Source organism: Crinia signifera, chromosome 1 (assembly GCF_055691185.1).
Source record: "Crinia signifera chromosome 1, ASM5569118v1, whole genome shotgun sequence".
Taxonomy (NCBI): Eukaryota; Metazoa; Chordata; class Amphibia; order Anura; family Myobatrachidae; genus Crinia; species Crinia signifera.
In genome coordinates this window covers 432,226,100-432,370,278 of record NC_139217.1, presented here as the reverse complement: position 1 = coordinate 432,370,278, position 144,179 = coordinate 432,226,100, and the positions used below count along the sequence as shown (strand labels likewise).

At 44.5% G+C, this 144,179-nt stretch overlaps 3 protein-coding genes across 4 annotated transcripts in view; all 3 read right to left on the bottom strand.

Annotated features, from left to right (window-relative positions):
- Positions 1 to 30,839: 30,839 nt before the first annotated feature.
- Positions 30,840 to 115,862, bottom strand: NLN (neurolysin). Of its 2 annotated transcripts, XM_083152678.1 has the most exons (14): positions 115,709 to 115,753; positions 110,298 to 110,341; positions 109,436 to 109,692; positions 107,065 to 107,213; positions 105,164 to 105,271; positions 96,461 to 96,563; positions 94,547 to 94,707; positions 93,835 to 93,970; positions 89,343 to 89,709; positions 79,228 to 79,429; positions 48,456 to 48,642; positions 46,935 to 47,063; positions 45,397 to 45,533; positions 30,840 to 38,747 (listed from the first exon to the last, which is right to left on the bottom strand). In XM_083152678.1, the coding sequence occupies exons 3-14, from the start codon at positions 109,662 to 109,664 to the stop codon at positions 38,616 to 38,618; spliced, it is 2,040 nt and encodes a 679-aa protein (XP_083008804.1). In that variant the 5' UTR covers positions 109,665 to 109,692; positions 110,298 to 110,341; positions 115,709 to 115,753; the 3' UTR covers positions 30,840 to 38,615. The 2 variants fall into 2 exon arrangements, with proteins under 2 accessions (XP_083008804.1, XP_083008796.1); XM_083152670.1 differs by lacking the exon at positions 110,298 to 110,341 and having other exon boundaries at positions 115,709 to 115,862.
- An 8,710-nt stretch (positions 115,863 to 124,572) lies between these two features.
- Positions 124,573 to 133,421, bottom strand: LOC146015484 (uncharacterized). The gene is made up of 5 exons (XM_083151664.1): positions 133,192 to 133,421; positions 131,472 to 131,623; positions 126,840 to 127,008; positions 124,948 to 125,083; positions 124,573 to 124,855 (listed from the first exon to the last, which is right to left on the bottom strand). The coding sequence occupies exons 1-5, from the start codon at positions 133,238 to 133,240 to the stop codon at positions 124,573 to 124,575; spliced, it is 789 nt and encodes a 262-aa protein (XP_083007790.1). The 5' UTR covers positions 133,241 to 133,421.
- An 8,994-nt stretch (positions 133,422 to 142,415) lies between these two features.
- Positions 142,416 to 144,179, bottom strand: part of LOC146019959 (G2/mitotic-specific cyclin-B1-like) — an 8,686-nt gene continuing 6,922 nt past the window's right edge. Inside the window, exons 7-9 of the mRNA XM_083152656.1 lie at positions 143,986 to 144,126; positions 143,757 to 143,867; positions 142,416 to 142,612 (exon numbers count right to left, since the gene is read on the bottom strand). Coding sequence (XP_083008782.1) covers positions 142,511 to 142,612; positions 143,757 to 143,867; positions 143,986 to 144,126 — 354 coding nt within the window. The 3' untranslated portion in view covers positions 142,416 to 142,510. The remainder of the gene's footprint in view (positions 142,613 to 143,756; positions 143,868 to 143,985; positions 144,127 to 144,179) is intronic.

Below are 144,179 nucleotides of genomic sequence, written 5' to 3'. Positions count from 1 at the left end.
AAGTGTAATTAAGTCAATGTTTCAGCACTTTATTGCTCTAAAAAGCGCAATAAAGTGCTGAAACATGGATTTAATTACACTTTACTAAGGAGTATTATACTAGTCCAGTGTGCAGCAAATTGTCGGGGGCAAAATAAATAAACAACACTGGTTTCACGGTAGAAGACAGGGTGTCCGGTATAGCTGCCAGCCACGGACCACAGAAGAGGAGCTTACAGTGTCAGGCTGCTCCTTCTAGCATCCTGTACCGGCCCAGCTTCACTCTGCTTCCTCCTTCCAGTTCCAGCTTCCTCAAGGAGTGCCCGGTGGCAGAGCGTAACCTGTGCGCCGTCGTGCCAGACATGTGTCTGGCGCAATGAGTAGCTGCAGCATGCCCACGCCTCTATCCTCCACCCCTTATGCCCGCTATGTGCTGTGGCGGGTGTGAGGTTGGGGACGGCCAGGCGATCGTGAGGTTGGGCGGGTGGGAGATCATGAGCTTGGGTGGTCGGTGGTGAGATTGGGAGATTGGACGGCGGGTGGTCATGAGGTTGGGCGGATGGAAACGAAACCACCTGGGACCACCAGCTGAACAAAGAGCGCCCTCCAGCGGCCGGCGCCCTAGGCAGCTGCCTAAAGCTACCTAATGGTAGCGCCGGCCCTGTCACTATGACTGCTATTTGGACACAGCAGTCCCTCATGTTGACTCTCAGCAACCCACACTTACACCACCTGCAGCAGAGAAAATGTCTGTATAATGGAAGTCTACTATATAAGTTTACTATTGTAAAGCGTAACGGAATCTGTGTGCGCTATATAAGAAACTGTAAATAAATAAATAATAAAGTCTTCTTATATTTTTTATTAGTAACAGAAACATAGAATTTGACAGCAGATAACCACTTTTTACGAGTACTATCCTTTAGCACAGCACCCAACTACAGATTACATAATAATAGTAATATTATAAACAAATAAGCACGGATCACTAGCTCCCATTCACTATTACAGGACTTTCATCGGGCTGCCCCCATCCTATGGAATGCCCTTCCATGCACAATAAGACTCTCCACTAGCCTCCAAACTTTCAAGCGTTCCCTGAAAACTCACCGCTTCAGGCAAGCCTATAATATTTATGTACCACACGCATAACCCTCTGAGGCACTTATGTATTATATAGCTTCCCTTCTGGACTTGTAACTTGGTGGGACTGCTATGCTATTGCTGGTGCCTATCCTTGTGTATCCCTCCTATATCCCTATAAATTGTAAGCTTGCAGAAGGGCCCTCCTACCTCCAAGTCTGTCTGTTGTTACCCAGTTTGTTTTATCACTGTCTACAATTGTAAAGCGCAATGGAATCTGCTGCACTATATAAGAAACTGTAAATAAATAGTAAAATAAGCAAACCCTGAAACAGTGACTTAAGCTGCCCATACATGTTACAATAATTGCATGTGGTTTGGACATTGAATGCCATTTGCGTGCGATTTGTATGCGATCCGAAGCTAGTTCAAAAAGTATGTGCAGCACATACTTTTTGAACTGTGCAATGGGATGTGCGCGGAAGCACGCATCGCATCGCACCTGCAAAACGCACCATGCACCTTCACAGTTGAATACAATACAGGGAAAGTATATGGTACATAACCATAGCTGCGTCAGCACAGGACACTGACATAAATGTCAGGATTGCAGAAAATGGATTTGGTGCCATTGAAGATGGTTTAAGTAAGAGAAGCAAAAGCACATGAGAGAAGAGGGCCCTGCTCGTGAGAGTTTATATTCTAAAGAATGTACCCATCTAGTCTTTTGCTAAACACACAAAAAGGACAATACAAACGGTCTTAAATCCATTTTTTCCTAAGAGTTAATCGTAGAAATGTTCAATAGCACCTATAACAGCAAATCTCATTGTCAAAGTTGCTGACAATGCTAAGGTAGTAGTCTGATTAGTGATGGGGAGGAGGACAGCTACAGAATAGAGGTGCGGAAACTTGCTAATTGGGGAGAGAATAATTATTTATTCTTAGATATTAAAAAGACTAAAAAGGTGGTAATAGATTTGTGAAGATCTAGGAGATCCCTCATTAGAAGTTGTTTCTAAATGGCTAGGAGGTAGAGAACGTTAGTAACATTCATTTTTAGGGATTACTACCAAGGATCTGATATGGACCTCACATATTTCAGTTGTGGTTGGGAAGGCTCAGCAACGCCTTTTCGTCCTGTAGAAACTTTGAGCTGCAGGATTACCCAAGCCCACTTGTATATTTCTATTGCTGTGTTATTGAGAGTTATTGAACTATGCTATCAAATTATGGTATGGGAAATCAAAGCATTTAGATTGTGACTGCCTAGATGTAGGGCAGTTAAGGCTGCGGAGAAAATTATTGTCCAATCTTTGCCTGGGATGGATGAAATTTTTGCTAGGAGGTGTATAGCAAAGGCTAATACGATAATTTCCAATTCTAGTCATTCTTGTTATACCCCTTTCAGACAGAAAAAAAGACCCAGGAATTTCCCTGCTCTTGCCGTGTCGACCCGGGTTTTTCTTCTGTCTGAAAGGGTCAACACGGGTCTAAAGTTCCGGGACTTCGACCCATGTATTTACCTGGGTTTTTCCCGAGTCTGTATTCCAAAAACCCGGGTCGCCGGCTGTCTGAAAGGAAACGACACGGGTTTTTGGGATTATTACACATTGTTAGGCACTGATTGGCTCTCCTGGTGGGGTGCTGGCTGATTGGTTGTGAGGATAGGCTTCTCTGATTGGCTGGGAGGGCATGGCAATGGAGCTGGCCTCTGAGGTCATTAGGGAGCTGAAGAAAGGATAGCATGGCCCACTGGAAGAAGCAAGAGGTGAGAGCTGCAGGCAGTGAGAGGGGAGGAGGAGATCGGCAAACAGATGACTGGGACAGTCAAAGATGCCACAGTGTACTCAAACATTGCAAATATACTGACAGCCATGTGAGGTAACATGTACCTTTCAGTATATAAAAACAATAAAACTTGTTTACAACATATCCTTGTGTCATGCCATGGTTAATGCAATGCAGTGAGCAGTCACCACCCACTTTTCATGACCTCATCTCTGTGTGCCTTTAAAACTGTCCTATTCTTATGACACACAGAGTTTTGCAGGAAAAATCCGGCTTCTGTGTGAAAGGGGTCGACACAGGAAATACCCGGGTTTTTGCTCCTGTGTGAAAGGGGGTCAGCCCCTTGCTGCCTAGTTGTACCCGCGTTTTTGTATCTGAGAAATACCTGGGTTTTTGGGATTTTTCTGTCTGAAAGGGGTATAACTCTCTTTTTTCCCTGTTGTCTTCTAGGAAATATTATAGGTGCTTAGGATGCCACACCAGCCTGTTGCGGAATAGTTTTTTCCCTCTGTTATTTTAAGTTTGAATTTTTAATATCATTGTGTGTATTGCGAGTATTCTTCTACCATGTTATTTCACTTATGCATTTTTCAATGTTGCAGTAACAATAAATGATTTGCAGTAAATAAATACAGGCAGGAAAATGTTATCAATACGTCAATCAACCAATCAGTGCTATATTTCCGAAAACATATAGTTAATAATAGGCATGAGCGGGTTCGGATCCTAAAGATCCGAACTCCTCCGAAATTACCTGATCCGCGGCGGGATCCGAGTTGTTTGGTGGGTCCAGCCATTTTCAGAGTCCAAAAGCGAGGCCGAACGTCATCTTCTCGCTGTCGGATTCTCACGAGACCAGGACTTATATACTTCCTGGCACTCTGCGCCATTTTCATACACGCTGGTGATTTCAGACAGCACGGATGTGTCTGCTGTCAGCTGAGGAGGGGAGAGGGAATCCTGCTGGGGGGGGGGGGGGAGGGATTATGCATAAAGAGGGCTACTACGGGGGGCTGCTAATGAGGGGGCTACTATGGGGAACTGCTGAGGGGGGCTGCATTATTTTAATAAAAGAAGAAATGTAAAGAAAAAAAGTTTTTCTTATTACTGCAGGGTTGCTGCCCAGTGTGTCCTATCAGTCCAGGGGTGCCCGTATGTGTCCCGTATCAGTCCAGGGGTGCCCGCATGTGTGCCGTATCAGTCCAGGGGTGCCCGCATGTGTGCCGTATCAGTCCAGGGGTGCCCGCATGTGTCCCGTATCAGTCCAGGGGTGCCCGCATGTGTGCCGTTTCAGTCCAGGGGTGCCCGCATGTGTGCCGTATCAGTCCAGGGGTGCCTGCATGTGTGCTGTATCAGTCCAGGGGTGCCTGCATGTGTGCCGTATCAGTCCAGGGGTGCCCGCATGTGTCCCGTATCAGTCCAGGGGTGCCCGCATGTGTGCCATATCAGTCCAGGGGTGCCTGCATGTGTCCCGTATCAGTCATGGGGTGCCTGCATGTGTCTCGTATCAGTCCAGGGGTGCCTGCATGTGTGCCGTATCAGTCCAGGGGTGCCTGCATGTGTGCTGTATCAGTCCAGGGGTGCCCGCATGTGTCCCGTATAAGTCCAGAGGTGCCCGCGCGTGTCCCGTATCAGTCCAGGGGTGCCCGTGTGTGTTCCGTATCAGTCCAGTGGTGCCTGCGTGTGTCCCGTATCAGTCCAGGGGTGCCCGCGTGTGTGCTGTATCAGTCCAGGGGTGCCCGCGTGTGTCCCGTATCAGTCCAGGTGTGTCCGCGTGTGTGCTGTATCAGTCCAGGGGTGCCTGCGTGTGTGCCGTATCAGTCCAGGGGTGCCCGCATGTGTGCCGTATCAGTCCAGGGGTGCCCGCATGTGTCCCGTATCAGTCCAGGGGTGCCCGCATGTGTGCCGTTTCAGTCCAGGGGTGCCCGCATGTGTGCCGTATCAGTCCAGGGGTGCCTGCATGTGTGCTGTATCAGTCCAGGGGTGCCTGCATGTGTGCCGTATCAGTCCAGGGGTGCCCGCATGTGTCCCGTATCAGTCCAGGGGTGCCCGCATGTGTGCCATATCAGTCCAGGGGTGCCTGCATGTGTCCCGTATCAGTCATGGGGTGCCTGCATGAGTCTCGTATCAGTCCAGGGGTGCCTGCATGTGTGCCGTATCAGTCCAGGGGTGCCTGCATGTGTGCTGTATCAGTCCAGGGGTGCCCGCGCGTGTCCCGTATCAGTCCAGGGGTGCCCGTGTGTGTCCCGTATCAGTCCAGTGGTGCCTGCGTGTGTCCCGTATCAGTCCAGGGGTGCCCGCGTGTGTGCTGTATCAGTCCAGGGGTGCCCGCGTGTGTCCCGTATCAGTCCAGGTGTGTCCGCGTGTGTGCTGTATCAGTCCAGGGGTGCCTGCGTGTGTGCCGTATCAGTCCAGGGGTGCCTGCGTGTGTGCCGTGACAGTCCAGGGGTGCCTGCGTGTGTGCCGTATCAGTCCAGGGGTGCCCGCGTGTGTGCTGTATCAGTCCAGGGGTGCCCGCGTGTGTCCCGTATCAGTCCAGGTGTGTCCGCGTGTGTGCTGTATCAGTCCAGGGGTGCCTGCGTGTGTGCCGTATCAGTCCAGGGGTGCCTGCGTGTGTGCCGTATCAGTCCAGGGGTGCCCACGTGTGTGCCATATCAGTCCAGGGGTGCCCGCATTTGTGCCGTATCAGTCCAGGGGTGCCCGCATGTGTGCTGTATCAGTCCAGGGGTGCCCGCGTGTGTGCCGTATCAGCCCAGGGGTTCCCGCGTGTGTGCCATATCAGTCCAGGGGTGCCCGCATGTGTGCCGTATCAGTCCAGGGGTGCCCGCATGTGTGCCGTATCAGTCCAGGGGTGCCCGCATGTGTGCCGTATCAGTTCAGGGGTGCCCGCATGTGTGCCGTATCAGTCCAGGGGTGCCCGCATGTGTCCTGTATCAGTCCAGGGGTGCCCGCATGTGTGCCGTATCAGTCTACTACCAACTATAATCTCGCTGAAACTAGTTTTCAAATGTAGGCATGTATGTACTTACTGTCATTTTTCAAACACGGCCTGTAAAATGACAGAAGCTGATTGGATGTTACTTTATCTCTCTCTACATTATGGTTCTCCAAGCTTTGATAAATCTCCCCGCAGCGGTGTAGTATTTATTTGCCAATATTATAAGTATGAAACATTTTCTGTGCAAAGACTGTCAGGTCGTTTTCAGGGATGCAGTATCATCAGGGTAAAGTCAGACATAACCAACGGAAGAATGTTTATTTGGTGTCGTATGGAATAGGTATGCCAATGGTAATAAATAGCAGATACAGGGCCAGATGCACTAAGCTTCAACAGTGATAAAATGGAGAGTGATAAACAGCCAGCCAATCAGATCCTTCCTGCCATGTCATAGGCTGTGTGTGAAAAATGTCAGGCAGGAGCTGATTGGCTGGTGGTTTATCACTCTCCATTTTATGACTTTTGATGCTTAGTGCATCTGACACACAAGTTGTTCAAGGTCTTCATGTTTACAATATATATAGCAGGTGTAAGTATTTAATAAATATTTTTTGAGAGCCTAATATTCCCATAGCAACCAGGCCCACCATCATCCTCATAAATATGGAGCTGGGGGGAAAGGTCAGTTTTTGGCCCATAGTCATGGTCAAGGACAATGCGTGACTTGAAAGGGAAGGGAATTGCAAGGTTCTGCTTGAAATATAACAGACATTCACAGGCGGCCTCTGGATGAGTTTCTTTTTTCATTTATTTCAAGGATGATTTTACTTTTTAATTGCCTGTGTTCCAACTTCCTGAGGTCATCGGATGTATAATTAGGTCCTGTTCCAATGAGTGTCATTCCTTTTTTTTTTTGTATTGTTTTTATTGCATCATATGAATTGCAGTAACAAAATTTATCAGTGAATAACATTATATAATGCATACATTTTCAATTTTTCTTTCCATAAAGTCAACAATGAGTTTGTCTATGAAGTTAACATTTGTATAATAAAGGATTTAAGTATTTATGAAATGTCAACAATAATAATACCATTTTCACACTGCCTAAACGTTTTAAAAAACGGTATTTTAAAACGGTATTTAAAACGGGTCTGAGCCTTGACATTGCAGTAGATTACCATTTTAAATACCATTTCAATACCATTCACATCAGTCAACCCGTTTTAATCCCCTCAACATGTTTCAAGGCAGAATGCAGGGGACAGCCTATCACAGGTCTGTAATCTGTTGTTTTTACTAAATACCGTTTCAGAGCCATTCTCACTGCATAAAAAACGGCTCTGAAACGTGTAGGACTCTGTTTTTTAAACGTTTTGAAATATCTGTTATCTTTAACCGGTAAATCAACTCTGGCGCTTTCCCACTGCAGCCTTAAACGTGTTGAAATGTGAAAAAAAACGGCAATATACCGTTTTACAAGTGCGGTGTGAAAGGGGTATTAGTGTATAATAAAAATGTATAACAATATACATACAAGAAACAGTTTGCTTAGATATACAATAAATCAATAATGGTTTGTAAATATGAATGTCATAAGCAATCTGTAATAAACATGGGTAAGGATAGAAACCATGATGTGGCCATGTTTTTGTTGTTGTTGTTGTTGTTGTTATAACATGAAGAGAAATGATTCAGATAATCTATCCATATGTATATCATAGCTTTAGGAGGGGGGGAGGCCACGCGTGTCCGGAAAGACCCCCCCACATTATTCTTGAGCAATTGGTGGGTCCTGCAGAAGCAGTCTGATCTCATACCAGAGAGTCGTGTGGAAGCATTTATGGATCTGTCTTTTTTGTTTCTGCCGGCAATGTGTCTATATAGCTTTCCCACACCTCAAAAAAGGTTTTGTATTGATTTTCTTACAAAGGGTTGTTTCAGTCCATTCTAGTTTGAATATTTGAATAAATTTTTCTTTAAACATAAAGAGTGAGGGAGGTGTGGCAGATATACACTGCTGTAATATACATTTTCTCGCCACCAAAGAAACATACAACAACAGCTTCTTACACCTGACCGAAATCTTTGGAGTGGCTGGCAAAATTCCCAAAATGGCCATGAGTGTCATTTCTAACAGAGATATTTACTAAGCACAAGCACTTGGTGAATACAAATGTTTTAAAAAATATAATTCTGAAAGAAAAAATTTGTGGCTCTCTGATTTTTGTGGGACTACAAGTCCCTGCATATCTTTGTAACTTTATTGACAGATTGTGCTGGGACTTTTAGTCCAACTTCAGCTGAGAGCCACATGTTGACTGAGACCCTGAGACATGTTGACAGGGGCTGATTAATTAAAATCCTTTTTACTAAAGTAATGTGAAAAGGGACGTTTTTTACACCCATTTCACATTATTTTAGTATCGCCTAAATGTATTAAAAGTCTTTTAAAACAGTTTTTGAAAAAAAAAACACTCCAAACCCTTTAATTGCCATTTTAAATAAGGGTTTGTATAATGTTTTATTCAAGTAAACGGACAATGTAATGGTTAGCATTACTGCCTCACAGCGCTGAGGTCATGGGTTCGATCCCCACCCTGGCTATAACTGTGTGGAGTTTGTATATTCTCCCCGTACTTGCGTGGGTTTCCTCCGGTTACTCCGGTTTCCTCCCACAATCCAAAAATATACTGGTAGGTCAATTGGCTTTCAACAAAATTAACCCTACAATGTCTGTGTGTGCGTGTACATGTGCTGATGTGAATGTTCATGTGCGGAATATGTATGCGCTATATAAGAAACTGTTAATAAATATATAAGTAAACTTTACTTAAAATATGTGCCATTTACTTGTGTAGAATGTGCCGCGACTTTAGGGAAATCAATTTTAGTGCAATGGGCGGGTAATTTAGGGTGGACAGTTTCAGTGTATTGCCATGTCCTCAAAATCTTCATTGCCTCAGTAACCACAGCACAGCACCAACACTACCAGCTGTAAAGCTGGCCATACACTACTGCAATTTCTCACAGAAGTGTATGGCCAGTCGATTACCTGCGAGATGCCCGTCGTCCCGTTCCATCAGGAACGGGTAAAATTGGCCCAAATCGAGGTAGTGTATGGGGACCTGTAGCTACTGGAAGGGGGGCACAGAGTGTACAGATAAATGGGCAGATGCACGAAGCTTCAAAAGTTATAAAATGGAGAGTGATAAACAGCCAGCCAATCAGCTCCTACCTGTCATGTCACAGGCTGTGTTTGAAAAATGTCAGGCAGCAGCTGATTGGTAGGTTGTTTATCACTCTCCATTTTATTACTTTTGAAGCTTAGTGCATCTGGCCCAAAGTTTGGATATATAGAAGGCCCCATTAAGCAATATCACCTTCTGAATACATTCCACATACTTACTAGATAGGAGGCCCTCCACCAATCCATCTCCACAGTCAAGGTATTCACCTCCCATTCCAACAACAGAAGCAAAAAGGTCAACCAGGACCAGTAGTGATGCTGATCCCAGTAGGGTAGAATCACCCTAACTAGCGTATTGGAGGGCAGAGCACCACAAGCTCACAATGCAGATGGTAATTGCTATCCTTCTTTCCTGTCCAACATAAATCCAACACCAGAAAGAACCAAAGGGAGCGAACTGCACCACAGAAGACTTTCTGTAAGATGGCCGCTACACTGCAATTCCCAAGATGTCCCCCAAAAACCCCTCCCCTAAACCACAGCTATAGTCTGACCTGTGCTAAAACCTCCTACCAACAGCTTCACAAACATTTTAACACTTGCCTGACTATGGGCAGTCCCACACAGAGGGTGGGATGTGCTAAACTTGAAACGTGATAACATGGGAGAGTGATAAACCCCCAACCAATCAGCCCCTAACAGTCATTTTTCAAACATAGCCCATGACATGGCAGTTAATTGCCCGGTGGTTTATAACTCTCCATTTGATCACTTTTCAAGCTTAGTACATATAAGGGGATTTTTGTAAGAACTTACCATTCAAATCCCTTTCTCTGAGTCCATCATGGTGACACAGCTCAACCATGGGATGTAGGAGGGTCCGCAGGAGCAAGGCACCTATGCTGACTTCTTTTGAGAGACAGGCTCCTCCCTTCTGCATCCCAGAATTCCTCAGTTCAACTTCTAAAGCACACTAGGATACATTACTCAGTACAATGCCTGAACATATTTATATACACAATCAAATAATAACCATATAACATGACAACCCATGAAATGGTATAACTTACTGAGCATAAGGGAGGGATCACTGTGTCACCAGGATGGACTCAGAGAAAGGGATTCGAATGGTAAGTTCTTACAAAAATCCCCTTTTCTTTTTCGTCCATTCTGGTGACACAGCTCAACCATGGGACGTTCAAGAGCCGGTCCTTTGGGAGGGTACGCTCAGGCTTACAGTTCTCATCACTGCTTGCCCAAATGAAGCGTCCTCTGACGTCAACCCATGGAACCTATAAAATTTGGTAAAAGGTATGAACAGAGGACCAGGTGGCAGCCCTGCACAACTGCTCTGCTGTAGCCCCATGATGCACAGCCCAAGAGGAAGCAACTGACCTGGTGGTATGGGCATTAATCTATGAAAGAGTAGGTCTACCTACCCTAGTGTAGGCAAAGGCAATGACTGACCTTAAACATCTGGCAATGGTCTGCTTAGAAGCCACACTCTCTTATGTACGTCATATAAAACCAAAAGCAAATCAGATTTGTGGATGTCCTTTACCCTTTCCACGTATATACGTAGGGCGTGAACCATGTCCAGTTTCCTTAGCTTGTCCCTAATGTTTGTTCCTTTAGGAGGGGAAAACACCGGGAGCACAATCTCCTGGTTTAAATGAAACGAAGACACTACCTTAGGTAGAAACAGGCAGTGTTCGAAGCACAGCCCTGTCTTCATGAAAAATAAAAAATGGAGTCTTGCAGGACAAGGCGCCCAACTACGAAACTCACCTAGCTATAGCCAACAAAAAGGTAACTTTCCAAGATAGAAACTTAAGATCAGCCGACCTTAACAGCTCAAAAGGAGGATTTTGTAACACTGACAAAACCAAAGACAGGTCCCAAGGTGCCACCAGCTGCTTTTATGGGGGTTTGAGCCTCATGACTCCCTGTAAAAAAGTCTGAACTTCAGATAACAGGGCTACCCTTTTCAGAAAGAAAATGGATAATGCCGACAACTGTACCTTTAAAGACTGCAGACTAAGCCTTGCAGAGAATCCGTCCTGGAGAAATTCTAACAGTCTAGATAATTTGAACCTCAAGGTGTGTACCGTCTGACGCTCACACCACCTGATATAGATCTTCCAGGCACGATGGTAATTTTCAGCGGAAACAGGCTTGCGAGCCCTGAGCATGGTCTGGATAACTGCTTCCGAAACCCCTTCTACCTTAGTAGGGAGGGTTCAAAAGACAGGCCGTCACATTTAGACGAGCTAGGTCCAGGTGTAGAAATGGTCCTTGTTTGAGCAAGTCCGGCCGAAGAGGTAGACGCCAAGAGTCCGTCGGCAACCTCAGTATGTCTGAATACCACGATCTCCTGGGCCAGTCCAGTGCAATCAGTATGACTTGTACCTCCTGCGTCCTCACTCTTCAGGACCCGCGGAATAATAGGGAACGGGGGGGAACACGTAGGCTAGGTTGAAACACCACGGAACTGTCATGGCATCCACTGCCCACGCCTTCGGATTCCTAGTCCGAGAGCAGAACCTTGGAACCTGACAGTTGTTCCTGGATGCAATCAAGTCGACCCCCAGAGCGCCACTATTTCCTGAAAGACTTCCTGATGAAGCGCCCACTCTCCCTCCAGCAGCTGTTCCCTGCTAAGGAAATCCGCCTTTACATTACGGATCCCCGGAATGAATACAGCTGACAGAGCAGGAATGTTCACCTCTGCCCACTGGAAGATCCGTGAGACTGCATTGCTATACTGCTGCGAGTCCCGCCATGATGATTCAGGTAAGCCACAGCTACCTCAGAACTACCACCCCCTAGCCCCTGAGACTGGCATCGGTCGTGACAACCAGCCAATCCCAGGAGCGGAGGGAACACTCCAGTTGCAGAGACTCCAGATCCGTCCACCAGATCAAGTACTCCCTTGTCTCCTGAGACAGCAACAGCCGTTCCTGCTTCATGTTCTTTGAATTTCCTGACCAACATGAGAGAATGTTCCACTGAAATGTTCTTGAGTGAAACCTTGCAAACTGCAGTGTTTCGAAGGTTGCCACCATCTTGCATAGTAGTTTCACTCCCTGCCAAACTGTTGGATTTGGAGACTGCAGGATCGACAGGACCAGATGATAAATGTCCACTGCTTTGGACTCTGGAAGAAACACATGATGTAGGTGTGTGTCTAAAATAACCCTCAGAAACTGAAGTCTCTGTGTTGGTGTTAAATGAGACTTTGGGAGATTTAACAACCTCCCATGGTCCTGGAAGAACCGTGTCGCAATGACCAGATGTTCGTGTAACTTCTCCGCCGACTCCGCCTTGAACAGGAGGTCATCCAAGTACGGGTAATTCCTATCCGTTTTAGCCTGAGAGCTGCTGCCATGATAGCCATCACCTTTGTGAAGACCCTTGGCGCTGTTGCCAGGCCAAAAGGAAGACCATGGAACTGTAAATGAGTCTCTCCTATCACGAAACGCAGTAAAGACTCATGTTCCCTGCAGATAAACACATGCAGATAAGCATCCTGGATGTCCACTGATGCTAGAAATTCCCCCGATTCTAAGCTTAACAGCACAGATCGAAGAAACTCCAATGCGAAAATGGTCCACCCAAAGATGCAGATTTAAAGACTTCTAATTTAGAATAGGTCTGAAGGACCTGTCTGATTTGGGGACCAAGAACAGGATAGAATAAAAACCTCTCTTTCTCTCTTCCTGAGGTACCGGGACCACCACTCCCTTCTCGACAAGGGACGTTGCCACCCCCAAGAGAGCTTTCCGCCGGTGAGCTTCCCACGGTAAGGGCAATGGGAGAAACCTCTTTGGGGGGGACCCCCTGAGATTTATTCTGTAACCTTCTTAAATGATGGAAAAAAAAACAAGGGTCCGTGGTGGAGATGTTCCACTAGTCCCGAATCTGCAGGAGGCGACTCCCCACTCTGAACCCAGAACGGGGATTCTCTGCCCCGTCATGCGGAGGACTTATCCTCGCTTTTTGACGGGTGCTTCTTAGTGAAGGCCCCGAAACGGGATCTGGGTTCCCTTCCTTTACTGGCTGGAAACTTTCCTCTTCCTGCCTGTCCCCGTTAGGCACACCCCCTCAAAAGAAAGAATGAAAGGACGGCTTAAAAGCCCCAAACTTGGACACTGAATGTTTGGGAAGGAAAGTGCTCTTTCCCCCCCGTGGCCTGCTTTATAATGGACTTGAGTTCTGTCCCAAAAAGCAGTTCTTCCTTAAAGGCCAAGTCCTCAAGAGATTTCTTAGATTCGCTGTCTGCTTCCCAAGTTTTAAGCCAGAGAGCTCTTCTTGCTGTCACAGAAGTGGGCAACACTTTTGACGCCATATTGGCGCCTTCTTTCCCAGCCTCACATACATACTCTGCTGCACACCAAAGCTTTTCAGCCATGCAAAGGCCTCAGAGTCAGGCTGAGGTTGATTACCTAAGGCTTCAGCCCATTTAATCATAGCTTTGGATACCCATGCAGAGGCAATAATAGGGCGTATGGTAAATCCCACTCCTCCAAACATTGCCTTAAGGCATCCTTCAATTTTCTTGTCCACCAGGTCTTTAAATGCAGCACCCCCCTGAACAGGTAAAGCTGTGGATTTAGACAACCGAGCTACAGGTGCATTTACCAAAGGGACTTTCTCCCATAATTTTACATGTTCCTCTGGCATAGGGTACATGTTAGCAAACCTCTTAGGCATGAGAAGCTTCTTGTCAGGCGTTTTCCATGCTTCCCCCAGTAAGGCAATCATGCCCTTGTCCGAGGGAAACATCACAGAATCTCTGCGTAAAAACTCAATTAGCAGGTACCGTATCTTCTTCTGCGCTGGACTCCTGTAATAGGCTTCAACTCCTTTTCAGGATTTCAGCCTATAAACCCCTGAAAATGGCATCCGCCATAGCGGGGGGTCCGTCCCCGAAGATCCCCCTAAGCAGGGAGTCGGTTCAGGATGCCCCCAGGGCCCAGAAAAACCTCACCGTAATGGAGGCTGAAGCGCTGTGCAGGAGACAGAAACGCCGCTGCCTCTCTCTGCACACAGAGAGCTGACAGGACGCGCTTCTGTCAGCCGCTGCTGCGCTCTCAGTGTGTATGAAATTCCTGTGGAATAAACACACTGGACACCTGCTCTAACTAGTGAATATTAATAAAATAAAAAACACCTAGCTACTCTACTCAAAATGGCTGCAGTCAGCAGCCAGTCAGCACAGAACCCACTCTGGTGGGCACCTAAAACGAACTGAGGAATTCTGGGATGCAGAAGGGAGGAGCCTGCCTCTCAAAAGAAGTCAGCATAGGTGCCTTGCTCCTGCGGACCCTCCTACATCCCATGGTTGAGCTGTGTCACCAGGATGGACGAAAGAGAAAACCCAGACTCACGGTTTAATTCCCTATATGATTATGAAATAAATAAGAAAGGCCTTATACAGATAACTGTGGTGATAATGAGAACTCGTATTGGAAAATAACAATAGTTATGGAGTATGGAGTCTAGTGACCAATCCACATCCAGCATCTGGCACATTTGCTCACAATTGCACTTGCTGTAGGTCTAGCTAGGGTTACTGTCGCACCATATTAACAAGAGTAATATTTCCGAGCCATGTTTGCACAGCAGACATGTGAAAACTGAGTGTGTTATTGACAGACTGGTTGCTATTCAAACATATCTATGAATACGTCATTGATAATTCCTACGGAGTGTAATGAGCTGGCTTTGTATAGCAGACACCAAACAAAACGAATTGAAATTTAGAACAAAAACATTCCATGGTAAGACTGCTACCAGAAATAACTCCTGATGTGTTTCCTGTTTCCAAAGCAGCAGTCTCTCCATATTAACTTTCTCATTCAGGGGCAGATGTATGAAGCAGTGATAAGGGAGGAAATGTGAGCCAGAGGAGAAGTGGCCCATGGCAACCAATCAGCACTGAAGTAACACCTATAACAGGGTTGCCGACTTTTACATTCTCCTCTCCGGGAGAACCCCGGAGAGGAGACTGTCAGCATCACTTCTGGGGGCGGGGCCTGATGGAGACATCATCAGTCCTTGCCCCCAGTGATGGGGTCTCCAATGAGGGGGCGGAGCGAAATATGTCGATTTGCATATTTAGCCCCACCCCTTCCAACGAAAAGCCGCGAATCGGGGCAATTCAAGCTTCTTCTGCACCCAGGTACATGAGGGGGGAAAGGGGACCGCCGGAATCTGGGAGGGTTGCCCACCTTTCCGGGGGGCCGGGAGGGGGACCCGATTTTCGGGATCCTGGCCATTCCGGGAGGGTTGGCAACCCTGACCTATAATTTGCATAATATAACATTTATACAGAGCAGCTGATTGGTTGCCATGGGCCACTTCTCCTATGGCTCACTTCTCCCTTATCACTGCTTCATACATCTACCCCATCAGTTCCTCAATAACTTTTCTGGCTTGTGTGAGGCAATCAAAAGTGGAATTATTATCAAACGTCAAAACTAGGCCTCTGTGACCAAGTTCAAAGACTCAGTAAAAAGAACAATATCCACCTTGTATTTCACACTCTAATACCCCTTTCACACCGCAACTACATCTAGGGTTATTGCTGGGTTGTCGTCTGATCGACCAACCCGGCAATTCAATTCGGTTATAAGAAGGGTTAAAGACGGGTTGCCCTGTGTATAATGTGCGACCCGGGTCAAAATCGTGGGTCAAACACTGCCTTTGCGATGTGACAGTGGTAATAGAAGATTAGAATTCCATGGCTGATAATGGAGGCCGTTCAGGTGAAGGAAAATACAGTAACAGCGATGGCAGTAGTGAAGTTGTTTTGGATAGCAATTCTGGTAAAATCAACTGCCTGGTCTGGGTTAACCATACAAGAGGGGCAAATCCAAGAACTGAAGTACCAGACCACGGGGAAGACTTTTTTTTTACCTACATGCAGGCCCCCTGGCATACTTCCTTCCCAGGTATATTCATAAGACATAATAGCTTCTTTAAGTAAAAAGAGGTGCTTTATATGGAATCCACCTGAAATGTAGAACTACAGTACATTCCTCAGGCTACACCACAGGTCTTCAACCGGTGGCCCTCCAGATGTTGTGGAACTACATGTCCCAGCATGCCCTGACAGTTTTGGCATGCACTTAAAGGAAAAAATGTGGCAATGCATGTTGGAACATGTAGTTTCACAACATCTGGAGGGCCACAGGTTGAAGACCCATGGGCTACACCTTCAAGGTCATACATCTGTGTCAAGGCCACACATCTGTGTTCCACATCATAATGAGTTTCTCTGAAAAAGGTTGCATTGTACCTGAAAGGAGCCCAATATGTCATCGGACATCAGCAGAATGAGAAGCATCTAAGTTCTAATAGATGCCATTTAGAACCACATGGATGTGGTATACATTATGGGGAAAATGAACTAGATGCTGGCGGATTTGCCTGGCAAATCCGCACAACGCTGCCGCACTATACGGGAGAGGGGATCTCATTCAAAAGTACTTGCAACCTCATAGGAGGGAGATGTACTAAGCCCTTGATGGCTAACCTTGACACTCCAGCTATTGTTGAACTACACATCCCAGCATGCTCTGCTTCAGTTTTGCTATTTGGCCATGCTAAATCTGATGCAGAGCATACTGGGGTGTGAAGTTCAACAACAGTTGGAGTGTCAAGGTTAGCCATTAAGGTACTAAGCTCTGGAGAGTGATAAGAGGGAGAGGGGTAAAGTACCGGCCAGTCAGCACCTAGCTACCATGGCAAAGGCTGTGTTTGAAAAAGGTCTGTTATTATTAGCTAGAGTGCAAGCACTTTTGGGCAAGTTTCACATTCGGCAGCCATGCGAAGGGGGCAAATCGGCTGCTGTTGAAATGCTGCACCAATGAATAAACCCCTCCCCCTTTATTACATAATTGGAGGCCCCCCCTTTGTTCCTTACACCTACTCATCCGAAAATGCGATCATCCTTGCAATAAAGAACCATCAATGAGGATCTCAAACGTATTATCTTTCTCTAATGGGCAAAACCAGTGGCGTAACTACTGTAAGGCAGTCCCAGCAGCCGCTTGGGGGAGCAAGCAGCAGCGGGGTCTGTGTGGGCGCCGGCACCCACTCGACGCACTGACATTCTGCTGCCTGCCGCTGCCCAGTGTCTGAGCACTGGAGGCGAGTCATCCACAGCGCGGGTGCGGCCATGGCAGAGACAACAAATCCCCTCACTGATTCAATTGACTACACAGAGCCGGCTATTGGCTACTGTGTACAGGATGGGCGGGAGGATGGAAATGCTAGGGTGGCCTGGGATGTGTCGGAGCCAAGGGAAGCAGCAGTGTATGCTGGTCTCTCTTCCTCTCTCCTGCTTCAGCTTCTCCGTTATGCGGGTGACGTCATTACAACACACGCTGGGGAAACACGCTGGAGAGGAGCCGGGGGGGGGCACAAACTTACTGCACTGAATATATTTAATTTAAAATATATAATTTTTTTTTACACATAGCAGCCAGCAGGGGGCCGGGAGCCGCTCATTAGATATTCATATATTCACTGCTCCCGTTCATTACATATGCACCATCAGGTGCAGTGAATAACCGGTCCCCTGTTAGCTCTCCCGGGGGGGGGGGGGGGGGGGGCAGCCTGTGCTGCCTGGCTACCGGGGAGCCCACCTCCCCCCCACATACGTTCTGGGGCAGGCAGGGAGACTTTCATCTCCCTGCCTGCCGCCGTCCTCAGGCTCCCTGCGGCGTCACCTCATACGCTGGATTGGCTGAGACTCTCTGCGAGGGGAGGCGAGTCTCAGTCACATTGAATACTGGATAAAGTCCCGTGACGGAGAATCTCCAAACATGGAGAATCTATCCAAAAACACAGAGAGTGCATGGCGAGAGAAAAAAAACGCTCGCCATGCACGGAGATTATTTTCATTGAATACTGCCCAATGCGTGTGAATCTATGAAACGTGTGTAAAATGAAATGTTTTCTTTTTGGACGCATCCACTGCTGTTCTGTACAGTACAAATACCTATGCATGGCTGCAAAACTGGATCTGTATAATAATGAAATAATAAATTAAATGTTTTGGAATGTAATTTGGCCTCTTTGTGTTAATCACCCCTGTGCCAACCATATGAGACCAAGAGCCAGAATGGAGCATTTTAGCAATTTCCATTGATTAAATGGGTCTACAATGGGTTCTGTCCTGTTTCATCCCATTTACATGAATCTATGAGTCCTGGGAGCAGTTTATTTCTGTACTTTTCACATTTCTTCTGCGCTCTTCCATAAAAAAAAACATAATGAAGATTTGTTAAAGGTTGAATTTAATGGACTTTAATATTTCAGCAACTTAAATAATGTTATAGTATTAGAAAACGTATCCAGGGAAATTGCCCGGCCTGTCAATCATGACGCTCTGCTAACACCATGGGAGAAATATGTTTTATTGAAGAAAGCTATTTCCATGAAGTGTCATTATGTATGTTATACATTAATTGTATGGAACTTCTTAATTATCAGAATTGTTGGTCTCTCCTGGGATTAATGTTTCATTTCAGAGACAATTCCATTACATTGCAGCAAAGGGAGGCTGAGGAATGATGAGATTGCTGTATGTAGAAGCACACTTCAATATACTGTGAGTTGTGAAGTACACTTGAGTCTGCGTGGGTGGTGATACAATGGCACATATGTAAACACATCTCACATATTAGCCACGCAAATCCCTGGTCTAGTGATGCTTCAGCAGGATGTATAGAATATACTACAATTACACAACAGCTCACGTGACAATCTGAAGTGTTCAAACAGAAAGCTGTTCTCATGATGCTTTGTTTAGAAAGGTCACGGGTTCTCAGGTGTACTAAGGATGTGTTGAAATAATGGGAGTGTATCCTGTAACACGTTTTTATTTGAAATGTATTGGAAGGACCAAAAGAGGCTTTTCTTACACATTCTGTCTTAACAGCATTGCAGACCCTGGGCAATGCAATGCACTGGGGCCCCTAACCAGGGGCGGATTGGGATGGAAGACCAGCCCATGAAATTTGTGGAAACAGCCCATGTGGAGACGGGGGGACCACATTCCCCCCGCCCATGTGCATGACTGCAAATGCAATAGCAGCCGTGTGCAACCATTCAAAATTACTCACCATCGAATGGATGCAGCGCTGAGTAAGTCTAGACTAACTCAGCATTGCGATGGCCATGGGGAGAAAGAGGCTGCTAACATCATCAGCCCAATGGCCAGGGAATGTCTGCGTTTTCTGGCCCCCAGTAACTTGTTTGTGACTTGCAGGGAATTGGAACGGGGTAGCCATGTCCTTGAAGTCTCCGCATCTGGGACACCTTAAGAATTCCGCTGACTTCACTATTGTCCCAGTGTCTAGGCTCTCAGCAGGGCTGCTGCCAAAGCCAAAGGCTGTAGCGGTAGCCTCCAGCGGAGTTGGGGGATAGAGATGGGCTTTTCTGTGTGGAAGGGAATGCCATACTGACGATGCATACTGCCTCACTTTGAACACTGCTCCGATGTACTGTCTTGGAGGTTGATAAAGTGGAGAGAGATAGCCAACCAACTAGCCCCTAACTGTCATTTTTCAAACACAGCCTGTAAAGCTGGCCTTACACCTAAATATTTATTGTCCAATATGGCTGGCTGGAACAAAAATCTGGTCAATAATATCTGCATGACCGTTTTTTTTGTCAGTTTTCCAGAAATTCAAAGAAAATGGTCAATTGTCATTTATTTATTGAACGTTTCTTATATAGCGCATACATTCACATCAGTCCCTGACCCAGTGGAGCTTACAATCTATATTCCCTACCACATGTACACACACACACAGACATTCTAGGGTTAATTTGTTGGGAGCCAATTAGCCTACCAGTATATTTTTGGATTATGTGAGGAAACCGGAGTACCCAGAGGAAACCCACGCATGTACGGGGAGAATATACAAACTCCGCACAGTTAGAGCCATGGTGGGAATCTTACCCATGACCTCAGCGCTGTGAGGCAGTAATGCTAACCATTACACCATCCGTACTGCTCTATTTGCTCCCACAAATGTCCAGATTTTTGTTCCAAACAGCCAGATTGGACAACAGATCTTTAGGTGTATGGCCAGCTTAACATAAACGTTAGGTGTTGATTGGCTGGTATTATCTCTCTCCCCTTTATCACTCTCCAAGGCATAGTACAATCTCCCACAAACATTGTTACACACACCTTATGTGTCCCTCGGTAATGAGATAATTTCCCAGTATACCGTCACACCGCCAGCCGTTAGCGGGAGGAAGACAAGAATGCCAATAATGAAAAATAATGCCTTATAAGAAAGTTTTGATTGCAGATTAGATCTAGTACAGCATCTGGCCTGTGTCTTAAGCAGGTGTTTAAGTATGGGACTCTGACCCAAAGCCTACATTAGGATTAAATTGCCATAAACTGACTGGGAAAATCTGTCAGGCAAGATAATAATAATGTAAATTTGGAAGTCAAGTGCCCCCAAGAATCAGAGTCTGGCACATAAATCTTTTATAAACTCTATTGAGCCTGTGTCATTCCAGATGAATGTATCAATAGTTTGCTAAAGCTGTATAAATAACCCTCTTAGCAACCGAGACAGGAATACTAAGAAGAAACCTAAAACTGGAGACGAGACCCTGCCCAGCCAAGATATATGCAATTGTTTATTAGTTTGAGCAACTAGAGGACATTGGGGAAAAATAGTTAAACATTTCTTATACCACGTTCTCACTGCCAGAGAGAACAACCCGGCTTTTACCCGGCATATAAATGGCAGGGACTGCAGCGCCGGACCCCCGTTCTCACTGCTGGGCAACAGAGCCGGCCCTAGCTTAAATGACGCCCTAGGCAAGATTTTGGCTGCTCCCCTTTCCCAGCACCATCAACCCTCATCATAGAAGTCAACTTTTGGGTGCTCCTACCCGCAATATTTTAAATAGAAACAGTGCACACATTTGGTGCTCAGCCCAAACAGGGGTGTGTTCTTGCTGGGAAGGGGCATGGCCACACAATAGTACCCCCAATTCAAATTATGCCTCACATTATATCTTGCGATGGTGTCCCTTATTTACGTTACATCACACAGTAATACCACTTTACCTTATGTACATTACTCCTCACATTATTCACATTATACCCTTAGAAAAAAAACCTGAGAAAATATTGTATTTTAAGCACCTCCATGGCCACACTGCAACCCAGCACAAAGCAGTGTGTACTGGGCAGAGGAGAAGAGCTGCAGCTGCTGCTGTCACTTAAGGGGAGGGGGCCCAGTGCCCCCACTGGGCCCTTCCATCAGACTTTGGCCTGGGTAATTTGTACCCCCTACCCCTTTCTCTCTGTACCCCTGATAATACCACACAGTAATGCCTCGTACACATGACACACATTATTAATGTCCTTATAACCATAATGCCCCTTACACATTATGCCAACCTTTATTAATGCCCTTCATACACATAATGACACACATAATGCCCCTTACTCATATGTTGCACATTATTAATGCCCTTATACACATGACACACATAATGCCCATTACACATATGTTGCACATTATTAATGCACTTATACACATGACACACATAATGCCTGTTACACATATGTCGCACATTATTAATGCATTTATACATGACACACATAATGCCCCTTACACATATGCTGAACACTATTGCACAAGCAACCCACCTGCAGACAGCACTCGCACAGCTGCTAATACTGTGACCTCTGCCTTTGCTTGTTTCCTCATACATCTTGACTCAATAAGCCATGCAGCTCCTGGCCAGTTCTGCTAACGTTGGGTGCCTTTTTTGCTGAAAATTCATCTTATTTGCATTGTTATGACCAGCACACACAAGGAGCTTCCAATGATTAAAATGATATGCGGCATGCCTATATTCTGTGTGCGACTGTGGCTGTACCTGCATACTGAATGCTATGTTACAGTGATTTCCACGAATACACTATTTAATATGCAAATTCAGTCTCACTCACACACAGAATATAGGCATGCTGCATATCATTTTAATCAGCAGAAGCTGCTGATGCCCCTAGGCATTCCAAATGCCCTAGGCAATTGCCTAGTTTGCCTATGCCTAAGGCCGGCTCTGCTGGGCAAATTACTGGGTGAAGCAGTTCTACCTGGTAATTTGCCTTTTAACAAAGTCATTACCCAAAATGTCTGCACCAACCCAGCAGTATGCTTAATGTGCTCTCTACGTTAAGTCATTAGTTCTATCTGTTTTTTCAACTTCATGCAATTCTAATGCCTTTGTTCAATGTACCATGTTCTTGATGTATTTTAAGCGACTTTGAGTCCTATGGGAGAAAAGCACTATATAAATAAAATTATTATTAAATTATCATTAACATGTTTTTTATTCCCAGTGTGAATGGGTCAACCCGTGCAGGTCTCCAACCCGGGTAAAAAGCAGGGTTGGAGACCCGGGAATTTCGTCACGGGTTGTAGTTCTGCAGTCCAGATGGTCAGCAGTGCTGCCCGAGCTGCATTCTGGAGAGATACTGCTCATGCTGCAGTCCAGATGGTCAGCAGTGCTGCCCGAGCTGCAGTCTGGAGAGACACCGCTCATGCTGCAGTCCAGATGGTCAGCAGTGCTGCCCGAGCTGCAGTCTGGAGAGACACCGCTCATGCTGCAGTCCAGATGGTCAGCAGTGCTGCCCGAGCTGCAGTCTGGAGAGACACCGCTCATGCTGCAGTCCAGATGGTCAACAGTGCTGCCCGAGCTGCAGTCTGGAGAGACACTGCTCATGCTGCAGTCCAGATGGGCAGCAGTGCTGCCCGAGCTGCAGTCTGGAGAGACACTGCTCATGCTGCAGTCCAGATGGTCAACAGTGCTGCCCGAGCTGCAGTCTGGAGAGAGACCGCTCATGCTGCAGTCCAGATGGTCAGCAGTGCTGCCCAAGTTGCAGTCTGAAGAGACACTGCTCATGCTGCAGTCCAGATGGGCAGCAGTGCTGCCCGAGCTGCAGTCTGGAGAGACACTGCTCATGCTGCAGTCCAGATGGTCAACAGTGCTGCCCGAGCTGCAGTCTGGAGAGAGACCGCTCATGCTGCAGTCCAGATGGTCAGCAGTGCTGCCCGAGTTGCAGTCTGAAGAGACACTGCTCATGCTGCAGTCCAGATGGTCAGCAGTGCTGCCCGAGCTGCAGTCTGGAGAGACACCGCTCATGCTGCAGTCCAGATGGTCAGCAGTGCTGCCCGAGTTGCAGTCTGAAGAGACACTGCTCATGCTGCAGTCCAGATGGTCAGCAGTGCTGCCCGAGTTGCAGTCTGGAGAGACGCCGCTTATGCTGCAGTCCAGAGAGTCAAATCAAATGACCAGTAAATAAGTTTCTTAAATCAAAAAGTCAAGATGCATCATCTTTGTTTAGCTTACACAGCATTGGTAGTCTGGGAGTCCTTGTATAGGTTGACCCTATACTTCTACTGATGTGAAGCTGGTTAATGCTGACATAGTTGACGAGAGATATAATCCAGCGATAACTGCTTGCAGCCGCTAGTGGTCTGATGATCACCCGAGCGATTAGCTGAAGCATGATAGCATATGTTTACACTTGGAACCGGAGGACCACAGAGGCGCTGTCAGTTTATGTGTGGACATGAACTCTGCCAAAAATAGTATATCTGAGTCAATAATGCCTTCCTGTTGGGAAAGCGCTCGGAAAGAATGTATATACCATCACTTAAGCTGGGACATTCACTGTGTGCTATGAAAAACAATATTACTGCATGAGCTAGTGGCCCATAATACCGGACTAGCATTATGAACTGGCCTGAAGTATTCTGCTTTTTGGTTTGATTTCAGTTTTAACCCCTTGAGTGGTGGGTTTTCCTGGGCTAGGACAAACCTACCAGGGCAGGTTTGTCCTTCCCCAGAAACACCACTGAAGGGCAGCCTCTGAAGACACTGATTTCTGCAGCAACTCCTGCTCCCCTGGGGCTGCTGCAGACGGCGTCAACTTTTTTCTCGGAGTTCGGGCCGCGCCAGCAAAGGGGGGGGGGGGGGGTTGGTTATCGGGCAAGCTTTGGTGTTCATGTGTTCAGGCGCCCAAACACACAAATGTCCAAGTGCTCCTGAGCAGTTCCAAACTTCGACAGAGAGGAGTGATCGGCTGAGATGATTGGCGGAAGAGACTGGAGTGATCAACGGTGGCAGTGGAGGGAAGTGATCGGTGGCACGAACGGGGGGTTGCTGACAGGGGGTGGTGCACCATTGGTGCACAGCTAGAGGTACTTTGGCCCTTATTCAGAGCTGATCACAGTACAAATTTGTTCTTAAAATGGGCAAAACCATGTGCACTGCAGGTGGGGCAGGTGTAACATTCGCAGAGAGAGTTACATTTGGGTGGGTTTTGTTGAAACTGAAATCTAAATTACATTCTGATTGAGACTATGGGTAACACCTTTTGGAAAGATATAGTAAATCTTCCCCACAGTAAAAAAAGGTTTGAGACTGAGTTCTTGGTTGATCGCATTGCAGTGGAAATTAAAGTTACAAGTGGAGGGGTGTAGATATATAAGAAGATATAAAAGAGATGAACGCGTTAAGCTGGTACACACGAGGCGACTTGTGTATTCAGCGATATTGGTGGCGACCCAGCGCAGCGCAGACATCGTCAAGTGATTACACAACTCATCTGTATTTATATTGAGAGTACACAATAGACGAGAAGGTAAAAGATATTGTTTAGAAGGGCCCTTTTACTTTCTCGGTTAGTGTTTATGAGGCTTAATTACTCTCCAACCAGAAAGATTGGCCAGATAATCTTATGGTGTGTATCCAGCATTAGTGGCTGCGTATTGGGTTGCCTTACTCAGCACTTCCCTGCACACTCAGTCAAGGTCCAGCTCAGTGGCAAGCGCAGGATTTTAAGAGGGGGGGGGGGGGGGGGTGTTTTCCAAATGCAATCCAAAATCTCCCACTCTGCAGGGCGTTGGAGTAAGTGCGAGAGTCTGGGGGAGCTGTAACAGCCCCAAAAATGAGTCTTTTTAAACACTGGAAACTGTATGGAATACAGTATTAATATTGAACAGTACAGATGGTCTATAGTGTAAGCTCTTTCAAACATTTAAGTAACATAAGTGGTCATGAAAAGGTTATACATAATAAATAAATACACAAACATAATAGAACCAATACTACACTTTCGAAGCTCACAATCTCCCACTTCATGGTAAGGCTCCTGTCTCTTCCTCCTGGCAGCTACTCTCCGGTACATTACGATGTTTGAGGGCTCAAATCCACACACACAGTAAATGTGGTGGAAGAAGCTGCTACACTGGGCATGTGCAGCAGCTCTGCTCGGCCCCTTACACTGCATGATGTGGTGGCAGCTGCTTTATTGATCATATTATATACCTGCTACTGTTGTCACAATTTAAGGCACTTGCCAAGAGGAGGGGGATTCAGTCAGGGGAGTCTATACAGCTAGACAAATAATAAATGAATAGAAAGACATAATATAATCTGAAATACTACAACAAGGTCGATCAGCTATCTGTGTTTACACAGACTGAAAACAATTGCTTAATTATTAAATAGAACATCAATTGTAAAGCAGTCCTGCAATAACATTATCAGCCTTAATGCTGAAATGATTTCGGGGTTGTGCTGCACACAAGGGACTTAAGCAGAGAAATAGTACATTTACTATTAATGACAAGATGTCTCACATTGTACAGTGTAATGTACTGTGTCGGCATTTGCCTTTCAGATGACATATTTAAAAGCTTCAAAAGTATTATCACTATATTATGAAATGTAAAAGGACAGACTACATTGGCACAGGTCACTACAATGCTTTTATTATTTTAGACATCGCTGAACCGCCTTTCCATTTCGCTCTATGGCGCAGTGATTGGAGGCTATAATTCCTCTACTCCCGCATATACTTTTTTTCATTCTCCTACTTGAATGGACTTTAAAAGGAGCTTGGCAGCACGTTCCTGTTATCCAATACGCCTCTGTAATGTTATTAATTATTTCCATTCATCTTGTGATCAATCCCCTCCTTTCATTTTCTTTTGAATACCATTTTTTGTGTTTGATTTCTCAGAGCTTGAAGTTCTCGCTCTATAAATCTTCAAGTGCTGGCATAATCTGAGTTCCGCAATTATAGCTTGTCATCATTCTTATGGCTAGGAATAAAAGATGGGAAAATGAAGATGGGCAAAATTTAAAAGTCTATTTTGGATAAAAGACGGGGGACATAAAGCTTTCATTTTACCAGTTCTGGACTGTGTGGAGAAAATATTTTTCACTATTTGCTCAATACACTTTTCTATATGCTTCGGTTCTAACCAGGACAGGACTGGCCATTTGGCACTTCTGACAAATGCCAGAAGGGCCAATGTTCCGTTGGACCAGTGCAGCTTTCCTAAGGAGAACCATCGAACATCACTGATTCCATGGTTTATGGTTGGGGATGCAGTTACAATCCCGGCGGTCGGGATCCCGGCGTTTAGAATCCCGACGCCGGAATCCCGACCGCCGAAATGCCGACACATTCGTATCTAGCGTAGCGAGGCACCGGGCCCGCTGCGTGGCGAGCGCAGCGAGCCCGCAAGGGGGGGCGATCCACGTCCCCCCCCTTGTCGGCATTTCGGCTGTCGGGATTCCGGCGTCGGGATTCTGAAAGCCGGGATTCAATACTGAATCCTATGGTTGATGTTGAATATTTTTGCCACCTATGGGGGAGAACCAGATGTTTTTCTCCAATCAAGGATCTAGAACCACACAATTTTTTTCCTACAGAGTGCCCAGACATGGGGCCTAATTCAGGTTGGCTCGCAAAAGTTAAATTTCATTCTAATGGGGAAAACCACGTGCACCGCAGGTGGGGCTGATGTAACATGTAAAGAGAGTTAGATTTGGGTGGGGTTTGTTCCAATTTAAATCTAAATTGCAGTGTAAAAATAAAGCAGCCAGTATTTACTCTGTACAGAAACAAAATAACTCACCCAAATCTAACTCTCTCTGCAGTTGCACATGGTTTTGTCTATTAAAGAAGGAGTTTACTTTTGCAAATCAACCAGATACTTACACAAGGAAAGTTTAATGTTTTATCACTGCTGGATGCTTAGTACTGGTTTCTATGACCTATAAGCACACCATGACAGAGAGGCAAGTCAAATGATTTCTCTCCTCAGACACCATGGGGGGTATTCCCAACAGGGGAAATAGCGGCGAGGCCCTATTCAAAGCGGTCTTCCCCGACAGCATTGAAAAGGGATCTCGGCAGAACGTGCCTGACCTTACAAGCAGTCGGGCACATTCTGCCGAGAACGGCCGGGAATTGTCGAGCTCTGCGATTTCCGGCTACTTCTCGTGGCTACACCCCCTTCTCGGCGCTCGGACATTGCATCCCGCCTGCAAAATCAGTGTCGACCCGGACGGGAATGGGACAGGGTCACGGCTGTCTGGCCAGCCCGACAGTTGTGACCCTGCATTGAATACCCCCCAATGAATGACCAGTTCGATTCAAAAGCCAGTTTTCTCACCGGAGAAAAATTTTGTTCCAAAGTTAAATAAAGAATAACATAACATAACATACACAACTGCTATAGACCAATAGAAAATCTGTAATAAAGGTTCAAGAATCAGTAGTTTTTGCAATTTGTTTCTACGTATGTTTTTTATTGGGTTTTTCACAAGTTAGACAAATTAACACAAGTTAGGAGCGATATTAACGTCCATTGACAACATGTTCCTGGCATCCGGGTTACAGTTATGATTGAATATACGCTTTGAGCTTACATAAAGCACAGAACTGTGCTTCAAATCTCGGATATCCAAAGAGAACTGAGTGTGATAACATTGTGGTACCTTCTATATAAAATTAACAATCAAAGTACGAGTTAAATTATAAATGAAAAAGAATGGGAAGGTGTGGGGGGGGGGGGATGGGGGAAGGGAAGACGAGACAAGGAATATATAACTTACAAGGAATTTTTAGCTGTATACCTTTAGGTTCAAAGGATCTAGAATTAAACGGTACGAGTCCAAATGGTGATAATAAACCTTGTTTGGTATGATTATTATTATTATTTTTTGTTGTAAATTACTTCGAACTATACCTTGAACGTGCAAAGTCAAGAACTATCTGGGATAATATACAATTATATCAATATTCGCAAAGGAAAACACTGTGAGGTTTTTGTTAGTTATCTGTATAAGTACCAAGTGGTCGATTCAAAAAGTTTGCATATAAATGTTTGAGTGTCAGCCTCCAAACTCGTCTATATATCTCTCCCATTTTCTGGAAAATTTTTGAACTCCAAGTTCTACGTCAGGGAGAGTAGCTCTCCTTTCAAAGTACAGGATTTTTAATAACATGTTTTTAACTGCAGATAGTGTGGGAGCAGATGTTTTTGATCCAATGTGTAAGGATTTGTCTTTTTGCTATAACTAAAATAGTGGATATCACCGGTTGGATTCTTTTTTTCTGTGAACCAAGGTACCATACTTTGAAATCAAGAAATAGGCATGCAATAGGATGTTTTGAGATCTTAATGTTAAATGTTTGATTGATGTATTCCACTACCCCGTACCAGAATCTAGAGATCTTACTGTCCAAAAATTATGAAATAGGTCTGGACTGTGTATATTGCAACAAAGCAGGTGTTAAGGTGCCCATACACTAGTGAGATTTATCTTCAGATCTGGCTGGTTGGAACAAAAACATGGTTATGGATGAGTGACAGTTTGTCAGTTTTCAAGCATTTCCAAGCAAATGGTCAACTGTCATTTGCTCTCATCCATAACCATGTTTTTGTTCCAACCAGCCAGATCTGAAGATAAATCTGCGTGTGTATGGCCACCTTGAACAATGAAAGCATACAAATGTTAACAGATTTTTCCTTGAAAGCATATCAATCTTTACCTAAGTACCAAATACAGTAGTCTCTCTCTAATAGTGGTATCCAATTGCGTGCAAAGTTTTGGGACCTCTATAATATGGAGTGTGCTGGCCTGGTTGGACTTATATACAGTATATACTCATATCTGAGCGCACTCACGCACATAATGATGTAATGTAACTCAATTATTGCATTTCTATAATACCTATGAATGTAATCAGGGCTCTGGAGTAGGTGACATTGCAGGAAAGCAAGTACAACTAGAAGAAAACAGGATGCAATGATAATGTGAACACAGTTACATTTATTGATTGTATAGGATATACAATGGCATAGAACATCACAGGGAAGCATATGGCATTGCAGTGCAGTTGATAAAGTTACAACAGTTCACATGACATCACCTAATATCACAGAATAATATACTGAGGATGAAACAGGGCATAGCAGAGCAGTATTTTATGGCACAATACAGCATTATAGTATGGCACAATGCATAGTGGCTGATCTCCTAATGGAGATAGCATTGGCACATTTGGTAGAACATAAATTATGTTTAAATACTATAATTTTTATGAGTACCATTGCATGTGAGTCAGGCACTGATATTCCTCTATTTTATTTTGCATCAACAGTGACAACAAGGAGTAGATTTGTTTTAAGGTCTACTTTAGTCAAAAGGTAGAATGTATCACTCAAACTACCCAATCAATTATTATTTTAAGTTTAGGAAAACTTGCTGATTCTTTGCCATTCATCTGAATACGCAATTTATTTAATTGGGAGCAGAAACCACCAAAATGCATTGCCTATAAAAATGAGAGTAAAGCTCAGCTAATCACAAGCAATGCATATATGCTGGCTGCTTCTGATTGGTTGAGCAGGTACTGACCTCCAGTTCCATTAAAAACCATGCAGCAGTTGGCGAAGCCAGGAAATAAGTACTGTGGAACAACTGTCACAACATAGAGACTTCAACAAATAGTATTTATTAGGACTTATTCAATAGTTAATATTAATCATTTTTAATTCATTCAGTTATGTTACTTAATTAAAATTGACAATGCATTGTATGGGTTTATCACACACATCAAGATACATTGTCTATCGAAATGAATAAAAATATGACATCAGCTCTCTGTTTGTAGGTGATCTTATGTGGACATGATACACAGTGATATGCATTCAGTGGAGTCGATTAAATGTAAACCGCTATGGAATCCACAGAGAAAAAAAAATGTCCTTTAATAAATCTCCTTTGGAAAACATTTTCACACAAGCAATCATATAGCTGGCAGTATGGATAAATGGTGTTATAAGGAAATGTGCTGTAAACAATACACTTAAGGCATAAAACTACAGTAACACAGATAATTGCAGATTCTGCACCAGATCACTTATAAAGTGTATTTACATAAATCCCAGAGTGTTACAACACACTTTAAAATAAATAGTAAGTTACAACATTTTAAGACCACTATTAACTATGACACACCTAAATGAAAAGTGGTCTTAGGCCTGACTGGTTTACAAAACTGTCTAAAGCTCAGATATTAATGGTGAGTTGTCAAACAAGTTACATGTGACCAGGAGTCATCTCCTTTCTATTCGTCATTGCGATGACATTCACTTTGTCTATATATGAACAGCAGGTTAGTTGGTGATTAAAGGCTCACATGCGATACCTCGACAACTGAACACTGGGGAGCCGCTGGACTCCCCAGCGGTTCAACCGCATTCTGTAAATTTGTAAGCGATCCTTTAACATACGATGGGCCAAATGTGGCAGGGTGTGAGAATTGGAAAGTAAGCGATTTTGGGAGAGTTTTTTTCCCCATTATTTAAAAGTGGCAATCAATTACACTGGGGGGGGGGGGGGGGGGGGGCAGTGTTTTTGCCATGCAATTGATTGCCGCTTAAAACCCCCCCCCCCCAAAAAAAAACAAAAACTGCCCCCCCCCCCCCCAAAAAAAAGAGAAAACTGTCCCCAAATCACAAAGTTTTGGATTCTTACACCCTATTACACTTGCGATCTCCAGACCCGATGCGAACGGGACCACACATCGGATTAGAATTGGAGGTTAGGCAAATATGATTTGGGCACTTTCCCCCCTATTTCTCGGCCCAATCCGTCAGAATCGGGTGAAAAGGGCCAAAATCGTATAAGTGTATGGCCAGCTTAACTTCTGGCATCTTCTTGCCAACATCACGAGCAAGTTTTCTCTACTGCTTGCACGGCCGGAACATAATGTTCATCTGATCTTGTAGAGAATACAAACATCTATGTAGCCTTAAAGAATTTGTAACAGGCACTTACCAATGTGATGTTTCACCAATTAAGCAATGACCAGCCGCTTATGGTACAGAGGACTACTCTGGTCTAAGCCCTTGCAAGTTATTTTACAATAACACTATTACAGTATATAGATGGATTTTAACATAACAATCAGTTAGTGTTTTTTTAAAGATACACATATTTCCTTAGCAAATTCAGAAATCTGTTCTGACCACCATTTCCACTGAAAATAATGCGGCAGTTGGCAAATAAATGCCTGAACTGACTTGTCTCGAGGCCACAGTAATAATTCATATTTATTTTATTTTGAATATACTTAATTTAAACCTTTAAACCGGCAGTACATTTTTACAGGTTTTATACACCAATACAAATCCATGGTCTATTGAACATAATAAAAATATCACACAATTTCTGATTTGTAGGCAATGTGATCTGATCAGTAAGATTACATTTACAAGTTGCTCTACGGCTTGGATTGTTTTGTCTGATCTCAGTGTATACAAAAATCTCAGTAAATTCAAAAATCTTTATGAGAATTTTAGAATATTATATAAAGTTGTATGCAAAGGTTTAGGACTGGTAAAATTGCATGTTTCATTGAATCTCTGATTGAGAGTGGTTCTGCACATGTAGCTGCACAAATATTTGTTTTCTAAATCTATAGCCCTTTACACAGTAGGTGATATTGTTCCAAGTATCGCCTAGTGCAGGGGTGGCCAAACCTGTCCTCAAGATCTACCAACAGTTCATGTTTCTCAGGTAACCTGTGGATCTATAGTAGGAATGAATGCAGCAGGTTTGAAAATGTGTCAGTTAGTAATGACTACAGCTGTGCACCAGGTAGGTGATTTGGAAAACGTGGACCGTTGCTAGATCTCGAGGACCAGTTTGGCCGCCCCCGGCCAAGTGTGTACACTCAATATTGTTAACTCCCGCATGTCATTAAAGATTGATGTCTTCCAAACATGCAGGTCAATTTGGCAATATAGCCAAGAGACCTGCATGTTTAGAGGGTCCCGGTGAGGACACTGAACGATATTGGCAACCGAGAAGAGGCCAGAGATCTCTATCAGACGATAACATTTTAAAATTTACAGTAGCTGCCTTGATCATCTCGTAGGTCATGCAGCCAGCCTATGGTCCAAGGTTTGCTGTTGCTCTAGGATGCAGTTTTGGATCCGTAATGCAGCAGGAGCGGTCACATGACCATATTAGTGTTATAGCTGCTGCTTCTATGTAAGCGTCAGCAATAGCAACTGCAAGCACATCTGAATTAGCCCCACTGAACCATCAGAAAGCTAATGTGTTACTATCTCAGTCACACATTGTCAAAATAAAATGGCTTTATTAAGTATAAAAGGAAACCAACCTCAGACAATTCTACATCTGAATAAATGCTTGGCCTCTTTAAACTCCTTCTGGATGTTGAGTCTATCTGTAATGGGTGCAGGGCGAGCGTGGGACACAATCCCCTCCTCTCACAAAACACCCCTTAACGATCGACTTGAAAATTAATATAATAATCGATAATAATTACAAAGCAGGGGAAAATGAAAGAATATAAGGGTTTCCAGATTGAAATTCCACAGTCAGATACATCAGCAAGAAACTGGAAGTAAAGTGGAACTTGCAATCAAGGCTCAATCTGGAAAACCCAGAAAATGATCTGTTAGAACGTCTGCTGAAGTGGTCAGATACGCAAAGCAGAATACACACGTCACATTGACAGAGCCCTGGCCCCCAGTACAGTGCGGCTTACACAGTAATGATCTGCACATGGAGCGGTCAGTAGGAAACATTTCTATGACTTCATCACCAAAGTCAACATCTGAGGTCTGCAGAACAATAATTAGAACAGCCAGCATTTTTTGGAACAAAGTACTGTCGGCTGATGAAACTAATGTCAAGCATGGGGGTGGATTTATTAGGCTTTGGTACTGGAGTGACAGAGGAAATATAGTCCAGGTGGGAGAATAAATTCAACTCAACATCTACAAATTCTAGATGCTGATTGCCGAGAGTCAGCGTAGAAGCTGGAAGGCAGATGACTATTTTCAGAGAGATGATCTTGAACACACCTTGAAATAAAGCACTTACGGGATTGAAAAGCTCAAGGCTTTGGAATGGCCTTTGCAGTCCCCAGACTTGTATATTACTGAAACCCTATGGGGACATTGTGAGCATGTGTTGCCTGCAAGATGACCTCGGAATATTTATAATCTAGAAAAGCCTTTCACTGGGGAGTGGGAAACAACTTCTAAAGCCAGAATATATTTGTAGTTGGATATATGTTAGTAAGCTGAGTTCTACCATGCAAGGTGTTACATAGTACTAACTAAGGACCTTATTCTGCTTGGTGCGGTCCGTTCCGAATTATTTCGGAACTGACCGAACGCCACGCCGTGCGGACATTCTAAGAACACACGCCCACAGTTGGTCTGCATCCCTTCGGACGGACTCACTAAGAAGAGGGAGTGTCTTCGGACTTCATCCAAACGTGCGTGTGCGGTGGGAACACAAAGATTCTGCACGGTCTTACCACGTCCAAACGGGAAGCTGGCCGTACGCACCGATTTGGTGTATTTCCGCAAACCTCACTACTCTAATTGGAACTCATGCTTCTGCAACATGACACACTTATGCAATTAGCCAACCTCATTACAAATTGTTTATTTTTAAATTTAAGTAATTAATTCCTAATTGATACTTAAACACATTACTAGCACTTTAGATTAACCCTTACATCATGTTAAGTGGTATTACTTCATTGTTGCCCCTTTACCTGTCTTAGTGGTTCCAATTGAACCTGTGAAAAGAGTGTAATTAATCACTAATGAGTAGAGGAGTGGATTGTATTGTGGTCAGCTGAGAGTGCTTCAGGTGCGGGCGTACTAATTGGGCGAACCGAATGCCTAGCGCATGAACAAGTGGTCTCCGCAAACGGAAACTTGCTTATGGACACTGCATATTTCATGCGTGTTGGTTCGCTTGCAGTCGGTGTCCTCTCCGAATGCACGCCTACCACAGTTCATGCACTCCCACGTGTACGCCCCGATTTACGCCCAGTTTTGCCCACTTTGAAACCACGCCCTTGTGTACTCCCACATGGCGCCCATATTTCCCGACGCAATTCGGTGCACATTTCTGGACGGTCTTGGCGAGAACGAGTGCGGAGACACTACGTTGCACATGCGCATGGCGTTGCCTACGCATGCGCAGACGGCTAAAATGCGCCCTCCGAAAGAATTCGGAACGGACTGCACCAAGCAGAATAAGGCCCTAAGTGGCAGGGTTCCACCAAATCTTGAGCACCAGTTGTGCTGGTTTGTTGTAGATAGTCACTGGGACCCCATAGTGACATTCATATTTCAGTATGGATGGTGTAATGGTTAGCATTACTGCATCACAATACTGAGGTCATGGGTTACCTTCTCACCATGGTCCTAACTGTGTGGTTTGTATATTCTCCCCGTACTTAGCCAGGTTTCCTCCGGATACTGTTTTCCTCTCACAATCCAAATATATACTAGTAGGTTCATTGGCTATCAACAAAAACATACCCCTGGTGTGTAAGCATGTGCCTGTACATGTCTGTAGGCCAGACTAGATCAGTGATGGCTAACCTTGACACTCCAGCTGTTGTTGAACTACACATCCCAGCATGCCCTGCTACAGTTTTTGGCCATGCTAGTTCAACAACAATTGGAGTGTCAAGGTTAGCCATCACTGGACTAGATGGCGGTTCTTATTTGCAATGAAGTTCTGTGTGTCTATATGTCAATACAGGTAGAGTCTCCTATATCTGGAGATCTCTTATCCGAAATATTCCAAAAAACATGTTTTTTTTTAAATATTTTGGATGTTTTTTCCCTGCTCCTTTTTATATACTTACCAAGTCCCCTGATGTCCTCGGCGGCCTTCAGGATCTTCTTCAGCAGTCCCAGGAGTGCACCGTGCATCATTGGCGCGCCTGCAAACGAAACGCATTGAACCCCTGGGACCGCTGAAGAAGATCCTGAAGGCCGCCGGGGACGCCGTGGGACCAGGTAAGTATGTTTAAAAAAATATAAAAAAATCCCAAAACCATAAAATCTCTTAACCGAAATGCTTGTGGTCTCGAGCATTTCACATAAGGGATACTCAACCTGTATAGTCAAGTTGTTGAAAGACATATCGACAAGAAGAGGGTTGACTTCCAGCATGTCGACATTGACAAAATGGCAACATGGTGACAATATCGACAAGCATTTTCACCCTTAACATTCATTCGAGTTTTAGGTTGACATGTTAATCATGTTGACATTATAATGAGGTTTTGTTAATCTAATTATCACGTACAGACCGACCAGGGGTACTCAAGCCTTCGAATTCAATTGTAAATCTGTGTTTGGTGCAATTCAGAATGTAGCGACCATGCTTATCTTGTAAGATGTCTTAATTTATCTACAACTATATTTAATGAAGTAATAGCCATTCTCTCCTGTAATCTTCTCCGGTTGTCCTATAGAAGTCTGAAGTGTAACAGATCCGGTTTGGCCAGTGTGATGACCATAAATCTGAAATAGTCCTGTCTGCCTGCCAGCTGCTCCTCAGGGACGCTGGAGTCCAGAATTCAATATTTCTACATGGACAAGACAGCTTGGATTTAGACGTGTGACCTCTAAAATAATTAAAGTAAGTGAAGCATCCGTGAAAGCACTGGAAGTTTACAGCGTCCTTTACTAACAAACTCCCCGAATGCAAATCTCATTATACAGTCACGGTACAGGGCTGAGAGAGCTTGTGTAAACTCATTTCTTGCTCTGGCAGCAAAACAGAATGAGCTAATTTGTGTGAAGGCGGAACACACAGAGTTCAGTTGTTCATAGAAATTAAGAATTACACACTGCAATGATAATTATGAGACAGAACAGAGATTTGCTTCATATCATACTAAGAATCTACTTCATCTATGCTGACCCTCACCTACACAGCTCTCGGGTGCCGGACGGCTCCCCGACAGTGGGGATTCCGACAGTCATTACTCCGACGTCGGAATCCCGACTGCTCCCTTGTGGGGGTCCACGACCCCCATAGAGGGAGAATAAAATAGGTGGCGAGCGCAGCCACAGTGCCCGCAGCGTGACGAGCGCAGTGAGCCCACAAGGGGCTTCATTGCGCTCCCCCTGCTGTGCAGTTGGGATTCTGACGTCAGAGAAATGACTGTCGGAATTCCGACTGTCGGTGTGTTATACCACACCCACAGCTCTCACCCTCTTCCCCTCTCGCCGCCCTCATCTCCCTAATGCTAAACTGGGTTGGCTGCCTCTCACTCCGATCTCTAATGCCCTTGTACTCATGGGGCAACGTGAGCAGTGTGCTGAACGATCTGTCACAGCCTGTGTTCTCAATTGAGAGAGCACTGGTGATAACTAGACTTATACTGCATGCAGCATAAATCTAGTCAGGTGACAGCGACACGTGGAGCTGGCATTGCTGGGGTCAGATACACGGGCGATTCGTGCTTAATTTCTAAGCGATCTAGACAGATCACTCAGAAATGGGTCTGTAATCACCCCGTGTGTATGGCTAGGTAGATCCATTGCTGCCGTTTAACACATGGAATGTTCCCACTGGGCCTCATTCACAATTAAGAGCAAACTAAAGAAAACAAAAAAGTTTGCACCTGGAATGAACCATGTAGCCATGCAAGGGGTGCAAATGTATTTATTTTAATTTAAACCCTATTAGCTTCTAGCTATCAACGTACAGACTGTACTGGAAAAATGACAGAAGTCGATTGGTTGCTATGATCAAATTTTCCATTTTTATCTCTCTCCAAGACTTGTGTAATCTCCCCCGTTGTGTCTCTACTACCAGCACACTTATCTCTCTTAATACAGTGTAAGCTCTCACAAGCAGGGCCCTCCCTCCTGTGGTATAATTCCTCCACACTATATTTCTATGACCTGTGCTAATATATGATGGTGCATCCCATAACTGTATTATGCGGTCTACCCGGTGCGCTTCAGTGCTGTGTGCGGTGTGCGGTGCTGCAAAACTTTGTGGTGCCCTATAAATATACATATGTAAAAATCTATATCTATATATGTCTCTACGCAAGATAAAGGTTTAGGATTCCAGATAAAGATGTGATATAAAATGTGTCATTTGGGCCTATTCTGCTTAGCAGGTAAATCAGGACTTTGCAGCAGGATAGAGAAGCGCTTATAGTATTCACTAACCAAATCTAACTACCATGACCCTAAAATCACCAATGATAACTGTTTCAATTTGTTGGATTCTATGCCAAACAGTGGAAAATTGCTTTTTTAAAAACAAAGAAGTCATACAAAGTACTAAAATTTTGTTTGAAATAAAATCCGAGGTGAAAATCTAAATAATGTAATTTTCATTGCTTGTTTCAATTAATTTGCACAATGGTGTGTGTATGTGTATATATATATATATTACATAATGTCGACATTCAGAATGTACACACAGACATTAAGGCGACATACTGTAGCGTTACAGGTGGTTACAGCCCTAAGCTTAACCGCAGCCTAATCCCAATATCAACGGTCAACTTTCTGACTGTGTCATCATTATAAGTGCATATCATAGTAACTGGAGTTCGGAAAGTCCCTCCAAAGTGAGCGCTGACTCACCCATTTCTTCTAAAGCTGTGGGAGGCGAGACAGGGACAACGCTTAATACAAATAAGTACCAAATTCTCTTTTATTTCATATAAATGAATGCTTTAAAAATAATTATGTTGTCATATTACATTCTCTGCGAGGAGAGTCATTGTAGAGGGACTTTCCAAACTCCATGTATAATATACTTAGGGGAACCCTTCTGTGCTTAAAAAGGGGAACAGGAGAGGTCATAAGTTGACATTAAGAAGAAAGAGGAGGGTGGGAGCAGTTCTCTAAACATAAAGAAACCCATTCTGCATTATCATAGAGTGGGAACCTTGACTTTCCTACTTGCGAGTACCATAAACCACCCTTCATGACAGATCCACTTTGTGATGCTTTAATGACATTGTCTACCAATAAATTCTGTGAAATGGTCACTTATCAGTGAACCGCCAGGACAGAGATAAATCCAAAACCATGCTTGCAAAATACAATCACATGCATGGTATCCGCAGCAACGCGCCGTGTCATAAACATATAAACATGTGACTAGTGCATCACACTACACATGCCAAGTATCCTCAGATTCCAACAGTAATGTAATTTGTGCTTGGTGGTTTTCAACTGTGGGCAGTGAAATAAGTGGGTTCTACAACGTTACTTCTGTACAGTATAGTAAATTAAATAAAACCGCTTCCGTTTTTGCTTCATAAAATGTATCGGTTATGTGTTTTAGTTTTTTTATATGTATTTTAATTAGTTTGATTTTTTTTAATTCGGGCTACATGTCTACTAATAAACATAGAAAGGATAACTTTGTATTTTATAGGCTTAGTCCTTTACTCAAGAGAAAGGCTTTTTGGTTTGGCTCACGACCTAGGAATTCTCGCAGCAAATCCATTCCATCCACGGAACCTCCGGGTTTCAGGATAAGGTTTCTGTATTTCATTCCAACCTAGAAGTGAAAAAAAAAACAAAGAAAACCACGGTACTTTGTAGCCAGGATCTCAGCCCCACAGAAAAGAGCGGAGGGTAGAAAAAGGTGACAGAAGATTAATTGATCTGCCAGGTTTTACTGTTTAGTTTGGCGGAGATTCAGTCACTATTCCCCACCTCCACAAAGGTCATTAACCTACAGAACTAACACAAGAGCCTGGAAAGAACCACCACACGCTAATTATTCGCTGAGGGTCTTAGCTGATGTTTCAACTGGCAAACAAAATAATTTAGTTGGATTCAGAGCATGTGGAAAAGTCCTCGGACACGGTCTACTTAATGGTGTTAACGGCATTTAATGGGAAAATGTTCCGATGCAGAGGGGAGCGTTATCACAGCTTGGAAGGAGATAAAATAGAGAGCAATAAACTGCCAACCAATCAGCTCCTGTCATTTTTGAAACACAGGCTTTAATATAGCATTTAGCAGCAGTTAGTACTGTATCTCCCTCTAAAGTTTTCATCTCTCCCACAGTAGCTCACTCTACGCATTCTCACAGATATATATCGGGCTAATTCCAAGTCACGCGAGGCTGCAACCTCTTTGGCATCTGTAGCCATAGTTGCCGCTGTGATGGCATGCCACCATCGTTCACACCATCAAATTGTGCGCTAAACCCCACCATGTGCTGCAAATTGAATTATTGGTAAATTATCAGAAGACAAACCCCATCACAGAAAAATGACTTGCATGGATGTCCTGGGTTCCCCTACGCCTGGCAAGGGCACGCATCACAACATAACTATTGTCGGACAGCAGTTACTAAAGCTGGAAACAAATGAGATGATTTATCAGAAGTTCAACTGAACAACCCATATATGGTGAAGTGGCATCACAGGTGTGTACCCCTGATATGTCTGTGAATGATGTTGCTGACAGCTATCAGGTTGGCTGTGCAGCCTAGATATAGCAGCACATTGTGCTGTGTGTACAGGCAGTCAGCAGAGCGCCCGCAGAGGCTGTCAGGGACTGACATCACAACTGGGTAGGCACATGTAAATGCCCGTTCAGTTGGGATTAGGGAGGCCAATCCCGGGATCAGCAGGATACTGGGATTTTGCCCTAAAATCGTTGGGATTTGAATCAATTCATTGATTCAATTAATTTGCACAAGTGTATGTGTTTGTGTATGTGTGTGTGTGTATATATATATATATATATATATATATATATATATATATATATATATATTGTGGGGTTTTAGCATCAAACGGGTAGGCACAGGTGAGGATTTGGCACAGACTTAGACAGTGACATCACGGCTTGGGTCCAAAACAGGGCTTGCCTGAGTTTTATTGCAGCACTCAGAGCAAGAAACTAACAACAGCCTTTACACTTCAGGCAAAACAGAAAACAAAAACCTGCTCGTCTGAGCTCTAACTAAACAGAATAAACGTCCCTCTCTATACCAGGGCCACACTATGTGACACTGGACACATACAGCAGATATAGATCCAGTAATGCAGTACTTACAGCCTTGTCTCTCTCTAGCAGCAGCTTACTGCCTCCAGCACCCAGGGAGAGAGAGAGCCTCTATGGAAAGGGCTGACTCCTTTTTAAAAGAATCAGGTGCTCTCCTGATTACCAGCCCAGGACAGAACACCCTTTGTAAGCTGGAGCTTACCACACAGATTGAAATAGCCTGCAGTCTATATGCCATAAGACAGGATTCTAGGGGAAAGGTACCTGCCGTCTATGACTTTCCCTGCCACTGTCTTACATACCCTCCCCCTCTGTTCGAACCTGTGGGGTCGGACACTGTCTGCCAACTGGCAGTATGTTCGGGATAGGGCATCGGCATTACCCTGAAGCCTTCCTGCTCTGTGTTCCACTGTAAATTTGAAATTTTGCAAATTGAGAAACCATCTCGTGACCCTTGCATTTCTCTCTTTGGCTTGGTACATCCATATAAGTGGGGAGTGGTCAGTGATTAATCTAAAGGAGCGTCCTAAGAGATAGTACTTTAGAGATTCAAGGGCCCACTTGATTGCTAAGCACTCCCGCTCAACTATACTGTAGTTTCTCTCCGCAGGTGTGAGCTTCCTGCTCAAATATGTTACCGGGTGTTCCTCTCCACCAACTTCTTGGGAGAGGACAGCACCTAGTCCCACATCAGAAGCATCAGTCTGTACGACAAACTCTTTTTTAAAATCTGGAGTGATCAGGACTGGTTGATTACAAAGGGCCACTTTTAATTCTTGGAATGCCCTTTCAGCCTCTGGGTTCCAGCTGACCATAACTGCCTTACCTCCTTTGGTAAGATCGGTTAGGGGCGCCGCCATGGTTGCAAACTGGGGAATGAACCTACGGTAATACCCCAGAATTCCCAAAAAAGCCCTGACTTGTTTTTTTGTCGAAGGACGAGGCCAGTTTTGGATAGCCTCCACTTTATTTATTTGAGGCTTTATTATACCTCTCCCGATAACATACCCCAGGTAACGTGCCTCCTCGAGGCCTAAAGTACACTTTTGTGGGTTCGCTGTCAACCCCGCCTCTCTGAGGGAATTTAGGACCGCCTGGACTTTGGGTAAATGACTCTTCCAGTCATCACTAAAAATTATGATGTCGTCTAGATATGCCGAGGCATACTGACGATGGGGTTTAAGAACAATGTCCATTAACCTTTGAAAAGTTGCTGGAGCCCCATGCAACCCAAAAGGCAAACAGAGATATTGAAACAGACCATCGGGGGTGACAAACGCTGTTTTCTCTTTGGCACTATCGGTAAGAGGTACTTGCCAGTAACCTTTAGTTAAGTCGAGGGTAGAGAAATATCTAGCATGACCAAGTCTTTCAATTAACTCATCAACTCTTGGCATTGGGTAGGCATCAAATTTTGATACCTCGTTCAGCTTCCGGAAGTCATTACAGAAGCGCAAAGAGCCATCTGGTTTTGGAATTAATACAATCGGGCTTGACCACTCACTTTTAGACTCCTCGATAACCCCTAGGTCTAACATTTTCTGGACCTCCCCAGATATGGCCTGTCTACGCGCTTCTGGTACTCTATAGGGTTTTAAGCGTACCCGAACTCCAGGTTCGGTGACAATGTCATGTTTTATGGCTGTGGTGCGCCCTGGAAGTTCTGAGAACACATCATAATTCCTTTGTACTAACTCTTTAGTTTCCTGCTTCTGGGATTTGGACAGGGTCTCTGACACACGCACCTCTGGGCTATCACTAGAGGGGGCACTTACAGCTGTCAGAGCCTCTCTGTCTTTCCAGGGTTTAATTAAGTTCACATGGTACAACTGTTCTTGCTTCCGTTTACCTGGTTGATACACTTTATAATTTACACTTCCCACTTTTTCGATGATCTCATAAGGCCCTTGCCACTTAGCAAGAAATTTGCTTTCTACGGTGGGCACTAATACCAACACGCGATCACCTGGGTTAAAGCTTCTTACCCTGGCTGACCTGTTATACACTCGACTTTGTGCTTCTTGGGACTGCTCTAAGTGTTCCCTGACTATAGGCATGACCGCAGCAATTCTGTCTTGCATAAGAGAAATATGCTCAATGACACTCTTGTAGGGTGTAGTCTCCTGTTCCCAAGTTTCCTTTGCTATATCAAGCAGTCCACGAGGATGTCTGCCATATACTAGCTCAAAAGGGGAAAAACCTGTGGATGATTGGGGCACCTCACGAACCGCAAACATCAAATAAGGCAGAAGACAGTCCCAGTCCTTCCCATCTTTGCTCACTACCCTCTTCAACATCCCCTTTAATGTTTTATTAAACCTTTCAACAAGACCGTCAGTTTGTGGGTGATACACCGATGTACGGAGATGCTTAATTTTCAACAGTGTACACAACTCTTTCATGACTTTAGACATGAAGGGGGTTCCTTGATCGGTAAGGATCTCTTTGGGTATGCCGGTACGGGTAAACATGTTGAAGAGCTCTTGTAATTGCAGATTAATTTGCTGCTGTTCCTTTAAGGCTAGTCTGTTGGATTCAAGCAGCAAAACATTGGTTTCAGCCTGGGCACGCATGGCCTCCTCATGCACCTTTTGCTGACATGCGTTTGCCTGCACCAAGTGTTTTAAAAGGTCCTCCATTTTAACAGTCTCCTGTTGCAGTGTTACAGCAGCCTTTAGCCAGGACATGCAAGTATCAGTGCACTCCAGACACTCACTTGTGGCTGGTTGCCTTTAGCAACAACTTCCAGCTTGCTGTAGCAAAAAGTCCTATAGTTCGATGTATGTCTCTTTAAGTGAGATGCCTGCTCGCATTCTCCACCATATGTGGGGTTTTAGCATCAAACGGGTAGGCACAGGTGAGGATTTGGCACAGACTTAGACAGTGACATCACGGCTTGGGTCCAAAACAGGGCTTGCCTGAGTTTTATTGCAGCACTCAGAGCAAGAAACTAACAACAGCCTTTACACTTCAGGCAAAACAGAAAACAAAAACCGGTACTTGTGGAGTATCACGGCTCCCACGACCTGCATCGTATGCAGATCGTATGCTAAAAATCGCATCGCATCGCATCGCATGTGGCATACGATGGCATACGATGCGATGCGATGTTTTACCGATTTTTGACTATTTTAGCTCAAAAATCGTATGCCATCGCATAACATCGTATGCCATATGTAGTGGCATACGATGTCATACGATGCGATACGATGTTTTACCGATTTTTGAGCAAAAATGGTCAAAAATCGGTAAAACATCGGATAACATCGTATGCCATATGTAGTGGCATACGATGTCATACGATGCGATACGATGTTTTACCGATTTTTGAGCAAAAATGGTGAAAAATCGGTAAAACATCGGATAACATCGTATGCCATATGTAGTGGCATACGATGTCATATGATGCGATACGATGTTTTACCGATTTTTGAGCAAAAATGATGAAAAATCGGTAAAACATCGCATGGCATCGTATGCCATCGATGCGATACGATGTTTTACCGATTTTTGAGCCATTTTAGCTCAAAAATCGTATGCGATCGCATCGGATGCCATACGATGGCATCCGATGCGATGCGATGGCACCCGATTTTGCACTGAAATGCATCAGAATGCCATTTTTCATAGTGCACCACCCCCACTATCAACGTCAACCCGAAGCGTGGCGAGCGCAGCGAGCCCGCGAGGGGCGGCGGTACGCGTCCTACGACCTTTTCATACCCCCACTATCCACGTCGGCGTGGAGTTGAGAATAGAATAGTGTGGCGAGCGCAGCGAGCCACCGAGCCCGAAGCGTGGCGAGCGCAGCGAGCCCCGCGAGGGGACGCGGATACCTTCACAGCTATACGCGTCTCCTCGCGGGCTTTACAGGTATCCGCGTCCCCTCGCGGGGCTCGCTGCGCTCGCCACGCTTCGGGCTCGGTGGCTCGCTGCGCTCGCCACACTATTCTATTCTCAACTCCACGCCGACGTGGATAGTGGGGGTATGAAAAGGTCGTAGGACGCGTACCGCCGCCCCTCGCGGGCTCGCTGCGCTCGCCACGCTTCGGGTTGACGTTGATAGTGGGGGTGGTGCACTATAAAAAATGGCATTTGGGGGCATTTCACTACTTTAATACACATTTCAATGCATTCTGATGCATTTCAGTGCAAAATCGGGTGCCATCGCATCGCATCGGATGCCATCGTATGGCATCCGATGCGATCGCATACGATTTTTGAGCTAAAATGGCTCAAAAATCGGTAAAACATCGTATCGCATCAATGGCATACAATGCCATGCGATGTTTTACCGATTTTTCACCATTTTTGCTCAAAAATCGGTAAAACATCGTATCGCATCGTATGACATCGTATGCCACTACATATGGCATACGATGTTATCCGATGTTTTACCGATTTTTGACCATTTTTGCTCAAAAATCGGTAAAACATCGTATCGCATCGTATGACATCGTATGCCATTACATATGGCATACGATGCCATGCGATGGCATACGATTTTTGAGCAAAAATGCTCAAAAATCGGTAAAACATCGTATCGCATCGTATGACATCGTATGCCACTACATATGGCATACGATGCCATGCGATGGCATACGATTTTTGAGCAAAAATGCTCAAAAATCGGTAAAACATCGCATCGCATCGTATGCCATCGTATGCCACTACATATGGCATACGATGCCATACGATGGGAGCCGTGATACTCCACAAGTACCCAAAAACCTGCTCGTCTGAGCTCTAACTAAACAGAATAAACGTCCCTCTCTATACCAGGGCCACACTATGTGACACTGGACACATACAGCAGATATAGATCCAGTAATGCAGTACTTACAGCCTTGTCTCTCTCTAGCAGCAGCTTACTGCCTCCAGCACCCAGGGAGAGAGAGAGCCTCTATGGAAAGGGCTGACTCCTTTTTAAAAGAATCAGGTGCTCTCCTGATTACCAGCCCAGGACAGAACACCCTTTGTAAGCTGGAGCTTACCACACAGATTGAAATAGCCTGCAGTCTATATGCCATAAGACAGGATTCTAGGGGAAAGGTACCTGCCGTCTATGACTTTCCCTGCCACTGTCTTACAATATATATATATAGTACAAAATGCCGACATTCAGAATGGACACACAGGCATTAATAGGACAGAGGAAGACAGGATTAGGAGACATTATATCCTACCTCTGGGTTCATTATTCCTTTCTGTTTAAAACAACTATAGAAGATATCCATGGAGAAGACCTCACTCCACAAGTAGCCATAATACTGTCCATCATATCCTCCGGCCAAATGCCCAAAAGTAGCCGGCATGTTTGTACCTACAAGTTACAAAACAGAAAGTCATATTAAGGACTGAAGTTAATGAATACAGATCAGCTACTGACTCTCTACACTTGGTTTGGTCAACCTGTGGCTCTCCAACTGGTGTGTACTAGACCGAACATCATGTCCCATAATGCCAAATCTGCAGGCCTGGTAATTACCTGAATGGTAATTACCAAGCCTGCAGATTTGGCATTATGGGAAATATTTTAGGATGAGCAAATTAACCTAAAATGGAACAAATGTGAACCTGAATGAATGATATTACAAAACAAGGGCTGCACGTGCTATTTTCTACCTGCAGGGAAAGTAATGCCTACTGTACTTCTGCATATATCACACAAATACTGGGAAACTCTGTTTTAAAACAGTCATTTAGAATTTAGTCAGGATACTGCAGAACGGTGTTTCTTAAATACAGTTATGTTTGTGACACACTAAAGCTGGTTCTTCATAAACTGGGTACACTTTGGCCCATGAATCGATAGACCATCGGTCAGTGTTTACCAGTGATATGTCTGTGAAAAGTATTGTACATAGGTACATCAAGCTGTATGCAAGGGCAATCCCACAACCACCTGTAAACCCTCTCCAATTGTTCTGCAGATACATTTTCTAGTGTGTACCCAGCATAAAGCCGTTTACACGCGGCGCAATGTGCTAGGCAATTTTGACCAGATAGTCACAATTGCCTAGACAGGTTAGCCAGAATTGAACCGTGTGTACACTGCTGACGATAGCGATGGGCGACCCCACGTCATCGATATCACCTGGCCAAATAGATTGTGCAGGTAAGGTAATTTTGGCCTAGTCAAAATCGCCCATGGGCTTAGCCAAATCTGCTTTGCCTGCCTGCCGTATGTACACCCCTTTAAAGTGCATGTTATCCATATCTAATTGCTAGGCAACAGGTGGTAATTACTGACTGGCATGCTTTAGAAAGGCCACAGGTGGTTCAAAATGATTAAACTTGTGGTTCTGTAATGAGACCTAAAAAGTTGTTCTAAAAGAATTCTAATTCTGGCTACATATATTACCTTAAAATCACCCTCTTGAATCGCAACATGGTTTTGCAAATGTGTAAAACTGCACCTTCCAGACTGATTTACTTTTAATTTTAAATTAAATGTTTAGTTCTGTGTGAAATCTATGGTAATTTTCCATTCTTTAGTTCAGTGGTTCATAAACGGTCCTCAATGCATCCGAACAGTCCAGGTTTTAGGGATTTCCCATGCTTAAGCATAAGTGGCTTAATTAATACCTCAGTCCATTTTGGTGTACTCATGTGTGCTCAGCCATGGATAGCTATAAAACCTGAACTGTTAGGTGCCCTGAGGACCGAGTTTGGAACCCCTGCTTAAGTTACTGTATTCTGAATTAAAAAGGCTAAAGAATACCTGGGGTAGCGGATATACCCAGAATCTCCTCTGAGTATTTAGCATATTCACTGGCAGGATTAGCGGAGGTCTTTGTGTGGAGAGACTGGTCGAGTTTACTGAGAACAATCTGGCGAAGAGTCAGGAGACCTAGCATTAAGTAGAGATGATAATAATAATACAAATAATAACAATGATAATAATAATAATAATAAATGCTTTATTAGACACATAGGACCTTGATTATGAATTTTGCAAATTGAGCGAATGACTGCATATGTGTATTTTACACACCGCACATGTGCAAGCCCAAAAAGCGTCAGGAATGCGTATAGATTGTAAACAAAATGCGGTTGGAGGTTGACTGGCAAGAAGTCGGTGTTTGGGGGTGGTAACCTGCAGTTTTCGGGTGGGAAAAAACTTTCCCAGGTGTTTTAAGGGAAGGTCTGTGACGTCAGCAATGGCCTCGATCCAGTGGCGTAAGTTTCTCCCAGTTGCCCGGAGGCAAGAAAAATATTGATACCCCCCCCCCATAGCTCAGTCAGTAAGGTGTCTGTCTCCAGTAAGACAGGTCATGGGTTCTAATACAGGGTGACACTTGCAAAAATCAAGTTAGGAGGGCGAGTCAGTCACAGAAGTGAGATTGATGGCTTTCAGTTAACTGATTCAAACTTGCAGTGGAGGAGAGGTGCCCCCTTGGAAGCAGGAGCCCGGAGGCAGATGACTCCATTGCCTCCCAGAGTTACGCCTCTGCCTCAGTCTGTCTCAGTCGCAGATTTGTGGAAGGGCCAGAGCTACGCACATTTGCACAGACTGGAAAAACCATTTGATGCTCCAGGATAGCGTATGGATTTGCGGGTGGATAGCGAATAGTGAACCATTTGCAATTCTTTCATAAATTTACATGAGGCGTTTTTTTCTTTCTGTCTGGGCGGTGGCTAACTACGCACAGTCATCTGCAAATTTGGACAATAGTGATGAGGTCTGAATCAGGCCCATACAGCAGTATTTTACCACATTTAATGGATTCACTGGGGGCGATAGCCGGCAGTTATCAGGGATTATGCTGTGAGTCCCTCAGACACGCCAAGCATAATTCCCGATAAGCAGCCCTTATAGATGTGATAACACATGAGTCCAGATACTTATCTCAGGTCCCATGCATTATCAGCCCAAAGCAGGAAATTGTTCTCCCCCCTCCCAAAAAAAAAATGCTTTAATTGCATAGCCCGATAAGGACCATCGATTAAATATCGTGCAATCACCCCAGATTTTTTTAGTCAAAAAATTATTGCGGCTATAGGATACCGCCCAAACACTTTCATTGCAGAGATTTGTTTGCCAAACATTAGAACACTGTACAATGTGATCTTTCAATGTAACAGCTTACTTACGAGAAGAGATTCATCTTTGTATTTTTGAACCCTTGTGGCACCATATAAATAAAAGGACAATATTGATGGAGTCCTGCAGAATTCAGTGAAATCTATTTACACACATCTTAACTAGAGATAGCAAATGGGTGAATTATAGTATAGATACCTGTGTTTGCTAGTCTTGATTCAATTAATTTTTCCAGTAGTTCATCTGGAACTGGACTACCGTCTATGTAATGGCCAGACATTCTCTGCAAGGCCTCTCTCTCCCATACCCAGTTCTCCAGCATCTGCGATGGAACCTCAACAAAATCCGTCTCGACGTTTGTGCCGCTAAAACGAGCAAATTTTGTCTGTAAATAGATGGGGAAAAATAAGTAACTCTGGGGCAGATGTATTAAGTTCGGTGAAGTGATAAAGCAGTTATAAGGAGGAAGGTGATAATGCACCAGCCAATCAGCTGTTCCTTAACACAGTTAAGAGTTGACTGGCTGGCGCATTATCACTTTCTCACCCCTTTATCACTTCACCAGGCATAATACATACACTGTTTTTTCTTTAAATCCTAAAAATAAAGGCATACTTTTAAGTAAAAATAAATAAATATGTAACTAGCCATTTAAGGAATAATGAAATATTAAAGGAGTATTGATTCTGCGTGCCCTTAATTCACTTGTATTTGGATTCTGCCTGAATAGTGAACCTAATGCTATAAAAGTAAATAATCCATTTTAGCCAATGCTAATTTCCCTAGTACCTGCGCAGTTATGACCCAATTCAACTTTCTGTCCCAACGATAGCCTTAGTAAGGTAGTGACTGGTAGGCCCACAATGTGATGGCATTGTTCTACCACCCAGAGTTCCCAGTTTCACATACTGCATAACGGCATTGCCCAGCCTGAGACCCTTTTGGAGTACATATGTTAAAGGATTCCCGCACATGGGTAATTATTTTGGAATATAATCTGGAGGGAAATTATAATTTTTGAAATCATATTTCTTAGTTAATAAGATTCATTGTGATTAGTATTAGAGTACGGTCATCAAATGTTTAGCCGGGATCCTGGGGAAATAAGTTTTTCTCCGTTCCTACTACCCATCTCACGATACAAGAAATACAAGAAATTTTTTAAATCCTGGGATTCGGGAATGAAAAATGATCAATCCCATGAATCCCGGGATTGACTTAATGGTGGCAAATTATGCCCCACCGCATAAAAAAAAAAAAAAAAAACACAACAAAAAAAACACATTTGCGCAAGCCCAGGGATTTTAGACCAAAATCCCGGAATCATGGGCCAACCTACACCAGATGTTGCTTTTCCTAAACGGCACTGCACATGCAGCAAGTTGCAGATAAAGTCTGTCACGGCTCCTGCTGATTGCCTGAAGCAATCTGTACTCTAGTTCGGTACACAATAAAAATTAACAGTTACAGTACTTTGTAATGTTGGACAAACAGGCCATTTCCAACACAACTGATGGACCTACCCAAAACCATGACCAATCGGAATTATATCTTACTATTAAGCTGTGTCGTCACAGTACTGTACTCTACTAAATGATAAATTCACTCCGCCTCACTTCTCAGGCTCTCAGCGGGGATTCAGTACTGAATCCCGGCGGTCGGGATCCCGGCGTTCATAGTCCCGACGCCGGAATCCCGACAGCCGAAATGCCGACAAGGGGGGGACGTGTATCGCCCCCTCTTGCGGGCTCGCTGCGCTTGCCACGCAGCGGGCCCGGTGCCTCGCTACGCTTGGCACACTAATTTATTCTCCCTCCAGGGGTGTCTGGATTTCAGCGGTCGGGATTCTGAACGCCGGGATCCCGACCGCCGGGATTTTAACTGCATCCCCTCAGCGGACACCCATTGATCGCTTGTAAGGGAGTTTTCCAATTTCTCTCCCGCCCGCTGCTGTAGCAGGGGATGCAGAGCGGGTAGCGCACCTCTCCTGCCTAGTGTTTCCCTGCTCGGCAGACTGTAGGTGTGTGCCAGCAATGGCACCACTGGCACACACCTTGCCCTGATCAGGTGCGATACATCTTGGATGCTAGAAAAGCACCTGTGATGTATACCGACGAATCCGATCCTGACTTATCTTATGTGCTGCACAAAAGATCTAAAGGCTTTGATCCGATGCACAAGGGAACACTCATCAGATTGGACCGGATGTCAAACACCTCTCACTTGACCAGTTTTCATTAGATCCGTCAGGAATCGGATGAAAACAGGCCAAATATGTTCACAGCCCTGTCACTCACTAACAGATTCTAGCACTCTGCATCTTCTAAAACCCATCCAGTTCCACTTCCCTGTCTATGTGGTCACTCTCTACTATGGTGCTTTTACCAGTGTGGTCTCTATTTCAGCACTAATATGCAGACAAGACCTGTACTAGAAGCACCACAGCAAAGAACGACACCACTGGCAGGAAAGATGAACTGCATGGGTGCTAGAATAAACACAAGACCTACTCCCTAATCACAGGACAGCTTTTCTGGTATCAGTCATACAGATAAATGGCCCACAGATCTTGATTACCCTAGACTCCTCCCCCAGACTGAGAGGCAAACAATATTCCCACCTTGCCTTTAACCCCTTCCCGACATTTGACGTACATTTACGTCATGGTCGGGAAGCACTTCCCGACACATGGCGTAAATGTACGTCATGGATTTAAACTGTCACCGCGTCTATAGACGCGGTGACAGTTTCAACATGTCTGCTGTCCCTGACAGCAGACATGTCCGTGCATGCCCAGGGGGGGCTGCGATGCCGCCCCCCCGTTGGCGATCGCTGTGATTGGCTGTTCAGTGTGAACAGCCATTCACAGCGTTTTCCTGTGTCACCGGCGAATAACGTTCGCCGGTGACACGGGAACAGAGGTGATTGGTGCTGTAAAGTACAGCACCAATCACCGCGGGGTGTAAGGGTGACACTGGTGTCACCCCACCTCACCCCGCCCGCCCCCAAAGGCCGTGATTGGTCCGTCGGACCGACGGACCAATCACAGCCAAGGAGGGGGATTTAAACTAACGGTGACTGCACTGCAGACGCCATTCCGGTCTGGAATAGCGTGCAGTGCGGTCACCGTACCCCCCTGCCGCCATACTGACCAGAACCTTGCTCCATACTTGCTCCATACTTACCTGATCGCTGCTTCATCACTGCTTCCTGGATCCTGTTGCTACTTGTGCCTTCCTGTGAAATTGTGCTGCTGCAGTGTACTAGCTAGATAGAGAGATAGATAGAGAGATAGAGAGAGATAGAGAGATAGAGAGAGATAGAGAGAGATAGAGAGAGATAGAGAGAGAGATAGTGTCAGAGAGTGCTATATTTTGTGCTGCTGCAGTGTGATATAGTTATAGATAGAGAGAGAGAGATAGAGAGAGAGAGATAGATAGAGAGGCCTAGTGACAGAGTGCTATATTTTGTGCTGCTGCAGTGTGATAGTTATAGAGAGATAGAGAGAGAGAGATAGAGAGAGATAGTGACAGATTGTGCTATATATTTTTTATATAACTGACTGCTGCCCCCTCCTTTTGTGCTGATCAGTATAAATTAACTGATCAGCAACTTTTTGGGGGCGCAGGTTTTTTTTTATATATAGATATACCTGTCAGTGCTGCTGCTGCAGTGTCATAGAGTGATAGATAGTGAGAGATAGAGAGATAGAGAGAGATAGTGACAGAGAGTGATAGAGAGTGCTAAATTTTGTGTCTGCTGCCCCCGCCTTTTGTGCTGATCACTATATCTGAGGTGATCAGCAACTTTTTTGGGGGTACAGAGGTTTTTTTTTTTTTATATATACCTGTCAGTTGCACCAAAGGTTGTGCACCTGCTGCACCTCACTGGTAATCAGTGTCGCATCACTGATCACCTTTTTTTTTTGTGTGTGTGCTGTGGGGTCTTTTTTTAATTTTTTTTTTACACACACTGTGATTTTGTGGGTGTCCTGTGGCCGCTGTGCGCTGATCAGTGACGTACATCACTGATCATCTTTTTCGGCACAGGGTTGATCTATTTTTTTTTTTTTTTGATCAAATTCCTGTTGCCTTTGAGCGCTGTTCAGTGACAGACGTTACTGACCAACATCTGTGCTAAATTTTTGGCGCAGGACCTTTTTTTTTTTTTTTAACCCCTTAAATTTTTTATTTTTAACCCCTTCATTTTTTTTTTTTTTTATTGGTATAAAGTATTTTTTTTTTTTCTGCACTACATACACACTACACACTACACACTACATACCCCCCGGATTGAAATAAAGTTTGTACCCCCCCCTACACTATACACGTGTTGAAACATTTCACTACCAGTAACACAAAAATAAAAATGGCATCCCAAATGTCCTCCCAAATGTCCTCCCAAATGTCCTCCCAGTCATCCAGGAGAATGTATTCAGTGGAGGAGGCATATGCCATGCTTGCTTCTGACTCTGACACAGCCAGTGATGCAAGCGGGGAATTTGAAGGATTTGCCTTAAGCTCCTCTTCCTCCTCTGGTGATGAGGGACCCCCTCAAAGACGCCCCCGTAGAGCAGCTGAGACCCCCCCCCCAATAATTGATCTCGTATGGACCCCACCACCAGACAATTTTGAGCCCCAGGTTCCTGAGTTTTTGGCCATGCCAGGAATCCAATTTGATTCCACAGGTCTCAGAGAAATTGACTTTTTCAAATTATTTTTCTCTGATGATTTTATAAATTTAATGGTGGACCAAACTAATTTATATGCCCAGCAGTTTATTGCTCAAAACCCCACGTCATCATTTGCTAGGAGGACCCCTGTAGATGCAGTAGAGATGATGACGTTTTGGGGTCTGGTGTTTCATATGGGCATAGTAAAAAAGCCAGAAATTAGGCAATATTGGAGTACAGATGTTCTGTACAGTACTCCATTTTACCGTATGGCCATGACCCGGACTCGATTTGAGACAATTCTTAAATTTATACATTACACCGATAATGCACAGTGCCCACCCAGAGATGATCCCACCTTTGACCGGCTATTCAAAGTCAGGCCGGTCATTGATCATTTCAGTGCCAAATTTGAAGAGGTGTACATCCCTGAAAAATGTATTTGTATCGACGAGTCCCTTATACATTTTAAAGGAAGGGTTAAATTCCGCCAGTACCTTCCCAGTAAGAGGGCAAGGTATGGCATAAAAATGTATAAACTGTGTGAAAGCACCTCAGGGTACACCCACAGGTTTAGGGTTTATGAAGGGAAGGATTCAAGAATTGAACCGCCAGAATGCCCCCCCTCCCTCGTAGGTGTTAGTGGGAAAATTGTCTGGGATTTAGTGCACCCCTTCCTGGATAAAGGTTATCACCTCTATGTGGATAACTTTTACACCAGCATCCCCCTGTTTAAGGCCCTTGGTTCAAGAGGTACAGCAGCTTGCGGTACTGTGCGCAAGAACCAAAGAGGCCTCCCAAAAACGCACATTGCCCAAGTAATGAGAAGGGGTGAAAGCAGGGGAATATGCAACGAAAATATGTTGTTGGTCAAATATAAGGACAAGAGGGATGTCCTTATACTGACAACAATTCACGGAGACAGTACCACCTCCATCCCTGTACGAGGTACCAGTACCCACACCTCCAAACCTAATTGTATCCTGGATTACAATAGGTACATGGGCGGAGTTGATCTTTCAGATCAGGTACTGAAGCCGTACAGTGCCCTGCGGAAAACAAAAATCTGGTACAAGAAGGTGGCCGTGTATATCATCCAGATGGCACTGTATAACGCTTACGTGCTATTCCGTTCTACCGGCCAGAGGGGGACATTTATGCACTTTCAAGAGGAAGTCATAAAGGGCCTAATATTTGGGAACCAGCAGGCAGAGGGCCCCAGTACTTCTAGTACTGGTCCCCGTATTGTACCAGGGCAGCATTTTCCTGATGAAATCCCCTCCACTGGAAAAAAGGGCAGGGCACAAAAAAGGTGCAAAGTTTGCTATAAAAAGGGAATAAGAAAGCAAACTATTTTCCAGTGTGACACTTGCCCCGACAAACCCGGCCTATGTATAAAGGAGTGTTTTAAAATATACCACACATCTATGGAATATTAGGTTCATAATTTCACCGTGCTTCGGGGGTCTTGCTAATGCCACATAGCACCCACCATTCATTCCACCAGAATCTGAGCCGCAAAATCCAAAAATCACTCCTTCCCTTCTGAGTCCTGCCATGCACCCAACTGGTATTTTTTGGTCACATGTGAGGCATTGCCGTACTTGGGAGAAATTGGGGCACAGATTTTGGGGTGCTTTTTCTCCTTCATTCCTTGTGAAAATGAAAAATTTTGAGCCAGAACTGCATTTTTGTGTAAAAAAATGTAATTTTTCATGTTCACTGCCCACTTGTATCAAAATTGGTGAAACCCCTGGGGGTTTGAAATGTACACTATACCCCTAGATGAATTCCCTGAGGGGTGTAGTTTGCAAAATGGGGTGACTTGTGGGGGGGTTCCACTGTATTGGTGCAACATAGCACCCACCATTCATTCCACCAAAATCTGTGCTGCAAAATCCAAAAATCACTCCTTCCCTTCTGAGTCCTGCCATGCACCCAACTGGTACTTTTTGGTCACATGTGAGGCATTGCCGTACTTGGGAGAAATTGGGGCACATATTTTGGGGTGCTTTGTCTCCTTCATACCTTGTGAAAATTAAAAATTTTGAGCCAGAACTGCATTTTTGTGTAAAAAAATGTAATTTTTCATGTTCACTGCCCACTTGTATCAAAATTGGTGAAACCCCTGGGGGTTTGAAATGTACACTATACCCCTAGATGAATTCCCTGAGGGGTGTAGTTTGCAAAATAGGGTCACTTGTGGGGGGGTTCCACTGTATTGGTGCTTTGGGGGTCTTGCTAATGCGACATAGCACCCACCATCATTCCACCAGAATTTGTGCTGCAAAATCCAAATATCACTCCTTCCCTTCTGAGTCCTGCCACTTTTTGGTCACACATGAGGCATTGCCGTACTCGGGAGAAATTGGGGCACAGATTTTGGGGTGCTTTGTCTCCTTCATACCTTCTGAAAATGAAAAATTTTGAGCCAGAACTGCATTTTTGTGTAAAAAAATGTAATTTTTCATTTTCACTGCCCACTTGTATCAAAATTGGTGAAACCCCTGGGGGTTTGAAATGTACACTATACCCCTAGATGAATTCCCTGAGGGGTGTAGTTTGCAAAATGGGGTGACTTGTGGGGGGGTTCCACTGTATTGGTGCAACATAGCACCCACCATTCATTCCACCAAAATCTGTGCTGCAAAATCCAAAAATCACTCCTTCCCTTCTGAGTCCTGCCATGCACCCAACTGGTACTTTTTGGTCACATGTGAGGCATTGCCGTACTTGGGAGAAATTGGGGCACATATTTTGGGGTGCTTTGTCTCCTTCATACCTTGTGAAAATTAAAAATTTTGAGCCAGAACTGCATTTTTGTGTAAAAAAATGTAATTTTTCATGTTCACTGCCCACTTGTATCAAAATTGGTGAAACCCCTGGGGGTTTGAAATGTACACTATACCCCTAGATGAATTCCCTGAGGGGTGTAGTTTGCAAAATGGGGTCACTTGTGGGGGGGTTCCACTGTCTTGGTGCTTGGGGGGTCTTGCTAATGCGACATAGCACCCACCAAAATTCCACCAGAATCTGAGCTGTAAAATCCAAAAATCACTCCTTCCCTTCTGAGTCCTGCCATGCACCCAACTGGTATTTTTTGGTCACATGTGAGGCATTGCCGTACTCGGGAGAAATTGGGGCACAGATTTTGGGGTGCTTTTTCTCCTTCATTCCTTGTGAAAATGAAAAATTTTGAGCCAGAACTGCATTTTTGTGTAAAAAAATGTAATTTTTCATGTTCACTGCCCACTTGTATCAAAATTGGTGAAACCCCTGGGGGTTTGAAATGTACACTATACCCCTAGATGAATTCCCTGAGGGGTGTCGTTTGCAAAATGGGGTCACTTGTGGGGGGGTTCCACTGTATTGGTGCTTGGGGGGTCTTGCTAATGCGACATAGCACCCACCAAAATACCACCAGAATCTGAGCTGCAAAATCCAAAAATCACTCCTTCCCTTCTGAGTCCTGCCATGCACCCAACTGGTATTTTTTGGTCACATGTGAGGCATTGCCGTACTCGGGAGAAATTGGGGCACAGATTTTGGGGTGCTTTTTCTCCTTCATTCCTTGTGAAAATGAAAAATATTGAGCCAGAACTGCATTTTTGTGTAAAAAAATGTAATTTTTTCATGTTCACTGCCCACTTGTATCAAAATTGGTGAAACCCCTGGGGGTTTGAAATGTACACTATACCCCTAGATGAATTCCCTGAGGGGTGTAGTTTGCAAAATGGGGTCACTTGTGGGGGGGTTCCACTGTATTGGTGCAACATAGCACCCACCATTCATTCCACCAAAATCTGTGCTGCAAAATCCAAAAATCACTCCTTCCCTTCTGAGTCCTGCCATGCACCCAACTGGTACTTTTTGGTCACATGTGAGGCATTGCCGTACTCGGGAGAAATTGGGGCACAGATTTTGGGGTGCTTTTTCTCCTTCATACCTTCTGAAAATGAAAAATTTTGAGCCAGAACTGCATTTTTGTGTAAAAAATTGTAATTTTTCATTTTCACTGCCCACTGGTATCAAAATTGGTGAAACCCCTGGGGGTTTGAAATGTACACTATACCCCTAGATGAATTCCCTGAGGGGTGTAGTTTGCAAAATGGGGTCACTTGTGGGGGGGTTCCACTGTCTTGGTGCTTGGGGGGTCTTGCTAATGCGACATAGCACCCACCAAAATTCCACCAGAATCTGAGCTGCAAAATCCAAAAATCACTCCTTCCCTTCTGAGTCCTGCCATGCACCCAACTGGTATTTTTTGGTCACATGTGAGGCATTGCCGTACTCGGGAGAAATTGGGGCACAGATTTTGGGGTGCTTTTTCTCCTTCATTCCTTGTGAAAATGAAAAATTTTGAGCCAGAACTGCATTTTTGTGTAAAAAAATGTAATTTTTCATGTTCACTGCCCACTTGTATCAAAATTGGTGAAACCCCTGGGGGTTTGAAATGTACACTATACCCCTAGATGAATTCCCTGAGGGGTGTAGTTTGCAAAATGGGGTCACTTGTGGGGGGGTTCCACTGTATTGGTGCTTGGGGGGTCTTGCTAATGCGACATAGCACCCACCAAAATTCCACCAGAATCTGAGCTGCAAAATCCAAAAATCACTCCTTCCCTTCTGAGTCCTGTCATGCACCCAACTGGTATTTTTTGGTCACATGTGAGGCATTGCCGTACTCGGGAGAAATTGGGGCACAGATTTTGGGGTGCTTTTTCTCCTTCATTCCTTGTGAAAATGAAAAATATTGAGCCAGAACTGCATTTTTGTGTAAAAAAATGTAATTTTTCATGTTCACTGCCCACTTGTATCAAAATTGGTGAAACCCCTGGGGGTTTGAAATGTACACTATACCCCTAGATGAATTCCCTGAGGGGTGTAGTTTGCAAAATGGGGTGACTTGTGGGGGGGTTCCACTGTATTGGTGCAACATAGCACCCACCATTCATTCCACCAAAATCTGTGCTGCAAAATCCAAAAATCACTCCTTCCCTTCTGAGTCCTGCCATGCACCCAACTGGTACTTTTTGGTCACATGTGAGGCATTGCCGTACTCGGGAGAAATTGGGGCACAGATTTTGGGGTGCTTTTTCTCCTTCATACCTTCTGAAAATGAAAAATTTTGAGCCAGAACTGCATTTTTGTGTAAAAAAATGTAATTTTTCATTTTCACTGCCCACTTGTATCAAAATTGGTGAAACCCCTGGGGGTTTAAAATGTACACTATACCCCTAGATGAATTCCCTGAGGGGTGTAGTTTGCAAAATGGGGTCACTTGTGGGGGGGTTCCACTGTATTGGTGCTTGGGGGGTCTTGCTAATGCGACATAGCACCCACCAAAATTCCACCAGAATCTGAGCTGTAAAATCCAAAAATCACTCCTTCCCTTCTGAGTCCTGCCATGCACCCAACTGGTATTTTTTGGTCACATGTGAGGCATTGCCGTACTCGGGAGAAATTGGGGCACAGATTTTGGGGTGCTTTTTCTCCTTCATTCCTTGTGAAAATGAAAAATTTTGAGCCAGAACTGCATTTTTGTGTAAAAAAATGTAATTTTTCATGTTCACTGCCCACTTGTATCAAAATTGGTGAAACCCCTGGGGGTTTGAAATGTACACTATACCCCTAGATGAATTCCCTGAGGGGTGTCGTTTGCAAAATGGGGTCACTTGTGGGGGGGTTCCACTGTATTGGTGCTTGGGGGGTCTTGCTAATGCGACATAGCACCCACCAAAATACCACCAGAATCTGAGCTGCAAAATCCAAAAATCACTCCTTCCCTTCTGAGTCCTGCCATGCACCCAACTGGTATTTTTTGGTCACATGTGAGGCATTGCCGTACTCGGGAGAAATTGGGGCACAGATTTTGGGGTGCTTTTTCTCCTTCATTCCTTGTGAAAATGAAAAATATTGAGCCAGAACTGCATTTTTGTGTAAAAAAATGTAATTTTTTCATGTTCACTGCCCACTTGTATCAAAATTGGTGAAACCCCTGGGGGTTTGAAATGTACACTATACCCCTAGATGAATTCCCTGAGGGGTGTAGTTTGCAAAATGGGGTCACTTGTGGGGGGGTTCCACTGTATTGGTGCAACATAGCACCCACCATTCATTCCACCAAAATCTGTGCTGCAAAATCCAAAAATCACTCCTTCCCTTCTGAGTCCTGCCATGCACCCAACTGGTACTTTTTGGTCACATGTGAGGCATTGCCGTACTCGGGAGAAATTGGGGCACAGATTTTGGGGTGCTTTTTCTCCTTCATACCTTCTGAAAATGAAAAATTTTGAGCCAGAACTGCATTTTTGTGTAAAAAATTGTAATTTTTCATTTTCACTGCCCACTGGTATCAAAATTGGTGAAACCCCTGGGGGTTTGAAATGTACACTATACCCCTAGATGAATTCCCTGAGGGGTGTAGTTTGCAAAATGGGGTCACTTGTGGGGGGGTTCCACTGTCTTGGTGCTTGGGGGGTCTTGCTAATGCGACATAGCACCCACCAAAATTCCACCAGAATCTGAGCTGCAAAATCCAAAAATCACTCCTTCCCTTCTGAGTCCTGCCATGCACCCAACTGGTATTTTTTGGTCACATGTGAGGCATTGCCGTACTCGGGAGAAATTGGGGCACAGATTTTGGGGTGCTTTTTCTCCTTCATTCCTTGTGAAAATGAAAAATTTTGAGCCAGAACTGCATTTTTGTGTAAAAAAATGTAATTTTTCATGTTCACTGCCCACTTGTATCAAAATTGGTGAAACCCCTGGGGGTTTGAAATGTACACTATACCCCTAGATGAATTCCCTGAGGGGTGTAGTTTGCAAAATGGGGTCACTTGTGGGGGGGTTCCACTGTATTGGTGCTTGGGGGGTCTTGCTAATGCGACATAGCACCCACCAAAATTCCACCAGAATCTGAGCTGCAAAATCCAAAAATCACTCCTTCCCTTCTGAGTCCTGTCATGCACCCAACTGGTATTTTTTGGTCACATGTGAGGCATTGCCGTACTCGGGAGAAATTGGGGCACAGATTTTGGGGTGCTTTTTCTCCTTCATTCCTTGTGAAAATGAAAAATATTGAGCCAGAACTGCATTTTTGTGTAAAAAAATGTAATTTTTCATGTTCACTGCCCACTTGTATCAAAATTGGTGAAACCCCTGGGGGTTTGAAATGTACACTATACCCCTAGATGAATTCCCTGAGGGGTGTAGTTTGCAAAATGGGGTGACTTGTGGGGGGGTTCCACTGTATTGGTGCAACATAGCACCCACCATTCATTCCACCAAAATCTGTGCTGCAAAATCCAAAAATCACTCCTTCCCTTCTGAGTCCTGCCATGCACCCAACTGGTACTTTTTGGTCACATGTGAGGCATTGCCGTACTCGGGAGAAATTGGGGCACAGATTTTGGGGTGCTTTTTCTCCTTCATACCTTCTGAAAATGAAAAATTTTGAGCCAGAACTGCATTTTTGTGTAAAAAAATGTAATTTTTCATTTTCACTGCCCACTTGTATCAAAATTGGTGAAACCCCTGGGGGTTTAAAATGTACACTATACCCCTAGATGAATTCCCTGAGGGGTGTAGTTTGCAAAATGGGGTCACTTGTGGGGGGGTTCCACTGTATTGGTGCTTGGGGGGTCTTGCTAATGCGACATAGCACCCACCAAAATTCCACCAGAATCTGAGCTGCAAAATCCAAAAATCACTCCTTCCCTTCTGAGTCCTGCCATGCACCCAACTGGTATTTTTTGGTCACATGTGAGGCATTGCCGTACTCGGTAGAAATTGGGGCACAGATTTTGGGGGGCTTTGTCTCCTTCATTCCTTGTGAAAATGAAAAATTTTGAGCCAGAACTGCATTTTTGTGTAAAAAATTTAATTTTTTATTTTCACTGCCCAGTTGGACCACAATTGGTGAAACCCCTGGGGGTTTGAAATGTACACTATACCCCTAGATGAATTCCCTGAGGGGTGTAGTTTGCAAAATGGGGTCACTTGTGGGGGGGTTCCTAAATTTTAGCATCTTATGGTGCCTAGAAACCTACATGGTGCCTAAAAAATAATCTCATAAAAAGGAGGCTCCAAAATCAAGTAGGTGCTCCTTCTATTATGAAGCCTGTGGTTTGGTCAACGTGCACACTAGGGCCACATATAGGATATTTATGAAAACAAAAGATTTGGGGGAATCAATTTTTAGTCACATTTCTCTAGTAAAATGTACTGTGTTCCTTAGAAAAATGTATTAAAATTGCAAATCTGCAAAAAAATGAAATTTTGAAATTTCACCTACACTTTGTTTTAATTCCTGTGAAACACCTAAAGGGTTAACAAACTTCCAAAATGCTGTTTTGAATACTGTGAGGGGTGCAGTTTTTGAAATGGCATCATTTATGGGGGTGTCTCACATACAAGTCCCTCAAAGTCACATCAGAACTGAACTGGTCCCTAAAAAAATCAGTGTTTGAAATTTTCTTGAAAATTTGAGAATTTGCTATTCATATTGTAAGCCTCCTAGTGTCCAAAAAAATTAAAAGGAAGTTGAAATAATGATGGAAACATAAAGTAGACATATGGTCTATGTTAGTTATTAACTATTTTGAGTGGTAAGATTATTTGTCTCACAAGCAGAAAATTTAACATTTTGCAAATCGCTAAATTTTCCATTTTTTTAAGACATTTTGGTATTTTTCACAAAAAAACACAGACTGTATCGACCCAAATTTACCACTAATTTGAAGTACAATGTGTCACGAAAAAACAATCTCAAAATCACTGGGATAAGTAAAAGCAAAAAAAAGTTATCCCCACTTAAGTGAGACATGTCAGATTTGAAAAAAATGGCTCTGTCAGGAACGCAAAAACTAGCTCTGTCAGGAAGGGGTTAAATGGGAACTCTTCACAACTGCTCTGATTTGATCAGTCACATGCCTTCAGCTGTGCTGGGATGGAGGGAGAAACACTGAAATCAACAGCTAAAGGTGCCCATACACTATGCGATATACATGCAATTTGGCCACTTGCGATGGCGGCATTCAATCTGCAAAGTACTTGACAGCAGATCTGATGCAATGCGAAGTCCCATGCACATCACACAGAGCCTGCGAGGTGTAGCAGCTACAGAAGCAATCTGCAGGATCACGGCCAATCCAGGAAGCCTTGGCTGCGATTGCATGCGATATATCATATGCAAAAGGACCGCATACAATATATATTGCATGCGACCCTGCCTCCTGTGATAGCCCTAGGAGGCTTAAGGGGGATTGCGGGTGACTTCTCCGAGGGGACAAGTCATTCTAGTGCAGGGGTGGGAAATAAGCGGCCCTCCAGTTGTTGAGGAACTACATATCCCAGCATGCCTTGTCTTAGTTTTGCTATTTGACCATGCGTCAACTGATGCGAGGCATGCTGGGATGTATAGTTCCCCAACAGCTGGAGGGCAGCATATTTTGGTACTTGTGTATTTTGGCGGCGCCCATCGCATCGCATACCATAACGCATACGATGGTATGCGATGCGACGCAATATCGTACGACGGTGCACGATGCCATACAATTTTGAAATTGTATGCCATTGTACATGGCATACGATGCGATGAAACATTGTATAAGCACCCTAATGGGTGCTTACAATGTTAAATGCACCCCCACGCCACCCCCCGTACGCGTCCTACGACCTTTTCATACCCCCACTATCCACGTCGGCGTGGAGTTGAGAATAGAATAGTGTGGCGAGCGCAGCGAGCCACCGAGCCCGAAGCGTGGCGAGCGCAGCGTGCCCCGCGAGGGGACGCGGATACCTGTGAAGCCGCGAAGGGACGCGTTTACCTGTGAAGGTATCCGCGTGCGCTCGCCGCGCTTCGGGCTCGCTGCGCTCGCCACACTATTCTATTCTCAACTCCACGCCGACGTGGATAGTGGGGGTATGAAAAGCTACGCTCGCCACGCTTCGGGTTCACGTTTATAGTGGGGGGTGGCGTGGGGGTGCATTTAACATTGTAAGCACCCATTAGGGTGCTGAAAAGCACCCTTTAGGGTGCTTATACGATTTTTGATCGTATAGGGGGTCAAAATCGCGTCGCATCGCATCGTATGCCATCGGGTGCATGGCATACGATGCGATGCGTTCATCGTACGACGGACATCGGGGGCGCCGCCAAAATACACAAGTACCCATATTTTTTTTTTAACTATGCAGCACCCTGTTTCTATTGCCACAGTAAGATATATCTACAAATGTTTCCACCGATCACTACTTACATGGATTTACATGTATGTGCAAAGTTACTGGTTTGTATTACTTTAAATAAAGTGATTCAAAATATATTTAATTTAATATTTGAATCATAGTAATGTATTATTTGATTTTAGAGGGTCAACTTAGCTTTTGTTGTCAATTACATTCTTCAGAATACAATTCCCTGATTGTATAGCCCTGATGAGTAGGTGCTTTATAAATAAAATAAAACAATCTAGTAACAGCATGTGTTCCTTATTTACCCAGGAGACTTGCGGATCTGCTGACTCACCATGTTGAGTTTCCCAGAACTCAGGCTACTGTTGTACCTGGATTAATTACATGGGAACAGATTTGTCATGGAAAAAGTACCAAGTGGTGTCTTTCATGAATTGAGCAAACTGTTAAAGGGGTGTAAATGGAATTCTGTTTGTAGACCCTTTAAAGACTGGACACTTCAACATCCTTGTGCTCATATTAATAGGACAATACGTGGTATTTATTCATGAGTCAGTAGCTTATTCACTTTTCTTCAAGTGATTATTAAAGCCCACATCTGGGTCTAGAGTCTCACTCATGGCACAAACCTTCCTTGCTACCGACTTAAAAGGATGCCTCTCCGGTAAGCCTCATAATTGCGGGGGACGAAATCAACCAATCAGATTGCATTAAACATGCTTACTAAAGCCTAACATATACACTCTGCTGCTGGGGAATAAGGAGCATTATAGATGCCATAATAAAAATACCCAGACATTATAGAACCAGTACTGCACTTTCTAAGCTCAAATTCTCTCACATCATGGTAAGGCTCCTATCTCTTCCTCCTGGCAGCTACTGTCTGGTCCATTTTAAGGGCTCAGATCCACACACACACACAGCAAACTTGGTAGACACTGCTGTTCCCACTGGGCATGTGCAGCAGCTCTGATTTGTCCCTTACACTGATGTGGTGGCAGCTCTATTGATCATATTATATACCAGTGCTATAGTTGTCTTCATTTAAGGAACTTTCCAAGAGGAGGAGGGTTTCTGTGCAACCAGAACCCCCCCCCCTGCGTTTGCCTATGACTTCAACCAGCGTTCTATCATTACAACCGTGAGTGGGATGCCTTACCTGAATCTGCTTTGTATCCCTCATCCATACTGGATCCGACTGATAGCAAACCCTTAAATATGAATTTATATACTGTACATTTGCTATGTGCAATTTGCTATTCGGAACATTAATATCCTTTTGCACAGACATCATCCCTTGAATTTTGTAAAGAACAGAGATCACAGGTAGTACAGACATGGGGCAGTCTGGGAGGAATGTAATTCATTTCCTTATAATGTTCCTTTCCCCTTAAATACCCAACCCTTTGCTGGAGAGATTTTACAGCCATAATAACTACTGTACATAAATGGGAAAGGATCATTATCACATGTGTGTCAGGCTCTCTTGTATCCTCTCCAATCATTCAGAAGTCTTTCAGCTAAAAAAAGATTCTGAAATCCCAGGACACTCATCAAGCACAGGGAAGAGATTATTATGGTTTATTACAAAGCAAGAGGAACAAATACAGCATGTGCAGCCATACAACCTTACAGGGATGAGTCACTGCACCTTATTTCTCTTCTACGAAGAATCATTAAGGTGCTTATTAGTACACCCTGTGTTGGGAGAAAGAAGAATGAGATACTGTATGACCTTCTGCTAAAATGTTTTTCCGCAAACGGACTATGAAAAGCACAAGAAACGGTCTACATTATCATAAAGTAACCAGCAGCCAATTAAATATTAGCTTTTATTTTCTAACTAGCTCTAGATAAAACTGAATTGCTGACTCAAAGTCATGGTCTGCTTCAAACTTGTACTTAAATGCAATGTTAGCCAGTATGGTCATTGTGACAAAATATTACAGGATGAAGGCGTAATTTAGCTTTGATAGCAAAGTCTGGGTTTACATGTAAGCACAAATAAGCAAGGCAAATAAGCAAGGCAAAGCTTCTTCAGTACATATCTTAAGCTGGGCACACACTACACCAGTGGTTCCCAAACTGTGTGCCTAGGCTATTTACTGCCACATAACACTTACCCCCTATATTTTAGGCTAATTATATAAAATGTAGCAATTTTGAGACTCCACTCCACTACTCTGGCTTTTCTATGTTTATATGGTGTGTGTGTTTTTGGTGGGGTTTGGGTTTCTGATATGATGGGTGATTTCTTTGTTTGCTGAAAAAAACTTTACTCAAGAGGCGCATATACATACAGTGTATTAACATTCATAACAATTTGATACATGCAAAACGAAACAGAGTTGTTACAAATAAATTGATTGCAGGGTATTCTGCTACTGTATCCAAATTCCCCTCTAGGTTAGATTCCCTTATTCCCAAATCAGTTCTGTCATGACTGATTCCGGTTGGGGGACGGTGTGTCCTCAGGGTTTGGGGTAGTCCAGGGGGGTTACAGTCAGTGTCCGCACGGTTGCGGCGTCCCGCTGTACCGTGTAGCTGATGCCGCCGGAGTTGTTGAGCCGGCTGGTGGACGTTTTGATTGCGGAGGGTGGGAGGTTTTCTTTTTCTCCTTGGGCAGGGTCAGGTGTGAGTGCGAATGCGGCCGGGGTGGGGGGTAATGGCGGTGGGTCTGGGCGCTCCTTGTGTCCTTTCCACAATCTTGCCTTGCTGCGCAGGTGTCCGGTTTTTTACCGTCTGCCTTTGCTGCTTGCTGTTGCGGATTGCGGGACATGGAGTGTCTGGCAGAGGTCGTGGGCAGGTGGAGCTTTTGATCACTCCTTCCCACCCCGTTTCCTTGCCTACGGACCTCACCAACTCACCTACTCCCACTCCCAGCGACACTTCTCCCATCCGTCTCGCTGCAGGTGCTCCCCTTATTCTCGGTCTCATGCTGCTGGTGAAGTCACCCTCTCCGTGTCCAGCTTGATGTTGGTGTGCGGCGGTGTTCTCCCTGGTTCTTAGCGAGGTCGGATGCCGGTGACGTGGTCTCTCCGTGTCTGGCTGGACGTTGGTGTATTGTGATCGGTGTTTCTTTTCTTCGTATCCTCCAACGCGTTTCGGCCTTGTACTGGCCTTCTTCTAGGGAGTTTACCGAGAGTCTGTCTTTTCTCCTGTTTATAGGCTGGGGGCGGGTTTCTTGTTGCTCTTTTGATTGGTGCTTGTGGCAGTGTGCTGATTGGTCCTCTGTCATTCAATCAAGTTGCTTTGAATGGTTCTCGTTTCTGTGGTTTTCTGCATGAGTGTTGTCATGGTGTCCCTTCAAGATGGAATATATGTGGTGTATGGTGGATGTCCTTATTGTTTGATTGACATCTTGACAGTTCGGGTGATCCGGCTCCTATCTCACACAATTATTTAATTGAAAAATTATTTATTCATTAATAAAATATGGTCAGTACTTTTGCTATTCTGCGACTACAGATGCAGAGATACCAATGCTAGCCCTCATTTGGCTAGGCACCTCTGTTTGCACATATATAACTATAATAAAAATATAATTGATTTATTTATTAACAGCTTCTTATATAGCGCACACATATTCCGCAGCACTTTACTGAGAATATTTGAACATTCACATCAGTTTCTGCCCCAGCGGAGCTTACAGTCTATATTCCCTACCACATGTACACGCACACAAATTCATTCTAGAGTTAATTTTGTTGGGAGCAAATTAACCTACCAGTATATATTTGGATTGTGGAAGGAAACTGGAGTACCCAGAGGAAACCCACGCAAGCATGGGGAGAATATGCAAACTACCCACAATTAGGGCCATGGTGGGAATCGAACCCATGACCTCAGTGCTGTGAGGCAGTAATGCTAACCATTACACCATCCGTACTGCCCCATTGATATGGTAAATCTAGGTTTACTCTGAAGCACAATTAAGCAATGCACAATGGTACTAAAGAGGGTTATTCAGACTAAGGTGGCCAATCTAAGGATCGTCAGTATCCTGGGATTTGAATCCCAGAATTGGAATTTTCAATTCCGGTATTTCAGGATTAGACTCCGCTGCACCCCCGCACCTCCAATCTGCCTCTCCCGGCCGCCCCGCATCCTGCCCGCCACACCCGTGCGAGTAAATGTGGGGGGCGGTCGGTTTATATGCTGAGAATTTTTTCACATGACTTCCCTTTAAATGCTGCAGGGTTTATCACAGGACGGCCTCGTGCACGCATTCTACGAGCCATACACATGCGCAGTCTGTTGATTATTGCCCAGCCTGCAAATGGCATATCTGTAATCAGGTCTGAATAACCCCTTATCTCAAGATAGCAAATCTTTTGTAGTTAGGCTGAAGACATGTATGGCTATTTAAAAACTGCACACAGATTATGTGCAATAGCAGACAGTTAGGGGCTCAGGTTGTAAAAATCTCTGTGACTGCTCTAAAAAGGTTTTTTTTTTCAATTCTTTCCTTTATTGCACTTGAAATAGAGAATTGTTTCCAAGTAGCGTCGCTGAGCTCTGGGCCTTTATATAGATGTGGCCTCTGTGCCAACTCATTTAAAATCTAAAGCTGGCAGCAGGCATAATTCAAATCAGCATTATTCAATGTACATAATGGCAAATTTCTGTTTACATAGAAAACAAACAGAACAGCAGGTTAAATCCAGCATCGGGGATTAAGTCGCTCTTGCCCTCCTCCTCCGCTGTCACGCTTCTTCAATCAGCTTTTTTCCATATTACTATACAAGCTCTGGACGTTTTTACAGCTAATTTTAGATTAGATCAATCCAAAATAATCCCGGGGAATTAAGCCGAATATTTCCATGGTCACTTTTCCAGTTGTAAGAATACATAAAGCAGAAGATATCCATTTCTCTTAAAATACAAGGGCATGACTTTACAGCTCATCTGTAATGCCTTAGCTGAGTGGCGTAAATGATGTCTAAAGGAGCGAATGCCATATAAATCTTCAAAGAGCGGAAGGGAGTGAATTTATCTTATGCTCTAGAGAGGAGATCTAGCAAACTACGGCCAACACCGCTGCTGGTCTTCTTTAGAAGGTTTGTTTGTGGATGACCTAGAGGCTTACTTGTAGGAGGAGCCAGGAGTAGCAGCTAGGCACGTTGGGGAAGGGCTGGGTGTCAATGTAATTAGGCCCCTACCTATCACGGGAAATCCTACGTATCACTGTTCCATGATGAAGGGGCAAGAATAAATTATGTAAATTCAAGTCCTTTTAGCTCCTACATAAAGGACCCACGGTTTTGTACCTTTTCTAATTATCCTGCACGCTTCACTAGGAAGTCTTCCAGAGGTGCTGGGGAATACTTGAAAAATCATGAGTGTTCCCTGACTTCCGGGAGAGTATGTAAGTATGCATAAAGGGATGGCACATGCCGTAGGTGTGGTCTCAGAAGAAAGGGGCGTTGCCACAATAGAACCCTTAAGGGTACATTGAGATAGTGGGTGAGTGGTGAGGCAGGAGTGACAGGGAGATAGTGGGTGAGTGGTGAAGCAGGGGTGACAAGGGAGATAGTGGGTGAGAGTTGAGGCAAGGGTAACAGGGAGATAGTGGGTGAGTGGTGAGGCAAGGGGTGACAGGGAGATGGTGAGTGGCGAGGCAGGGAGATAGTGGGTGAGTGGTGAGGCAGGGGTGACGGAGATAGTGGGTGAGTGGTGAGGCAAGGATGACAAGGAGATAGTCGGTGAGAGGTGAGGCAAGGGTAATAGGGAGATAGTGGGTGAGTGGTGAGGCAAGGGGTGACAGGGAGGTAGTGGGTGAGTGGTGAGGCAGGGGTGTGACAGGGAGATAGTGGGTGAGTGGTGAGGCAAGGGTAACAGGGAGATAGTGGGTGAGTGGTGAGGCAAGGGGTGACAGGGAGATAGTGGGTGAGTGGTGTGGCAGGGGTGACGGAGATAGTGGGTGAGTGGTGAGGCAGGGGTGACAGGGAGATAGTGGGTAAGTGGGGAGACAGGGAGATAGTGGGTGAGTGGTGAGGCAGGGGTGACAGGGAGATAGAGGGTGAGTGGTGAGGCAGTGGGAACAGGTAGATCGCGGGTGAGTGGTGAGGTAGGAGTGGCAGGGAGATAGTGGGTGAGCGGTGAGGCATGGGCTACAGGAAATAGTGGGTGACTGTTGAGGCATGGGTGACAGGGAGATAGTGGGTGAGTGGTGAGGCAGGGATGACAGGGAGATAGTGGGTGAGTGGTGAGGCAGGGGTGACAGGAAGATAGTGGGTGAGTGGTGAGGCAGGGGTGACAGGGAGATAGTGGGTGAGTGGGGAGACAGGGAGATAGTGGGTGAGTGGTGAGGCAGGGAGATAGTGGGTCAGTGGGGAGACAGGGAGATAGTGGGTGAGTGGTGAGTCAGGGGTGACAGGGAGACAGTGGGTGAGTTGGGGGGGCAGGGTGACAGCAGCAGGATGGAGAAGGCAGCTGTAGTGCCCTCTGCACTGTGTCACATAGTTTTAGCATTCCCTAATAGCAAAAATGTGGCAAGGCATGATGGGATTTCTAGTTTCACAACAGCTGGAGGGCCATAGTTTGGGCATGCCTGCTTTAGACCTTTCAAGCAACACCTCAAGGTCTATGGATAGCCAGCAACACAGGGGTCGATCTAGTAACAAATAATGGGGCAGATGTATTAAGCCTTAAAAATAGATAAATGCAAGGGCGATAGAGTGATAACCGTCCAGCCAATCACCTCCTAACTGTCATGTTACAGGCTGTGTTTGAAAAAAAGTCAGTAAGGAGCTGATTGGCTGGATGGTTATCTATCTCTTTATCACCCTTGCATTTATCTCTTGTTAAGGCTTAATACATTTGCCCCAAAGAGTGATAACCGTCCAGTCAATCAGCTCCTGTCATGTGATATGCTGTGTTTGAAAAACGACAGTTATAAGCTGATATGCAGACTAGGGTTTATCTCTTTTTATGGCTTAATACATCTGCCCAAATGCTTGCAACAAATGTATAGTGTAAAGGTGCATACATACAGTGCGATTTTGACTATGCCATTTCCCTTGAACTCCCCTGAGCCCAGAACCACTGATTTTGACTATACTAGAACCCAAGTTTCTATAGAAAATTCATCTGCCTGTCTATTTTTACTTGCGATATGGACCTCACATCAGCATTGCATGCTGTAAAGACACTGTGCGATATGTACTAACTTTTCTTCCAAATTTGACCAAATCCAAATTGAAATTACATATCGCAACTTGTGTGTGGGGTTTATTCAGATCTGATAGCACAGTCGCAATTTTTTACGATGGCCTTTTAACTGCGCATGTGTAGGTCCCGTAGTATGTATGCGCAAGTCCGTCCTGCAATGAAAGCCTGCTACTTTTTCTATTCGCTAGCTGTTTAGAAGGCGATTGACAGGAAGTAGGTGTCTGGGGGAGGGAACCGTCCGTTTGGTGGGAGTGCTAAGATAAACGCAGCCGTGCCTGGTAATATGCTGGGATCGTCTCAGAGAAAATGCTAGGTGTCCCTACGAAAATGCTGGGAGTGTTTCTGAGCGTTTCAGGGGTGGGTGGTTGACATCAGCTTTAGGCCAGATATGCCTTTTTTCATCACACCGCCCAGGGAGCCTCTTTGAGCCTGTGATGACTTGTGCCCAGTGCAAAAATCATTTGATGGTGAGCCTGAAAGCCTGTTGGACATATTCACTTGGCTACGAATAGAGTTGTAACCATACACATCCATTTCCACAGCGATTACATCAGTTTGCAAAGCGGCATTTGATTTTAGCAGGGTGAGGCCTACCTGAACGCTGGCCGCTGTGAATTTTCTGCGATCAAGTTTGAATTAGCCCTATGTCCCTGCAGCAGCTCCAGCTATGTTCATATAGGTATATACTGAATTCTTATTGTAGGAGCCAGATTTCAGTACAGGAAAATCCAAGTGAAATAGCGACAGTTCTGCAGCTGCGGTGTGCGTCAGGAAGACCGCGTTTGCCATCCCTTTTCATAGAACGCAGATTGCAAACACTGCAGATTCCTGGACAGAAAACCCCAGCGCTTTACCGCACTCCTCTAAAAACGCCCTGGCAGTAGGGAAGACGACTGCACACAGCTGCATAATCACTTAAATGGTTTATTATACAGACAACAGCTTGCCCTTAGTTAACAAGGTCGTATGCAATTTAAAGTACATTAGTGTCCTGAGAAGCCATGTGCCCTTTTATTCATAATAGACAAAAAAATGTTTTATTGTGTCATTAGATGCCTTTGATCTTTTACCATCTGGGTTAGCATCATTCTGAAAAGTTCAACTACAATTTGAGCCTTTTTTCCCCCCTAAAATCTATTTTGCAGAGGAGAAGGATGTCCCTTTAATTAAATGGACACAAAAACCAAACACAATTCTCAACGTGAGATCTTCCATCCAAATCCTTGAAGGAGCCTCTTTGTTTAATGTGGATACACCTTTCCAGATGCTTATATCCTACTGACCCCAATCATTTGTGGCATAAGCTGTGTCGAATCAGACACTAAAACAGGCATGCCCAAACGATGGCCCTCCAGCTGTTGTGAAACTACAAATCCCATCATGCCTTGCCACATTTTTGCTATAAGGGAATGCGAAAACTATGGCAAGGCATGCTGGGATGTGTGTGGGAAAAAATAACGGAGTAGAGTCAGTTTGTAGTTTGAAAGTAAAAGTGTAATTTATTATGCTAACAAAATAAATAGAGATGCAAAAAAATGTTGAAAAAATGTAAAGTATTAAAGAAAAAAATATTTAAACTTAAAATATGAGTTGAATGTAAGTCCTGGTATTGTACTCAGGAATAGGCCAGCGAGGTATCACTCTGTGTGGCCTTAGTGCGGGGCTTAAGGGTATCCTTTATGGGGACCCCTTTAAACCATAGGTCCCTAACCTGGGACCTATGTCCACTCACAGGTGACCGCAGTGGTCTCTGTGTGGGCTGGAAGGGGGAACTGATGGTTGCACAGTGTGCAGTACTGTCCGGTGTGGTTGTTATGGGCAACCGGGGGTGTAAAAGTTATTGCGGTGATACTGGATGGCGGATTGATGGTGGTATGAAATCCTGTTGTGTGTTGGCTTCACACACTTTCAGGATTTGTGCGGCAGTCACAAAGTGTTAAAGAAGTATAATGCAACAAGCGGCGTCCCGGCCAGGACTGCGGTGCTTGACCCGTCTAGCCATGATCTCGCGAGAGTCGGCAAACCCAGAAGTCTCACCAGCCCAACCTGTGGAGCCGGGTGCTACCGCCGGACAGTGCGGACACCCAGGCAGGCATCCACAACATCGTGGAACTTGTGACAACCGGGACCACTACGCCGCTGGGTAAGTGTAGCAAGCTGGACGCCGCTTGTTGCATTATACTTCTTTAACACTTTGTGACTGCCGCACAAATCCTGAAAGTGTGTGAAGCCAACACACAACAGGATTTCATACCACCATCAATCCGCCATCCAGTATCACCGCAATAACTTTTACACCCCCCGGTTGCCCATAACAACCACACCGGACAGTACTGCACACTGTGCAACCATCAGTTCCCCCTTCCAGCACACACAGAGACCACTGCGGTCACCTGTGAGTGGACATAGGTCCCAGGTTAGGGACCTATGGTTTAAAGGGGTCCCCATAAAGGATACCCTTAAGCCCCGCACTAAGGCCACACAGAGTGATACCTCGCTGGCCTATTCCGGAGTACAATACCAGGACTTACATTCAACTCATATTTTAAGTTTAAATATTTTTTTCTTTAATACTTTACATTTTTTCAAAAAAATTTTGCATCTCTATCTATTTTGTTAGCATAATAAATTGCACTTTTACTTTCAAACTACAAACTGACTCTACTCCGTTTTTTCCCCCCACACATACTATATCTGTACATAAGGTGAGCGCAAGGTATTCTACCACTGTACACAAGCCTTTAATACTGGGTGAATTGGACACACCCCAATACCTGGCAGCTCCCTCTCTAAACATATTCTGACGAACTTGAGCGCTTCTGTCAACCCCTTTACATGCTGGGATGTGTAGTTTTACAACAGCTGCAGGGCCACAGTTTGGACATGCCTGCACTAAAAGGATTTTACATTAACTTTTCATTTTGCAAATATGATGCTATTTAATGGATAACGAGCTCATGCATTATGTATAAGGTGACTTATATTGCATGGGGTATAAATACACATGCACATATCTCTATATACTGTATATAGTATAACCCTATTACAACAGAAATAGAGGTGACAGATACTTGTATTGGGGGCTGGGACAATCATTCCCATATGAAATAGGATTTTTTACAATGTAAAACTCTTAACCAGTACTTCATTAGCAGACATTGGGAAATATGTATCAAACATTGGAGAGATATAAAGTAAAGAGTGCCTTGGGGGGGATTCAATTAGCTGTGAAGCAGAAAATCAGTGATTGCCATGACATTTCAATGCTGGCAGCCCGATATGCTCTCTTCACCCAGCCGGCCTACAAGTGCTCATTGCCAATGTATTAACATCTTGTCTGCCGAAGCGGAGGAGCACTAACTCCCCCCTCCGGCGATGTCCCCTCCTGGAGATAGCTCATCAGTTTACACTGATGCACTGTCTCCTTCCCCCCGGACTTGACATGTGCGGGATCTCGCTGCTCAGCATCAGCGGGCGGAACGGTCAGCAATGCTGACTGTTCATACATTCGGTGCTGATATGGACAGGGGCGCACGAAGCAACTGCAATTGATTATTAGGTGCCATTTCCATAAAGACAAAACTTTGCGCAAACGAACGCCAAAAGAGTTCCTCTTATCTTAATCCGGCTCATTCCAAGTATGAATGTGTCCAATACCTATAGATTGTAAGCTTGCGAGCAGGGCCCTCCTACCTTTTGAGTGTCTGTAAATACCCTGTTTGTTGTATCACTGTCTCCTTTTGTAAAGCGCAATGGAATAAGGCTGCGCTATATAAGTAACTGTTAATAAATAAATAAAATACCGTGAAATCTCATCGGGACATTCAGTATGTACACATAAACTACACAGCAGCAGCCACAAGTATGTGGACACCTAAACATCACACAAACATGTGTTTGTGGAACATCTTGGTGAAATCCCACCTACTGTATGGCTGTAAAGTGGTAGCTTAGTGGCGTTTGCATGCAGGATAAGTATCCCAGGGTCATCTCATGAGAATGTTAACAGACCTGCAGGCTATGCACAGATGAGCGTATGCAGAGTTGCAACTGACAGATGGGGCTGGTACAGATACAGATAATAGATACAAATAGGTTGCATAGGCAAAGGAATCAGCAGTAGAAAGAAAGAAGTAATAATGCCACTGTATAGGTCATTGGTACGACCTCATCTAGAGTATTGTGTTCAGTTCTGGAGGCCATATCTCCAGAAGGATATAAATACTTTAAAGACTGTACAAAGAAGGGCAACTAAAATGGTGCATGGCCTACATCACAAAACATACCAGGAAAGACTACAAGATCTTAATATGTATAGTTTAGAGCAGAGAAGGGAAAGGGGGGACATGACAGAAAAGGGTTTTAACAAGGTCCAGGGGGAATCATTCTTCACAGGAAGAGGAGCAGCAGAACACGAGGACTTGCACTGACACTAGAGGGAGGAAGAATCAGGGGAAATCTGAGAAAGAATTACTTCACAGAAAGAGTAGTAGATAAGTGGAATAGCCTCCCATCAGAGGTGGTAGAGGCAAATACAGTAGTACAATATAAACATGCTTGGGATAGGCATATTGATATCCTTAAAAAAAAAAGAAGGATCAAATATGGTTTGAGGTAACATGTTTAAAAAAAGGGGCAGACTAGATGGGCCAAGTGGTTCTGATCTGCCGTCAAATTCTATGTTTCTATGTTTAGATGCCCATAGCAACCAAATAGATTCTAGCCATTATCTTCTGTAAAGTTCTGGATAAATAAGTAAAATCTGGTTGGTTGCTACGGGCAACATCTCCACTTATAAGAACCCACACTTTAGTAAATAAAGGCCTAAGAATTAAGCCACTAGCGTATGCACTTATTAGAGAATGCACCATGCCCTAAAAAAACCTATAAACTGTACTTGTTTGTTAATTAAACCCAGCCACTGATCACTGTGTTCTGCAGCAGATTTATGGTCTCCTGGACCAGGCACCAGATCGGAGCAGTAATAAATCAGGAAGCAGCACAGTCACCACAGCTAACACTGCAGTAATTACTCACTCTCACTAATGAGGGGAACTGAATTTCTCATGGTTATATGTGGTATAAACTGCTCTGTGATGAACGGATTCATTTTTAAGAAATACATTTTTTTTTTTTACCAAAAATATCTATTCCCCATAATGCAAAGCGAACACTTTCACAAAGCGCTAATTCCATCACTAGATAAGGAAATAGATGAAAGCTGCGGAACTCCTGAGCTGGGTCATCATTCCGTGACCGTCAGTGAAAGCTGAAGTCACATTGACATGTAAAAAACGGATAAAATCCCCCAGGGGATGAACATAATAATTACAAAGCAGAAGTTGGGAAATTACTAAAATAGGCGCAGGGAATTATTTAAATAAGTAAAACCCTGAAGGTAAAGGACAAGAGAGAACAGTTCTGGTGCTAGATGTGACAACTCTTCATCTATCTATCTATCTATCTATCTATCTATCTATCTCTCTCTCTCTCTCTCTCTCTCTCTCTATCTATCTATCTATCTATATATATATATATATAGATAGATAGATAAAGAGACAACGCTTCTTTCGCACACATTTTAAATATTAAAAAGGAATATTCTTAATAAACGCTGACTATCCAGGCAGGGGAGTATGAAGAGCTGAAGGAGGAGTCTGTGTAGCAGGCCCCCAACACCATTAGGTGTATACACCCCCATACCGGTCACAATTGGTTAGATTCAGACCTGTTGGAACAGGTCCAAAATTTGTCCCCGTCTCCGATGGTGAGGGTATGTGCATTTGCATAGTCGCTTAGGTGCAAACTCCCAGAGCGAACGCCTTTGACGAGTTTGACAATCACCAGGGCGGTCGCAAAATTAGTGACAAGGGTCCGCCCAGCCTTCTTGGGCGTGCCCACAAAAAACTGTGGGCGCGCCCATGGAAAATGTGGGCAGACACCTGTGAATGCTACCTGCCTGATTGGGGTGGGTGGATAACCCTAGAATGTCTGTGTGTGCGTGTACATGTGGTAGGGAATATAGATTGTAAGCTCCACTGGGGCAGGGACTGATGTGAATGTTCAAATATTCTCTGTAAAGCGCTGCAGAATATGTGTGCGATATATAAGAAACTGTTAATAATAACAATAATTTGTTAAAAATGTTTCAATATTCATAATTTTTCAATGGGAGCGGTTCAGGTTTTTTATTATTATTCTATATACATTAGGGTATTGGCAATACAACAAGAGCAGTAGCGAGTCACACACACATGTACATGGATCTAACACCACCTAAAGCATTGTGTTGTGGGAGCTTTACAGAAACTGTAACCGTCACAGTACAAATATTCTGTATTCAAGGAGACAATGCTACAAGTGAGGGACATGGGCCTGGTTATAGCTGATCACACAGCGCCACCTAGTGAATGTCAACCAACTTTTTTTATCTTCATTTTTTTATTAATAACAGTTTCGTATATAGCGCACACATATGCTGCAGCTCTTTACAGAGTATAGTTGAACACTCACATCAGTCTCTGCCCCAGTTAAGCTTACAATCTATATTCCTTACCACATGTACACGCACATACAGACATTCTAGGGTTAATTTTTGTTGGGAGCCAATTAGCCTACTAGTATATTTTTGGATTGTGGGAGGAAACCGGAGTACCCGGAGTAAACCCACGCAAGTACGGGGAGAATATACAAGTTAGGGATATGACGGGTATCAAACCCATGACCTCAGCGCTGTGAGGCAATAATGCAAACCATTTGTTTTTTCATAAGCAAAAACCTGGGGGTGGGGTTTCCTGTTACATTTAGGGGATACTTGATATTTGCTGGTACACCCCAAAAATTGGTTATCCTGCGCATATTAATATGCCCTTAAAAGACATAAATAGTAAAAATTATTTAAAAACATATGAAAGTATTAATACCTATCACACTTGACATTAAAAATAAAAATAGAACTCAGGAAGTAAAAGGGTTAATGTTCCGGTATGAGAATCCAGCACTTCACACTTTCTGGTGCAATGTATTTCCCCATATATAAGTGATACTTCCCCATATCATGTGTAAGACTTCCTTGTTTCTCCCCGCTGTATCTGCTGCTCTTAAATATAGTTTTTCATTTTACTTGTAATTTCTGGGACTTCTCGCTCTGTCTCCAGCCTGACTCAGCACCTACAGTATCCACACAAACTATTGTCTTGCTCCATTCACTTGTAAGCATGAAAAACTGTATAGTGCTGCATGTATTTATTATTGAGAGACTATCCGTGTGACAATGATGGAGTTTGACTGTTTGTGCAGCATTCTGAGACAGGAGGTGGCTTAGGTATTAGGGGGCCCATTTATCATATATGTGTGGTGAGGTTCAGTTATTGGGGTAGCCAAGATATCTACGGATGGTGTAATGGTTAGCATTACTGAGGTCATGGGTTCGATTCCCACCATGGCTCTAACTGCGGAATTAGTATATTCTTCCCATGCTTGCGTGGGTTTCCCCTGGGTACTCCGGGTCCTCCCACACTCCCAAAAAATATACTGGTAGGTTAATTGTCTCCCAATACATTAACATTAGAATGTCTGTGTGTGCATGTACATGTGGTAGGGAACATAGATTGTAAGCTCCACTGGGGCATTGACTGATTTGAATGTTCCAAAAATTCTCTGTAAAGCGCTGCGGAATATGTGTGCGCTAGATAAGAAACGGTTAATTGAATAAATATAATATCTGAAAGTAGCAGCTGATGACTCGCTCATCGTTAAAATGCAGCCTCATAAAATCTGGCACTATTCAAGTGATTTTTACTGATAAAATGTATATCTAATATATATTTTTTCAATAAATGGCTAGCACATCCTCTAAGGTAGCTTTTGTCCAAATAGGACATCGCTACAAGACATAGAACGTGCTCCTGAGTGGGCTATTTTAGTCATCCTTGTTTTTAGCGCTACTTTTACTAATGTCTTCTCGCTTGGCATGAATTAACAACTTTCGATGCTAACAACTGGGACGCTAGTTACTATATCATTATACTGAATAATGAGGAGTATGTGCTGCTGATTAACAATTGTTTTTACACACACACACACACACACACACACACATATAGCAGGCGATAGGCAGACACACTTCCTTCAAGTCGCAATTGCCGCGGTGCAAGTAATAGAAGAAATATAGATATCGATGATACTGCACCGACCGGACTTTATAACGGGTTCAGAAACAACTCATAGATGCCTTTTGCTTAGCGATGTTTCAGAAATTTATTTCCCATCCTCAGGCTTAAGACAAGGACAGGAAATAAATCACGAAACGTCACTAAGCAAAAGGCGTCTGAGTTTTATTTGAAGCCGTTCATTTGGGCCTACCTGTCTTGGAGCCAAGATCTCACTATGGGCCTCATTCTAGTTCACTCTTTCTGACAAAATCCTTCTTAGATGGGCAAAACCATGTGCACTGCAGGTGGGGCAGATGTAATATGTGCAGAGAGAATTAGATTTGGGTGCGTTATTTTGTTTCTGTGCAGGGTAAATACTGACTGATTTATTTTTACACTGCAATATAGATCTCACTTTGATGTAAAACCCCACCCAAATCTAATTATATCTGCACAAGTAACATCTACCCCACCTGCAGTGCACATGGTTTTGTCCATCTAAGAAGGATTTTGTCAGAAAGAGTGAACTAGAATAAGGCCCTATATACCTGGTCTGCAACTACAGTACATGAGAGATGCACTTTAATAAGCACAAGAGATGTCCTGTAATGTAATGCTGTTCCTTTCATTGCCTATAAAAATAGTATGCCAATGCAAGTCTATAACTATTAAAGTTCTAGGAGTATCACTTTATCTTTGATAATAAGGTCAGTCTATTCTGCATTTATATAATCAGTTCGGAATATTAATCAGTAAACAATGACAAGTCACTGACCTGTGCACAGATTTGGTGCATAACATGTCCAAACTCATGGAAGTAGGTCTTCACCTCATCGTGCCGCAGCAGAGAGGGACGAGTGGCGACAGGCTTGGTGAAGTTCGCCACCATTGCTGCTGCTGACATCATCTTGGTTCCATCAGGGAGGAGACAGCCTGGCTGTAGTCCGAAGCATGCAGCGTGCCCAAACTTTCCTTCCCTATGGGTCAAACCCACACCATTACTTGTCAGTCATAGAAATAAATGTACACGGGTGTCCCAGACATCAGTTTTGGCCCTGATTAGCCGGTGACTATCGCAGCCGCCGAGTAGCCTTGCACAGTGCGGATTTCACTCTGGCAATAGCACCCTGGCAATAGCATCGCACCGTGATCAGAGCAATATACCGCAAGCCCATCTCCTTTAGGTTACTCTAGATCAGTGGTAGCCAACTCCAGACCTCGAGAGCTACCAACAGTTTACGTTTTCTAGATCACCTGGCTGGGGCACAGGTGCACTCATTACTGACTGACACATTATAAATGATCCACAGGTGGAGCTAATTACTTCACTTATGATTCTGTGAGGAGACCTGGAAAACATTAACTGTTGGTAGCTCTCGAGGACTGGAGCTGGCTATCCCTGCTCTAGATTGTCAATTCAATTTTTAGCGATGACAGTGAGCCACCAGCATTTGTATCGTTACTATGGCAACATTAAACATATTTAACCATAGACAGTATTTTAGTAATGGCATTCTCTGCAAACTGATGTCAAATCAGGCTACAGCATTCCATATAGACATGGAGTCCAGCTACATCCTACAACACTCCTATAATTTCCTCTCACAGGCTTAACATTATAAACAAGGGTCGGTTGTTATTAGTATGGATGATCCTTGCGATATGTCTGTTATGTTTTATATTTCCGGTACTTCCTCATCTGTGCGGCCACAGCTTACGCCGGTTACGTTAGCCGCTTTCAGAATAGAACCATTGTCCGCTCGCGGGCTCGATTCGCTCACCACGCTTCGGGCTCTGTGTCTCACTCCGCTTGCCACTACTTTACTAACGGTAATAGATGGTGGCATGGACACAGGAGGGTGGCGTGGACCCAGGGTGGTGCGGGTTACGCTACATAAGTACTGTAGCGTAAGCTGTGGTCGCAAAGATGAGTAAGTACCATATTTTCAACTCTACAATAAGTGTACAACGTTATTCATATGTACTTTGTACAGGCATTACTGCTGACCTAGGACTTAAAATAAACAAATAAATGGTATCATTAGAATGCATACACAAACTTTACAGTATATGCACCTGTCCATTCTGTGGCAAGGAACTCATGTATTAACCCCTTCCCGACATTTGACGTACATTTACGTCATGGCCGGGATGTACTTCCCGACACATGGCATAAATGTACGTCATGACTTTAAACTGTCACTGCGTCTCGAGACGCAGTGACAGAGGGACGATGTCTGCTGTCCCTGACAGCAGACATGTCCCTGCATGCCCAGGGGGGGCTGCGATGTCGCCCCCCCGTCGGCGATCGCTGTGATTGGCTGTTCAGTGTGAACAGCCATTCACAGCGTTTTCCTGTGTTACCAGCGAATCGGACGCTCGGTAACACAGGTGTCAATCACCGCCGGGCGTCAGGGGGCATGAGGGGGTCATCGGTGACGATGACACCTCACCCCACCCTCACCCCACCTGCCCCCAAGGCTGTGATTGGTCCGTGGGACCCACGGACCAATCACAGCCAAGGCGCGACATTTAAACTACCGGTGACTGCGCTGCAGACGCCATTCCGGTCTGGAATAGCGTGCAGAGCGGTCACCGTGCCTATCTGCCGTGATACTGACCTGATCCTTGCTAATACTTACCTGATCCTTGCAAATACCTTACCTGATCACTTGATCACTGCTTGTAGCGTGCTGGACGCTTCCTGGATCTGACTTCTTGGGACTTCCTGCTGCTGCTGCAGTGTGATAGAGAGATAGAGAGAGAGATAGAGAGAGATAGAGAGATAGTGACAGAGAGAGCTATATTTTGTGTCTGCTACCCCCCCTTTTTGGGGGTGCAGGGGTTTTTTATATATAAATAACTGTCACTGCTGCTGCTGCAGTGTCATAGTGATAGATAGTGAGAGATAGTGAGAGATAGTGATAGATAGTGATAGATAGTGAGAGATAGAGAGATTTGTGTCTGCTACCCCCCCTTTTTGGGGGTGCAGGTTTTTTTTTTATATATATAACTGTCAGTGCTGCTGCTGCAGTGTCATAGTGATAGATAGTGATAGATAGTGAGAGATAGAGAGATAGAGAGAGATAGTGACAGAGAGTGATAGAGAGTGTATATTTTGTGTCTGCTACCCCCGCCTTTTGTGCTGATCACTATATCTGAGGTGATCAGCAACTTTTTGGGGGCGCAGAGGTTTTTTTTTTTTTATATATACCTGTCAGTTGCTGCCAGTTGCACTGTCAGTTGCACCAAAGGTTGTGCACCTGCTGCCCCTCACTGGTAATCAGTGTTGCATCACTGATCACCTTTTTTTTTTTTTTGAGGCTGCTGTGGGTCTTTTTTTAATTTTTTTTTTACACACACTGTGATTTTGTGGGTGTCCTGTGGCCACTGTGCGCTGATCAGTGACGTACATCACTGATCAGCTTTTTCGGCACAGGGTTGATCTATTTTTTTTTTTTTTTTGATCAAATTCCTGTTGCCTTTGAGCGCTGTTCAGTGACGGACGTTACTGACCAACATCTGTGCTCAATTTTTGGCGCAGGACCTTTTTTTTTTTTTTTTTAAACCCCTTCAATTTTTTTTTTTTTTAATTGGGTTCAAATTCCTGTATAAAGTATTTTTTTTTTTCTGCACTACATACACACTACACACTACATACCCCCCGGGTTGAAATAAAGTTTGTACCCCCCCCTACACTATACACGTGTTGAAACATTTCACTACCAGTAACACAAAAATAAAAATGGCATCCCAAATGTCATCCCAGTCATCCAGAAGAATGTATTCAGCGGAGGAGGCATATGCCATGCTTGCCTCTGATTCTGACACAGCCAGTGAGGCAAGCGGGGAATTTGAAGGATTCATCTTAACCTCATCTTCCTCCTCTAGTGATGAGGGACCCCCTCAAAGACGTCCCCGTAGAGCAGCTGAGACCCCCCCCCAATAATTGATCTCGTATGGACCCCACCACCAGACAATTTTGAGCCCCAGGTTCCTGAGTTTTTGGCCATGCCAGGAATCCAATTTGATTCCACAGGTCTCAGAGAAATTGACTTCTTCAAATTATTTTTCTCTGATGATTTTATAAATTTAATGGTGGACCAAACTAATTTATATGCCCAGCAGTTTATTGCTCAAAACCCCACGTCATCATTTGCTAGGTGGACCCCTGTAGATGCAGTAGAGATGATGACGTTTTGGGGTCTGGTGTTTCATATGGGCATAGTAAAAAAGACAGAAATTAGGCAATATTGGAGTACAGATGTTCTGTACAGCACCCCATTTTACCGTATGGCCATGCCCCGGGCTCGATTTGAGACGATCCTTAAATTTTTGCATTACAACGATAATGCACAGTGCCCACCCAGAGATGATCCCACCTTTGACCGGCTATTCAAAGTCAGGCCGGTCATTGATCATTTCAGTGCCAAATTTGAAGATATGTACATCCCAGATAAATTCATTTGCATAGACGAGTCCCTTATACATTTTAAAGGAAGGGTTAAATTCCGCCAGTACCTTCCCAGTAAGAGGGCAAGGTATGGCATAAAAATGTATAAGCTGTGTGAAAGCACCTCAGGGTACACTCACAGGTTTAGGGTATATGAAGGGAAGGATTCAAGAATTGAACCGCCAGAATGCCCCCCCTCCCTCGTAGGTGTTAGTGGAAAAATTGTCTGGGATTTAGTGCACCCCTTCCTGGATAAAGGTTATCACCTCTATGTGGATAACTTTTACACCAGCATCCCCCTGTTTAAGGCCCTTGGTTCAAGAGGTACAGCAGCTTGCGGTACTGTGCGCAAGAACCAAAGAGGCCTCCCAAAAACGCACATTGCCCAAGTAATGAGAAGGGGTGAAAGCAGGGGAATATGCACCGAAAATATGTTGTTGGTCAAATATAAGGACAAGAGGGATGTCCTTATACTGACAACAATTCACGGAGACAGTACCACCTCCGTCCCTGTACGAGGTACCAGTACCCACACCTCCAAACCTAATTGTATCCTGGATTACAATAGGTACATGGGCGGAGTGGATCTTTCAGATCAGGTACTGAAGCCGTACAGTGCCCTGCGGAAAACAAAAATCTGGTACAAGAAGCTGGCCGTGTATATCATCCAGATGGCACTGTATAACGCTTACGTGCTATTCCGTTCTACCGGCCAGAGGGGGACATTTATGCACTTTCAAGAGGAAGTCATAAAGGGCCTAGTATTTGGGAACCAGCAGGCAGAGGGCCCCAGTACTTCTAGTACTGGCCCCCGTATTGTACCAGGGCAGCATTTTCCTGATGAAATCCCCTCCACTGGAAAAAAGGGCAGGACACAAAAAAGGTGCAAAGTTTGCTATAAAAAGGGAATAAGAAAGCAAACTATTTTCCAGTGTGACACTTGCCCCGACAAACCCGGCCTATGTATAAAGGAGTGTTTTAAAATATACCACACATCTATGGATTTTTAGGTTCATCATTTCACCGTGCTTCGGGGGTCTTGCTAATGCCACATAGCACCCACCATTCATTCCACCAGAATCTGAGCCGCAAAATCCAAAAATCACTCCTTCCCTTCTGAGTCCTGCCATGCACCCAACTGGTATTTTTTGGTCACATGTGAGGCATTGCCGTACTCGGGAGAAATTGGGGCACAGATTTTGGGGTGCTTTTTCTCCTTCATACCTTTTGAAAATGAAAAATTTTGAGCCAGAACTGCATTTTTGTGTAAAAAAATGTAATTTTTCATTTTCACTGCCCACTTGTATCAAAATTGGTGAAACCCCTGGGGGTTTGAAATGTACACTATACCCCTAGATGAATTCCCTGAGGGGTGTAGTTTGCAAAATGGGGTCACTTGTGGGGGGGTTCCACTGTTTTGGTGCTTTGGGGGTCTTGCTAATGCGACATAGCACCCACCATCATTCCACCAGAATTTGTGCTGCAAAATCCAAATATCACTCCTTCCCTTCTGAGTCCTGCCACTTTTTGGTCACACATGAGGCATTGCCGTACTCGGGAGAAATTGGGGCACAGATTTTGGGGTGCTTTTTCTCCTTCATACCTTCTGAAAATGAAAAATTTTGAGCCAGAACTGCATTTTTGTGTAAAAAAAATGTAATTTTTCATTTTCACTGCCCACTTGTATCAAAATTGGTGAAACCCCTGGGGGTTTGAAATGTACACTATACCCCTAGATGAATTCCCTGAGGGGTGTAGTTTGCAAAATGGGGTCACTTGTGGGGGGGTTCCACTGTATTGGTGCAACATAGCACCCACCATTCATTCCACCAAAATCTGTGCTGCAAAATCCAAAAATCACTCCTTCCCTTCTGAGTCCTGCCATGAACCCAACTGGTATTTTTTGGTCACATGTGAGGCATTGCCGTACTCGGGAGAAATTGGGGCACAGATTTTGGGGTGCTTTTTCTCCTTCATACCTTCTGAAAATGAAAAATTTTGAGCCAGAACTGCATTTTTGTGTAAAAAATGTAATTTTTCATTTTCACTGCCCACTTGTATCAAAATTGGTGAAACCCCTGGGGGTTTGAAATGTACACTATACCCCTAGATGAATTCCCTGAGGGGTGTAGTTTGCAAAATGGGGTCACTTGTGGGGGGGTTCCACTGTATTGGTGCTTGGGGGGTCTTGCTAATGCGACATAGCACCCACCAAAATTCCACCAGAATCTGAGCTGCAAAATCCAAAAATCACTCCTTCCCTTCTGAGTCCTGCCATGCACCCAACTGGTATTTTTTGGTCACATGTGAGGCATTGCCGTACTCGGGAGAAATTGGGGCACAGATTTTGGGGTGCTTTTTCTCCTTCATACCTTCTGAAAATGAAAAATTTTGAGCCAGAACTGCATTTTTGTGTAAAAAATGAAATTTTTCATTTTCACTGCCCACTTGTATCAAAATTGGTGAAACCCCTGGGGGTTTGAAATGTACACTATACCCCTAGATGAATTCCCTGAGGGGTGTAGTTTGCAAAATGGGGTCACTTGTGGGGGGGTTCCACTGTATTGGTGCTTGGGGGGTCTTGCTAATGCGACATAGCACCCACCAAAATTCCACCAGAATCTGAGCTGCAAAATCCAAAAATCACTCCTTCCCTTCTGAGTCCTGCCATGCACCCAACTGGTATTTTTTGGTCACGTGAGGCATTGCCGTACTCGGGAGAAATTGGGGCACAGATTTTGGGGTGCTTTTTCTCCTTCATACCTTCTGAAAATGAAAAATTTTGAGCCAGAACTGCATTTTTGTGTAAAAAATGAAATTTTTCATTTTCACTGCCCACTTGTATCAAAATTGGTGAAACCCCTGGGGGTTTGAAATGTACACTATACCCCTAGATGAATTCCCTGAGGGGTGTAGTTTGCAAAATGGGGTCACTTGTGGGGGGGTTCCACTGTATTGGTGCTTGGGGGGTCTTGCTAATGCGACATAGCACCCACCAAAATTCCACCAGAATCTGAGCTGCAAAATCCAAAAATCACTCCTTCCCTTCTGAGTCCTGCCATGCACCCAACTGGTATTTTTTGGTCACATGTGAGGCATTGCCGTACTCGGGAGAAATTGGGGCACAGATTTTGGGGTGCTTTTTCTCCTTCATACCTTCTGAAAATGAAAAATTTTGAGCCAGAACTGCATTTTTGTGTAAAAAAATGTAATTTTTCATTTTCACTGCCCACTTGTATCAAAATTGGTGAAACCCCTGGGGGTTTGAAATGTACACTATACCCCTAGATGAATTCCCTGAGGGGTGTACTTTGCAAAATGGGGTGACTTGTGGGGGGGTTCCACTGTATTGGTGCAACATAGCACCCACCATTCATTCCACCAAAATCTGTGCTGCAAAATCCAAAAATCACTCCTTCCCTTCTGAGTCCTGCCATGCACCCAACTGGTATTTTTTGGTCACATGTGAGGCATTGCCGTACTCGGGAGAAATTGGGGCACAGATTTTGGGGTGCTTTTTCTCCTTCATACCTTTTGAAAATGAAAAATTTTGAGCCAGAACTGCATTTTTGTGTAAAAAAATGTAATTTTTCATTTTCACTGCCCACTTGTATCAAAATTGGTGAAACCCCTGGGGGTTTGAAATGTACACTATACCCCTAGATGAATTCCCTGAGGGGTGTAGTTTGCAAAATGGGGTCACTTGTGGGGGGGTTCCACTGTATTGGTGCTTGGGGGGTCTTGCTAATGCGACATAGCACCCACCAAAATTCCACCAGAATCTGAGCTGCAAAATCCAAAAATCACTCCTTCCCTTCTGAGTCCTGCCATGCACCCAACTGGTATTTTTTGGTCACATGTGAGGCATTGCCGTACTCGGGAGAAATTGGGGCACAGATTTTGGGGTGCTTTTTCTCCTTCATACCTTTTGAAAATGAAAAATTTTGAGCCAGAACTGCATTTTTGTGTAAAAAAATGTAATTTTTCATTTTCACTGCCCATTTGTATCAAAATTGGTGAAACCCCTGGGGGTTTGAAATGTACACTATACCCCTAGATGAATTCCCTGAGGGGTGTACTTTGCAAAATGGGGTGACTTGTGGGGGGGTTCCACTGTATTGGTGCAACATAGCACCCACCATTCATTCCACCAAAATCTGTGCTGCAAAATCCAAAAATCACTCCTTCCCTTCTGAGTCCTGCCATGCACCCAACTGGTATTTTTTGGTCACATGTGAGGCATTGCCGTACTCGGGAGAAATTGGGGCACAGATTTTGGGGTGCTTTTTCTCCTTCATACCTTTTGAAGATGAAAAATTTTGAGCCAGAACTGCATTTTTGTGTAAAAAAATGTAATTTTTCATTTTCACTGCCCAGTTGTATCAAAATTGGTGAAACCCCTGGGGGTTTGAAATGTACACTATACCCCTAGATGAATTCCCTGAGGGGTGTAGTTTGCAAAATGGGGTCACTTGTGGGGGGGTTCCACTGTATTGGTGCTTGGGGGGTCTTGCTAATGCAACATAGCACCCACCAACATTCCACCAGAATCTGAGCTGCAAAATCCAAAAATCACTCCTTCCTTTCTGAGTCCTGCCATGCACCCAAATGGTATTTTTTGGTCACATGTGAGGCATTGCCGTACTCGGGAGAAATTGGGGCACAGATTTTGGGGTGCTTTTTCTCCTTCATACTTTCTGAAAATGAAAAATTTTGAGCCAGAACTGCATTTTTGTGTAAAAAATTTTATTTTTCATTTTCACTGCCCAGTTGTACCACAATTGGTGAAACCCCTGGGGGTTTGAAATGTACACTATACCCCTAGATGAATTCCCTGAGGGGTGTAGTTTGCAAAATGGGGTCACTTGTGGGGGGGTTCCTAACTTTTAGCATCTTATGGTGCCTAGAAACCTACATGGTGCCTAAAAAATAATCTCATAAAAAGGAGGCTCCAAAATCAAGTAGGTGCTCCTTCTATTATGAAGCCTGTGGTTTGGTCAACGTGCACACTAGGGCCACATATAGGATATTTATGAAAACAAAAGAATTGGGGGAATCAATTTTTAGTCACATTTCTCTAGTAAAATGTACTGTGTTCCTTAGAAAAATGTATTAAAATTGCAAATCTGCAAAAAAAATGAAATTTTGAAATTTCACCTACACTTTGTTTTAATTCCTGTGAAACACCTAAAGGGTTAACAAACTTCCAAAATGCTGTTTTGAATACTGTGAGGGGTGCAGTTTTTGAAATGGTATCATTTATGGGGGTGTCTCACATACAAGTCCCTCAAAGTCACATCAGAACTGAACTGGTCCCTAAAAAAATCAGTGTTTGAAATTTTCTTGAAAATTTGAGAATTTGCTATTCATATTGTAAGCCTCCTAGTGTCCAAAAAAATGAAAAGGAAGTTGAAATAATGATGTCAACATAAAGTAGACATATGGTCTATGTTAGTTATTAACTATTTTGAGTGGTATGATTATTTGTCTCACAAGCAGAAAATTTAACATTTTGCAAATTGCTAAATTTTCCATTTTTTCACGACATTTTGGTATTTTTCACAAAAAAAACAGACTGTATCGACCCAAATTTACCACTAATTTGAAGTACAATGTGTCACGAAAAAACAATCTCAAAATCACTGGGATAAGTAAAAGCAAAAAAAAGTTATCCCCACTTAAGTGAGACATGTCAGATTTGAAAAAAAGGGCTCTGTCAGGAACGCAAAAACTGGCTCTGTCAGGAAGGGGTTAAGCAGTTATGAGCCAGAAGAGAAGTGGCTCATAGCAACCAATCAGCACTGAAGTAACATTTGTAATTTGCATAATATAAAACTATACATAGCAGCTGATTGGTTGCCATGGCCACTTCTCCTCTGACTCCCTTATCACTGCTTCATACATCTACCTCACAGTGAACAAAATTCATAATTTTATAGATTCATTTTGGTAAAAATTCAGAGTTTTCTATAGATTTTTACCACAGCTTTCTGCACAATGTGTGTGACTTGGGCCCAACAGATTATCTACATAGGGATGGTTATCAATGTTAACCATCGATTACCATTTATGGTTCAAAACCACTGACTATGAGATTGTTTACAACCACCATCGATTGTTTACAATCCTCGATGACCATTGCTGCTTGTTCTGATCCAATTAGTGTTAGGAGTGAGGCATAGCGGGGCACCAAAGGGGGGTTAAGCTCTGAGGCCACAACATAGGTGGGGAAACCCAACCCCCTCCCCATTGGCTCAAAGTCTGTCATCGATGGTGGAAAACCAGCAATCGATGGCCATCACCACATCTGTCACAGTGTAACATAATTTTTGGATGAAACATTAATGACATATTGCAAAACATTTATGTGATAGATTTGTACAAGGTCTCACAATGCATCGTTTAGTCAAGTGTAATAAGTATGTCATTTACTGTACCTTGGATAAAGGTCCAAGTAGAACTGTCCCAGAACGTCACGCGTGGCACTGTCATACACAGTGTACAGAGTCACGTGTTCATGCCACACATGTGCATCTTTCACAACTTCAAACTGGAGTCCAAGGAGCTCCTGGTAAATGCGGAGGAGGTTGTCTGTGACGGTCTCCATTGGGAAGTATTCCCGCAGTTTATCTAAGTCCACAGAGTACTTTGTCTCCAGGATGCGAGTGATGTAATAGTGCAGGTCCCACGCATTGATTTTCCCATCAAACTCCAACCCTCGCTCCGCACATTCTTTTCTTTTCATCTCCAAAATGAGTAACTTCTCTTTTTCCCCCAGCGGCTTTACCTTTGTTTTCAGATTATCTGGAAGAAACACAGACATGCCGTACAGTATATATCCTACCTATGTCCACATTCAAACACAACTCATTTTTTCCCCTTAGTTTGGATATTAGATTGTTTCCAGGACTCTTTAAGCTTAGAAGCAGACAGACGGTAATAGATTATAATGTTCAGTGTAGTCTCGTTAATGAGTAAGGAGACATCAGGTCTGGCTCGACCACGTCCTTTTTTCATTTATGAACAACACTGAACAAGAAGAACTAATTCAGAGATTTACATACATTCCAGATTTACGTGACTCTTCAATGTTCTCAGACCTGCGCAGGAGCAGGTTCTGCAATGTCGCTCACAACTTCCCACACGTCGGATCCATTTTCAATGCCGGTGGCTGCATCACTGGATGCAGCATCAATGGCCCTGGCAGCCTGAAGAGTCCAGACATCCTGACTAATACCTGAAGGTTACTCAACTGTCCCATGGTAATGCAAAAGCTCTGATGTCGTATCTTTGGACTCAGCAGCGGATCAGACAAGTGTGCAGTGGGCTTCTGTTACTGATGGCGAATACACAAATGACCTTACACCTCTATCACGTACCACAGTGCTCTAAACACATACTTATCTGTAGCAGCGTGGTATACGGCCGTTACGCCAACACATATTAGGTTGATTAAAGAAGGTCGACAAGGCTTAAATCGACACATGAAATAGGTCAATATTGCTAAGGTCGACAGGGTTGAAGGTCAACACAAGCATTAGGTCGACAGTCAAAACGTCAACATGAGTTTTCCACGTATTTTTGGAGCCAACAAGTGCCGGCAGGTGGCATTTACTGGACCTACCATCCACTCGGGCAAGGGACCAAAAAAAACACCACACGAAAAACCCATATCGACCTTTTGACTGTTGACCTAGCCAGTTGACCTAATTCTTGTGTCAATCTTCCAACCCTGTCGACCTTCGCCATCTCAACCTATTTCAGGTGTCGACCTTCTGTGGTTAACTCAATGCATGTCGACTGTATACTGTATACGGGTGGACCCAATGGCCCCTAGATGGATGCTGCAACGCGCTTACCGGTATAACTACAGAGATGACACCAGATTGCAGCCAGCTGTTTGTGCAGAGCGCACACAAGGGGGGGAGGCACGCCCCTATAAATGTGCTCTCTCCCATCTTTTACACTTCTTTAATAAACTCAAACTGCAATGAAAACAAATGATCGCGAGGCTCCACAAAACTCAATCTGGGTACACACAAAGCGATATTACAAACGATATAGTGAATTTTGGCCATTCTGAGCCATAACATTTGTAATATCATCCAGTGTGTACTCTCAATATGGTTAACAATGCGCGCTCCTGCAGGTCATTACCGGTGTCCACTGTCGCTTGTACATGCAGCTGTATTTTTACTATATCGTCAAAGACTGCATATACAATGCGGGGACAGGATGACTCCACTGAACGATATCCTTCGCAATATTGTTCAGTGTGTATCCTTTATATTATATATGCCTGAGAGTTCCAGAGAAATCATTCATGATATTGTTTATTGACTATATTGTCTAGTGTGGATCCAAATGACATAGGCCTGTATTCAATGTGGCCGGCGAGGGGGTTAAACGGCGGGTATCTCAGAGAACCAGCGATCCTACTCTATGTTCCGGGAAAATCCTCAGTGCATACACACTGAGAGGCTTTCCCCCTGCCCGGCGATGTCAAGGGGGGGGACGGCTTTGAAAAGTCATACATAAAGCCGCTCATCTGCTGGTAATACCGGCAGATGAGCGGCTTTCCCAGCGACGATGCGGGAGAGCGCATCACCGCTCATCACCGGGCCACACACTGGGCTGCTTTGGGCTGAAAGGCGCTCAAAATGCGTGTTTTGAGCGGCTTTCGGAGCAAAATCGCGCAGTGTGTTTGGGCCTTTACACTAGGCTGAATTTACAATCCAGCTACATCAATTCATCCATCACCAGTAAAATGGACATACAGATAGTGGTAGATGCTCAAATTAGTTCAGTAATACTATTCAGGTGCATGCAAGGACGGGGTTAATACTGAGTAAGTAACAAGACATTGGTTCCCCCAGCACACTGAATAGTATTAATAACCAATCTTGAACACTACATGATAATAGAATTCAGAGATATTGGTTACATATACCTGTGCAGGTGTATGTAACCAATATCTCTGAATTCTATTATCATGGAGTGTTCAAGATTGGTTACTAATACTATTCAGTGTGCTGGGGGAACCAATGTCTTGTTACTTAACCAGTATAATGGACTCTGAGGTCTGTTCATTCTGGGTCCCAAGAATCAGAGCTTCAATATCTAGTTTAGTTTTGAGTAGATAAGTAGGAGAGATGCTTTTTGTCTATTCTCGCTGATCAACTCCAGGTGGCTTACATTTCAATCTTACTGGATGGGCAACAAAAGATAATTTGGGATTATCTGGATAAACTCTAAAGTGGCTGGTTAGTTCTGCCAAACTGGACAGCTGTGGCTGTAATATCTACTGTATATACCTGTTTATTCTTATCTAAACAATTACAAGACACAGACGGATGTTATTGTATGAATAATGGGTTAAATATACTAAATGGTGCTTGTCAAAGCTGCAGAGCCTTCGGCGGTTTTGGATGCAGGAATTAAAGGGACAATAATACTCAATAGGAAACGTGTGGTTCACTTCTACGATGATTGGGGACCAATATAAGAATTACAAACAACTTTCTTCTTAAAAATTGACCATTACTTGCACCACTCAAGTAACAAAACTACATTGCAAGCGTACCCAGGCAACTGGGCTGCCAGTAATTGTACTTCTGTGCAAAACAAAGTCACAAATCTGGGTAAAAAAAATATTCTGATAGAAGTGGATGTGGCTCCAGACACAATTCGTTGCTGAATTTGTGACTTTATACATATTTAATACCAATTCCATTGTAACATCATGTCTCTGGTATATGTGGCTATTGTCCCTTTCAGACCGCACTTTTTAGCCGTTATTTTACCATTTTAAAACGGTCATTTGTGCAGTCTGAAAGGTGCAGAGTGAATTTACCAGTTCTTTTGAACTGCTATTTCTAAACGGTAATAAAGCAGGGTCCTACCCATTTCAGACCCGTTTTTTTTCATCCACTCTTTTCTATGGGTTAAAACGAGTTCAGTGTTGTGAAGGAACAAAAATTGCATTAAAATACCGTTTAAGGACATGCGGTGTGAAAGGGGTTTTAGCTGGCAGACCCATTTTTAGAAACGTTTTAAAATACCTGCTCAAAGCCAGTTTTGCGGTCTGAAAGCAGCATATGATGCACCTAAGCTGCAATACAGGTTGAGTTTCCCTAATCCAAATATCCTTTATACTAATTATTCCGAAAACAAGTTTCCAGAATGAACTTTTACTTTTATTTTTTGCTAAACACCTACTGGGGACATCTGTAACTGGCACTACTGGGGACATCTGTAACTGGCACTACTGGGGACATCTGTAACTGGCACTACTGGGGACATCTGTAACACGCACTACTGGGGACATCTGTAACTGGCACTACTGGGGACATCTGTAACTGGCACTACTGGGTACATCTGTAACTGGCACTACTGGGGGACATGATATGTAACTGGCACTACTGGGTACATCTGTAACTGGCACTACTGGGGGACATGATATGTAACTGGCACTACTGGGTACATCTGTAACTGGCACTACTGGGGGACATGATATGTAACTGGCACTACTGTGGAAATGATATGTAACTGGCACTAAATACGTGCAAGAAAATGATTGCTTGGCATTCAAATGTGTGTAGTGTATAGTTCAGCATCTGCTGGAGGGGAGCTTATTGCTGCCCTCCAGCAGCATCCTGAAGGTACGGAAGGGACACATACGGAAGGTGGAGGACACGTGTACATTAACCCATTTACTATATGTTACAGATACATATAGTAATAGATTAGGGGTGTTTAGTCTAATCAGCATTTCCCCTATTATGAAGTAACTTAAGTGTATATTAAATTAAAAGCATGCAATATTTATCAGGGAATTGTTACAGTATGTTACATTGTAGATTCTTCGGTATAATTACTTGTAATAACAATAATTATTGTTAACTTTTACTTATTGGAAAATAAACTAACCGAGAAAAGTGGACACATTGTTCGTGTTCTTTGCGGTGTTCAGCTCCAGGACAAAATCGGCATGTGTGCGGTACCCCAGCAGCTCCGCCAAGTTAGCCCGAAGTCTGATTAGTTGCTCCAGAATTTTGGTATTTTCCTAAAACAACACGTATAGAAAGGAATAAATAACAAGCAAAGGTGAAAATGTCAATAAGATGAGCATTTATAGTCTCGATATAGCTGGTACAGAATTGGGAACACCCGTGGGAAGTGGAACAATTGGTCGCTCAGTGACCAAATCGCTGAGTGTCCCGTTTTCGGACACTCCGCTGGGGAAAGCTGCTGGTCGCAGGAGTGATCACTGCAGGGCTGATCGCGGGAGCACGCTTCCGGTGACCGTCGCCCCGTACACACAGGGATATGGTCACCCAGCGACCATATCACCGACAATCATGCTGAAATCGTGTGTACGGCGCTTAAGTTTTCCATGGGTGTTTAGACTGAACCACAGCGTATTCACAGGCAAATGTACGCAAAGATAGGGCAATTTCAGGCGGATCTCTTCTACCCAGAATAATGATGACATAAGTGTGTAGTGCCGGTGCAGACACACTGATTCAGCCGACTTGGTATTTCGGCGGCTCTTTTTAAACACACAATGCGGCCCCATATGCTGCTGTAACTCCTACAGTGACTAGATTGGGAAATAAAGAAAATGCTGGATCAGACATACTTCCATACATCTACTGTTGAAGGCGGATTCCAATTTCCTCCGAGTTTCAGGCACAGAACACTTTTTAAGGACAGGGAAATAGTGGGGATACTGGAGAGTCACTTTATAAGTGTTGCAGTCTGTCTTTTCTAGACTGTCCAGGAAATCATCGGGAAGACCTTCTGTAGGAGACAGCATCAGAATTACTGGTGAGATTCAATTCCACACATATATGAAGGAAAGCACAAAACATATCATTCATAAGCAGTGGCGTAACTACTGTAAGGCAGCCGCAGCAGCCGCTTGGGGGAGCATGCAGCAGCAGGGTCTGTGTGGGCGCCGGCACCCGCTCGACGCACTGACATGCTGCTGCCTGCCACTGCCCACTGACTGAGCACTGAAGGTGAGTCGGCCACAGCGCGGGTGGAGTCATGGCAGAGATGTCAAATTCCCCCACTGATTCAATTGACTGTACACAGAGCCGGCTATTGGCTACTGTGTACAGGATGGGCGGGCGGATGGGCGTGCTAGGGCGGCCTGGGGGATGCGTCGAAGCCAAGGGAAGCAGCAGTGTATGCTGGTCTCTCTTCCTCTCTCCTGCTTCAGCTTCTCTGTTATGCGAGTGACGACATCACGTCACACGCTGGGGACACATGCTGGAGAGGAGCGTGGAGGGGACGGCGCCACAAACTTTTTGGCAGGGGGGAGCAAAATTTATAGTTACGCCACTATTCATAAGTGGTATCACTGATAGAATGCATGTACATACACATTTCATGCATAAAAAAGGAATGTCCCAAAGTCTTTTCACCCTATATGCTCAGCATTCAAAATACTCAGATATACTGAGACTGCCTTGAAAATAATTGTCGCTTTAAAAAAAACATACGAGACCTGCTGGTATCCCACATCACCGACCATCTCAGACGTTCTAACATTTCCCCAATAGCACTCTGCAGCTAATCAATGTTGGGGGCATATTTTAATTTTTAAAGGGCAACATTTTGGGCCTGATTCAGAGCTGATTGCTGATTAGCGACTTCGCAATTCAGACCAATTATTGAATGACTGTGCATACGGTTCTGTCGCATGTGGGCCGCAGATAGACACAAAATTCCAGACCGCTGGGCAGAAACCTGGCTTTTCCTGGTGTGGGGGAAAAAGCATTTGTGCCCAGGATATTGTGAGTAGGCTCAGTGATGTCAGCCATGACCACTTCCACCCCGTCTCAGTTGCAGTGTTGTGGAAGGGTCAGACTTACATTTGCACAGACAGTAAAAATCATTTGATGGTTCGTGAGATGTGACATGATTTGCAAATGGATAGTAAGGAGTTTCTTCTCTTTCAGACTGGGCGATGGTTTTCTTCTCGCATGCGATCAGGTCTGAATCAGCCCCTTTTTACGTGATTAATTGCTACAGCTACAATAGTAATACAGTACATTTAAACTATTGCCCTATACAATTAAAATATGCCCCCTCACTGATTAGGTGCATGGTGCTTGAACGGGGTGTGGTATGGCGGCCAGACAACCGGGATCCCGACAATACATTGAATGTTGAACAATATTACTGTTCTTATTTTAAAGTGGCTCACCACTGGGTCTGCTACTAGCGCTAGGGCTGTTGAGCCTGACTAGACATTGGACTTAAAAATTTTGATGAGTACATTTTATTGAGTACATTTCTAAAATAAGAATGAAGCTGGTTATACTGTACAGTCATTATTTGTATAGGAGTTCCCAAAAAGTAATTTAGTGCGATCAGTCAATGGAATTTTACATGAACAGCGTCATAAGCAAAGCTGGCCACATGCGGACGAATGCGGTTATTTGGGTTGACTACCAGACGACAATTCATATTCACTCTGGATATGCCAAATGCAGCTGGAAAAGACCCAGTAAAACCTCAGCTGTTGACCGATGAAGCAACTTACCGAGTTCTGCTTTTGTAAACAGTAGATACGTGTTGTCCTCGGTGAGGTTTTTATTGAAATCAATACTCAGCTGACTGATCATTTTTTTCATGCTCTTTATTTCCTGAATAAATAGGAAATATGAGATCAGTACGTTCCCACAATGACAAAGAAGACTTGACTATGACAGCGAGGAGATGATAATGAAATTCCTTAGTGAATGAAATACTGATCTAATTCAAGTGAAAACAATGTATACAGATGTAGCACCGCTCATCCAGTGCTGGGGCTCGCCAGACCACCCCCACTGGCGAGCGGATGCTACATCTGACTGGGTGCGCGAGCGTCCCACACAGTCGACGGGAACCCTGCCTGTCTTCGCTTCAGGGAGATGAGCAGGGTTAGGGGGGGGGGGGAGCGGGGAGGATGGCAATGAGGGGCGGGGACCCGGGGGAACTCCGGTTGAAGGGGATGTGCATGCATCTCGTGCGTGCGCATCCCCTTCTGTCGGCTGGTGAATCTACCGCCAGCCCCTGCCTGAATGAGCAGCGCTCCATCTGTACTGAAAAATTTAAACATGCTTGGGATAGGCATATGAATATCCTTACAAAGAAATAAGGATCAAAAAGGGTTGAGATTACCTGAAGGATAAAAAAGGGGCAGACTAGATGGGCCAAATGGTTCTTTTTTTTTTCTTCAAAAACGTTTTATTGAGAAAGTCACAGGTTATTAGATGTCATAAATCAAGGCGACAAATCACTCCTTGTTATACAGAAGTACACCACGCAGGGTGACCACATTTTCATTATTTTCCTCTTTAACAAAATTACAAACATACAAAAGTGCAAACATATGGAATTGTGTAAAATTAGACGTATAAGAATATAGAGCCATAATAGATGTATATTTATAATTATATAATAATACTACTTTAAGTGGCATAAAGTATATTACTCGCCTTCAGTTCCAATTCCATATACTATAGAAACTAATATTTTATCTTGGACAAACTGGACAAGACAAAGGGAAGGTATGGGAAAGGGTGGGTAATAAGGCTACTGCGTTTAGTTTCTAAAAGATACTTCTAGAGGCTATACCATGTTTTGCCTTAATACTTCAAACACCTTCTTCCAGCTATAGTGGTTGGATGGGTTGACATGTGTGGCTCAGTTGTCGTACCAAATACCACGATGCGTTTTCATACATGCTCAGAATTTGTGATTGTGTGGAGCTGGGCAAGGACTCGATGTAGGGTCCCCATTTATTATAAAACCTCGTAACGCCAGTTTCTATATCCCGTAATGTGGCCTGCCTCTCCATGTATAGGATGTTTAGTATCGTGTTTTTTGTTTCAAGTATGGAGGGTGCTGATCTTTTGATCCAGTATTTCATAATTAGTTTTTTTGCTATTCCTAATATCACCGTTATTACTGGTAGCAAGGCTTTTTTCCGGCCTCCCCAATCCCAATCTTTCAATACCAAGAGTAAGCATGCCGTAGGATTTTTTATTACTTTTAATTGGAAGGTGTTGTTTATAAACATTATCAGTTTATTCCAATATGTGGATATCCTGCCACACTGCCAAAGATTGTGAAAAAAGGTGGCCCGTCTCTGACCACATTTGGTGCAAGAGTCTGGCGCACCGGGTACCATGTGTGCTCTCTGTATTGGGGCCACATATGCCCTATTTAATATTTTCCAGTGCACCTCCTGGAGAGATGCTGAGTGTAAACATTTCATGGTCTGTTGGCAGTGTTTCAGGACCTCCCCACACTCCGGGATCGAGGGAATCTCTAATTTCCAGGCATTTAGAGTTCTATTCCATTTCTTGCTCCCATCTGTGAGTTCGGCCACAGCGTAGTAGTATCTTAGCCTGTAAGTTCCTGTACGAGCTAGTGACATGATGGTGGCAATTGGGTCAGTCTCCGCTCCCTCCGGACCAGCCAGGGGAAGGGACTGAATCAAGTGCCTTATTTGTAAAAACATGAAGAAGTGGTTTTGTTGTAATTTGTACTTTTCTCTTAGGTCTGCAAACGACATGAGGTGGCCCCCCGGGTCGTACACATCCCTGATTGCCGCCAAACCAGCTTTCCTCCAAGCCAGAAACTGAGGGTTATCCATTCCGGGAGGAAACCCGGGGTTACCCCAAAATGTTATAAACCTTGAAACCTGGGGGGATCTTCTCAATGTTTTGTTCGTGTGTAGCCATGCCTTGTAAGTGTCTCTGAATAAAATGTTTTCTTTTATGCCCTGGCTGATCATTTTCCTAGGTGTGTGCATTAGCGTTATTGGTGAGTATGGGGCAAATAGTGCTTCCTCGAGGACTCGGTTGGTAAAGGTTGAGTGTTGCCAGCCCCAGTCTGTTATATATCTAAAGAAAACTGCCCTGCTAAATGTTGCCGGGTCCGGAATATTGAGTCCCCCCTCGGATCTAGGAAGCTGTAATTTTGCATAAGCAACTCTTGGTTTTTTGCCAGCCCATAAGAACTTAGAAAAAACTGTCCTGACTATGGCACAATCCTGTTTGGTAAGGGATAGTGGTATCATTTGTAACAGGTACGCTAACTTAGGGAATGCTATGCTTTTGATGACCGCCGCCCTTCCCATCGTTGAGAGGGGAAGGGTGGTCCATCTATGGAGCAGTGCGGAGATTTCCGCTATCACAGGTCGAAAATTAGCCGAGTATATTTCAGATACAGAGTGGGGTACGCGGATACCTAAATATTTCATTGTGTTTTTTGCTATAGAGAACTGGGCTAATGGGGAGTCCATGTTTGGCGAAAGTTTGGGGCCGGAGAGAATCATCACCTCAGATTTGTTATAGTTTACCTTAAAACCAGAAAATGACCCAAATTGTTCTATCAATGTAACTATCACGGGGATAGTCTCCTTTGGGTTTGATAGAAAAACCAACATGTCGTCGGCGAATAGGGCTAATTTGGTTTCCTCTCCACCAATTTTGATTCCAGTATATGCATGGGATGCTCTAAGGGCTATGGCCAGTGGTTCCAAAGCCAGGGAAAATATTAATGGGGACAATGGGCAACCCTGCCGGGTGCCACGTTTTGTATAGAATGGTTGTGAGAGGAAACCATTATTGAGGATTTGCGTGGCTGGGTTTGTGTATAAAGTTTTAAGCAGAGTCATAAATTGAGGGGGGGCACCAAATCTGTGGAGTGATTCGAATACATGATCCCATGAAATTAGGTCAAAAGCTTTCTCCGCATCCAGGGACAGAACTACGTTCTGCTCCCCGGATGGGTGGGCTCGAAGCCACTCCATTACAGCCAGTAATTTTCTAATATTCACCACCGACTGGCGACCCCAAATAAATCCGGACTGGTCTGGATGGACCAGATGGGGAAGGATCAGCTTAAGCCTGTCCGCCATAATCTTGGTAAGTAACTTGTAGTCGGTGTTTAACAATGATATGGGGCGGTAGGAACTGGGGTCCTCCGTATCCCTACCTGGTTTGGGTAAAAGTCGTACTACTGCCGAGTTAAAATGTAGAGGGAGGGCTCTCCCTGCTATAATCTCATTAAACATTGCTGTCAAGGGGGGGGCCAATTTAGGAGCCAATATTTTGAAGTATTCATTGGCGAACCCATCTGGTCCTGGGGATTTTCCGGTCTTAAGTCCCACTATTGTCGATTGGATTTCCTCTGTTGTCACGGGGGCAACCAAGGATTCCTTTTGAGCCTGGGAAAGGGCGGGTATTTGAAGATTTGTCCAGAAATTATTTTTGGCCTCTATATCTATTGTGGGAGCGGCATAAAGGGAGGAGTAGAAATCGAAAAATACCTTAGATATGTCAGCATTTGATTTTTTTAATGTTCCTATTGAGTCTTTGATAGATTTCACTATCGTGGGGGGGCGTCTGCCTGCCAACAAATGTGATAGCAACTTCCCCGCCTTGTTGCCAAAGCGGTGAAATTTACTGTTTCTATGAAAACTAAATTTCTTTTCTATGCCCGCCAGAACATTATCAAATATTGTTTTGTCTTTATAGTAGCATGTTTTATTAGCTCCTGTAGGGTTGTTTTTAAAATTAGAGTAGGATTGAGTCAGTTGGGATTGGGCTTCTAGGTATTTTTTGTCTAGGTCTCTGTCCCTTTTCTTACAGTAGGACATAATATTGCCCCTTAGCACAGCCTTAGAAGTTTGCCAAAATAATAGAGGATCTGTGGTTTCCAAATCCGCATGATTATGTTTGAAGTCCATCCACGCCGCCTCCAGCATGGCTCTGAATTGAATGGAGTTTGCCAGGTAGGCTGGGAAGCGCCATTGGCGGATCTGGCCTTTGTCAACCTGGGCGGCAAGCTGGACCCAGCATAAAGCATGGTCAGAGATGCTAATTGTTTCTATTTTGGTGTCAGCAACCTTAGGAAACATATGGCGAGGGATCAATATGTAGTCTATTCTGGAAAGGGTACCATGAGCGGCAGATAGACACGTGTAGTCCTTTTCCACTGGATAGCATGAACGCCAGGAGTCGATCAGCTGAAATTGATCACAAAGAGAAGCTATGGTGTTGTCTGGGTGGCGGTTGTGTTTGGAAATGGGCGTATTCCTATCTAATGTCTGTGATGCCACCACGTTGAAGTCCCCCCCCAGGATCAGAGAATGGGTTTGCATAGATTCAAGCTTGGCAACCAGGGACGCGTAGAACCCACGGGGGTTAGTATTGGGGGCATAAATGTTACACAAAGTGTATGGCACATCCTGTACTGTTACATTCACAATCACATATCTACCATTTTCATCAATCTCAGTCGACGTTATTGAATGGTTAATAGCATTCCTGATAAGAATCACCACTCCCCGTGATTTGGAGTTAAATGATGCCGATGCCATCACTGACCATCTTAGCATATTAAGTTTTAGTATCTCACGTGGGATAAGGTGGGTTTCCTGCAGGAATGCTATATCCAAGGACAGTTTGTTTAAATATGTTAATACTTTCCTGCGTTTAGCAGGAGTATTGAATCCGCCCACATTCAGTGAGCCTACTTTAAGCATTAGCATCACATGGCTTTACACATATCTCTGTCGCAGTACCTCGTACCCTAAAAACACCAGGGGAAGACACATGGAAGGAAAGAGACATACTGGGGAGAAACAAGACACAGACATCACAAAAAACACAAAAACAGCAAGACCTCCCATCATGGAGCCGTGGCTCCCGTGGGGGTCAGAAAGTATTCTAATCAGAACTTCCGTACTCAACACCCTCCTATCTAACGATATCTCCTAACGAGATCCCCTTCCCCCCCCATCCCCCCCCTAAATCCCCCCATAAATCTCCCCCATAGTAACTTAGGTTAACTAATGGTGTTATATACCTTTAGATCCTCATTCTAACTGTAACAATGGAACAGAGATGAATTAAATAGTTAGGCAACCAAAAGTGTTTGAATTAAATAATTTTGTGTTATGTCTGGTAATTCCCCTTACTTATATAGGCTACAAATATTGTCTTTTCAAATACTCTTATCTAACATACATTATAACATAACTTATAATTTGCCGCAGTATTAATGTAAATTTAGAGGGCAATGTTTCATTCTACCAACCGGCAGTATAGATTAAAGGGCGTCCCAAAGTATGAAAATCTGCCGTGTAGTTTAGCAGATCTTAACAAACCATATGTGCCTCTCATCAGTCCTCAGTATTAACTACTTTACCGAACTTCTTAGTTCCCAGAAGCGGATGTCCCCTGGGAGTCAGGACCAGTCTCTGGTGTTTCTTCCTGTTCAGTGAGGTAACGGTCTGCGTCAGCAGCTGAAGTGAAGTCCTTGACTTTGTCCCCCTCGAATAGTCTCAATCTGGCTGGATAAAGAAGCGCAAATTTCCTTTTTGCGTTGAATAATTTTGTGCATATTGGGGTGAACTCCTTGCGGGCCCGAGTGACCTCCGCAGAGTAGTCCTGGAATATGAATATTTTGGCGTCATTCCATGTCAGGTCTCGGTGTCTTCTGGATGCCGACCATATAGCGTCCTTGTGTAGGTAATTTAGACATCGAAATATTACAACCCTCGGTCTATTTCCCCTCGTGGTGCGTGTCGGGCCCAGGCGGTGTGCTCTTTCGACCACCATGTCGCCACATTGGTCTTATATTTGTAACATCTCAGGCAGGGAAATTTGTAGAAATTTATATAAGTCAGGGCCCTTAATGTTCTCATCTAGCCCAACGATCCTCAGGTTGTTCCTTCTCGATCTGTTTTCAAGATCGTCGATCTTATTTTGAAGGTCATAGCAAGTTTGCTGGAGGCTGGAAGAGGAATCTTTGAGTGTAGATACGTCTTGAAAAAGCTCTCCCACCCTGCATTCAGTGGCATGTTGCGTCTGTGCTACCTGTTTCAACTGTGCTGTGACGTCTTTTATGGCGATGTTAAATTTAGCTGCCTGTGCCTCCATCAGGGGGCCCATAGTTTCTTGTATAGCCTTTACCACTTCAGAATAAGTGACAGGGGGTCCCTCTTGGGTGTCAGAGGTTTGGGAGAACAGTACCTGGGAAGCTGAATCCCCTGTCTTGTCGCGTGCAGCGGCCATCTTGGATCTGGATAATGACTGTGATCTGGAGCTGGACTTGGCCCTCTTTTCTTCTGGTTTCTGTGACTTCCTCGGCATCTGTGGGGAGAGGAATCTCTCCCTCCACCGCCTGAGGTGAGAATATGAGTGCTGTATAGGCCGGGGTTTGTGGCCTGTTATGTCCTGTCCTGCAGGCTCTGCCCTCTGTAATGCTCCGGATCTATAGGCAATCTGTCCCCAGTGAAAGAGTCATTAGCGTTTTCTATCAGTAATCTTTATTACTGTTTCTGCTGGCAGGTATTTCTGCAGATCGTGGGAAGCCTGTTGTAAATGTTATGTGGCCCTGACAGGTAGTCAGCAGTACGTAATGCTGGAGGATATGTCTGGCTTCTAATGGCCGGCGTGGTGTGAGGCAGCGTGTCCCCAGCACGTGAGTTGTAGTTTACAGCAGTGCGGCTCTGTGCATAGCGGGGCCGCCACCTTCCGTCTGGGGTTGTTGGCGAGGGGCTCCGTGGGCTGGGTGTACCTGTGCGGCGGGGCCGGGTGCACGCGCTGTGTCCGGTGCCCAGCGTGGTGTGTCCCGACACAGGCCGCAGTTCGCAGCTCGCCGCGGCGTCTCGCGGTGTGGGTGATGGCCGCGATCGCGCGGCTCTCTGCTCGGCGGGGTCTTCTCGGCCGGCTCCGGAGTCAGGTGGAGGGTTTCTCTGGTGCTCGGGGGGAGCAGGGGGACGGATGGCTCCGGGGATGCAGCGGAGGTATCGCTAGCCGCAGCCGCCTACATCAAGACCGGAACCGGAAGTCTCGGGCCAAATGGTTCTTATCTGCCGTCAAATTCTATGTTTCTGTGTTTCTACTGTAGATCAGAGCAGTGGGTACTTTCTGAATGGCACCTCCACCTCTCTGGCAAGCCAGTCTGATATTTTAAAGCGATTAAAATGTAAAAGTCGAAAACAAGCTGTCTGGGAGGGTGAGCAGCAGGACTGCGGGAGTCGGACGGCATGTGTCTGCCCTGCACATAACGATGTGGTCATCTCCCCCCCCCCCCCTCTCCCTCAGAGCATTGCTCACCTGCCCACCGATCATTCCCCCGCGCTGCCGCTCACCCCCTGCTGCCGGCGTCTCACTCTGCTCTTCTTCTAGGGCACAGACACGTCCGACCCTTCACTGTGTCCGGGCTGTCAGCCAATCATACCTCGCGGGCTGGCTCCTGATTGGCTGCCGAGCACAGTCACAGTGACACAGGGAGGGGAAGGAGAGATGCGCTCCCCTCCCCTCGGCTCCCTTCCCCTGGCGAGGAATCAGCTGTGGCGGGGCGGCGGAGGCCACGCCCCCCGCCACTTAGATATGCGCGCATGCGAATTAAGCACTTTGCAGGGCATTTGTTATGGCGGTACGGGGTACCGGCACAATATGTTTTACCGGTACGCAGTACCGCCATACTTACAGCCCTGCCCTTGTGTTTTAGCCAGTGATTAGCACTCTGTCAGATTGTGGCCCTTATTCAGATCTGAGCTCAGAACAAATTTGTTTGGAAAATGGGTAAAACCATGCTGCACTGCAGGTGGGGCAGATGTAACCTGTGCAAAGAGAGTTAAATTTGGGTGGGGTGTGTTGAAACTGAAATCTAAATTGCAGTGTAAAAATAACGCAGCCAGTATTTACCCTGCACAGAAACAAAATAACTCACACTAATCTAACTCTCTCTGCACATGTTACATCTGCCCCACCTGCAGTGCACATGGTTTTGCCCATTTTCCGAACAAATTTGCACTGAGCTCAGATCTGAATAAGGCCCTGTGTGCGTTCAGGGGCGAGATGCATGACGAATCACATTGTGAATGCATGCAGCCACTTGCATGTAACGCTGTATGCAGGAATATTTCAGCACTCCCAATGAGAGCTGCCCATTATGGTATGGGGGCTGGGAGGGATCCAATTAGTGCATATGCATATGTAGGGCTTGCTGCATGTTGGAGCGTTGCTGCATTCCGCCCCAGATGTGCTTAGCCTGTGCATTCAATCAGGATAAAGCCTATAGCCTTTAGTTATATTACCATATTGCACTGTGTGTGTGAAGACAAAACTAATCAAGTCACACCTGTATATGAATCATGTAACCGTTACACAATATACCATTGTATAAAACAAAATGCATACTGTATATTAGAAGCAGATAATTGTGCAACACTCACACTCTGTACTTCGGTGGGGAGATGGAGTCCATTACGTTTTCCAATCAAAACGGACTTCTCCAAGTACCGTCGGACCTCTGGGTGCTGTTTCTCCAGATCTTCTGTTTGCTATAAACACAGGAGCAGATTCTGATTTTCCTTATAACTCCATGAACTGACATGTGACATATTTAGGGGCTGATTCCCAGTCGGACGGATCTCTGTGTATTTGCACTCAGCACATTAGAATTTACAGCAATGTCCATTCTATTCATCGACGGAACTTGTCAGATTTGCTTTTAGGTAAAATCGAGTGTTTTGGAGCAGGAAATGGGCGGTGACAATGTGATCACAGGGAATCACCCTGACTATTGGGAGTGAGGTGAGTGGACAAATAAAGCTCCGTGTGACTCCTGTGTGTATTTTGGGGCAGGAATGCCTTTGTCTGACAGGCCTCTAGAAGCTAGCTTGGGGTAGGTGTAAATGCCAACACCGATGATTACAGTCGCGGAGGCTGCCATATAATTAATAGACGCTGTAAGTTTATGCTTGCAGACAAATGAACCCTATAAAGTATAGTGTATTGAAATGTATTTCCCAAGTTTAAAGTACACAAAAGGAGCAATAGTTTAACCCTTTGAGTGCCAAGTGAATTTGTCAAATAGGTATTGAAAATTGCCAAGAAACCATTTTTATTCATCATAATGACCTGTAATGTTTACCTTATATAGGAAATATCATCTTTTTTTTTTTTTTTTACACATTTTTTATTTGAATCCATATAACAAATGTGAGCAACTGGAATTTTTAGTGGATATTTCGAACATCTCTCACAGAGATGGTTGCACTGAAAGGGTTAAAGTAAACATGATATACTTCATTATAAAGGTTCTTAATGTACAGCAGTGGTTCCCAAACTGTGTTCCGTGGCTCCCTGGGGTGCCTCGGGTTGGTGGACCAGGACCAATTCAAATTATTTATGGTCAATTATTTATGGACAAAACCAGTGTTGGTGGCCGGCAATCATAAAATGTGTACAATTAGAAGCAAATCCTGCCCTTTACCACATAACTGAACCTAAGAAGCACATATAAACACAATCTACTTAATTTTATATATTTTTTGGGGGGCCTAGGGGGTGCAGTGGAAAAATTCTGATACTCGTCTAGGGTGCCGCGATCCGAAAAAGATTGGAAACCTCTGATGTACAGTATGCAGAAAGACAAAAACGTTACATTGTGACAGGATGCAGTCAGGATCCCAACAGCGGCAGTCAGAATACTGACAGCGGATTCCTGACAGTGGAGTCCTGACAGTGGAGTCCTGACAGCACAATTCCAATGGGCAGAATTCTACTGGCCTTAGGGTAAGGCATTAGGGAGGATATGGTTAAGCTAAGGGAGGGGGCAGTCAGGGTTTGGCCGCGGGAAGGGTCCGGCAGGGTTTGGCCACGGGAAGGGTCCGGCAGGGTTTGGAAGCGGGAGGGCGCAGTCAGGGTTTGGCCACGGGACGGGGCAGTCAGGTTTTCGAAGCGGGACGGGGCAGTCGGGGTCAGGCCGTGGGAGGGGGCAGTCGGGGTCAGGCCGCGGGAGGGGGCAGTCGGGGTCAGGCCGCGGGAGGGGGCAGTCGGGGTCAGGCCGCGGGAGAGGGCAGTCGGGGTCAGGCCGCGGGAGGGGGCAGTCAGGGTCAGGCCGTGGGAGGGGGCAGTCGGGGTCAGGCCGCGGGAGGGGGCAGTCGGGGTCAGGCCGCGGGAGGGGGCAGTCGGGGTCAGGCCGCGGGAGGGGGCAGTCGGGGTCAGGCCGCGGGAGGGGGCAGTCGGGGTCAGGCCGCGGGAGGGGGCAGTCAGGTTTAGGCCGTGGGAGGGGGCAGTCAGGGTTAGAATGCTTGAGGGGCTCAGTTACACACTTCATTAGTGTACTCACATGCAAATGGACAATTCTCTTAAATATGTCTTCTCTCATATTCATTTCAACATCAAAATCAGACAGACTTTTATCAGCTTGCGTGCTGGCTGTACGCACTTCCCTGCAAGGTGACACGTGTTGGGGAAAATCTAACACGCTTCTTTCCACTGTAGGGAAACGATAATTAATGTCATGGTTAGAAATGGAGGAAATTGCCAAGAGCCTAAATACGTCATTTTGGCTCAGCAATAAAACAAGCGCCAATCTGTAAAACATTATGGGGACGATTCTGGTTGGTTTGCCTGCACATGTTACATCTGCCCCACCTGCAGTGCACAAGGTTTTTTCTCTAATAGACAAAACCATGTGCACTGCAGGTGGGGCAGATGTAACATGTGCATAGAGAAAACATTTGGGTGGGTTGTGTTCAAACTGATATCTATATTGCAGTGTGAGAATACAGCAGACATTATTTACGCTGCACAGAAACAAAATAACTCACCCAAATGTAACTCTCTCTGCACATGTAACATCAGCCCCACCTGCAGTGCAGCATGGTTTTGTCCATTAAAGAAGGCGTTACCTTTTGCAAACCAACCAGAATCGCCCCCTATGTCGGTGTTTCATGTCTGGCACATACGAGTAGAACAGACGGTTGATATCACAAGTGCATTATTCTACAAATACATGTTTTATACATACTTTTAGATGTTTCAATGATTGCCTCGGAGCCCACCCTAAAGCAGAATTATGAGAAAGTGGGTGATGCAATGCATTTGCCAAATAAATGCCTACCATATGACACTCAGGGTTAAATGTATGAAAGGGTGTCCATCTCTAGGTCGACCACTATTGGTCAGCAGCCAATAGGTGGACACGTAAAAATGCTTTAGTTCGAGATGGTCAACATATCGATACAAGCAAAAGGTCGACATGGAAAAAGGTTGACAAGAGTTTTTCACATTTTTTTATACAGGTCGAGTATCCCGTATCCGAATATCCGTTATCCGAATTATTCCGAAATACGGACATTCCAGAAAGTGAATTTTTTTTTTTTTTTTTTGCTAAAAACTCACTGGGGACATTTGTAACAGCACTACTGGTGACATGATATGTAACTGGCACTATATATGTGCAAGACAATGATTGCTTGGCATTCAAATTCAGTGCTGAGATAGTACACACATTTTGTTTCACGTTTTGAAACCTTGTTTTTTTGAACAATTAAAATATATTTGTGTGTATTTTATGTGGTAATAAAATATATTTGTGTGTATATTATGTGTTTATACAGCATAAATGCAAGATACTTCAAAATACATCATTGAAATATAAAAATATTCCGAAATACGGAATAATCCGTTATCCAAAATTCTCCTGGTCCCGAGCATTTTGGATAAGGGATACTCAACCTGTATCTATGTCATCGTATTAGTGAACCGCTGCGATTGCCATGCTTCAGGCACACTATTATATTCTCCCTCTATACCCACTGGGATAATAAAGTATGTTTTTAAAAATAAAAAAATCATGAAAAACTCATGTCGACCTTTTGACCATGAAAACCTAATGCATGTTTTTCATGTGTCAACCCCGACACTGTCTACCTAATGACCGCATGAAACACCTTTATGAGGGAGAAGCTGTATTACCCGTGTGATGCAGACTGCACTGCCCTCTCTCCCCTCTGATAACATTACACCCTGATGCATGGTGGTGCGCATCATGCACATTCATTCTCTGCTACATAGTGTTCATTCTAGCACCCGCCATATTTGAAAACCCATGCAGTTCCTCTTCCCTGCCTGGGGTGTCGCTGTCTGCTGTAGTGCTTCTAGCACAGTGTGGTCTGTATATCAGCACTGATAAGCAAACCAGACCTGTGCTAGAAACACCACAGCAGACAGCGACACCCCAGGCAGGGAAGAGGAACTGCATGGGTTTTCAAATATGGCGGGTGCTAGAATGAACACTACTATACAAATAGCGGCAGCACAAAGCGGAGAGGCCGCTGATAACGGCACAGCAATCTGCCAGCTGCCCATAACTGCACAAACACAGAGCGCTAGATAGATTGCTGGCGCCAAATCTGCGCTTTTTCTAAATGAATTTATCGATGCTATTTTCACATAAACAAATCTGCTTCTCGGCCTCATTCATTCGGGTCCGATTTCGGCTCCTTGTGGGTGGTTTGCGCATGCGCGTTTTTCGCCATGTGATGCCCCCTTTTCGGCATATGACATCACATGATGTCATGCCCACCTCCCTTTCGGCCATCTCTATCTGAAATAAAAATCAGTTTAAACTGACTTTTATTTCCGAAGGGGAGAAAAATCATTTGATGGTTCCCTGCGATACACAGCAGATGTAAGTGTTACAGGTACTGTACCTGCATACTCAAGTTCCAGCTCTGCTAAAACCTTTACAGTGTTCTCGTATGTGACGTTCCCAATCTCCAGCGCAGCAACAGCGTCATAAACACTCTTCGTTCTCGTAATGAGCTCTCCTGTCCTGGCTTGTATGCTCTCTGGCGATAAATCCCATTGCAAAACATTTCTGTTGGCAGCCAATCCGGAAGCCATTCTTGCAGGTTTAGGAAGCTCTGAACCAATTGTCATTTTCAATAAAACTTTATTGCTGTGTAACCTGGTTGATGAAAGAAACGCCATGAAATACATCAAGACCATACATTTAGCACCATGAACAGGGTTGGGCTGTGGCAGGTTGGAGTGTAGGTTAGGGGCCCATGTGTAGGGGTGTGGTCAGGCTCCAGAGGGGGTGTGGTCAGACGCCACGGAGACTTGGCTAACCATTAGAAAGTACATGATCTGGGCCCTTTAATAAATATATAGTAAATCCTGCTAGTGCATCATGATAACGTACCAGATTAATTGCAGCAATGCACTGTAGTCCTGTTATTTACCTCTGATTTAATATTTCCAAGTATATAATCAGGTTTTGGTGCAACACACTGAGCAATGTCTATAAAGCAAGGGAGAGGCGCTCTGCTGCTGTGTCTACTGTTGCTGCTACTGCGCCAGTGAAACTGCAGTGGCAGCATATACCGTGGAAGGTAGCATGCACTGATCTCCCCCACCTGGGTCCCACTGAAGCAGCTTTGGCGGGCAAGTTTTGGTCATTTCTAGTGATAGGGGATGGGGTTTAAAGCCCCAAAGTACTTTAAACAAATAAAGCAAGATTTGGCCATTACGGGGATGTAATCTATTGGTACCAATCAACCCAATGCTCACCTCTGTTTTGTGTGTCATGTTGGATACACCGGACAGATGGTAGACTGGGAAATACAGTATTAATTATAATTTCTCCACCACAGAACTGCGTTAATATACACAACAGACACTTACTGTTCTAGAAACTACCGGTCAATTAGACCACTAGGTGCACAAACATTTGACTTGATAAAGACAAATATTGATATATACTCTGTATTGTGCAGTACTTTCATATACAGATGTGTCCACATACATCTAGTCTCCTTTCTGGTTAGGCAGCCCGCGACTAGGTCGCATCGGCGATACCGACTCACAAGGAGCGGACATGTTATTTATAATGCGGCTTGTATAGCATGGAGGATACATGTATTGGACACATCTGTACAGCCACGCTCATCTGTAGCGCCAGCGCGACCCATCTCGGTTCACTGCCGTGAATGGGGTGCGTGAGAGCTTCAGGGAGATGGTTAGGGGGGGATGTGGGGTATCAGCAGAGAGCTCCTTTGGAACGGCGCACGCAAGCGTCTCATGTGCGTGTGCCCCCTTCTGACGGATGGCGGGAGCTGGCGGAGGCTGTTGATTCTATCGCCAGCCCCTGGCTGAATGAGTCAGGCTCCATCTGTAGGAGTATAGAGGCCCATTTCCAGCAACCATCATTCCAGTGTTCTAATGGTACATTGTGTTTGCTAATCGCGTTAGAAGACTAATGGATGATTAGAAAACCCATTTACAAAAAAAGGGTTTGCTTCTTAGAGAAGCTATAAAACTGGCCTTCCTTTGAGCTAATTGAGTATCTATAAACTCGACAGTCTATTCTTGCTCTTTTTCAACCTTAATTACTATTAATTACTATTAATTAAGCTCTTTCTATTCTGATTAGAGCCTGTTTGTGCTGTCCTCTGAAGGAAGTAGTACACACCATTGTAGGAAATGTTCAGTTTCTTGGCATTTTCTCACATGGAATAGCCTTAATTTCGAAGAACAAGAATAGACCTTGGAGTTTCACATGAAAGTTCTATTTTTCTGGCCATGGAGTATGATCAAACTGTGATGCTTGAGGAACTCAACTAGCCAGAAGGCCAGTTTTATAGCTTCTCTATTGAGCAAACCTATTTTCAGCTGTGCTAACATAATTGCAAAAGGGTTTTCTAATCATCCATTAGCCTTCTAACCAGGGCTGTGGAGTCGGTAGATAAATGGTCCGACCCCGACTCCTCGTACGTCTGACCCCGACTCCTCGACTCCGACTCCTCTGTATTAATATGCTAATGTATTTTATACATTCCTTGAAGAAAAGAAAGGCAACATACATATTATTACTACAGAAACTAGGGGCTGGGAAGCCAACAGTCTACTGTATTGAACAGTTTAAGCAAAGGACAAACACAATGTTTGTCCGCTGGTTTGCTTGCTCGTCACCGTTCAATTCATGGACACAAGGAACAATTTCTTTACCGAATCGTTACTGGCGACGAAAAATGGTGCCTGTACATGAACCAGCGTAAGGAATGGCTTAGCCAAGGTAAACAAACAACCCCGCGCATGAAACAAGATCTTCATCCGCGTAAAAAGATGTTGTGCGTATGGTGGGAGAGCTTGGTTGAATGAATTTTTCTCATCTACACCAGGTAATTTCTACCAACGAGGTATTGAAAACCTTATTGAACGTTGGAAATAAGTTGTAAACTACAAGGGAGAATACATTTATAAGTATTGGTGCTCCGAATTGTGCGTTGCGTGCCGTATAGTGAAGCACATGAAAAGCATGCTTTTTCATGGTTACTTAACATGTTCGTTTTGCGGTTACGTGAGGCACTGCATGCATTGGTCTTTATTCTTACAGTAGAGAAGTCATTCATTATAATTTTCGGAGTTGGAGTCGGTGCATTGTTTGCCGACTCCGACCCCAGGTACTCGAAATTTGCTCCGACTCCTCGACTCCGCAGCCCTGCTTCTAACACAATTAGCAAACACAATGTGCAATTAGAACACTGGAGTGACGATTGATGGAAATGGACTGCTATACACTTTTGTAGGTATTCATTTTAAAATCAGATATTTGCAGCTAGTATAGTCAATAACCACATTAACAATATATAGAGTGCATTTCTGATTAATTTAAAGTTAGCTTCAATGAAAAAAAAAAACGTGCTTTTTAAAAATAAATAAATAAATAAGGACATTTCTAATACCCCTCTCACACCGGCCACCCGGCAATTAATACCCCGTTCTCACTGCAGCCAAATTCCCGGGTCTAGCGCGTCGACCCGGGAATTTGCCTTTTAACACAGGATTTTTGGCAGTGTGAACAGGTCACATACCCGGATCTCATACACGGGTAAAACCCTTCTTTTTACCCGTGTCTGAGATCCGGGTATGCAGACACGGGTTGACCCGTTAACACTGCCGAAAAACCGGTGTTTAAAGGCAAATACCCGGGAATTTGCCTTGCAGTGAAAACGGGGGTCCAGCGCGGCAGTCCCCAGCATGTTAATGCCGGGTAAAAACCATGTCTCTCTGACTCGCAGTGAGAACACAGCATAACTGACATTTTTGAGTGCAGGGTCATTTTGTCGGGTGAAGCCTGGCCCCAATTCACACCAGAAGCAAATTCACGGGTTAAAGCTTTTCAACCTGAAAAACACAGGTCTTAAATCCAAGGACTCCGAACCTGATCAAGGGCAGGGTCGGAGTGCCGGGAATTAAGACTCGTGTTGACTAGGGTGGCCAATCCCAGGATTGGGATCGGAGGGATCCTGGGATTTGGCCCCAAAATGTCTGGGATTTCAATCCCGGGATTGGAGTATCCAATCCCGGGATTTTGGGATTAGACTGCGCATGCGCAGTCTAATACCGGGCAGCGTCTGAGAACTCGCTCAGACGCTGCCCAGCTGTTCCCGACCCGGCGTGCGGCTTGATTCAGTTATACTGAAGGTCGCGCCGCGCAGGTCGCAGCGCTGCACCACCGGCGTCGGAACCCACCTCCCCTAGCCGCCTGCCTCCTCGTTGATGCTGCCTGCTTCCCCCACTCCCCAAAAGTAATTGAGTGTGGCCCCGGAACGTGCTCACTGCCAGGCCCCGCAGAGCCGCACACGTCATACCCGATGCCTGGCTCCACACCGCTGCCACGCTCCACACCGCTGCCACCTGCCCCCCAAAAGTCAGTCAGTGTGGCGCACAGGGGCAATTTTCTTTTACGTATGCCAATTCCGGGATCCCGGGATTGAGCATTTTTCCATAGGAAACAATGTTAAATGGCCCACAGAGGCCAAATAGGTACCCTGAAGTGTGAAATGGCCCCCACAATTGTTAACGCCATCCCACGATCAACGTGAACCCGAAGCATGGCGAGCGGCGGCGGTACGCGTCCTACGACCTTTTCATACCCCCACTATCCACATCGGCGTGGAGTTGAGAATAGAATAGTGTGGCGAGCGCAGCGAGCCACCGAGCCCGAAGCGTGGCGAGGGGACGCGGATACCTGTGAAGCCCGCGAAGGGACGCGTTTACCTGTGAAGGTATTCGCGTCCGCTCGCCACACTTCGGGCTCGCCACACTATTCTATTCTCAACTCCACGCCGACGTGGATAGTGGGGGTATGAAAAGGTCGTAGGACGCGTACCGCCGCCCCTCGCGGGCTTGCCACGCTTCGGGTTCACGTTGATCGTGGGGTGGCGTTAACAATTGTGGGGGCCATTTCACACTTCAGGGTGGCTATTTGGCCTCTGTGGGCCATTTAACATTGTTTCCTATGGAAAAATCGGGTCAATTGAGGCATTGAACAGGAAAATCGGGTCAATTGAGACATTTAACATTGTTCCCTATGGGAAATCGCGGGCATCGCGTCGGTCGCGTCGCACACGATTTTTAGTGCATTCAATGCCCGCAATTTTTTTACCTGCGATGCCCACGATCAAAATCGTGGGCGCCGTGCTAGGTAATGAGTACCTAAATAATAAGTAGATTTTGATTGGTTGCCCATAGCAACATCCCATCAAATAGTTCCCCCATCTTAGTAAATTTACCCCACTGAGCGATTTTCACAAAAATACAGTTTTTAAGCATACCTCCCAACATGACCCGCTCCAGGAGGGACACATTGCTCTGCTCCTGCACTTTCCACATAATGCATGATTCTCTCTGTGTTGAATAGGTTAATTGATAAGAAAGGCGCTTCAACACAGGCAATCATGCATTAAGAGTGAAGTGCAGGAACAGACCATTGTGTCCTTGCAGGAGAGGGTCATGTTGGGCGGTATGGTTCACCTCAGAATGTCATCAGGTTGACATGTGGTTTTTCACTTTTTTTGAGCCGGCATGTGCCGACTGGCGGTATTTGATGCCCTACCATCCACTAGGGTGTGGTGGGAGAATAAAATAGTGTGCCAAGTGTATGGAGGCACCACGCCCAAAGCATGGTGAGCGTAGCGCATACCTCCCAACTGTCACGATTCCGTCGGGACAGTCCCGATTTTCGGGTCCTGTCCCGACGTCCCACCCGCGGCAGGCATTGTCCCGCTGCGGGGGGTGGCAGTTGGGAGACCCCCCAATCTAGTAGAATAGACGCTGTGCGCATGCGCACAGCGTCTATTCTCGTATGAAAATGAGGTTGCGGCTAATTAGCATAAGCCGCGCCCTCATTTGCATACGCCCCGCCCCCTTTTCGGGCGCTCGCGCAGTGTCCCTATTTCCTCCGGCCAGAAGTTGGGAGGTATGGTAGCGGGCCATGCGGGGGCGGGGCGGTGTCCATGTCGACATTCAAAAAAACTTTGAAAAACAATGTCGACCTTGCCCATGTTGACCTAATGCATGTGTCAACCTTAGCCCATGTCGAACTTAGTGCCGTTAACCCTATGACCCATACCCATCTACACGATCAAATGTCAACATTGACACCAAAAACGTTGAAAAACTCATGTCGACCTTTTACAATTCCAGACGACCTTGTTCATACAACTTTGGGCTGTTAACATCCTAGACAGTGTCGTCCTAATATACCACACCCCTTCTGTACAATAACGTGTTGAGGCAGGAAAAAATTATAATCATGAACTAAAATTATACTGGGTCCACAAAGGTCTATGCATTGGTGTGAAAATCATTTATTACTTTAAATCTTATGATCTGCTAGCCCCACGCCTCAGCAATGACACTATAGAGATAAACAGCTGAGCTACTGCATGGGGTGATGTAGTCCATTGCCATAACTGACAGGCAAACGGCATAATGAATGGAAACCGCAGCCTGCCTTTGTCTAATGCGGAGAGCAATCATAGCATAATACAAATACAATAAACCTGTTGTTCTCCTTTTGTGGGGGACTACAAGTTCCAGCATGCCCTCCCAGCAAGAACCTGTAAATGATTTCCACAGCAGAAACAGGGTCTATGGTTGTTTATGTAGAGAGCATGCATGACATATATATATACCTGCATATGGTGTACACACATCGGCGTGCCACATACATGACCAGGGCAGCTGCTGCTACTGCTCAGCGTGGACTCCCAGCCATGGCTGACTGACAGTCACATGACCAGCTTACCCTGGCAGCCATACTTCCTATGGGCAAAGCTTTACTTTCCACTTAGTAACAGTACTCAAACTCAGCACAGGGCTTCACTGGACCTTCTCCGTACATGTTACAGTGACAGCAGCGTTTTTTCCATTGCTGTCATTTACTTTAATAACATGTGCCTGGCTAGTTTAATTGCTAAATAGGACATTAAAATGTAGCCATTTATAACAATTTGCCAGTACACGTATATTGTATACAGCAGTGCTTTATTTCATGAAGTTATTTCCTGTCACGGTGCTGAGGAAATGATCGTTGCCCTCAGTAAAGATGGCAGTGGAGGAACAGAAGCTCCAGCCCCTTGCAATCTCTTTGCCCACACTGGTCCATGTACACGCCCTCAGTTTAACCTCAGCAACACTGACTGGAAAGGAGGACTGATAGCTGCTACTATGATGTAGGTGTTGTAGAGACAGATCATGTGCAGTGCATGCAGCAGTGGAATGAATCAAAGTGCAATTTTAGTTGATAAATTCCAAATATAATTCCAATTCCTACCTGCTAAAGTCCTGTGCCGCTGATACTGATTAAAAATGGTGTGATTGGAAGGGTAACATGCTGCAGGGAATACTGCATGATGCTGTAAGGGATGCTGTAGGGATGGACATCGGAAGCAACATTGAATCTTTCGATGCAATGGAATTTCAAAAGAAAAAAAAATCATATGATTTTCGCACGCACAAGAGAAAAACTTTTTGTTCATGCTCAAAAAACTTCAGCATGCAAGGCTGGGGATGGGGCTGGGTTCTGAACCATCAAATGTTTGCCATTCAATGGTGGCAAAACATTGGAATGCCACCATTGAATGGAAAAGGACTACCACCGAAATGAAAACATCGATGGTTGAGAAACATCAGGATGAAATGTCCATCCCTAGGATGCTGCTGCTGCCACCACTGTGCATTGGCTGAGATGCTTGCTGACAGACCATCAGGCTCCAGGGGAAATGACAGCTTGCAGAATAAATAAAATAGATGGAGTAGTCCTCATGCAATGCAAATAGGATCCCAGTCCTCCAATGTTGGAGATGTTGCCAGCAGCTGATGTGATTGCATGTATGGGATTACTGGAGCAGGCAGTCCGGTGATGTCAGCTGCCCGACCAGCGCACCCGCGTCATGGGCCTTTAGCATGATGGGAATGTCCATAAAACGCTGGGTGTTCCCACATGCTTATGGAACGCCGCTATTCGACTTAAGATTCGAGTGCTATGCAATCTTTGCTATCTCTGTACTATTTACATACAATTCATACAATCTACATTCGATTTGCACTATATAGTCATTGCAGTATGTGCCGAAATGCAGATTTTATACATCCAACTATGTAGAGTTATCGGACTGTTTATTACATTTGTAAAGGAGGGCATACTGTAGATTTATGACAATGGGCACAATTACTTCTTGGTTCGGCATTGCTCAGAAAAATGCAGCACATCAGTTTGCCTACTCTGTTCTGCTCGTATAATAACTTCAAAACATGCTTATGATAAAGAAATGCATCAGACAATTAAATATTAGCCCATGGTGCACATCGTTACTATACTTGGTCTGAGGATTTTCAGCTTTTATCTCATCTTTATACTGTATATGAGAAATGTTCCCCATTGCAGAAGATGTGCTGCATATCAATTAGGATATGTGCTGGTCAGTTTTCTACACCACAATTCAGGAAGCAGAGCCCCAAGGTGGAACTGGTAAAAACATTACATTTCCATACTTGCCAAATGATTTTCCCTGCAGATGATCTGGATTTGGTCCTAGAGGCCTACATTGCCCTTTGGTGAAATAGAAATGAACTATTAAGTTAGACAATGTGTGTACTCAGCGTTACTTGTTCTGGTGGGAGCTGGCATCAGCAAGTGCATACACACCTGTCGATGCCAGCAGCAGCGAAACGCATGGCCCTTGCTAACAATGGGCCTTATTCTAGTTCACTCTTTCTGACAAAATCCTTCTTAGATGGACAAAACCATGGCCCTTATTCTGATCGGTGCGGATATATCCGCGTGCGTTCGGCCCGCCGATGTTTTGTGTCTGCGCATGTGCAGAGGCGTCTCTGCGCATGTGCGAGCGGGGTGTACGGCCAAATCCCGCATGATATGTGAACACTCCGAACAGGGGGTGGAGAGGGGCGTGAAGGGCTATTTGGGCTCATTACCATATGCATACGCCCCGCGTTTCATGGGCGTTCCCATGCAAACGCTGGGCGTACGCATGGTAATGCGGCCGTGATGCACGTGTAGGGGGCGGACATATGACATCGCCGGATGTCAGCTGCCCGCCCAGATCCCTGCTTTTGCACGGAGAAATGTCCGTGTGGTCTGAGGTTGCGGGAGCTGGTGGAGCACTCGGTCCTGCATTCGATGGTCTGCGACCATCGAATGATGGGGGAGGTTCCCTTAGATGGAGGAGGCGTATTCCGTGTAAAATACACGCGCGGTCCGTTCGGCCAGCTTCTTACCGCGTACGGACGGAGTTGGCCATCCGTATGGAAGGCGGGGTTTCGCACGCACGGTCCTGGCCGCATAATCGGATCCGGCCGCACCAACCAGAATAAGGCCCCATGTGCACTGCAGGGGGGCAGATGTAAAATGTGCAGAGAGAATTAGATTTGGGTGGGGTTTTACTTCAAAGTGAGATCTATATTGCAGTGTAAAAATAAAGCAGCCAGTATTTACCCTGCACAGAAACAAAATAACTCACCCAAATGTAATTATCTCTGCACATTTTACATCTGCCCCCCCTGCAGTTCACATGGTTATGTCCATCTAAGAAGGATTTTGTCAGAAAGAGACGAGTGAACTAGAATAAGGCCCAATGACCTCCGTTGGCCTGCATGTATGGGAGTGTGCATTGTCAGCAACATATTGTGTACACACTGGACAATTTGAACAATTTGATGTTTCAAGCCATCAAAATCGTCCAAATCGTTCAAAATATTGTCTAGTGTGCACCCAGCACAGATAATAAGCTGAAGGTGAAGATGATGACTGAAATTGTGGATTTTAGTCAACCACAAGCATTGCTGATTGATAAGTGGCTAAACAATGATTTCTTGGGCCAAACTAATGAATGATACTGCTGTAGTTTCTTAGGCTAGATCACAGTTTTAGTTTATTTTAATGATGTTATTTGTGTATTACATACTTGTCTACCCTTCCCGAAAGGCAAGTAGGCTCCCAAAAATCAGGGGACCCTCCCAGTCCCCAAGAAAGGTAAGCAAGTTCCCCGCAATTCCCACAGCCCTGCTAAACCGTGTCATTGTGGTCCTGTGAGTCGTGTGAGTCCTACCCTGCCCCCTAATTCGTGTTCCCTCCCCCAGCCCCACTCCCTGCCGAGCTGGCTGCCCAGTCCTGGAGAGTAGCTGGAAAGTCGGCAACCCTGGTGTATTGTTTATTACTGAATAGAATGGCCATTGCATCCACTGTATATTTGGTAGTTTACAAAAAAACAAGGAGAAAAGATGACTCTCTTTTTGGGGCACTCTTTAAATATTTTATATATGATCTATTGATAAAATGTATTATGACATGATAATTGACAGTTTAATTACAGCTGGGTGTATTCATATTGCCAGCTCAACACTTGACCACATGAAAAAAGTGTATAAATGTATCAGCTGGGATATTTGATGTTCCTCAGATTGCGGGTTAACACAACCCTATGAGACATTCATAATCCCCAGCTGAATTTAATGTGCAAGTGATACAAATCAAGAGAATTAAATCATAAAAATAAGACGATTTTTTTATATTTTTCTAATGCAATTAAAAACTCGGCGAAATCTTAACATGCTTATGCTTTTTTCTGATGGGATGCCCATGTTCATGACCCTCTTAAATAGAGACATTCATATAGTCATGCTTAGGGATTGAGATGAAGTAAGAATAGAGATAAATGCAGCTCACCAATAGATTTCCTTTGGTGGACCTTTTATACTCAGCCGTGTGTCCAAAAAACAGTGAACGGAACTGAGAGGTTTTCCTCCAATTACCGGGATCTCTATTGGATGAGTGAAGGAAGATATGGGGATCTGCTGTTGCTGACAGAACCCAGGGGCACCCCTGTTAGTTAACCCAGTGCAAGGGTACTTGATCTGGGACTGGCAGCAATGAGAGTCCCCTAGTTTGACGAGAGAAAAGAGGACAGTGTAAATATACTGAATTTATCGGATAATTTCCATGGATACACCGGAATTGTTCCCTTTAAATCTCGTTAGCAAATATTCTCTATAAAGGCTAGCTAATCTGGTAATCTCTGATAAGGATGTGAAAGTTTCAACAAGCATCATCATCTTCCTCACCCTTTGCTTCCCTATCTGGTCCCCTCTTCTCTTGGTCTTCCTGCTGGCATAAACCATACTTATTCCAGCAAAGTACAATCCAAGCTAGGATTGATGCTAACTAATGTAACCACTAGAGCTAGGACCTCCATACCCTCTTTATCTATGTGTAAGGAATCCCCTGCATGTCACTTAAAGAAATAAACATGCATAAACCATTTGGCGGTAGAACCATATTACTATATATAAAAAACCATTAGGAATACATGGCCATAAGATATAATTCTCCCTCTTCTAAATTTGATATACACATTTTTCTTCACTTATTTTTCACGTTTTTTTCAGTATGTTAAGTTTTTAGCACATTTAATTATACATATATATTTTTTGTATGTATAGCACTTACTCCTTCAATTCATCTATATGATCACAAATGGGGATATATAAATCACATTTAGGTAAAAACTTATATGTATTCACCTATATGAATACACAAGAGTTAACACTCCCTCCTAGTCATTAATTTCACATATTCAAATATAATAATCTTTTTATATCACTATTATGGGTGCAATTCTTTGTCTCCTTTATTCAATATTCACGGACACAAAACACATATACAATTTCACCAGTGTAATTCCTCATTAAAAAATACATATATAATTCTTCTATAGTCTTTATGTTCACACCTCACAACTACAATTATTATTAATTTAATTCTATTTCTTTATATTTATTGGTATTATTCACATATCTCATAAAATCCCCTTAAATAAACCTTAATTTCTTATCCTTGTAAATTGTAACCACCTATGTTAAGGGGAACAACTGAAATATCTTCAGAATGAGCATAGAATTATCTCATGGTCACACACCCATATGAAACAAGCCAAAAACGCAATATAGCAAGAACATATGCTAATACTGATTTAGAGTAAAGCAAATAACAGCGAACACCTAGATTGGTGGGGATAACGCGTTTTTCTTAAAATCTGCAGAGATTACTAAATCACAATCATTTGTGTGGAGGTAACTAAGCAACGTCTTATGCGCAAGCACGGGGGAGACGGAGGGAAGCTTAGAGAGAGAACGTCATCACGTTCCTCAAATATACTTATACATACAGGAAGCGGGGTCCCACGTGGGGCAGTCAGAGAGTAACTATCCTATCAGGAGGAACGCGACCTCCTGCGTCACAGATGAAGTGCTAACATAGCGCTATAAAACACAGCCCAGCAGCAACACACACCACGTGGGTGAACAAGCCTTAGTATTCAAGGCGAAACGCGCGTCCATCATGCAAATGCCTAAACTCTGATGGGATCCTACACATGAATTGGGACGGAGGAGACCTCGTAACAGGGTCACGGAAAGGCTAAGTGATTCTCCTTATGTATAGAATGTTGAAAGTGTCTCACTGAATTTGGCAACATTGTTTTTGGATAGAGTGTATCCGTGTCTGGATATCTCAGGCTAGTATAATTTAGCCGCTTACATCCAGCTTGTATGTAAAAATGTTTCTCTAATCCTCATATTGCATTGATACATTTTTTGGTGGTATCTTACTATTTATTTGGTAACATTTGTTCCAATTGGATGGAATGTTTATTTATGTATCTTGGGTCTGCGTTCCCAAGCAACCTAAGTGTGGCACATATTTGTGATTTTGTCAATAGAGCTGCATAAATTCTTCTGGCATAAGCAGTATACCTCTGCCGACTAGGCAACAGAGTCTCCCATATATGTATATAGACCAGAGCCTGTGTATTTTAGGCCTGCATACACACTGAGCAATTTTTACACTACATGTGGAACTTTGTAAATCTATTAGACCAGCTGAATGGGCAGCACACTCTTGACGACTTGGCAAACTTCTCCTCTTTATATATGTAAATACTGTCAGTGCACTCCAGGCTTGTATGACCTACTCGCCAATACCTGGCGTACACACTGAGCAATTTCTGAGGAGATTGCCTGGATGATAAACACACATACTATATAAGAGAACCCTCTTTTCAAATTGTTGCCAGTTTAATTATTGTGTAATATTAGGTAGATACTACCAATACTATCCAAAAGCCCAAAGATTGTCACATATATGACATTGTTGAAACTTTCACATCCTTATCAGAGATTACCAGATTAGCTAGCCTTTATAGAGAATATTTGCTAACGAGATTTAAAGGGAACAATTCCGGTGTATCCATGGAAATTATCCGATAAATTCAGTATATTTACACTGTCCTCTTTTCTCTCGTCAAACTAGGGGACTCTCATTGCTGCCAGTCCCAGATCAAGTACCCTTGCACTGGGTTAACTAACAGGGGTGCCCCTGGGTTCTGTCAGCAACAGCAGATCCCCATATCTTCCTTCACTCATCCAATAGAGATCCCGGTAATTGGAGGAAAACCTCTCAGTTCCGTTCACTGTTCTTTGGACACACGGCTGAGTATAAAAGGTCCACCAAAGGAAATCTATTGGTGAGCTGCATTTATCTCTATTCTTACTTCATCTCAATCCCTAAGCATGACTATATGAATGTCTCTATTTAAGAGGGTCATGAACATGGGCATCCCATCAGAAAAAAGCATAAGCATGTTAAGATTTCGCCGAGTTTTTAATTGCATTAGAAAAATATAAAAAAATCGGGTACTCTTTACCTATCACGGCGCCCATCGCGGGCATCGCGGGTACATTTATGTGTGGCCGCGATGCCACCGACGCGATGCCCGCGATTTCCCATTGAGAACCATGTTAAACATGGAAATCGGGTCGGTCGCGTCGCGGCCGGCCATAAATGTACCCGCGATGCCCGCGACGCGATGCTCCCGATTTACCATAGGAATCAATGTTAAAAGGCGCGATGGACCCGATTTTACTGTTAAATGGCTCAATGGACCCGATTTTGCCATAGAAATCAATGTTAAATGGGCCACAGAGCCCATTAACCCTTAAATGTCCCCCCCAATTTTTAACGACACCCCACCATCCACGCGAACCCGAAGCGTGGCGAGCGCAGCGAGCCCGCGAGGGGCGGCGGTACGCGTCCTCCGACCTTTTCATGCCCTACTATCCACGTCGGCGTGGAGGTGAGAATATAATAGTGTGGCGAGCGCAGCGAGTCACCGAGCCCGAAGCGTGGCGAGCGCAGCGAGCCCCGCGAGGGGCCGCGGATACCTTCACAGTTATACGCGTCCCCTCGCGGGCTTCACAGGAAAATCGCGGTCATCGCGGGCACCCGATTTTGATGTACCCGCGATTTACCCGCGATTTTACCCCCGACGCCCGCGATTCTAATCGTGGGCGCCGTTCTAGGTAAAGAGTACCAAAAATCGTCTTATTTTTATGATTTAATTCTCTTGATTTGTATCACTTGCACATTAAATTCAGCTGGGGATTATGAATGTCTCATAGGGTTGTGTTAACCCGCAATCTGAGGAACATCAAATATCCCAGCTGATACATTTATACACTTTTTTCATGTGGTCAAGTGTTGAGCTGGCAATATGAATACACCCAGCTGTAATTAAACTGTCAATTATCATGTCATAATACATTTTATCAATAGATCATATATAAAATATTTAAAGAGTGCCCCAAAAAGAGAGTCATCTTTTCTCCTTGTTTTTTTGTACAGTATACCTATGACTCTGGGAGCACCACGAATCAACAATATATACATTTGCGTATGATACTAAATTTATACATTGGTTCCAATTGTTACAGTAATAATTGTAGTCAGTGCGAGAATTTTCCTTCCCTTTCCCCCTTTCCCCCTCTCTTTACCTTGTGAAGATATTTGGTAGTTTACAAGATGTGTACTTGAGCGATGCTTTATCTCATTATAATCCTTGTACATTTGCATGTTGGGAGTCCAAAGGCACCTAGCATACTCAGCACCAAGCGAGTGTATTCTATTAGATCTTATTACCTCCTAACCTAGTATATCTGGGAGAATGAGAAGAGAAGATGCAGATCACCGTGAATTGCATCATCTCAGCTTTGCCTTCCATGGTACAATGATCAGGGAGATCTGGCATAGCACAACAGTGGTCGGGCTCACGCCTCCTCTGCAGGATTTCACAGAGATCCAAACAACAGGCTCTTCCCGTCTGCCTTCCCAAACCACTGCTCCTCCACAAGCGGCCGTTGCACTCTCCATTTGTACTGTATATGCATTTGTACAAGGAGAGGAACCGAAAATTTCCAAAGCTGCTTTAGCAGCCATTTTATGCTTCATAAATTACCTTCACATTATCAAAGTTGACTTTATTAACAAATGTAACGCCAATATTTGCATGATTTAGTAAGGAAATACATTAACATAATAAAAAAACATTCTCTTTGAGCACCATAAAATGAGTCAATCACGGTCTTATTTGTAAAGAATCATAGCTTTTAAAAAACATTAAAATATACAGTATGTGGTAATAACTGTTCACCTATAAACAAGACCTAAGTGTGTCCCTGGATAAAGCCTCTTCGATTTTTCGTTCGGGTAATTTATGCTGAACCCAAGGTCCTGTACGTGGGGACGTATCGTCCTGAGGTCCTGTGCACCAAACTGTAACGTGGTTTCCTGCAATCTCCTGACCAGGGACCTAAGCTCAGTATTGAGGTTCTCCAGAGCTTCATTTTCACTGTGTAGAATGTTCCTCTCTTTGGTGGCAAGGTCACGCTCCCATTTAGCTATATTTACTCTCTCTTCAAGTTCCTGCAAGCTTTAAATACACAAATATACATATATTATTGTTGGTTTTTTATCAACAAAAACAAAATGCAAATGCTTTACGGTTAGGACAAGTACACATACTTTCTTGTATATTGGCTCCTCAATCTTTTTATTTTCTTCCTCAGCTGTATATTTTCTTCTTTGATTGTCTTATCATATTCCACGTGTAGTGATAATGCTTCATTAAGGACTTTTTTATGTCTTGAAATAGGTGGAACTTGGGACAATAAAAAATATAAATCAATGAAGACATCCACAGGTCAGTGGATGCGCCAGTCAGCACAAGACAAACAAGAGCTCCAGGAAACCATAAAAACTGGTCACATGAAATGGAAGATGTAACCTATAGCAACCAATGCATTCTAGAGTAGTTTACAGTACCGATAGGTAGTTTACAGTACCGATAGGTGCATCTTTAGATGCATTACAGGAGCAATTACAGTTATGTTCATGCAGAACCATGCATACTGTATTCAACCTTAGATCATCATAAACCAGGCAAATCTGCTGCTGATATGGGCCTGGATCATGGATGCATCTCAGGATGTGTTTCGCCAATTAAATTATTTTTATTTATTATTTTGTAATTTACACCGATTTTCTGCCCACCTCTGCATCAACCCTGTGACTTGTAACATATAGGTTACACTTCTACTTTTTACGAACTGGGGTAAATGCCAGACCTAGTAGTAACTCTGGGAACATAGAGGCACATGCTGGCTTCGGGAATGCCTTTTAGTGTAAGTGATCATCAGGGACGTGCAGTCAGGGGAGGCAGTGCCTCACCTGTCATAAATGATTTAAATAAAAATACAACGATGATATTTATAACACATGTAGGGCAAAATTTACTAAGAATACGAAAATTTGCATTCGTATTCTGAATACGACTGGCATCGCCGTCGTATGTCATTTACAAATTCGTATTCTGGAGGGGAATTTGCAAAGCAGTCGTATTTGACTGAGTCGTATCTTCCGATGTCGTATGATTTGGTATTCTTGCCGATATGAATTCGTTTTTTAAATACAAATTTGTATTGGCAGCCTACACGGATCATTCAGATCTGTGGAGGCTGCAGTGTAAAATAAATAATTTAAAAACCGCATGGGGTCCCCCCCCCAGTATAAACAGCCCCAGGCTCAAAGAGCCGGTCCTGGTTTTAAAAAATCAGGAACCAAATTAAATAGGGGCTCCATGTATTTTTTTTTAAACCAGCACCAGGCCCAAGGGTCGATCCTGGTTCCCAAAATATGGGGGACAAAACGAGTAGGGGTCCCCCGTATTTTAAAAACCAGTACCAGGCCCAACCAGCCAGCAGGGTAATGCCACAGCCGGGAAAAACTTATTATATAAGGTCCCGCGACCAAAGCATTACCCCCTGACTGGTCAGCCTGGGTAGGGATCCTGGGGAAGTGGGGACCCCCCAATGAAGGGATCCCCCCTCCTGAACTTTCCTGCCCAGGCTGAAGCCCGACTTTCTCAATAAGAAACCTTTAGCCTAGGGGTGCTACCGTGCTGCGAAAACATTTCTGATGCTTCTGGGTGCCGTGATTCAAAAACTTTGGGAACCCCTGCATTAGCGCTACTCACAGATGCACTTTACATTATCAACATTTGCCTAATTCATTTCTTTTTATTTGCTTTTATTTCTGTCAATTTTTATTTAATGTCTATATGTAACAACATAATGTTATATTTATATTTAGTACAGATTAAAACAGTAGCTGATATTCTTACAACGTTCTTTTCCATTCTACCATTTATATTCATTAAATAATTATGTTTTTCTTCTAACATAATTTAATGTTTATACATAACATATTTACTGTTCTTTCATTTTTCTGAAAAATAAAATAAAACTGTTGCCCTGCTAAGGTGGACATTGAACATTACATTACCCTAACAACTTGCTAACATTGTAGAGGATATTTCCATTACTTTTGGATGTTATGTTTGATATACTGTATCTTACCTTCCCGTAACACAGGTGTTTGGTTACTCGTGGCCATGTTCAGTATTTGGGCCAGGTGATGCTGACCTGTGTCATGAAGGACCGCGCAGAACGTGGTGAAAACATGGCGGTCTGCACTTTTCAGCACCTCTAGAAGTTTGGAAATCTTTCTGTCTGGGAACTCTTCCAACTATTGATATATAAAACACAAGTCAAGATAAAATTGTTCCTTGGTACCTGCAGGGGACTTAAACACAACCCAAAACATTGATGTAAAATGAAATTGAGGGGTATTTAAATTTTCAGTTTATCTCAATATGAAACAAGCATGTACTCCCCCATATGAAAGACCAATTGGTCCCCACTGGGCACACCGTATGAAGCAGGTGTTGCAAAGGACGTTGCCCGTATACAACACAGCCGATGTCGGATATATCTAAAGAGATATCGGCACATCGTTCTGTGGCCCTTATTCAGGTTGACTTGCAATTCTGTAAATTTTGCAGGCTTGCAAGGCCACCAGTCTCCGCCTGCCGCATGCACAGCCCCCACCCCCCCTCACACGGCGCTATTACCTGCAGGCATGCGAATGGATTGCATATTCATCCATTGGCAGCCTTGCGTTCGGACACAAAATCATTGGATGGTCGTGGACCATCCAATGATTTTTCAAGTGTTCGCAAAATCTAAGACACCTCTTTGGTGTCTTACATCTGTGAGTTTCTGTACAGGAAGTGGGCAGGCAGCTGACATCCGCTGATGTCAGATGCCCCCCCCCCCCCCCCCCCCCACAACCACGTCATCGGCGAATTACCGTGAGAATGCACAGTTCTCTGGGCGTTCCCATGGGCGAATCCCCCGGCCCGCAAACCCATGCCCCACGCCCGCACTGATGTGTGCAAGTGCCCGCAAATAATCTATTCGAGGCCGCTCGCACACAGCAGCTGCACATGCACATAACTGACTATGCAAAACACTGTGTGTGTTCACGCAGGGGAGCAAATCAGCCTGAATAAGGGCCTGTGTGCACGGGGAAGCTGCCAGTAATTGACAGCTCAATGGGAGGGCACATGCAAATGCTTCCATCTATTTGTGATGTCAGTCCCGACAGATGGGGCAGCGTGTATGGAGAACACGCTGCCCAATCCCTCTGTAGATATATCTGCAGATCAATTGATCTACAGATATACCGACCACTGTGGGTTTAGGGGAAGATTTAACAACGAGTGATATTCTTGTTACCACCTCCTTGTTGCATGATAAATGGTGCTCCAGCCAAATGGTTTGTTGACCATATATTGTTTGGAGCGAGTGATAACATGAATATCACTTGTTCCTAAATCTGCCCCATAATATAATATATTGCCATGGGTTTGAATCCAACGGAACCTAAAAAGAATGGGGCGCAAAAGCACACCTCTTGGAGGTCATTCTGGTTGATTCGCAAAGCTGCGAAATTCTCAGCTTTGCGAGTCAACCAAAGGCCACCTGCAGGAATGCCCGCCCGTTGCACGCACCGCAAATGTCCCTGCCTGCATGTAAATGGATATTTCACATAAACATCCATTCGCCGATTGCGTGCGGGGACGATATCATTCGATGGTAGCCAACCATCAAATGATTTCTGTAGCACTCGTAGATCTAACTTCTGGTGTCTTAGATCTGCGGCGTCCCTGTATGGGAAGAGGACGGGCAGCTGTCCGCCCCCGCTCCCGTGTCACGGCTGCATTAGCATGGGATTGCCCAGCGTTTTCATGGGAACGCCCAATAATAATCATTTTGTCGCGCCAGCTCGCATAAAGCGGCTGCACATGCGCATAAAAGTTTATGGGCATGCGCAGTTGCTAAACACCACTCGAATCAATCAGAATGAGGGCCCATGTGTATTACCTTGTCTATGGTGCATTATAGTGGACAGGGCCAACAATAGGGGGGGTGCTGTGGGGACAACTGGAAGGGCCAGAGCTGCTCATTTTGCCCACCACAACCCCCCCCCCCCTCCCCCGATTGCTTCTGCTGCACTGAACAAAGCAGTTCCTGGATCGCAGGCTTATTCAACCCAGGACGCCGGTGGCCAATGAAAATGCTGCACCGGCTTTTGAGCCAATCAGAGCAGCTACCGGTACGCAAGCTCTGATTGGCTCACCAGCCAGTGCTGCATTTTAATTGGCCACCGGCATCCTGAGTTGAAGAAGCCTTCGCTCTGGGACCTCTGGACTGCAGCTCAGCGGAAGAGGAGATGGGGGAGCAGGAGCTGGGTTACGGTAATTCAAGTGAGGAGGGGGAGGGGCAAGGGGAGGCCCAGAACTGGAAATGGGTCCTGGGCCCCAAAATACCTGATGGCGGGGGCAATATTTCCATACTAACTTTTTCAGAGAAGTTGCCTCTTTGATATGTTCTATAAATGTTGGTTCTAGGGACATTGGACTACAAGTGACACAGAGTTGACTCCAAGGCTCTGTTGGGGGACACAGGTATAACTTGTCAATGCACCTACTGGGGAAGAACTATTGTAGACATAGAGGGGTTTTCTGTTATGTTTAATCGCACAGGATTCTACCAAGACCCTTATCCACTCTCTGGTCATCTCCAGACTTGGACTACTGTAATCTCCTATGTGTAATCCCTGACAAATGTCTCTCTCCGCTCTAATCTATCCTCAATGCTGACGCCCAGCTCATCTTCCTAACCAAACGCACTACACCCACCTCCCCTATTCTACTGGCTTCCCTTCTCTTTCAGAATCCAATTTGAGCTTTTCTTCACTTACAAAGCTCTTACCCACTCCTCTCCCACTTACATCTCTGACCTTATCTGCCTTTACACTCGCACCCGTCCTCTTCACTCTGCTAATGCACGCTGCCTCTCCTGCCAACTGATTACTTCCTCCCACTTCTTCCTCCAAGACTTTTCCTGTGCTTGCTGTTCCCTACAACTTGAATTCTCTACCTCTCTCCCTCAGACTCTCCACCTCCCTAAAAAACTTCAAACAGGCACTCAAGACCCACTTCACCAAACCCAGACAAATCTCACTTTAACTCTCTGTTCTATGCTTACTGTCTACCCGATCTGTGTCCCCACCCCCCATTTGTCTGCCCCTCCCCTTTAGAATGTAAGCTCTAACAAGCAGGGCCCTCTTCCCTCGTGTGCATGATGGCACCAAATCCTGCAGTTTTCTGCCAAGCTTATATTTATTCCAGTGTCCTCTGCTGATGCAGCTATCATTATGTACAATGTATTTATATATAAGTCTATGTTTTGCTTATTTGTTTATGTACTCTGTAATTGGGCGCTGCGGATCCCATGTGGCGCCATATAAATAAAGGATAATAATAATAAGGATGTACTGACAGTGGCGTAACAATAGCACCGCAGCCCCCGCGGGGGGCGCTGTGTAAGTGCGGGCGCCGGAGGGCTGCGGGGCTATTGTAATGCCCCCATCCCCCGCAGCTTTACCTGTATTCGCTACGGTGGTCCTGGCTCCCCTCCTGGCTTCATTCTGATGTTATGGAGATCATAAAATGTCCGCCCCCATATAGCAGACTGTTCTCTGAAACTGTCTGCTGTATGGGGGCGGACATTTTGTGATGGTCCGTTTTTCAAAGCATCAGAATGAAGCCAGAAGGGGAGCCGGGACCACCGCAGCGAATACAGGTAAATCTGCGGGGAATGGGGTGGGGGGGTGGCATTGGCAGCCAGGGTGGTGGTGGTGGTGGGGGGTGCTTTATTATCGGCAGGGGGGCACCCAAATTATAGTTGCGCCGCTGTGTACTGAGATTGGAGTTCAGAAGATATGCTATGGGCAACCAATCAGATTCTATTATCCTCTAGAAGGTGCTAAATAAAGAAGTAGAATCTGACTGGTTGCTATTGGCAACATCCCATTCAATAGAACTTTCATCTTAGTAAAGAAACGAGAGAGAGAGAGATAGAGGGATGCATGGCAATAATAGAAATTTGACCAGCAATAATATCTCCGCCCTTAGCAGCACAGATCAGGACTGTGCCTCATAATTAGCTTATTTTTCTGTCAGGTGGTAAAAATGTAGTGATTCTAGTTTGATCGCTCCCCGGTGTATTCGCACTGGGGACCGATATTTTGCCTCTGCGCATGTGTATATTAGCATATGCGCATGTGCAGGGCTGCTGTGTGGACGCCTTCGGCGACTTAACAGTTGCCCAGGCCTTTGCACAGGGGAGGTATAGGCAGGTGGGGGGGATTTGCATGGGGACACCCTGCATTTCCTGTGCATTGCCACAAAAACAGTGGGTGCGCCCAGTAAAACACTGGGCATCCCCATGCGAACGGGGCAGGTGACATCACAGGACGTCAGCCTCCCGCACCGGTTTCGGACCTGGACAACACAAATATAGGTCAGTCAAGACTGATTTATATTTGCGAACAGGGTAAAAATCATTCGATGATCGGCGATCATCGAATGATTTCATCCTCGTATGCTCCCTTGCGAATGGATGTTTTTAGAAAACATCCATTCGCAATGCGGTGGGGAAATTTGCACAGCGGCGGGGGCGGGCATTCGCTCGGCCGGCGGGTGGCGTTAGATAGCTCGCTAAGCAGTGAATTCAAGTGCGAAACTTTATGTTCAATAGAAAAATAGAAACTTTAAAGCACCAAACAGTGTTGTTCCCCACCTCCAGTAATCCTATCTGATCAGTTGTCAGGATCCCATGTTCTTTCAGCCTTCTGTACACAGGAGAGGTGAGAGAGAGATGTTTCACAATGAGCTGGTGATAGTGCTGGAGAATTCCACGGTGAGTGTTATCCTTCTTCCCTGCAGAGTCCACTACAATATAACAACATGTGTGGTCAGTGTAGAAGAGCCGGGCGTGCAATAAACCATGGAAAGAGTCCATTGAGTCAGTTAGATATATTTGTTCGATTTAAATTTGTGAATGACCATTGTCTGTTTTCCAGTATTTGGGAATAGGGATGCCAATTGGGGATTGAAAAATGCTCAATACCGGGATTGGCTTTCCTAATACATTTTTTTTTAAATGCCCCTCATATTTACCTTAATGGTGCGGGCGGAAGCATCCGGGGAGCTGTGCGGGGGGCAAGTGTGAGCCCGGCGGCACTAGGGAGCTGGGAGCCTGGCCGGGTAGCTGTTCTGCTGGATGTGCTGCCGTCTGCCGGGTAGCTGGAGGCGTGTCTGGGAGCCAGGCCGGGGAGTGATGGGTGGGCAGAGCGGCTGTTTGGCCTGTGCAGCGTGATCTCTAACTGTCACGCTGCGCAGAGCCGCAGGCCGGGCTTTAGGAACAGCCTGACATCGCCTGAGTGAGTGCGCAGTCTAATCCTGAAGTCCTGGGCCAGTGTCAGTGCCAGTGTTCTCACGGAGAACATTGGCCCTGACAGATTGCTCAGCGGCACATCGCTGTGCAATGTTGTGTGCCGAGTGATCTGAGCAACCTAGCATTGCTCAGAACGCTCATCTCCCCTTGTGTAGGCCCCTTTAGATTTAACGGTACTTGTTTCCTATCACGGCGCCCACGATATTCAGTCGTATGGCATCTTATGCATTGTATCCCATTGCATGCCATATACCCGCATGCGATGTGATTTTAAATTGTATAAGCACCATTTCAATGTTAAATGGCCCCCCTATATGATTTTTAATTGTATAAGCACCCTAATGGGTGCTTACAATGTTAAATGCACCCCCACTATGAACACCAACCCGAAGCGTGGCGTACGTGTCCTCCGACCTTTTCATACCCCCACTATCCACGTCGGGTGGAGTTGATTTTATATAGTGTGGCGAGCGCGGCGAGCCACCGAGCCCGAAGCGTGGCGAGCGGACGCGTATTACTTTACATGTATTTCACGTCCGCTCGCCACGCTTCGGGCTCGATGGCTCGCTGCGCTCACCACACTATCTAAAATCAACTACACGCCGACGTGGATGGTGGGGGTATGAAAAGGTCGGAGGACGCGTACCGCTGCGCTCGCCACGCTTCGGGTTGGCGTTGATAGTGGGGGTGGCGTGGGGGTGCTTTTAACATTGTAAGCATCCATTACGGTGCTTATACAATTAATAATCTTATAGGGGGCACATTTAACATTGAAAACCCCATTAGGGTGCTTATACAATTTTAAATCGTATACCATTGTATATGGCATACAGTGGCATACAATGCGATGGTATACGATTTAAAATTGTATAACATCGGCTGCAATCGCATCGCATACCATTGTATGGCTTATGGTATGCGATGGGCACCGTGCTAGGTAACAAGTACCGATCTAACTCTACATCATATACATTGTACTTTGCTTCCTGCTGTTGCAGTATGCAAAAAAATGACAGCAAATGTATGAGATCATTGTGTAATTCAATATATAAACAGTACTTACATATGACAGGGTCCTCGCTGAACGTGACTATCTTCCTGGAGGCTCTCATTCTGTTTGGCTGCCCATTAACACATCATTATAAACCGTCTCCAACTAGCTGTTTTCATGACTAGGACAATAGTTATAGAGGTCCGACCCATAGTGTATGTTCTGAATCTGCGCTACCTGCTTCACATAACTATACAGAACTCACTGTGTACGTCCTCATTGTTTGAAGTCTTGTATTTCAGTATTTGCGGTTGCTATGATAGAGTTCCACCTTCACTCTGAGCAGCTTAGAAAAGTTGCCTAGCAGTTTTATCTCAAGCAGGATAATCTCTTTCATCTGGTGTTTGTTTGCTGCGAGTTGTACTTCTGTTCAGGGCTTATATTTCCCTTTTCAGCTTGATGTTCAGGAGTGCTTCTACTAGAAATACCTGTTACTGTAACTTAAAGACATAGCTTTGTAATTCCAGTACAGGCGCAGCTGAAGGACTATTAGCAGTACCCAAAATCCCCTGTGGCCCTAACTCTTTCTTGTACAGTTCAAGAAGCCTCCAATCTATAAACCTTCAATACCAGACACGTGACTGAAGGGTTTACTCACATTGGGCCAAATGTACTAAGCTAGAACAGTGATAAAATGGACAGTGATAAAGTGTCAGCCAATCTGCTCATATTTGTCACAGGCTTTGATAAAAAAAATGGCAGTTAGGGGCTTATTGGTTCATGGTTTATCACACTCCATGTTATCACTTTTCAAGACTTGGTACATCTGTGCGGTGTTCAATATTAGGTAGTGCAGCTGTCCCGGAAGGTTTACGTATATTCACTATCTCAATATCCAATATGGAAGCGGAGTAGGGAAGCCAATTCCGGGATTGGCTTCCCTAATAAATAAAATACCCGGCTGCCCCACATAATTACCGGCATGGCCGGAGCCGGGTGGGTGTAGCATGGAGCCGGGCGGGTGCGGCTCTTAGCCAGGAGCCGGGCCTGGACAGCATTATGGGTGGTGTGCCTGGGGGCGGTCGGGACAGCAATATTGGCAGTGTGCCTGGGAGCGGAACAGCTATGCGGCCTGCACAGCACGCCCTATGACTTCATCATGCTGCGCAGAGCCACATAGCCAAGGACAGAAGAAGCCGGGCAGAGGTTGAGTACTCGGCAGTCTAATCCCCAAGTCTCGGGATTGGAAACTAATTCTGGGAATGAAATCCCGGCCATTTTGGGGCCAAATGAGTTGGAGCATACCAATTCATCTCTGATCTTATCCCTGCAGTAGGAAGCAAGATCTTGTCAATCTTATCCCTGCAGTAGGAAGCAAGATCTTGTGGCCCGGCTCCCGTTTTGGGTTAGAAGCTTGAGCAGAAATGAGAATTTGGAAATATGTTTTGCAGTTTCCAGGGCATAACTATAGGACTGGTAGATAATCTTATATGTAAAGAAATCCATTGGACTGAGATTTATGCCCACCGTGAGAGATTTTGTAGGTGTCTCGTTAATTTAAAGTGCCACGGTTGGCGGCTAGACCTATGTGGAGTGTAGTGGGTAACTGGAGCCACTTCATCCAGGGCTGTTTTGAGAGTTAGGTGTGATATCGCCATCTCAGGATTAGTGAATGCAGAAATAGGAGCAAGCCGTTTCAGTGAGTAGAAAAATTTATATTTCTGCGGGCTTGAGGTGGATTAAAGGATTTCAGTGTTTTTGAGTTAGAAGTACTAGAGGACAGCATGCAGGAGATAAGGTTGTGATCTGAGAGAGGGAAAGGAGTATTGGTGAATTCAGACACTGAGCACAGCTAATGCTGCATTCTCATTGTCGCCCCTGCAAAATCCCAGGTTTTTGTTCCCGTGTTTCTGGCAGGGCACAGAACACCTCAGCTCTGCAGACTCCATTCATACGATACCTTAGACCCGGGAAATTCCCGTGTCTGTCCTGTTCACACTGCCATACACCCGTGTATTGCCCAGGAAAAACCCTGTGTGTAATTCCCCGGGCATAACACCCGGGAATTTCACAAAGACCCTTTCACACTGAGACGCGACACGGGAAGTTACTGCTCACCCTGGCAAATACCCGGGTTTTTGCGGCAGTGAGAATGGGGTATTAGTGAATACCCGATCAAGGCAGTGGCACTCCTGTTGAGTAGATGAGTCAGTCCATTGGGAGAGGCCGAGAGAGGAGGTTAGAGTGTAGTTTGGAGGCATGAGCAGCAGATTTTGGGCTATCAATAGCAATGTTGAAGTCACCCATGATGATGGTTGAGATGTCAGGAAAGGATGTGAGGGAGCCAGGCAGAAAATTTTTCCAGAAATAGTGTTGGCTGCCCAGATGGGCGGATAGATAGCTGCAACACGCAGCGAGAAAGGAGTGTAAGTTCTGATGGAATGTACTTCAAATGATGCAAATGTGAGCGATTGAACCTGTGGAAGAACTGTAAGGATTGGGATAGTAATATTCCAACCCCACCTCTGCTGTCACCAGGGCTGGAGGTGTGTGAAGTGGAGACTTCTTCATTAGGAACCTTATTTCCTCCTAATAAAGCACATCAGCACACACTGATCCCACTTTTTTCTAACTTTTTTTTTTTTTTTTTTTTAATGCAGATGGATAAGAGAAGGAGCTGGGATTTTCCAGTGCTGGAGAACATGCAGGCTACTCAATAGACAGAAGCATATTGAAGACAGAACCTAGTTGGATGGACAAATCTTGTCGTCAATCCACATTTAGCTCATCCCTAGCCATAGCTCACAATGAACAGTAAGCCAACACATGCTACACATGGGTAAATTTACAAAGATGGGAATTCTATTGAAAATAGGTTGTTGCCCATAGCAACCAGATTCTGTTTATTAAGCACCTTTTAGGAGCTGATCTGATTAGTTGCTATGGGTAACATGCTATCTTCAATAGAACTCCCAGGGGACAGGCACCACAGGGCAGAATGCTGTGACAGCCTGGTTGTATTCAGAGCAGGTCTGCAACAATTACAAACCTTGCAAGCCAATCAGAACTCATGGTCCACTAGGCAGTCAGAAGCCATCATTGCGGCTTCTGATGGCAATCACGCATGAGACTTAATAGCCATGGACCTGCTCGTAATACAGCCAGGCTGTCCCTGGTCACAAGGCTAACTTCCTTCACAATGAGCATTTCACTCCCCTGTGGCATTGAACATGTAACCCCTAGCAATGAGCATGTAGAAGAACTGCACTTACATGGCAGAAGTAAGAACGGGCATCAGAGTGCAGCACAATGTGTAACAAGACTAAGCCTGCATAATCCTAAATTTCTTAGGGCATAGTTCCTTTTGATAAAAAAAAGAAAAAAAAAAAAAAGAAACTTAAAAGGGCAGATATATTAAACCTGATCAATTGGAAGGTGACCATGCACCAATCAACTTATTTGGCATGGGCCACACATCATTCAAAGATGTCCCATTAGGAAGTGCTGGAGTCTGGCTAAATCCTGAAAAACTGCATAAAGCCACTGCTGCCCGAACTTCAAATAGAACACAGGCTCCTTCCAGTGCCGCTAATGTGGGAGATGCTGCACTACAATGTGTAGCCCCAGCCTGTGTCATTTTAATACATCTTCCCTAAATGGGGGAATTTTATAAAATTGGACAATGTGTGTCTGGTAATTTTTTGGATTTGGAAACACATTTTAAACACTGGGAGAATGTTGAGCTGTAGTATAATCAAATTCATGACCATGTGCAGGCTAGGTTTCCTGGTACATCCATGTTCCCCTCTAAGCTAGGTACCAGCTGAGAGCCCAATTTAACCCCTTCATGACAGAGCCAGTTTGTGCCTTCATGACAGAGCCCTTTTTTTCAAATCTGACATGTCTCACTTAAGTGGTGATAACTTTTTTTTGCTTTTACTTATCCCAGTGATTTTGAGATTGTTTTCTCGTGACACATTGTACTTCAAGTAAGTGGTAAATTTGGGTCGATACAGTCTGTGTTTTTTTGTGAAAAATACCAAAATATCGTGAAAAAATGGAAAATTTAGCAATTTGCAAAATGTTAAATTTTCTGCTTGTGAGACAAATAATCATACCACTCAAAATAGTTAATAACTAACATAGACCATATGTCTACTTTATGTTTCCATCATTATTTCAACTTCCTTTTAATTTTTTGGGACACTAGGAGGCTTACAATATGAATAGCAAATTCTCAAATTTTCAAGAAAATTTCAAACACTGATTTTTTTAGGGACCAGTTCAGTTCTGATGTGACTTTGAGGGACTTGTATGTGAGACACCCCCATAAATGATGCCATTTCAAAAACTGCACCCCTCACAGTATTCAAAACAGCATTTTGGAAGTTTGTCAACCCTTTAGGTGTTTCGCAGGAATTAAAACAAAGTGTAGGTGAAATTTCAAAATTTCTTTTTTTTTGCAGAGTTTCAATTTTAATACATTTTTCTAACAAATACAGTAGATTTTACTAGAGAAATGTGACTAAAAATTGATTCCCCCAATTCTTTTGTTTTCAAAAATATCCTATATGTGGCCCTAGTGTGCACGTTGACCAAACCACAGGCTTCATAATAGAAGGAGCACCTACTTGATTTTGGAGCCTCCTTTTTATGAGATTTTTTTTTAGGCACCATGTAGGTTTCTAGGCACCATAAGTGCTAAAAGTTAGGAACCTCCCCCACAAGTCACCCCATTTTGCAATCTACACCCCTCAGGGAATTCATCTAGGGGTATAGTGTACATTTCAAACCCCCAGGGGTTTCACCAATTTTGGTACAACTGGGCTGTGAAAATGAAAAATTACATTTTTTTACACAAACATGCACTTCTGGCTCAAGATTTTTCATTTTCACAAGGAATGAAGGAGACAAAGCACCCCAAAGTCTGTGCCCCAATTTCTCCCGAGTACGGCAATGCCTCACATGTGACCAAAAAATACCAGTTGGGCACATGGCAGGACTCAGAAGGGAAGGAGTGATTTTTGGATTTTGCAGCACAGATTTTGGTGGAATGAATGGTGGGTGCTATGTTGCATTAGCAAGACTCCCAAAGCACCAATACAGTGGAACCCCCCCACAAGTCACCCCATTTTGCAAACTACACCCCTCAGGGAATTCATCTAGGGGTATAGTGTACATTTGAAACCCCCAGGGGTTTCACCAATTGTGGTACAACTGGGCTGTGAAAATGAAAAATTACATTTTTTTACACAAACATGCATTTCTGGCTCAAAATTTTTCATTTTCACAAGAAATGAAGGAGACAAAGCACCCCAAAGTCTGTGCCCCAATTTCTCCCGAGTACGGCAATGCCTCACATGTGACCAAAAAATACCAGTTGGGCGCATGGCAGGACTCAGAAGGGAAGGAGTGATTTTTGGATTTTGCAGCACAGATTTTGGTGGAATGAATGGTGGGTGCTATGTTGCATTAGCAAGACTCCCAAAGCACCAATACAGTGGAACCCCCCCACAAGTCACCCCATTTTGCAAAGTACACCCCTCAGGGAATTCATCTAGGGGTATAGTGTACATTTCAAACCCCCAGGGGTTTCACCAATTGTGGTACAACTGGGCTGTGAAAATGAAAAATTACATTTTTTTACACAAACATGCACTTCTGGCTCAAAATTTTTCATTTTCACAAGGAATGAAGGAGACAAAGCACCCCAAAGTCTGTGCCCCAATTTCTCCCGAGTACAGCAATGCCTCACATGTGACCAAAAAATACCAGTTGGGCGCATGGCAGGACTCAGAAGGGAAGGAGTGATTTTTGGATTTTGCAGCACAGATTTTGGTGGAATGAATGGTGGGTGCTATGTTGCATTAGCAAGACTCCCAAAGCACCAATACAGTGGAACCCCCCCACAAGTCACCCCATTTTGCAAACTACACCCCTCAGGGAATTCATCTAGGGGTATAGTGTACATTTCAAACCCCCAGGGGTTTCACCAATTTTGGTACAACTGGGCTGTGAAAATGAAAAATTACATTTTTTAACACAAAAATGAAGTTCTGGCTCAAAATTTTTCATTTTCACAAGGAATGAAGGAGACAAAGCACCCCAAAATCTGTGCCCCCATTTCTCCAGAGTACGGCAATGCCTCACATGTGACCAAAAAATACCAGTTGGGTGCATGGCAGGACTCAGAAGGGAAGGAGTGATTTTTGGATTTTGGAGCACAGATTTTGGTGGAATGAATGGTGGGTGCTATGTTGCATTACCAATACAGTGGAACCCCCCCACAAGTGACCCCATTTTGCAAACTACACCCCTCAGGGAATTCATCTAGGGGTATAGTGTACATTTCAAACCCCCAGGGGTTTCACCAATTTTGATACAACTGGGCAGTGAAAATGAAAAATTACATTTTTTTACACAAAAATGCAGTTCTGGCTCAAAATTTGCCATTTTCACAAGGAATGAAGGAGACAAAGCACCCCAAAATCTGTGCCCCCATTTCTCCAGAGTATGGCAATGCCTCACATGTGACCAAAAAATACCAGTTGGGCGCATGGCAGGACTCAGAAGGGAAGGAGTGATTTTTGGATTTTGCAGCTCAGATTCTGGTGGAATGAATGGTGGGTGCTATGTGGCATTAGCAAGACCCCCGAAGCACGGTGAAATGATGAACCTAATAATCCATAGAGGTGTGGTATATTTTGAAACACTCCTTTATACATAGGCCGGGTTTGTCGGGGCAAGTTTCACAGTGGAAAATAGTTTCCTTTCTTATTCCCTTTTTATAGCAAACTTTGCACCTTTTTTGTGTCCTGCCCTTTCTTGCAGTGGAGGGGATTTCGTTGGGAAAATGCTGCCCTGGTACAATACGGGGGCCAGTACTAGAAGTACTGGGGCCCTCTGCCTGCTGGTTCCCAAATATTAGGCCCTTTATGACTTCCTCTTGAAAGTGCATAAATATCCCCCTCTGGCCGGTAGAACGGAATAGCACGTAAGCGTTATACAGTGCCATCTGGATGATATACACGGCCAGCTTCTTGTACCAGATATTTGTTTTCCGCAGGGCACTGTACGGCTTCAGTACCTGATCTGAAAGATCCACTCCGCCCATGTACTTATTGTAATCTAGGATACAATTTGGTTTTGAGGTGTGGGTACTGGTACCTCGTACAGGGATGGAGGTGGTACTGTCTCCATGAATTGTTGTCAGTATAAGGACATCCCTCTTGTCCTTATATTTGACCAACAACATATTTTCGGTGCATATTCCCCTGCTTTCACCCCTTCTTAGTACTTGGGCAATGTGCGTTTTGGGGAGGCCTCTTTGGTTCTTGCGCACAGTACCGCAAGCTGCTGTACCTCTTGAACCAAGGGCCTTAAACAGGGGGATGCTAGTGTAAAAGTTATCCACATAGAGGTGATAACCCTTATCCAGGAAGGGGTGCATTAAATCCCAGACAATTTTTCCACTAACACCTACGAGGGAGGGGGGGCATTCTGGCGGTTCAATTCTTGAATCCTTCCCTTCATATACCCTAAACTTGTGGGTGTACCCTGTGGTGCTTTCACACAGCTTATACATTTTTATGCCATACCTTGCCCTCTTACTGGGAAGGTACTGGCGGAATTTAACCCTTCCTTTAAAATGTATAAGGGACTCGTCGATACTAATACATTTATCAGGGATGTATAGCTCTGCAAATTTGGCACTGAAATGATCAATGACCGGCCTGACTTTGAATAGCCTGTCAAAGGTGGGATCATCTCTGGGTGGGCACTGTGCATTATCGGTGTAATGTATAAATTTATGGATTGCTTCAAAACGAGTCCGAGTCATGGCCATACGGTAAAATGGGGTGCTGTACAGAACATCTGTACTCCAATATTGCCTAATTTGTGGCTTTTTTACTATGCCCATATGAAACACCAGACCCCAAAACGTCATCATCTCTACTGCATCTACAGGGGTCCACCTAGCAAATGATGACGTGGGGTTTTGAGCAATAAACTGCTGGGCATATAAATTAGTTTGGTCCACCATTAAATTTATAAAATCAGAGAAAAATAATTTGAAAAAGTCAATTTCTCTGAGACCTGTGGAATCAAATTGGATTCCTGGCATGGCCAAAAACTCAGGAACCTGGGACTCAAAATTGTCTGGTGGTGGGGTCCATACGAGATCAATTATTGGGGGGGGGTCTCAGCTGCTCTACGGGGGCGTCTTTGAGGGGGTCCCTCATCACCAGAGGAGGAAGAGGAGCTTAAGACGAATCCTTCAAATTCCCCGCTTGCATCACTGGCTGTGTCAGAGTCAGAGGCAAGCATGGCATATGCCTCCTCCACTGAATACATTCTTCTGGATGCCATTTGGGATGCCATTTTTATTTTTGTGTTACTGGTAGTGAAATGTTTCAACACGTGTATAGTGTAGGGGGGGGGGGGGGGGGGGTACAAACTTTATTTCAACCCGGGGGGTATGTAGTGTGTAGTGTGTATGTAGTGTGTATGTAGTGCAGAAAAAAAAAATACTTTATACAAAAAAAAAAAAATTGAAGGGGTTAAAAAAAAAATTTGAAGGGGTTAAAAAAACAAAAAAAAAGGTCCTGCGCCAAAAATTGAGCACAGATGTTGGTCAGTAACGTCCGTCACTGAACAGCGCTCAAAGGCAACAGGAATTTGATCAAAAAAAATAAATAAAAAAAAATAGATCAACCCTGTGCCGAAAAAGCTGATCAGTGATGTACGTCACTGATCAGTGCACAGTGGCCACAGGACACCCACAAAATCACAGTGTGTGTAAAAAAAAAAAAGTGATCAGTGATGCGACACTGATTACCAGTACGGGCTACGACGGGCTACGACACTGCAGCTGCACCCCTAAAAAGGGGGGGGGTAGCAGACACAAAATATAGCTCTCTCTGTCACTATCTCTCTCTCTATCTCTCTATCATAGATTCGCTGGTAACACAGGAAAACGCTGTGAATGGCTGTTCACACTGAACAGCCAATCACAGCGATCGCCGACGGGGGGGCGGCATCGCAGCCCCCCCTGGGCATGCAGGGACATGTCTGCTGTCAGGGACAGCAGACATCGTGCCTCTGTCACTGCGTCTCTAGGCGCAGTGACGTTTAAAGTCATGACGTATATATACGTCATGTGTCGGGAAGTACTTCCCGGCCATGACGTATATATACGTCAAATGTCGTGAAGGGGTTAAAAAAGACCTTCAAGCCACCAATAGGAACCCATCTCTGGAATGACCCATTCAGCACACTTACTCCAACCAAGATCACACATTTAAGAAATTTATTAAAAAGTCATAAAAGGTTAAAATACATTAAGAGCATTAGTTCAGGCAAACATAATAAATTAGTGATATCTGTGCATTCAGGACACACCATCGGCCAATGTCACCATGAGGTCAGAGTTGAGCTGTGGCAGACAGCTGATCCGCATTTGCTGACTCCTGGCATATTTGTCCCGTATGGCCTGCAGGAGAGGAGGGTAAAAGGATAAGTAGTGTACCAGTGCAAGGTTTACATATTCAGCAGGAACAGAAGGGGTCTTGAGGCTACATATGTTATTGCCAATTGAGGTTTATTTAGCTTGGATTAGACTGTATCCTAGTGCAATAGTAATACATCAGCCTATCTACAGTTTTGTTAATCTTTACACTGCAATTAGCACCTGAGCATTTTAGCACCAGTATTATGCAGTGGCTTTTATTTGGGAGAGACTGTGGTAGTTACCATCTGAGATGTTCAAAGTTTGTTAAAAATGCCAGCACCACTCACATTTGATAGACACACAGATACAGGGGGCCCAGCACTCACTACAAACTAACTCACCTTAACATTCAAATAATCAATTAAATAATGGGGTTTTAGTTCATGAATTGATCAATGCATTTAAGCTTGCAGCCCATCGCCAGATGAACGATGATGCGCATACCCACCAGTTAATCAAGATTGAACGTCAACTGTGCATGCAGCTCAATTTGGATATTTTTCAAAAAGCCTATAAACTGTAGCTAGATCTTTAGTCTAGGACACTGGGTTCAAGGAAAAATGTCTTTCAATGAAATTAATCAAAAAAATTGTACAGTGTGTATGCACCTAAGACAGGAAGTATGGATACATTTGACAAAGGATTTGGCCACTTTCTATTCATAACCAGAGTCTGTTTTCCAATGTTTTGGAGCAAACTGTTATTTGCTCCCACACATTACCAGATATGTTCTACAAAGACTTAGGGGGGTATTCAATTTTCAGGTCACGGCAGGCAAGCTTGCTCGCCGTGACCCGGTCCTGTTCTCGGTCAGCTCGACTGAGAACATGCAGGCGGGATTCAATGTCCCGCCTGCAGCGGGATGAGAAGGGGGCGTGGCCGCGAGTTGCGGCCGGGAAGTGACGAGCTGCAGCTGGCAGGTAGTCACTTCCCGGCTGTTCTCGGCAGAACGAGCCCGACAGCTAGAGCTGTTGGGCTCATTCTGCCGGGAAACCCTGTCGGGGAAGACAGCATTGAATAGGGCCCGTCGAGCATCTCCCCTACCCTACGGAAGATGCTCGACGGCGATTCCATACCCCCCTGAAACTGGGTTTAACATTTTATGTTGAACAGCTTGGAATCTTACCATGAACTTCGTAAGACCTCTATTTACTTTCAGGACATTCTTTGCCAGATGCTGCATGACTGGGACCAGATCACTTTCACTGTAGGCCATGTAGTGTTGTAGCGTTGCCGTCTAGAGAGATTACAGTAAACTAGGTACACAGGCTTCAGTAATAAGACACACCTTCCCAGGGGGGCATCAATCTTGCTCCCCCCCCGCCCATAGAGATCAAGTCAAGCACACAACTTACCCATTCACCACCATCTAAGAGCTTCTGGGACAGGCAGAAAGCTGCCGCAGCCACTTGTGAGGGAGGGAAGTGTATCATGTCATAATCCAACATAGCCAGTTCCATCAGATACTTAGACAAGGCGTGAAGTGATGCCTCCACCTGCAAAAATGCATGTATTTATGACCATTCATAGGCTCATTACACTTGAAATG

Coding starts and splice junctions, on each gene's coding strand:
- NLN (XM_083152670.1), bottom strand. CDS start 115,746: ATGTATGTGGCACGCCGATGTGTGTACACCATATGCAG. Junction 105,272..107,064: donor AGAGAATTGTCCATTTGCAT/GTGAGTACACTA, acceptor CTGTGTTTATAG/CAAACAGAAGATCTGGAGAA. Junction 94,708..96,460: donor GTTTACAAAAGCAGAACTCG/GTAAGTTGCTTC, acceptor TGTCTCCTACAG/AAGGTCTTCCCGATGATTTC.
- LOC146015484 (XM_083151664.1), bottom strand. CDS start 133,240: ATGAGAGCCTCCAGGAAGATAGTCACGTTCAGCGAGGACCCTGTCATA. Junction 131,624..133,191: donor CAGCGAGGACCCTGTCATAT/GTAAGTACTGTT, acceptor GTTATATTGTAG/TGGACTCTGCAGGGAAGAAG. Junction 127,009..131,471: donor ATCAGATAGGATTACTGGAG/GTGGGGAACAAC, acceptor ATATATCAATAG/TTGGAAGAGTTCCCAGACAG.